The sequence below is a fragment of the Rattus norvegicus genome, chromosome 2 (assembly GCF_036323735.1).
Source record: "Rattus norvegicus strain BN/NHsdMcwi chromosome 2, GRCr8, whole genome shotgun sequence".
In the NCBI taxonomy this organism is placed as follows: Eukaryota; Metazoa; Chordata; class Mammalia; order Rodentia; family Muridae; genus Rattus; species Rattus norvegicus.
The window spans coordinates 193,488,080-193,632,258 of record NC_086020.1 but is presented as its reverse complement, the minus strand read 5'-3'; the positions used below and the strand labels follow the sequence as shown (position 1 = coordinate 193,632,258).

General features: G+C 40.9%; 1 protein-coding gene and 1 pseudogene across 7 annotated transcripts; both read right to left on the bottom strand.

Moving 5' to 3' along the window:
- Positions 1-22,670: 22,670 nt before the first annotated feature.
- On the bottom strand, positions 22,671-22,775 carry LOC120101328 (small nucleolar RNA SNORA17; annotated as a pseudogene).
- A 20,888-nt stretch (positions 22,776-43,663) lies between these two features.
- Positions 43,664-136,516, bottom strand: Trim33 (tripartite motif-containing 33). Of its 7 annotated transcripts, XM_063282277.1 has the most exons (21): positions 129,185-130,650; positions 128,485-128,633; positions 100,031-100,149; positions 99,389-99,533; positions 98,699-98,831; positions 89,343-89,459; positions 85,884-85,998; positions 83,397-83,543; positions 82,743-82,860; positions 80,472-80,746; positions 79,531-79,695; positions 75,966-76,163; positions 70,149-70,281; positions 68,222-68,285; positions 65,955-66,114; positions 63,918-64,267; positions 62,317-62,440; positions 60,434-60,508; positions 57,845-57,997; positions 56,400-56,450; positions 51,107-56,321 (listed from the first exon to the last, which is right to left on the bottom strand). In XM_063282277.1, the coding sequence occupies exons 8-21, from the start codon at positions 83,520-83,522 to the stop codon at positions 56,109-56,111; spliced, it is 2,205 nt and encodes a 734-aa protein (XP_063138347.1). In that variant the 5' UTR covers positions 83,523-83,543; positions 85,884-85,998; positions 89,343-89,459; positions 98,699-98,831; positions 99,389-99,533; positions 100,031-100,149; positions 128,485-128,633; positions 129,185-130,650; the 3' UTR covers positions 51,107-56,108.
- Positions 136,517-144,179: the final 7,663 nt, after the last annotated feature.

Here is a 144,179-nt window from a genome sequence, read left to right as displayed (position 1 = left end):
ACAAGAAATACGCAGGGACACAGAAGAAACAGCAGAATGCTCATAAATTTGTGGTCATTTCTCCAACTGACAGGTCTGTCATTTTTCCAGAAGTAAACTGGTCTGTTTCTCCACACCCATGAGTCTGGGCTGGGCCTGTGACTTCTTTGGCCCTGTGAGTACAGTAGAAATGATGCTATTCCCATCCTGGGCCTCGACTTTGAGAAAACTGGCAGCTCTCTTTCTCTCAGAACTCAGCCCCCAGGCTGTGAGGAAGCTCAAGCAGCTGCACGGTGGGCTCTTGGGGCGGGAGAGCCTCCCGGCTAGCAGCCCCACCCAAATGCCAAGTCAGCAGCCTGCATCTGCTTCACCAGCCACCGAGTAAGCCTCTTGGGGCAGCCCTCCAGCCTCAGGTGAACCCTTCAGTTACACCAGAAGTGCAAAATGGGCTCACTCTGAGTCTGGCCCAAATTGCCTAATTTTGATCAGATAGATGATCTTAGGGCCCTAAGTTTTTAAATAGCTTGCTATTGGCGAGCAACTAAAACATCAGAAAAGGAAAAGGACGAGGAGTGGCGGAGCCAGCTCAGTGGTTAAAAGCACTCGCTGCTATTTCAGAAGACCGGAGTTCAGAATACTCACTTTCCGCAGCTCACAACCCCCGTTAACCCAGTCCCAGGGCATCTGATGCCCTCTTCTGGCATCCTCAGGAACTGCACACATGTGTGCATAGCACACAGCTATTCTAATAAACAATAAAACAATTTTTTTCAAAGATAAAAAGATTTAAAGACAAAAATATAGTATAATGATTATCTAGGAGATAAAAATTCCAGAGTTCAATCCTCGACACATGGTGAGAAAGTTAAAGAAACAGCATCTTACTTGACCTCAGAATTTCTGATATATCATATTTACAATTTCACAAGCATTTTTATATTAATATTATGTTCTGAAACAAAATCCTAGAGGGAGTCTTAGCTCTATATTTCAATGGTAAGATGGTTTGTTTGTTTTATTTTTTTATCCCTCCTCCCCCAATAGGGTTTCTCTGTGTAACAACCTTGTCTGTCCTGGAACTCACTCTGAAGACCAGACTGGCCTCAAAGCTCCCACAGATTCACCTGCCTCTGCTTCCCAAGTGCTGAGATTAAAGGCATGCACCTCCCCCAATCGATAGTAAAATATTAACCAAACATTGTTGCACATTTTCTCAATTCCTGATACATAAATACACAGCTGCTGATACATATTCCTCTCCCTCCTTGATGTCTAAGGATGTTTGTTCTAACTCTGTCCTTAGCTAGAAACTGACAAGTGTAATCTCCAGCCACAGTTTTCTCTGTAATGTAGCAGTTTGAATGAAACCCCCAGGCTCACATAATTGACTGGTTCCTAATTGGTAGAACTGCTTGGAAAGAGTTAGGAGGTATGAAGGTGGTGCATCACTGGGAGCTGGCCTTATCACACCAGGTACAGTCTCCGTGTGCGTGTGTGTGTGTGTGTGTGTGTGTGTGTGTGTGTGTGTGTGTGTGTATGCGTGCGCACCTGCTTGCCTGCCTGCCTCATGCATATGTCTCAGAACGTGAGCTCTCAGCTATTGTTCCAGAACCATGCCTTCCACCACGTTTCCCACCATGATGGTCATGGATTGACCCTCTGAAACTGTGAGCAAGCCCCCAATTAAATGCTTTCTTTTACAAGCTGCCTTGGCCATGGTGTCTCTTCACAGCAGTAGAACTACCATGAGTAACCATGTTGCATTCCTTAAAGTCAAGACTGAGGCCAGTCTAACTTAGCTTCTCTTTCATTCATTTGCTTTTTCTAACTAGCTCCCAAAGGTTTGTTTTCTATGGTCTTTCTAATTTAGCAATGGGCTCAAGCTAGTCCTGAGTCATGTGTAGGCTACCTTTCCAGGAGCTTGGGTGCCCATCAGTCTGGAACGTGTTTTATGCCTTTATCCTACAAGTTTGCGTCAACTGTAACTTTGACACATTTCCCCATTTCCATCCTTAATGTGCTTCTTCTGTTTCTCCTTCAGAGACAAATGACTCTCACATTGGATCCTTATAGCAAATATTATTTCCCAGATTGCTTCAATCTCTGCGTTGTTGTTGTTGTATGGGGTTTTTGTTTTACGCTATTGCAAGCTGGCATACAGGAATAAATGATGTTGACTGATCTGGTGTGAAAGTCATTTCCCCCATGTTCTCTTTCAGTTCTGTTTAAGTGAAAAAAACAAAACAAAACAAGTTTTCAGTTCTGTGCACATTCCTGTCCGACAGTTTGTTTCAGGTTCTCTCTACCTCTGTCTCTCTCTGCCTTTCCACCTCTCCACCTCTCCACCTCTCCACTTCTCCACCTCTCCACCTCTCCACCTCTCCACCTCTCCACCTCTCCACCTCTCCACCTCTCCACCTCTCCGCCTCTCCACCTCTCTGTCTCTCCACCTCTCTGTCTCTCCACCTCTCTGTCTCTCCACCTCTCTGTCTCTCCACCTCTCTGCCTCTCCACCTCTCTGTCTCTCCACCTCTCTGTCTCTCCACCTCTCTGTCTCTCCACCTCTCTGCCTCTCTGCCTCTCTGCTTCTCTGCCTCTGCCAAGATTAAAGCTGCACCACCATATCCAGCTAATCCTTGATGAACTTTTATTCGAATTAATAAAAAAAATCACTCTTGCTCTTGGACATCAAGAAACAGTGTCTCTGCAGCCATGGGAGGATTCTGAACTGCTATCTTGTTTGTTCTAACAGTGCCTGGAAAGGAACCAATTAAATTAAAATGCAAGGACAGCCAGCACCAAGGGTCAGAAGAAAGCAGGCAGGATGAGAGCAGGGCACACGCGATCGAATTCACCCTTTCTGCCAAGTGACTAGATAGACAAATATTTGAAAAGCTGCCAAGCCTAAGCCCCGAGTTTCTGTTTGAGTTCTATAAATCTCAAATCTGATCTTATCTCGAGCAGTAGAAGCCAAGTTCATTTAAAATGCTTGTCAACCTAACTAGGTGACCGAGCTAAGTATACATGCAGAGTAGTAGGGCAGGACAGGTTAGTGAGCAGGCAGGCGGGGCCCAGTATCTCATTTCCTGAGAACTGCTGGTCCTGCTGCTGCTGCTGCTGCTGCTGCTGCTGCTGCTGCTGCTGCTGCTGCTGTTGCTGCTGGTGATGGTGATGATTGTGATGACGATGACAGTGACGGTGACGGTGATGATGATGGTGATGATGCTGTTGCTGGTGGTGATTTATTTTAGATATCTGCATCTTTAACTAAGGATGATGAGCGTCTCATTCGTCATGTCTGTTTAACCAAAGCATTATTGACGTCTAAGAGTTCCTACAACAAGCCCATGTCACTGGGTAGACACAACAGACACACGGTCATCTTCCGACTCCTTAATGTCTTCTGCTTCACTTAGCAGTTCTATGTAGCAGCTCTTGTCCTGTTTGACCTCACCCTGGGATTCTCTGAGGATACTGAGGAAGCAAATAGATGAGCACTGTCCTGGCTGGGATGAATCCACACTGGCATTGTCAAGCTGCTGGGCTTGTGACCTGTGGGTCTATTTGCATGTGCAGATGTGAATGGTGGGAACAGTGGTTGGGGTGGTGGAAGGGGTGGATGGGGGCTCAAGAGAAAGGACATGGAAAGTTCTATCCCGATACAGTCTCCTCATCCTGGCTGGTTCCTGTCTACTACAGTCTGGTAGGTTCAAGTTGGCTCGTTGTGGAAAGACTGCTAGGGCAAAAGGCCAAAGAGCAGGCCTAATGAGAAGCCGGGGACAGGGGGTGGGGAGGGGGCGGGGAGGATCCTGGGCACGACTGTGGTCAGTCAAAGCCAGGACGAGAAAAATCTTTGTCCCTGATTCCAAGCCCCAGCAGAGCCACAGGGCCCAGCTGGCTCTGGGGAAGCCACAGTGTGGCGGCTCCAGGGATGCCAGTGTTGATCCAGTGGCTGAAGATGTGCTTGTAGCACCTAGACCACAGATCCAGAGGCACTGCTGAACTCCTAGGAGCACTAGACAGCCTCTAGGACAGCAGCGTATCCATACTAAAGTGTTGATTGGTGCTGAGGCTGCGACCCTGGAGAAGCATCTGACCAGAACAGCGGGCTGCTCATAACCTTGTCCCTATCTTTACATCACACTATATTTTTACCTGGAATAGTTGCTATAATAGGGTGACCTTACCCCCAAGGACAAAAGGGAATTTCCTCCCAGGGCAAAAAGAATCAAGCTGAGGCGTACTGAGTGTGCGTAAACACTGTAGTTTTGTGGAAGACTCATGCTGGCAATTCCTACTGTCTCAACAGAGACCAGTACATTGCTTGAAAGTCAGTAAACGCAGTTTGCAGTCCTAACACGTGTCAAGCCTGAGACACCTCATCAGCGACAGCATTTCTATCTGACTGCTGGGGTCCTCTGTCTGACCAAAACAGAAAGCTATCCATCAAATGTTTCTGCCTCCAGAAGTAAAGCATTTTTAAAACATATGTAAATAGACAAATGGAGAGTAAAGCTTTTCTTATAGTCTAAAAGTTTTTCCTCATAGTCTATCTTCTAGATAAAAAAAATAGGATAATTTTCTTCATACTCTATTTTATCTGGATGTATGCTAACATTTCTACAGCTTTAATTAGGTGCAGATTTCGAGCCCTATAATTACATTCCTAAGATAATTATAAGAAAAAAAGGAAAGGTTGCTTTGGCTCCCAGGGTCAGAGGTTTCAGCCAGAGGTAGAGGGACCCAGCACTCTGGGCTGGCTGCTGCTGGGTGGCAGTGATGGGGGACATAGGACAAATGCCTTGCTCAATGGCAAAGAAGCAAAAGACAAAAGGTAGCAAAGACTTTAGCAGTACCACAGCCCCTTTGATGGCACACCCCAGACCTAAGGACCAAGTAGGAACCCACAGTCAGACAGAACCTTCAAGAGTCTTACTCATCTGTTTATATCAGTCCTAACCTACGAAAGGTTCCACGGTTTCCAAAAATAGGTTCACCAGCTAGAATGGCAGCATTCAAAACAGCCAAGAACGTGATGTTGTTTGACACTGTACCCAAGGAGATATGAACAAATGTCTGCTCACTCCAGATAAGAAACTAGCAACAGCAAAGTCCAACTTGGTGAACCAATGAGTTTTATGGGGGTTACTTACAGGAGTGTGGGTGAGTGGTAATTTACAGGAGTAGAAATAACTGACAGACAGACAGGTGCATAGCCAAAGCCAGCCCTAGCATGGAGGACAGCTCACAAAGCTGGGAACCTGGAGCTCACTGCACACCCTGGTTTGGAGAATGTCTCTCCCAGGTCACTTACTTAGACTGAGCCTCTTCCAGACAGCGATTGTCATGAGTATTGATAAAGATACTTTTAAAATACTTTATAAGGAGAACTATCAAAGTATCTCTCTCTCTCTCTCTCTCTCTCTCCCATCCTCCCTTTCCCTCTCTCTCTCTCTCTCTCTCTCTCTCTCTCTCTCTCTCTCTCTCTCTCTCTCTCTGTGTGTGTGTGTGTGTGTGTGTGTGTGTGTTTCTTTCTTTCTTTTATTTATTTATTTTTTTGGTTCTTTTTTTTTTTTCGGAGCTGGGGACCGAACCCAGGGCTTTGCGCTTCCTAGGCAAGCGCCCAACCCCTCTTTCTTTTATTTTTAGGCAGGGTTTCCCTATATAAATCAAGCTGGCCTGGAACTCATGGAGATCTGCCTGCCTCTGCCTCCTCAGTGCTGGGATCAAAGGTGTGCGCCCCCTTATCCAACTTCAGAAAATCTAAAAAGAATTTAAGCAGCAGGAATTGAAGTAAAGACTCGAAATCTACCAAATAGGTGTACAATTTCCAGAAAGACTTTGAGCTCCTATTCCAGGCTAACTTTGACACAGGCTCTCAGCATAGCACAGGCTGGCCTGGAACTGCCTATTTGAGCCTGGTTAGTGTCAAACTCAGTCTTGGTCAGCTTCCCAAGGGCTGGTGGGCCCAGAGGAGAATCCTGGTTCTTAAGGCCATACTTCACTCATATTTAAGAAGAAAGTCCTATTCACACTATGCTGACCCTATATATTCAAAAGCTGTAAAGGAGACAATCTTGGTCCTTAAAGTCTGTGGAAATATTACACGCTTAAGAAAGGCTGCCTTCGGGCTGGGGATTTAGCTCAGTGGTAGAGCGCTTACCTAGGAAGCGCAAGGCCCTGGGTTCGGTCCCCAGCTCCGAAAAAAAGAAAAAAAAAACTAAAAAAAAAAAAAAAAAAAAAAGAAAGGCTGCCTTCAAAATGAGCCTCCAACACAAGCACTAAACATGGAAAACCAAGCAAAGTTCACTGAGGTCAAACTTGAAGTAGCAAAATTAATTTTCTTTAGAAAATGCATTTGCTGTTTTTCTCTCCAAAGAAGCAGCTCTGGTTTGGCCTCTTTTGGTAGTTTCTGAGGTCCCTGGGCTCCCTAAATTATTCTCTCTGAAATAGTCTCTCTTTAGAAACACAGAATGTTTCACACAGAAAGGATTGGTGTTTTAAAAAATACCTTTTTTTTGAATAACAGAATAAAATATTCATCAAACTCTACCTCTCAGTCTCCCAACATGGACGTACTGAAATCTGCTTCTGGGAGGTTCATGTTGGCAACAAAAGTTGCCGGGCAGTTATTTACATGGCGCTCTTACACCCCAGTCCAGCCTCTACCTATTTCCAGCATTGCTGTGTTCATGTGGAAAGACAGCCCACCAAAGGGCCTTCTCAGAGGCCCTTTGCAGCGACACACCCATCAAGGACTGGTGGCGAGGACACGTTAGAACGCCGCATACATCATCTGGAAGAGAAAATTCCAGAAGCTCTCTCCACCCAGTGCTATTTTTGACAACCAAAGGAAATATAGGTTCTCTGGAAGGAGAAGATATGATTTATAAAGTCGGCTGAGCCAACATCTTCCCAGTTGGAGAGCCAGCCAGTGGCCCAGTATTAATAGGTATGTTCTATACCCCTGCATCATGTGGTTTCTCTGCTGGTGAGTAATGAAGCTATTTAGTTTTCTGAGCAAGTAATAACAAGTCTTGCTGAAGGAAGCTAGTTTTCTTTAAAGCTTTGAGATTGGGGTTTGTGGCTGGGTTGCTTTTTTTCCCCCTCCCTTGGTTGAAAAAAATATAGTCTGCATTGAAATTCTTCTTTACAATAAAAAGGAGAAAACTACTTATTATCCCATGGTTTCCTTGGAACTTGTCCCCACACACACCCAAATTTTGCATCTTGGTAACAAGGCCCTGGTTAAGCCTATCCCGTCACTTAGCAGGCATTTGAGTGTAGTGTCTGCTTGTGCAGAGCAGTTCACGCTTGTGGACTCCCAGATCATCTGGAAAACCTGTGGGAGATTCCTGCTGATTTCTTTTCTCTCACACTTAGGGTAGCAATGATTTACTGCCGTGGGTAGAAGAAGAATTTCAATTTAAGCCCTTTGTCCTTAAAGATCATCCCTAGCAGATAAAAATGAAGAAAAATGGAGAATCAATCTTTAAAATATGATTTTGAAATCAGTAATGGTAGAGAAAGATTCAGGCGTATACCCCCAAACTTAATTATTTGAGTTTGATAGGGCTTGTAAATTGAGAAATGTTTATAAAAAACAGAACAACTCCAAGCATGTGAGCTAGCTAGCTTGTGCTTCTTATATTTTAAAAACTCAGAAACTGTTGCTGATTTATTGGAAATATGCCATCAAATGTAAGGCCTGGGTAGTGCATTAGACTTAATAGAGTGTGCTTAATAGTTTACTAATGATTAAACACTGGGAGAAAGGCCGCCATATGACAGAAGAGCAGTCCCACATGGAAGGCCCAGCTTCTGCTTTGGTCTCTCAGTCTGTGATGTGTCCTTTAGACAGAGACTATGGTGCCTCCTTTCATGGAAGCTGGGAGTTGGCCAGATGAATCCTAAAAGTCCCTCACATGTAACCCAACCCCCCCTCTATCCCTATCCTTTTATCTCTCTGTCCCTCTGTCCGCCCCCCCCACACACACACATCAGACTACATCCACATTGCACAGCACCATCCTCTAAATGAGATTCTCAGAATGCTAGACTTACACAAAACTGAAGCCTTCTCCAAGATGCAGGCTGCTTTGAAAGGCTTCGAGTGCTGTGGTCTTACTGACAGTGCACAATGCCACAGGCTCTAAAAGGGCCAGCAGCCAGTGAAGCTCTCTGCTTCACTTACTCCTCGCCTTGGTCTTTGAGGATGTGGGAGGTAGGAACTGTTGTAAATGTATCTATCTGATGAGCCCACAATCTTAGCCTATAAGGATGAGCCAGTGCAAAGAAGTCCGAGCCTGCACTGGGCGGCAAGCAAGGATGATTTGGGGAGCTCTGGGTGATGCTGCTGTATTCGGTTCCTTGATGTTAAGTCTGGGTTAGTCAGCCTTGTGTATGGTCCACTGCATCATGGTCAAAACAAGGCTGCTACATCTTATCAACTTTTACTACTGTTATTCAGCCATGTCTTAAAAGCATACCCAAGGGGTTTGGGGATTTAGCTCAGTGGTAGAGCGCTTGCCTAGGAAGCGCAAGGCCCTGGGTTCGATCCCCAGCTCCGAAAAAAGGAACCAAAAAAAAAAAAAAAAAAAGCATACCCAAAATGTGTTAGTTCAGTAACACACAGAGGCGTGGGAGTGACTACGGTTAGAGAAGTTGTTACACTCACAGAGTCGCCCAAGGAGGTTCATCCCCAGCACTGCAAAACCTGGTAAAGTGGGAGGGACTCAAGATGACTGTACTCAGCTATCTAGCAAGTTTCAGGCCAGCCTGAACTACGTACAACCCTACCTAAAAAGAAAAAAAGAGGGAGAAAAGAATGAAAAAATGTTTACACAATCCTAAATTTCCACTCTCACACTCCTTCCCTCAAGACAAACCCATTTTAAAATATTATACATATAAAAATTATGTATAGAAAACTCTGTGTTTAGTTTATACATGCCATATATATTAGCACGTGCATTAACATATAACCAGAGACATGAGTATCTCTGGTAACATAAGTACCTTTTGAATCTATGAACACCGTGTTGTATGTGTACTTCGGCTTTACTCGATGTGAACAGTATCCAGCGCCACACTCAGAAGAGTCTTCCAGGCTGTCACCTCTGCTACAACCTAATAGTGCTTAGGGAACGGGTCTCGACCTTCCGTGCTCAGATCCTTTAATACGGTTCTTCACGTGGTAGGGACTCCCAAACATAAAATTATTCCACTTCTGCCTCATAACTGTAATTTTGCTACTGTTATGAATTGTAATATAAATATCTGATATGCAGGGTATCTGATATGTGACTCCAAAAGAGGTCATGACCCACAGATTGAGAAAGGCTGGCTTCGGATTACCCTGGGTGGGTAATCAAACTCTTGGTGGCTCCCTCTGCAGGAGCAATACTTACTTCAATGTTCCTTTCCTCAAGAATCTCTCTGGACCGTAACTACTGTGTGAGAGGGCAGGTGCCCACTTAGTTTCACCACATGAAGGGGTGTGAGTGAGATTCCAGAACTGCCATACAGCCATGCCAATTTATAGCCACTCGAGTGCCTCAATTCCCCGTGTGCACCGACAGGCTGAGCTCCATGCTGGGCACACTTGTGTCAGCACAGGCAGTGCAAGAGCAGCCACTCACATGGAGCCCTCTTAAGCTGTCTCAATCTGCCTTCAGTGCCAATAGACTAAATCATGAAAGAATCTGTCCTTGTGTGTGTGTGTGTGTGTGTGTGTGTGTGTGTGTGTGTGTGTGTGTGTAAATCTGGTATATACGCTGAGAAAACAACTCACAAAGGAATCAACTCTCTCCTTCTGCTACGTAGGTTTAGAAGACCAAAGTCAGTCAGATCATCAGTCTTGGTGGCAAAGTGCCTTTATTCATTGAGTCATCTTCCTGCTCCAGAACCTTATTTTATTTTATTTGATGTGGTCAGGGTCTCATTATGCAGTCCTAGTTGACCTGGATTCACTTTGTAGACCAGGCTAGCCTAGAATTCAGAGATCTGCCTCTGCCTCCCCCTCCCAGAGTGCTGGTATTAAAGACATATGCACCACACCCAGCAAGAGACTTTATTTTGAAGATCATTCGGATAGAAAAATTAATTCAGCAAGTTGTCTACAAACCCAAAGAATAAAAGATAGTAAACAAGCTGTGTGTGAACTAACCCAACTGTGAGAATCATGTTTAATAGCAGGAACTGCGGCAGTTGAGAACGTGGAATCATCTGTTTTGTGGAGGATGATGGAAGGGGAGAGATATTTTGTGCAGTCCCAGAGTCAAAAGAGTCACTTAGACCCTATGAACTCTACCTAGAAAGGCACAGTAAGACCAGATTGCAGTGTGCCTAGCACTCAAATGTCAATCAACCCCACCCCCAGCAAGAGAGCCCAAGAGCTCCCACAATACCTTACCTCACAGCACCCAGAGAGATAAATACTGCCAAAATGATACAAGAAGGTCTGGAGAGATGACTCAGCACCAGCTGCTCTTCAGGGGTTTGATTCCAGCACCCATGCTGGCGTCTCATACGGAGCTGTAACTCCAGCTCCAGGGGACCTGATGCCCTCTTCTGGTCTCCAGGCGCCCATGCATACATACATATGCAGGCAAAGCACTGATACCCAGTAAGTTATTAAAACAAAAGACAAGGAGGAGTAAAATCCATGAGAAATCCATATCAATTACAGGAAATACAGTTTATAATTTAAAGTATTCTCACACTGAAACTTCAAGTTCAGGTAGCAATTTCCTTCAAGTACTTAAGGAAGAAATAAAGCCACTTCTGTGTAATCTAAGGGAAAAAGAGAGAAAGAAGAAAGAAACTCCTCTCACTTATGAGGTCAAGCTTACACACACAATATAATATTTACAATATATTATATAATAATATAGTATATTTATATGTTTATATTATAAATTATATGTTTCCATATATATGTACATATAATATAAATATAATATATATAACAAGAAAAGTAGAAAATAAAACTAAATACCAATATCCATCATGAATATACAAATAAAAGTTCTTAGTAAATATTGAAAACCTAACTCAACAATAATATTTACTTATTCAGGGAGTTCATCCCAGAAATGCAATATTGGTTTAACATTCAAAAACTAAAGCTGCAATTCACTATGTTAAGAGAATTGAAGAGAAACCTTCTGTCTCAAGAGATACAGAAAAAAAACATTTGGTAAAATTCTGCTCACGAATGCATGAAGATATTTAATCAGCAACGTGATAAACAACATCTATGGAAAGCCTGTGGCTAATGTCATGCTCAATGGTAAGGAATTAAATGATTGCTCTCAAAAATCAAGAAAAAGACAATATCCACTTTCATTTCTTCTGTTGAATGTTGAATCCTGGAATTCAGCTAAAAGGAAGGAAGGAAGGAAGGAAGGAAGGAAGGAAGGAAGGAAGGAAGGAAGGAAGGAAAGAAGGAAGGAAGGGAGGAAGAGGAGGAGAAGGAGGAAGGAAGGAAGGAAGGAAGGAAGGAAGGAAGGAAGAAAGAAAGAAAGAAAGAAAGAAAGAAAGAAAGAAAGAAAGAAAGAAAGACAGACAGACAGACCATTGGGGCACATGTATGGGCACACATGCACACACACACATGCACACACACAGAGCTGTATATACACATGCACACATATGTACAGCTAGACACACATATATATACACACAGGTACATGTACACACATGCACAAATTATCTTCATTCACAGAAAACATGTTCATGTAAAATTCTAAGGAGTTATAAAGAGAAATCAGTCTATAATGCCAGCACTCAGGAGGCTGAAGCAAAAGAATCTTGAGCCAGAGGCCAGCCTGGGCTGCTGTTGTTTTAAATCTCTCCAAAAAAAGTTCCCAGAACTGACCAATGAGTGAGACTAGCAATGTATTGAACCCTGTGACAAACCTCAGGGCCTCAGGAGACTGCAGCAGTCCGGTGGGTAAGGTGATTGCTGTTCAACCTTGGATCCCAGCCCCTGTGTTAATCTGGCTTAGTGGCACCCCACCCCCAACCCCTCCACCCCACTCCCACCCCACCTTGTAACCACAGCATTGGAGAAGCAGGGAGCAAGCAGCTCCCAGGAGGCTGACAAACCACAGAGGCAAGTGACAGACTGTCTCGAAGACCAAGTGACAGGAGAGGATACTCTGTATCAACCTCTGTCCTCTGAGCATGCATAGCCTCAAACCCACACTTGTGCACAAATATGCATACAACACACACACACACACACACACACACACACACACACACACACACACTGATTTCTTTTTTCTTTGCGACAATCTTGCTATTCACCACACTTTGCCTCCTCATCTTTGCTGAATACTGGCATTATAACCATGAATCACTGTACCTGGCATCAATCATAACTCTATAGATAGCAACAAATGACCAGAGTTTGGAATTTTTTTTTTTTTTTGGTTCTTTTTTTCAGAGCTGGGGACCGAACCCAGGGCCTTGCGCTTCCTAGGTAAGCGCTCTACCACTGAGCTAAGTCCCCAGCCCCCAGAGTTTGGAATTTTTAAGACTTTTTATTGATTCTTTGTGAATTTCTCATCATGCACCCCAATCCCACTCATCCCTGTCCCTCCATCTCTGCCCTCTGCCCTTACAACCTCCTCACCAAAAGAAAACAAAAAAATCAAAGCATTCCACCTCGGAAGCTGTGGTGTGTCCCACAGTGCACCCTTTTGAAGTTTTACCTGCAACTGATCATTGCAGTGAGTCATTGTTCTGGTTTGAGGCTTCTGGCTTCTGCTATACTCTCAAGACTGTCACCAGGACTCCTCTCATAGCCGAGTGTGACCCCTGTGTCATGGAGATCCTAAAGCTTTGGTTAGCCCCTTGCTGTGCTGCAGCAGCTCCTGGATGAGGTAGATGCTGGGGTGGGCCAGCTCAAGCCCTGGATCTGGGGCTGGACAGCATCTGAGTTAGCTCTCCTGTACTCACACCATCAGGACCAGCTCTCCCCTGTGCCCAGGCCCTCGGGCCAGCTCTCCTGCACTCCTGCCACCAGTTTCCGAGATAGCTTCAAAAACATGAAGTACTAAGAAGTAATTGCACCAAGATACCTGTGAACCCTGCATGATGAAAGCTGCAACCCAGAGCAGAGAAAAGCTCGCAGGGTCTCAGTAAACAAGCGCGACTTCGAAGCGAGGATTCCATACTGTAAAGGTGCCAGGTTTGAACATATTGAAACGTCCCACACTGACCTGCAGCCTGTGATGTGCTCACAGATTTTTTTTTTCCTGAGACAGGGTCTCTTTCTGTAGCCCTGGCTGTCGTGGAGCTCGATCTGTAGACAATGGTGCCCTCCAACTCACAGAGATGCACCTGCCTCTGCCTCCCAAGTGCTGAACTAAAAGCATGTGCCGCCACCGCCCAGATTACTCACACATTTCCTTCCTTCCTTTCTTCCTTCCTTCCTTCCTTCCTTCCTTTTTCTTTCTTTCTTTTTAAGATTTATTTATTTATTTATTTATTTATTCATTTATTATAAGTACACTGTAGCTGTCTTCAGACACACCAGAAGAGGGCATCAGATCCCATTACAGATGGTTGTGAGCCACCATGTGGTTGTGGGGATTTGAACTCGGAACCTCTGGAAGAGCAGTCAGTGCTCTAACCACTGATGCATCTCTCCAGCCCACTCACACGTTTCTTAAAAGAACCCACTTTGGGTTTGTTTTGCTTTGTTTTGCTTGTCTGATAAAAATTGAAAAGTTGACTCTAAAATTTGCATGTGCATGTTGCAGAAATTTGATCCACTATGAACCCCGAGATTGTGTCATTTACTGGAAATGCCTGTTTCTAGCTGTGGTATGGTTGTGCCTTTGCACTTGCCTTTAATCCAAGAGTTTTCTGATTGAATATGGTAAACAGGATTAAATAAAGTCAACCACAGTCAGGGGCGGAGCAAGCAACCTGCTGACAGGAAGTGAACATAGGGAAAAAAACGTCAATAGCAAGAGGGAGTCAGGAGACCGGATGGAGAGAAGCACGGAAAGTAGAGGGAGGGACATTCAGTTTGAAGGACTTTTTTTTTCTTTTTTTGAGAGCTATGAGAAAGGGGCATTCCTATTGGGATGTAGGCTGAGGAAGAAGGTCAGCTGGGTGCTTTCTCTGCCTCTCTGAGCTAGCAGGCTTTTACCTCAGCATCTGGAATTCTGCATCTTCATTGGTAAAACCGAATGATTGAGATTTTGTTTTAAAACATGCAAAAGATGTGAAAAAGCCAAAGGAGTTTTGGAAAATCACAACAAAGCTATTTTGGCAAATTTCCAGGGAGGAATTTTTGAGACTGGTTCTCTCTATATAGCCCTGGCTGTCCTGGAACTCACGATGTAGTCTAGGCTGGCCTTCAACTCACAGAGAGCCTCCTGCTTCTGCCTCAACAAATGCTGGGATTAAAGGCAGGTGCTACTGAAGGACCAGGAAAGATTCAGACCCCTGGCAAACAGAGTAGAGCCAAAAATGTAGGTCAGCCAGTTCAGTGACTCTGCTCCAGGAACTTGACTGACCACAGAACTGATGATTACACCAGCCAGTTCAACAACTCTCTCCCAGGAATTAGCTGACCATAAAGTTAGATTACAATCTTGAAAACAATCTTGAGACACAGGGAGCTTCTCCTTGTGATTTTTCACTGGTATTCTCGACATTTTCCAATGACGCCATCCCTACCCCCTTGGGTTGTGGCTTCTTCCTTCTCCCAGCTACTTGGGGTCAAACTCCTCTACCCCTGCGTGGGATACGAGTCTCGACCCCAGTGCACTGGTTCCTATCAATAAACCTTGTGTGATTACAGCAAGGACGGTCTCTTGTGAGCTCTTGGGGTGGGGGGGGTCGATTCATCCCGAGACTTGAGTGAGGGTCTCCTGGTTCTGGGGGTCTTTCACTACCATGACTGGCTTAGGAGAAAAATCTTAGATTTTTGGTAAATGGTGATTTGTTAGGAAACAAGAAGCTCTTACCATAAAAGAAAAAAAAAAAAAAAAAAAAAACGACAAGTGAAACTTGCTCGGATTCTAAGATGCTGTTTTATATAAGGCCCCATTAAAGGCATCAGTGCTCCAGTTCAAAGGTAGAGTGCTTCTTGCCTAGTACGCAAAAGGGTCTGGGTTCAGTCCCCAGCTCCGGGAGTTGGGAGAGGAGCCTCATTAATAACATAAAAGTGAAAGCCTCAAGCCCTGTCTCAGCAGAGCTGTCAAATGTAAATCAGACAAGGTCAGCACTGGGGAACCTCCCATGATGGGAGGAGAGTCTAACCGCAGCCTCCTTTCTTTCCCTTCACTGCTATCAGGCTCGCTGTCTCTCTGGGGAGGTCCCAGAGCCCTGAGCAGCGTGATCTGATTCAGCCCCACTCCTCAAACAGCTTTGTCACAGTAGATAGTGAAGCAAAGTGGCAATTGCTCTGGTCTCTGAGAGGAGAGCGATGGAGCCCTTGGTCTCCGTGTACAGGTTGCAGTGTGTGTGTGTGTGTGTGTGTGTGTGTGTGTGTGTGTGTGTGTGTGTGTGTGTGTTTGCACTTGCGTGCTATCGTGTACAGACACCCTACATAGGTCATCCAGCTAGGTGGATTTTTACCTACTGAGCCATCTCATCAGCCCTGAAATATACTTTTCAAAACCAATGTTAGTTTCACTGATTCATAATCAGGAAACAAAAATGAATTATCTTCAGCATATTGGTTACAAAGATGGAAACTCGCTTTAGTCGAAGACTGCTGGCCTCTGAAGCAACGTGACCTGAGGCACGTGACTATTAGGGCAGTTGGTCTCAGGAACAGTCTCCCCCAACCCCACACTCGACTCCTCCCTCATTCCAGCTCCACACACTTGGCTCAAAACTCAACACTTTATAGCTGAGCTCCACTTCCGTCTAGTCTCTCTCTTGGAGCACCAATAGCCACTCAAGAGTCCCTACTTAGCCACACGAGTGCCTTTCCCAGGGTCGATGCATTAGGCCAAGACAAGGCGAGAAAGTTCCAGCTGAAAGGCATAGCCTAGGTCAGCCCTTTTCTGCTGCTGGGGATGTGAAGGAATACCAGCACAAATTTTAAGTTCCTTTTGCCCATCCTGGGCTAGCTCTACCAGGTGTCCATTGTCTCTCCCTCCTGAGCGCACCCAGCACAGGGCCACAGCCTAAACTGAGCTTCCTAGAATCACTGGCTCGTTAATTCAGTCATTTGCCAACTGTGTAGCCCATAGGAGATGCCAAGGGTAAAGCAGGAGACACAGTCCCTGTTTACGCTTTAGCTCTCAATAACTCTTTACAGCGGAGGAAACCTCGCCTCCGGGACCTTTTAGGGGATGGACAGAGAATCCCCAAGAAAAGCAGGGTAGAGACCTTTGCTAGAGGGAAAATGTGCACCTTGGGAATTCCTCAAAAATTCAAAGTCATGTACTTTTCCTTTGATTCACAATTAAAGGACTGCCCCAGCTCCCCAATCCCAGCCCCCCAATCCCCAACCCCTACCCCCAGCTCACCCCCACTCCCTACCAGCCCCATGGAGGCCACAAAGATCTATCCTTCTACCTCACGTTGTTGTATGAGCATTTAAAACTAGTTATCCTTGCTGGGGATGTAGATCAATGATAAAACGCTCACCTACCATGCAAATGGTCCTGCTTTCAACCCCCAGTACCACGAAAATAGACAATTGGATTTGTTTTGTATTTTCCTTTCTAATTAATCAAAGTCTCTTTCTCTAAGGTATTTATGTTCCCAAAGTTAAACTCGGAGTCATCTGGAAAGCTAATTTCTACAAGAGCTGCTTGTTAACCAATATGGAAATGAGGGGAGGGGCGGTTGTTTCAGCCAGATAGATTGGGACCTGGGGACATTCCAGGCACCCAGATGATTTATATCACATTTATAAATGCATGTTTTCTATAACAAGCTATAACAATGACGTCCCCTGGTTCTTCAATTAGTGAGCACTTTCAACCTCTGCGGGCACTAAAATCTCAGGAAGCCGCATCTGAGACACAGCTATGGACGCGATCATCCCAGAATGCAGTGCGATATGGCTTGGCCTTTGTTGTGCAGATGATGTGCGGAGGACAGTGATACTGAAATCTTAATTCCTACTACTTCGTACCTGTCAGCCAACCCCTCCCCCTCCCTTTTAAATCAGGAATGGGGAGCTAACCTCTTCTGCATTTCCCAAAAGAGATGAACGATGCCCAACACAGGCACACAGCAGATACAAACGCGCACTTGGAAATGCATCCACATTTATACTCAATTTACATGAAAGACAGGCCGTGCTTTTTTTTTTTACCCTAACAAAAGGAATGCTTACTAGGGAATTCCTTAAAAATACATTAAAGGCTCTGTTAAATTGAAGAATCACACTGTGCATGGATATATATAATTATCACATGTGACTCCAAGACAAGATGATGATTTTTTAAAAAGAAATTTTTTAAAAATCACATTACTTTTGTATTAAAGTAACCAAGATTCGATTTACATGCAGCGTCTGGAGGACATGTCTATGTGTGAAGACAGCCACACTTGGGAAGATTTGACAACAAATCCTATTCACGGCATCAGAATTCTTGCTGGAGCATCAGCCCCATTCTTAGGAAGAGCTTGGGGGGCTGTGAGGGGGAGACACCTGAGCCCCAGACTCCTTTCCAGTTCTGTGATGAGTCCTTATATTTTGCTGATCACCCTTCAGGTCTTGGATGCAGTTTGCTTCTGGCTGGTGGCAGTTTCGGGGAACGTGGCCCAGCAGACTGGAAATTTACATAGCTCCTGGAAAAGCTATTTGCTGAGCTTACATCAACTATGCCTGACTAGGCTGAGACAGCTGCAGCTTCGCATCGCCTGCGGGTGCAGATGGTGATCCTGACATGCGGCCAGGGCTGGCTGCATACTGCACACACAGACCCCTCCACCACCAGGCTGGCTCTTCCTGCAGAGCTGCAAAGCGCCTGCACCCCACTCCAGCCATTCTGTCATGGCATGGTGGTAGAGAAGGGTCCAGGAGGAAGGGCTTATTCAGCTGCTACCTTCCCCACGGCACATCCTGACATGGGTATGGAGGAAGCACGCATCTAAACGCATAGAAGATTTCTAGCTACTACCCAAAATAGACAGGTCCCTCCAGTGACACAAGTCCTTCCTCCAGCACACTCAAAAGGTATCAACCATCTAATTTAGTATCTCTGGCCCCTGCCAGTCTGATCTGTCTGCCTTCCCAAGCCTACACAGAACTTCATCTTCCAGCAGCAAGCTTCTGTGGTCCCTCCCACCGTTCAGATCAGTCCTCTATGAGAGACAGCAATACTTAGCTTTGAGCTGTCCAAATGCTAATTTGCACATTCATTCAACCAACATTCATGAAGCATCTACTAAGGTCTGTGTGCTAGGGGTACAGTGGTGAGAAAGCCCTGCGTTGGTAAATTATATTAACAGGCTCCTTCCTCTGTGAGGTTCTATCTTGTCAGCAAGATCGGTGAGCAGGTACATAAGGGAAAGATGGAGAGGTGGAGGCACTCAGAAGAGTAGACATATCAAGTCCCAGTGGCACCATAGATCAGCTGATGTGGAAACCTGAAAGGTGAGTAGGCCTTCGGCAGGCCCAGAGGCACTAAGACAGGGACATGGAGTGGGCACTGGACACATAGGAGGCCGGAGTTCCCAAGGACGACATCTCAGAGAATTGAAGCAAGTGCTGAAAAGAGATAGGAATGTATTCATTTGTGCCTTGCATTTTGCCTCGTATGCACTTTAACTTTTTAATGTAGATGTTTGCTGTCTTGCTGTATTGTTTTTTCCTCTGTGTAAGATCCTTTTTTTATTTATTCTGACAGGGTCTTCTGTGTCCCAAGCTGACCCTAAGCTTACTATGTAACGGAAGATGGCACTGAACTTCTGATTCTCCTGTATCTCCCTCCTGGATGTGAGCCACCACAACAGGTCTGTGTGACGATGGTGGGGAGTAAAGCCAGGCTTCATATATGCTAGACAAACACGCTACTCACTGAGCTACCCCAGCCCAAGGCTCAGTTCACAGTGTGAGCTTTCAAATGGTTATCCAGATGTGTCTCACCACCCTTTCCCCAAAGAACACTTGGTGAGATAAATGTCACTTCCACCTCCCCTGGCTTTGGGAGGACAGACAGTGGTCCCCTCCCCTGTGCAATGAGGATGGACTAGAGGGAAGGAGCAGGTCTGCAGGCACTTTAGGATTCACAGAGGGACATTTCTTGGAACTCAGTTTTCTTGAACTTCTCAACACAATTCAATACCCAGAACTCTGTCTGCTTCTCAAAACTCTCTCCCCTTTGACTTTACAAGACACAGCCTTCTTCCTCCCAGCTCCCTCGCTTCTTCTGTCTTCTTGGTAATTCCCTTAACTCATCTCTCCAATGACCAACGTGTGGTTGTTTCTAGCAGTGTACGACAGATCCAGCCGAAGCAGCCCATGGTGGTTCTGAGGAGGGCCTACCAATTGCTATTCAAGACTTAACTTCCAAAACTCATTCCTGTTTGTAGAGAACCTGCTTTGTACATGTCTTGGTAGGAAGCTGAGCTGCTGCCTCACCCACAGAGACCAGACATAGCTCAGCCAATCAAAGCTTCAGCCACACTCAGTCGAGATCTTTCCAGATGACAACTGTAACAGCAGTCCCCAGAGACCATGGAGTGTCAGTAACACAAGATGCCACAGCTGGGGTCAGTAGTGCCTCCAGAAACAGTGGCTACCTCCAGGCTGTGCTGTTGTGTGTGCATGCGCATACACACACACACACAGACACACAGACACACAGACACACAGACACACACACACACACACACACACACACACACACACACGTCCTGAGCATAGTACTTCTTTCCAATTCTTTCTGTTTGCCTCACATGCCTACCTCTGCAGGCCTCAGTATCTGTTCAGTAAATCTTTTTCTGCTTAAATAAACTGGAATTAGGATCCATTCTAGTGAAAGGTTTCTGTCTATTCTGTTCCCTGGAGAGTTGATCCAAGGCTTTGTCTGAATCAGTGAGTTTTGAGGGATGGGCCTCAGGGCCCCAGTGGGAGGACAAAGCAGATCATAAGATGGGCTGAGGCTGAGCCCATGGGTTCCAGGTCAGCCTAAACAGCATAGTGTGAACCTGTCTAGAAAATAAAATACAGAACTTTTAAAAAAATATTTTTAGTTTTATTTTTATTTTATGTATATGAGTGTTTTGATAAATGTATGTATAGGCATCATAATGGAGTCAGGAGAGGTATGGGATCCCCTGGAGCTGGAGTTCCAGATGCTTATGACCCACCATGTGTGTGCTGAGAACAGAGTCCTCTGCAAGAGCAGCTGAGCTCTCTCTCCTGACCCTAGAACACACTTTTTTAAAAAGTAAATATTAATTTTTATTAAGCTTTAGTCTTAAATGTGCATTTTTCTAAAATCCTATATTTCTCAGTGGGGAGAGCTCATAAAGGCCTTCTGCTGAGGCCCGTAGGACGTGACTCCCTTCAGGCAAAGCATCTGTGTGGTGGCTTGGGTTGGCAAATGAACACCACTTTCTTTATAGGATGCCATTTGTCTTAGGGTTTTACTGCTATGAACAGACACCACGACCAAAGCAACTCTTATAAAGGCAAACATTTAATTGGGCCTGGCTTACAGTTTCAGAGGGCTGGTCCATTATTTTCATGGCAGAAAGCATGACAGCGTGCAGGCAGATGTGGTGATGGAAGAGCCAAGAGTTCTACGTCTTGATCCAAAGGCAGCCAAAAAAACTGTCACACTGGGTGTAGCTCAAATCAATAAATCAGGGGTTGGGGATTTAGCTCAGTGGTAGAGCGCTTGCCTAGCAAGCGCAAGGCCCTGGGTTCGGTCCCCAGCTCCGAAAAAAAGGAAAAGAGAAAAAAAAAAAAGAAAAAAGAAAAAACACACAGACTCCGGTCATTCGTGTCAAGAGAAGGCCAGATCCTTTGCCTCACTCACCACATATATACCCCCAGTTCACTGGTGGAAAATTCCAGGAAGCACAGTGGGAAAAACCAGCTTATGGCCTCAGGAACAAAAGACCAAGTTTACTGGGGAGAAATTCAGGAATAACAGCCTAAGCCCCCAGGAACAAAGACTGAAGAACAAAAGACAGGAGTGAACCATCGCCCAGGTGTACCACCCAGGTGTGTCGCCAGAGTGGTACACCTGGGTGGTACACCTGGGTGGTACACCTGGGTGGTACACCTGGGCCAGGGCGTTCCTTTGTTAGGAACAAAAGGCTTCTACATGCATCAGCAGGGCTCAGCAGGGGACAAACACTGCAGGGGACCCAGGAGGGTCTGACAGAAGACAAGTGGAGGGCCAACTCTCCCATGCTCACATCCTCAACCCGAACCACAGCTCTTCTATGCTGCCCAGGCAAGGAGCAAGGCCTGTTTTCTGAGTGCTGCAGTAGGTGAGAGGCAGGGCCTGCTCTCAGGGCCCCAGGTCAGGTCTCCTGCCTGCTGCAGATGGTGAGGGGTGAGGAGGGAAGAGAGCATCTCTTCCTCCTCTGTACCACTGCATGGAGACTAGCTGCGGGGCCAGTCTCCCACACTGGCTAACATCCTGTGGTGGAAGGTCACTCCCACCTCCTGCAATGTGTGCACTGTACAGGGCACTCTCCCTAGCACTTCAGCGGCTTAGGGGTGGGGTCAGCACTCCTGTTCCCATCCCCCAGGGTCAGCTCTTCCACGACACCCAGGTGAGAAGTAGAGCCAGTTCTGCACAATTCTCAGACATCACCATGCCCCTGAGTGGCAGGGGCGTCTTCCTGGCCTTTGGTGATAACAGACCCCTGCTGCTAGAGGGTCACAGACCCAGATGCGGCCCCCTGTGGTAGCACAGGCCAGGACACCACCACCGTCCCAGGTAGCATCACCAGCTTCTCACACCAGGCTGTTTCTCACTGTCCTTGAGTCTCCAGCTCTGCCTCTCTGCACTGTGCCCACATCCTTCTCTTTCTCTTTCTCCTCTATTTCACCACCACTTACTTGTTCTTTTTAGTGATGCCAGGAGTCTGAGAGTCTGGGTCAGCTCAGGAATGGTCTCTGGAGTGCTGTGCCAGACTGGTGTACTATGGCACCTGGCATGGTCATCTCAGGCATGGTCTGCCTCCACCCTCAGGGCCTGTGTAGAGCAATACTGGTGGTCATCTCAGGATCACTTCAGGAATGTAGGCTACTCAATGAATATCCTAGTAAGAGCACCAGTGGAAGGGGAAGCCCTGGGTCCTGCTAAGACTGAACCCCCAGTGAACTAGACTGTTGGGGGGAGGGCGGCAATGGGGGGAGGGTTGGGAGGGGAACACCCATAAGGAAGGGGAGGGGGGAGGGGAATGTTTGCCCGGAAAACGGGAAAGGGAATAACACTCGAAATGTATATAAGAAATACTCAAGTTAATAAAAAAAAAGGAAAAAAAAAGGAAAAAAAAGAATTAAGCATGTAGAAAAAAAAGGAAGAGGAGGAGACTAGGACAGAAAGGTAGAGACAGGAGGCAGAGAGAGAGAAGTCATGGCAGGACAATATGGCAGGTTGCGTTAAAATTGTGCTCTGTGTATTTACAGGTTGTTATCAATGTTCCTAAGGGATGGATGGTACAGGGCTTTGTATGTTTAAGTGGATAATTATATCTTATCAATTGGATCTTAAAAAAAAAAAAGGAATGTAGGCTACTAAAGAGAGCATAGACTTGGCCTCTCTCCTCTCTGCCACCTAGTGGCCAACCTGTGACATAGCAGTCACACTTGCACGGCTTCTAGGGGCAGAGATTTTAAATTTTTTGTATTTATGTATTTAATTTTATATGTATGGGTGTTTAGCCTGCATGTATGTCTGTGCGCTATACTCATGCTGAAGCCTACAGAGGTCAGAAGAGGGGTCAGATCCTCTGGAACTAGAGCTACAGATGTGTGTGAGCCACTCTGTGGTTGCTGGGATTCAAACCCAAAACAGCCAGTGCTCTTAACCACTGAGCCATCTCTCCAGCCCCCGACCTGTTTGTTCGTTTGTTTGTTTGTTTATTTGTTTTTCTTAATGTCAGCATTTAAATCCACAAAAATCCGTCTAAACTCTGCTTCAGCTACATTCCGGAAACTTCATCATGGTGGGTGTGCAATTCCACTTAAGTTCAAGCATTTTCTAACTTCGCTCTGAATTCCCTAGTGTTCTGCTGCTTACTTAGAAGTAGGTGGTTCCATTTCCCTAGATTGTGTATTGCCGTCAATTGCTGGCATCTGAGAGCACACTGTGTGCTCCACGGGTTTTAGGGCCGACCCTATGGTCTTTCTTGTGGGGATCACAGCACACCATCGAGAAAGCATTCAAATTCTGAAGATGGAGGGTACGATGTTCGTATCGATTAGGAGAGAGCCGTTGGTTGCATTGTTCGGACCCTTTAAACCTTGTGATTTTTTTTCAAGTTTCTCTATCAGCTGCTGAGATGGGGCCGGCGACTCACGGTGTCTGAAGCCACTGTTAGGTGCACACGTGTGCTTACTGTCTTCTCCGGCCCGATCATCCGATCCCTGTGAAACAGCCTGCATTTATCCCTGAGCGTGCTTCCTTGCCTTGAAGTTCATCTTCTCTGCCTGTGCCTCTGGCAACTGAAGTAAAGCGACATCCTTTCCTACATGACTGTGTCACCCTGGTATCTCCCCACCCCATCTCGGCACAAAGCTGAAACAAGCCGCGAAAGTGGCGGGAACCAAAACGACTATTTCCTCTAATGCAAATGAGAGAGGGGTAACCAAAAGACTGGCCCATCCCCCATTTCCATCTCGGTTTCCTCTCCGAAAGGCCGAGCCGTGCAGCCTGCCCATTCCCCAGTCTCCACTCTGAAAGCAGCTCTACCCATTGCTGATATTTTTAGGCTCTATTAAACCCGAGACTTTCAATAATGCATGAAGAGGAGAAGCATTTCATGGCTAATAAAGCAGGTTGGAAGACAAACTTTTGGGGGAGAGTGCAACCGTGAACATGATCAATGGGGCTCCGACACATTTCCCTGTCTAGTGAAGGTCCGGGGGAGCCGTTTGGGGAACTCTGAGGAAATCAGGTAGCAGCTTAGCTGTGATTTTTTTTTTTTTTTTCCTTCTGATCAAGCTCTTCAGAACATCTTCTATTCCTGCTAAGGGAAATAGCTAGAAATATAGATGTTTATAACCTGCAGCACAGATGATACACAGGGTGCCCCTAAACGTTTGTGTTGATAAACAGTTTAGTTGTTGTTTCTAAATTGGCAAGGCTTGGCTGCTGAAGAAACTTCTTGCTAGCTTTGGATGGTTTCCAGCCATTCTGGAATCTAATAGCCATACGGGATGTCGGTGATCTAGATAGATGTATTGATTCCTAGGCATCTCCACGAATGCTACTTTAGGCACCTACATAGGCGGGACCTAAAAGGCTCCCAAAAGCCCTGAAACAGCAGCAGCCTGACCACATTGCTTTGAGAACTTTTCTTCAAAGAGGCCACAGGTTGCTCCTACATGTGCAACATTAAAACCCATTAACACATTGGAGCCCATTATTTTGTCTTGTGATGTGCAGGCGTTGGAGTCCATCTCAGAGCAGAGATCTCCCTCCCTTTGGTCCCTTGCCTTCTAGCCTGAATTTTTTTTTTTTTTCGTTATCACCCAAAACAGATGATACCCAAGCTCCTCACATGTCCGGCTCCAACCTATTTGCCTGAATCATGTGCTTCTTCTAGCTCAGCTTCCAGGCCGTTCCCACCGGTCTCTGTTTAAATAAATCTGACTGCACTGACTAATTCCCTGTGTCGATCTGACGGGCCTCGCAGATGTCCAGTTTCTGGGTTTGTCTGTGAGGGCGTTTCCAGGAGAGACTAGCAGAAGAGCAGAAGGAATAAGAGCGTCCCGCTGGCAGCTCTAGTAGGTATCACCCCATCTGTATCAGAGAACAGAGCTGACCATGTATACATCACAGTGGCTTCCAGGCTGGGGTCCACGTCAGCCAACAATGGCTGTCTCATGGCACAAATGCCCAGAATGTGGCAGTTGTCCAGCCGTTGAGGCTGCTGTCTCAGCAGCCCCAATCTGGAGTCCCTGGAGAGCTGGTGGTGTTCAGTCCATGTTAGAGTCCTAAAGAAACTGACAGCAACAAAGGGGGCGGGAGGGGGACAAGCAGGCAAAAAAACAAAACTTCCTTCTCCTGTGTCTTTTTATCTGAGCTGCCACCGCAAGGTATGGTCCAGACTTGGGGGGGGGGGGGCTCTTCCTGGCTCAAACAGTCTGATCAAGAATATCCCCCAGAAGCTTGGGTTCAGTTGATTCCAGATGTAGAGAGGTTGACAATCAGGATTAATCATGACACTATCCATGAAAGGCAGAACAGAAGGACAGAGGAGGAAAGTATGTTGTCTGTCTACCTGCCTGTCTGTCTGTCTGTCTGTGGGTCTGTGTGTCTGCCTTTGGTCCTTGGAACTGGTAATCTAACAGTTCCCAGAACTCAGGAATTCACACCAGTGTGACTCCTTGGTCATTCTACTCCACACTTACACATTAATGAAAAATAAGTAGAACGCAAAGTCTCAGGTGGCCTCGGTGATGACAGGGCCCACAGCAGCCCTCGGGAATATGTCCTGACTCTTAATCATTTTCCTTTTCAGGGAGTGGGTTCCAGACAGGGTTTCTCTGTGTAGCCCTAGCTATCCTGGACCTCTGCTCTGTGGACCAGGCTGGCCTCAAACTCAGAGATCCTCCTGCCTCTGCCTCCCGAGTGCTGAAATTAAAAGACAGGTGCAACCACCACCCAGCTAAAGTTTAATGTCCCAAGTGTAATTTGTTGTTGTTTGTATTTGTTTGTTTTCTTTTTTTTTTCTTTTTTTCGGAGCTGGGGACCGAACCCAGGGCCTTGTGCTTGCTAGGCAAGTGCTCTACCACTGAGCTAAATCCCCAACCCCTTGTTTGTTTTCTTATTTGGGTTTTTTTTTTTTTTTTTTTTTGGTTGGTTTTGGTTTTGATTTGGTTTGGGTTTGGAGTGGGGGGTTGTTTGGTTTGGTTTGGTTTTTGTCCGTTTTGTTTTGTTTTGTTTTGTTTGTGGGTTTTTGGGGGTTTTTTTGGGTTTTGTTTTTTTTTGTTTTTTGTTTTTGGTGTTTTTTTGTTTATTTTTTGTTGTTGTTGTTTGTTTTTGTTTTTGTTTTTGTTTTTGAGACAGCGTTTCTCCGTGTAGCCCTGGCTGTCTTGAAACTCACTTTGTAGACCAGGGTGGCCTTGAACTCAGTGATCGCCAGCCTCTGACTCCTGAGTGCTACCCCTCCCAGCTCCTGTTCATTTTCTAATCCTGGCTGGCTAGACCTGTAGACTCCGTGTGCTGTCCAGGTCCTCCCTAAGTCAGCTCCTTTCCCAAGTCATCCTAGGCTGGCCTCTGAGGTTCTCACTCAAGGACCCAACAGTAAAGAATCAACAAGGGCTATGGGGAAATTAAGGGCTGACTGTAGGATTGGATTTTCAAGAACAAGGCAGTAAAATCTAGCTAATATACAAAGAATATGGCAGCTGCTGGCCCTCGGTGGTAAATTGCTAAAATTAAATTATCACTTAGAGTCACCTGGAATAAAAAAACTCATTCAGGCAAAACTTTGAAGGCCATATTGCTACTCGCACAGAGCAAAATGAAAAGCATGAATCTTAGGAGCTGTTGTGAGTGTGGCTTCTCCTACGAAGACTGGATAGCCGGAAAAAAAAAAAAATAGGTAAGTTTAAGCCTCTCTTTTCCAACCCCAAGAAATGAGCTAAAACAACCTCTTCAAGCACAGCCAGACTTCAACGTCTGCTGAATTGACACCCACCCCCCCACCCTCCAGCTGCAGTGATGGTGGTTCAAGTTCAGGAATGACTGTAAGGACATTTAATAAGATCTGAAGGGGGGGTTGGGGATTTGGCTCAGTGGTAGAGCGCTTGCCTAGGAAGCGCAAGGCCCTGGGTTCGGTCCCCAGCTCCGGAAAAAAAAAAAAAAAAAGAACCAAAAACAATAAGATCTGAAGGACTCGAACACCCTGAACATTGAAACTCCTGTGCCCTCTGTGTTTGCTTCTGACTGACGGAAGGGCCTGTCACTCACTGCTTTGTGGGTTTCTAAAGACAGTCAGACACCAGTGCGGCCTGGAAGCAGGAACCCCAGCTTGTTCCTACCAGAAAGGTTAAAGGTTAAAGGTAAGACACATGTCAAAAAGGGGGTTGGGAAACCCCTCAGCCTTAGATAAGTGCATCTAATTGATTAGCTGTTATGTATGGTATGATATTGTACGGTATGGTGTGGCATGTTATGTTATGTTATCTTATGTTATGTTATGTTATGTGATGTTATTTATGTAGCAGAACTATCTGGGAGCAGAAAGTTGCCCCATGGCCATAGACTGACTTTTACTCAAACCTCTTCAGAGTCTCTGTGCAAAACAACGGGCCCCGACATCACTGCCACCACCACACACACACACACACACACACACACACTCACACACACACACTCTCACACACACTCACATACACACTCTCACACACTCTCTCACACACACACTCACACACGCACACACTCTCACTCTCACACACACGCGCTCGCACACACTCACACACACAGACACACACTCTCACACACACTCACACACACGCACACACTCACACACACTCACACACATGCACACACACTCACACACACTCTCTCACACACACACACGCACACACACACACTCTCTCACACACACACACACACACACACACACACTCTCTCTCTCACACACACTCCCCTCCCCTACCACCTACACCTTATTTCAGGTGCCCTCAAAATAAGCACCATTAAATTGAGGGTGTGGTGAGGGAGGGGCAGAGGGCAGAGTATGAAACATGAAGGAGGTCTTCAAGCCAGAGCCAGGGTCCTCAGGCTTAAAAATCCATGTTCAGACTCAATGGATGGAACGAACCAGAAGCAAAAAGACAGGAAGGTTCAAGACAAGACAGGCCTGAAAAATCTTGTGACTACGAACCAGGCAGTCTCCTTGCCTAAAATGGAATTGAGACAGTTTCTGTGGAGTAGGTCAACTGGTAAACATCTTAGGTGTGGTAGGTGTCATGCCTCTGAACCTTCTTCCTGTGTATGAAGAATCTGCCACGGGTGGAGGGCAAGAGTAAGAGCCCCTCCTTCCGCCAAGGCCCCTTCTCCCCAGACCCTGTACCCAGAGCATTTCAGGATGTGGCACAGGACAGTTCAAGTTCCACCCAGCCACTCTCCTGTGGCCCATGTTGGGAGGCAGTGTGTTCTCTCTGAGGGACCAGCAGGTCCTGACCAGCCGGCCCTTGTGGTATGCCCCTGGAGCAGTGCCTGACCATTGTGCTTCCCCTGCACTCCTGCTCATTTTACTTGCCTGGTCTCCAGCTTGCCTGCCAGTTCTAGACAGACCTAATGTCATTCCATTAAGTTCTTCTTGCTGCCTTGGTTACCCACTGCCACTGCTTATACAGGAAGCTCAAGCAGGACTGTCAGCGCAGGTGCGGTTTGAAGTTGTGACTGTGTAGATAAGAGTAAGCCACAGAGAGAATCTCTGCAAGGAGGAGACAGGGATCTATAAAGGGGAGGAGTGGGAGCTGGCAGTGTGCCTGGGGGTGGGGTGGGGAGCAGCCAGTGAAAGACTCCGGAAGTTAAGAGACTTGAATACAAAGAAACTCAGTTCAAAGCTCAGTATTTGGAACTGGGGTTATTCTGTTTGTGAACAAAGCACAAAGTAGGTCAGTGCCTTTCACACATGGCCCCAAGCGCTGTAAGGAGAAAGAGTGACAGGGAGTGGACATCACACGTGGGGAAAACTCATCTTTCAGGGGAAATGCCTTTGATTCAACTTCATTTCTTATCATTTTCTTGTTTTCCATTTTTATATGTGCGTGGAATGCATATATACATATATATATGTATATGTGCATGTTTTGCCTGTGTGTATATTTGCATGTGGGGTGGGGCACACATGTGGATGCATGTGGGTATGCTTGTGTAGAAATCCGAGGTTGACGGCAAGAGCCAGCTTCCATTGCTGGCTTACTCGTAGGAGCAGGGTGTCTCAATCAAACCCAGAGCTCTCCCACAGCTAATTCTTGCTAGCCAGGTCACTTTGGGGATCCCCTGTGTCCACCTTCCATGGCTGGAATCACAGAAGGGCCACCATGCCCCCCCCCCCCAGCATTTATGCGGGTTTGAGGGATTTGAATGCCAGTCCTCCCACTTGTGAGGCAAGCACATGAAGCCCCGAGCCGTTTCCTCAGCCCCTCAACTTCATTTCTTGATCTATTTTCTGAGCAGTTGAAATCTTCCAAGGTTTCCCATTAGCCATCATCATATTCTTGAAATTCTTTTCATTAGCAATTATCCTATATAAATTCTACATCATAAAGATGGCTGACTGAGCCAGGCCCTTCTATTCCAGCAACTACAGAACTGCAGCCCGAACTTTCCTTTTGTTCCTGTTGCTTTCTAATCAGATTATCCATTCAGTGACATAAATGTATTCTTCAGTTAATTTTTAGTCTGACACATTCTATCAAGTGTGATCTCCCCACTGTCAGTTTCATTTAGTGATCTTTAAAAAAAAATTAGGTACAGCCTGAGGTTTTTTATTTGTTTGCTGGTGAGCGGCTTTGTTATGTCAAGAAGAGCAAAGACAAGATTGGCGTGGGGAAGAGAGGCCTTGTATCAGAGAAGATTCCTAGGTTCTGTTGTCCAACAAGAGCACCCCTTGTCTGAAACAAACACCCACTATGTGGGAAGCCAGTGTAGCTTAAAAATGTCAAGACTCTCCTCCAGCACCACAGCCAGGCCCCCCAACTCTGTGTTTGCACAGTGTTAGTTTGCAAGGAAGACCTCAACTCCCATGCTCCTAGGGCCACCAGGACATCAGACCAGCGCAGCCCCTGACATCCTTCTGTCCTTCTCCATCTCCTTTTTCCAAAGTCTTAGTCAAGATGTTCGTGGATTTTAAAATGAGAAAAAGCAAAGGGGTTAGGTTGCTTGGCGATTGTGTTTTGTATTCTTAGAACAGTGACCGCAAACAAAGCAAAACAAAACTTTGTCCAGTGAGTTCCATCTGTGTCATAAGATTTCCCTGCCCCAGCTTAAACACGTGGCTGGCAGAAAGAAGCTTAAGTGCCCTCTCAAAGCTGTCCAAACACTTGCAAACCTTCTGGCTCACCAGCCTGTGACATCTGCAGCTCCCCTAGCGACCGTCGCGCTTTTGCAAGGCATTGGCGGTCTGCTCAGTATTGTCCACCAGAGGGCGCGCGTGCTCCTCTGAGAGGACCGCCGACGCGCCTGCCCGGATGCAACCGTGAATTTCAAAGATGCTACAGCAGGAGACTGCAGCATTCACAAACACCAGCTTCTTTCAATGGTGTGAACTTGCCTGCACATGCAGTCTAAGGATTTTTAGATTGAAACTGTTTCCTATCCCTTGTGGCAGTCCCTTGAAGTCATTGTCGTCGTCGTCGTCGTCATCATCCTCTTCATCATGCTAATAAACAACCATGATAATGGTTGCAATGGTATCTCAACCCTAAGGGTTTCTGGCCCAGAATAATCTTGTCTTTAGTGTTTCTCGCAGGTTATTTGAAGACCTAAGCTATTACCTCTCCCTCAGGGACTTTTTCATTTTATTTATTTCGGGGACAAATTCATTTGTCCCATTGTGCATATAGAGGTCAGAGGACAACTTGAAGAAGTTGGTGCTCTGCTTCCCACCAATGTGGGCCCTGGAGTTTGACCTTGGGCTGTTAGACTTAGCAACAGGCACATTCATCAACTGAACCCTCTTTGGGTGTTTTTAAGTGTTTAATGGTAGCTTGCAATGCATACTTTACAATTTTTTTAAAAAAGATTTTTTTTTTATTTATTTTATGTACAGCATTCTGCCTGCATATGTGACTGCAGGCCAGAAGAGGGCAACAGATCTCATTACAGATGGTTGTGAGCCACCATGTGGTTGCTGGGAATTGAACTCATGACCTCTGGAAGAGCAGTCAGTGCTCTTAACCACTGAGCCATCTCTCCAGCCCTTTGCTTGCAATTTTAAAGTGCTCTTCAGAAACAACTGTGCCTGTAATCCTAGTACTTGGGTGGCTGAGGCGTGAGAATTGGGAATTCAAGACTAGGTTGAACTGGTCAGAGCCCACGTTAGGGAATCCTGGTCAGCAGGACCCACAGATCATCTCCAGGTCCTTTAAAAACTGCCCTCTTGTGTTACTATTACATTACATTGACCTCCTGTCTCACAGGCTCCAATTACTATGGTCCTCCAGGAAGCTCCCAGAGGCCTTTGCTTTACTTCTTCCTGGGTAGCACACCTGAGAACTTGGAAACATAGTAAGTGGATCCACTGTAGTTATCAGATCAATAACAAAAACAACAAAGGTGTTTTTAGCCAGGTGTGATTGGAATATCTCAGCACATAAGAGATATAGATGACAGGAGGATCATGAATTCAAGGCCAGCCTGGGCTACATACTGAGACCGTCTCAGCAAAACTGAGGCTGGGGTCTGGAGAGGTGAAGTGTCCTGGCTGCTCTTGCGGAGGACCCTGGTTCAGTTCCCAGCACCCTCTAGAGGCTCACAAATGTCTGTAACTCCAGTTCCCAGGGATCTGATGTCATCTCCTGGCCTCCCAGGGCACTGCTTACACATACTGCACACACAGACAAACAGGCAAGACACCCATTCACACAGAACACAGACAAAAGCAAACAAACAAGATCTTTGTACTAAAGACATGGGGGAAACATCTAGTAAGATGGCTCAGCAGGGAAAACTGCTCACCGTGCAGTGATGGCCGCCAAAGTTGTGCCCCTGGGTCCCAAAGGGTGAAGAAAGAACTGACCTCCAAAAGTTGTTCTCTGACCTCCACATGTGTGCAGAAACATATGTGTGTCTCTCCTCACTAGTGATGATGATGGTGATGGTGATGGTGGTGATGATGATGGTGATGATGATGGTGGTGGTGGTGGTGGTGGTGGTGGTGGCTCAATGGTTAGGAGCACTGGCTGTTCTTCCAAAGGACCTAGGTTCAATTCCCAGCAACCACACAACTCATAGCTATCTGTAACTCCAGTTCCAGGGGATAAGATACTCTCACACAGTCATACATACAGGCAAAACAACAGTGCCCATAAAGTAAAAGCAAAAAAAAATAATTATTGGGGTTGGGGATTTAGCTCAGTGGTAGAGAGCTTGCCTAGGAAGCGCAAGGCCCTGGGTTCGGTCCCCAGCTCCAAAAAAAAAAAATTATTAAAAAATTATTATTATTCAATATAGAAACTCTGAAGTTTCAGGGAGCCTAACAATTGTTTCACAGAGGTGACCTCATCCAAGATAACACAGATTGGAATGTTACTTTACCCGTGAATATGGTTCTGAAACAGATCAGATGGTTTTCCAGGAAATTTTTCCATATTTACGGTGTGTGCGTCAGGTGTGGCCGCTCTACTGGGCAGCGTTTCCTCTCATCTGTAACATCACAATTGTTTTTTCTCTCAGGGTATCTTCATCAAAACCACCCAAGTTCTTTTTCTTTGCCCCCCAGAACTGCTTCTCCTGCCCCATTCCTGAAACCTGTCTCTTAGAAACTCAGGATGCAGGGAACTGAAGAAGGTGTGGGGCCATGACCAACACATGACAGCAGACAGACACCTGGTCAAATGCCAGTCATCAGACCGTCAAGGCTCCAGGCAAAGCTCACAGAGGCTCCTGGGAGACATTCTCATGCCCAGGCCATGCCTGACTACCTAAGAAGCAGGCCATCAGGCTGAGCCGATACAGACAAAGCACAAAGAGTCTGGCCAAAGGAGATTTCTGTGGCCACGTTGGATTCCTGAGGTCTCGGACCATAGGGACAATCCCCACCTAAGAGCCCAACCCTGAACCTGATGAATCAGGCAAGTGCTGGCTGCCTTCCACTGACCTCCAGCCTTACTCCTGAGCTACTTGCTCTGTGGAGAAGGTGCTTCAGCACCATTCTTGCTGGGCATCCTCCAGGGAGTCAGTCATGGGCCAGGTCATGAACTCAGTGGTTCATTCAGCTAAGAGCATCCCTAGTCTCCTGTAGCACAGGAGAACCCACTAACCGTTAATTTCTTCCGAAAGCCCAGTGGGACTAAAAAGCCGCCATTGAGACCTTTAAATTCTGCAGAGTTCTCATGGAATCGTCCTCGTTTAATCCTCAGACTTCCCCTATGAACTAGATAAGACCTGGTGTTCCTCACGGGTGAAAACTCTCAGACTGGAAACTGAAATTACTCAGGTCTGAGGTTACAGAGGAGCCAGTAGACCCCAAGACGCACACATTCACTCTCACAAAGTGAGAGGAACCCCGGGGACATAGCTCCCCTCCTCCTGCTCAGGGCAGTTCTATCCTCATCCAGATGCCCTGGGTCAACCCTGGTGTGCGCTGGCTGTGCTGAGCTCCCTACAGACAACAACACGGCTGCAGCCTGTGTATGCAGATCCAGATCCATGCAAGGCAGCAAAGCCCACATCCCAAACCAGAGTGTGTCCTGGGACCTGGAGTTATGACGGCATTTGCCATATTTGAAAAGAAGGGGTCTTTAGGAATAGCCTACTGCCCTTGGCACCCCATCCCTGGCCTGCTTAGGAAGTGACATCCTGTTTTTCTCTCTAGTCACCTCCTTCCAACCAACCCCTGTGATCAGTCTGCCTAGACTGTCTACAAGGAGTGGGTCATACCAAGTAACCTAAGAGTATCTGTCTTAAGAACCAATCCAGTCCCCTTTGGACTGCTTGGGGAGAAAAGTGCCCACCCTGAGCACTGCTAGGGGTGGCTTTTGGACTTTTCCTCCAATTCAGTCAGGTTGTTTCCCAATAGAGATTCACCTTGCCTAATTAATATGAGTCCTAGGTCAAAGTGGGAGTGGAGGCTGACTTTAGGGAATGACCAGGTCCATCCACCCCAAAAATGACTCCCAGAAGAAGCAGTGGGGGAAGGAGGGGGGGGAGGGAATCTACTCCATAGGGCCGTGTCAAGAAGCACAGACTCACACATTCTTAGTTTGTCTTTGGGGACACTGGGAAGAGTCTCAGGAATCTGGGGGGGAAGAGGCAAGGAATATGCATTTAAGCACTGTTCACACCCTGGTCTGACTAATGGTTATCTGCCATCTGGCTCTGAAACCAGGGAAGATGTTATTGCTGGAAGGAACAAGCCAGTATCCATAGTGGGACAGCTGATCCTGCTTAAGGGGGTTCAGGGCAACTTAGACACGACATACACTGATTGGCTTGCTGTTCCTGGCACTTTGAAAACATCTTAGTTACTTCTGTCATCAGCCTTGAGGCCCTGAAGGCATGTGCTAGCTCTAATACATATGAGCCTTAGATGATTAGCCTGCTGTGTGCAGGAGAGATAGAGGAGGTAAAGGACGTAAGGGCTATCTGGCTGTGACACCGTCACCCCAGTAACCGTTGGGGTTGATGTGTCTGATCTAGTTGTCTAGACATGGGTCCCTTTCCTCCCTCACCACTCCACATACTTCCCTCCCAACACTGAGATATCCATTGTGCAAGGCAGGCACAGTCAGAGGCTACTTCTCTCCATTGTCAATTGAAACTTTATGGTGCAAATTGAGCATGCGTAGAGGCCTTCCTGTCCATCATTTTAATCTCTATGACCATAAACGGAGCCTGCTTAGGAATGGGCTAACCCCTATATGAATAGCCACCTTGAATGAAACCACATTCTATCTTTGTTCAGGGAGAGCGTTGCTTTGAAAATGACACCCTTGCTCTCTTCTCCTGCAACAGGCGATAAATTCTACTCCGTGTGGTGTGTGTGTGTGTGTGTGTGTGTGTGTGTGTGTGTGTGTGTGTTCCCAGTGCTTACGGTTGCTTTGCAACCATCAAGATTCAAATCCATTGTGTTCATTGATAGAGGTGTACAAGGTCACTTCCCTCTCCTGCTACAACCTCCAAAAAGAGGCAGTAGGATAGACACGGTACAAAATGGAGATGGAAATGCCAGAATGTTGTGGTATAAATAAAAACATGCATGACCAGTTCCCGCAAGTTCTCACTCCGTGAGGATCCCCACACTCTAGCTGTTTCTCTGTCAGCCTCTTTTACACACTGTCCCCTTGGTGGGATGTTATCACACCTGACACACACATCGAGTTCCGTGGGCGTGCTAGTGTGGCCCCACGCCACGCTAGCCCCAAGCATTCTATACTAGCATGGCTTCCTGTCACAGACTCTGCTCACACTCTCATCAACCCAGCGAGGTCATGAGTGACCAAACTGTAGCCCAACAACCAGATTTATGTTAATTACTCAATGTACAATACATCCACACAATTAACTCACAACCAAATGATAAGGGTACAAACAACCCACCTAGATAAGATAGGTTTGCTCATCTAGACACACAAAGCCCTGTACACATCCATCCCTTAAGAATAGTCATAACAACCTGTAAATGTGCAGAGAGAAATCGGAACACCCGCCTCCATGTTCTCTTGGCTGCTCCCATCTCCTCTCCTCTCTAAAACTTTTCTCCCTCCCATCCTTCCTTCTCATCCAATGACAGGCCTCGTTCTATCCTGTACCTGCCTTCACCTACAAGATGACATCAACCTACACAGAAGTCTTATTTATTTTACAATTATTGGAGAAGTGGCCTATACATGTCAAGGTCAGAGGATGTCTGACAGTCAGTTCCCTCCCTCCATTTTACATGGGTTCCTAGAATAGAACTCAGGGGTTGGTAGCCTTGCAAGGCAAGCCCCTCTAGCCACTGGGCCATCCTGCTGTCTTGCTGGGCTTTTTTTTTTTCTTTCTTTTCTTTTTTTTTTTTTTTGGAGCTGGGGACTGAACCCAGGGCCTTGCGCTTGCTAGGCAAGTGCTCTACCACTGAACTGGGCTTTTTATTTTGCTTTTAGTTACACACAAGACATCCAGAGGTCCAAGTCAGTGCCTTCAGCAATAGTAGCTTCTAGGTCTCTATGGCACACACACACACACACACACACACACACACACACACACACATTCTTTCCTGTCTGGGTGAGATTTCCAGCACAAACAATACTGTCCAGAGTTGGCTGTTGACAGAATTATTTCTACTACACTATAAATGTTTTCAAAGGCCTATGGGAAGAAAGAATTTAAAATACACACACACACACACACACACACACACACACACACACACACACATATCTTGAGTGAGTGAGTGAGTGAGTGAGTGAATGAATGAATGAATGAATGAGGCAAGCCTTTGCATATGTAGTTCCTATTCTGAATGTGGTTAGTCTCAAATCTGAGATTTTAGTAGTGAAGGCATCACTTAAACTATTGATGTTGCAAAGAACTGTGAAATTTGCCTACTGGTTCTCTGAACACAGTGAGCTGTAACCTAACTTGTGAGAACAGAGTACAACCCACTCCTGTAATAAGTCACAGAATCTCAGCCAATCAAAAGCAGACAGATGTTCAAACCTTTTTCAAATAAGGAACCCTCCAGCTGTTACTAATCTAGCTGTCTCTGGTCCTGGGTTTCCTGTTCTGCAGCCCACTTCCTGTTCTCTGGCTATAAATAAAACCTGGCATTCTGGGGCTGGCCTCTGTGTACAGTGCTTGCCTATCCTATGTATGTGGTTTGTATGTGCTTGGCCCAGAGAGTGGCCCAGGTGTGGCACTGTTGGAGTAGGTGTGTCACTGTGGGAATAGGCTTTAAGACCCTAGTCCTAGCTGCCTGGAAGCCATTATTCTGCTATCAGCCTTTAGATGAGGATGTAGAACTCTCAGCTCCTCCTGCACCATGCCTGTCTGGATGCTGCCATGCTCCCACCTTGATGATAATGGACTGAACCTCTGAACCTGTAAGCCAGCCCCAATTAAATGTTGTCCTTTATAAGATTTACATTAGTCATGGTGTCTGTTCACAGCAGTAAAACCCCAAATGCAGCACTGTGTAAGGCCCTGGAGAGAGGGTGGGGGAGGACAGAGTTTGCCCATGCAGAGTGAGGCACTTTGTTCTAGGTAGATGTTCAGTTCTAGAATCAAAAATAAAGCCAGTAGATCTGCAACAATAAGGAATTGGGTGCAGCTCGATGGGAAAGGGCTTGTCTAGTTTATATAAGGCCTCGGGGAGAGATCCTCAGTACCAAAAAAAATTTTTTTTCCAAAGCTAGGCCTGTCAAGATGTGATTTGTCAGCAAGCAGAGGCTCACAGTCTAACTCAGGACCCAAACACCCCAAGCCCTGGGAGCAGACCCAGAAACACTGGCTCACCAGACCAGGCAAGCCTCTAGCTTAATAAGCAAAGGGCTTGTTGCTGAAGCTCTCTACGTTTTGTTCTGCACACCCAGAATTCTCTCATCTTTCTCTGTCCTCTGTCTGACAGCCTCAGCCCCTCCAGTTTGTTTCCCTTACATTGCAACTTCCCAAGACCCCTCAGACACCCCCTCGTCTTGTCCTGTAACCATGCGGCCTTCTAGGCACAGTCCTGTGCTGCTTGACTTGTTTTTCCTCATACTTTCGAACTAAATGTCTGTCTTAGGCCAACAGTAGAGACAAACAGGGTGACCCCAACAAAGTCAGGTTTGTTGACCTGGTGTGAAGGATTCTTATCCTAAAGAAACCTTGAGATGTCTCACTCTGGGATTATTATAGGATGTCAGAAACAGTTGAGTTGTGACGTTTAAATGGTCAGGGCCTCATGAGGCTCACAGTAAAGCAGAGTGTAAAAGGGTCAGTGTGAGGTCCTCTCAGCTAGGACTCTGCAAAGTAGGATGGACCTAGAAGATGGGCTACAAGTACCCGACCCAAGTCTGAAGCTTTCTGCTTGTGATGTAAACAGACACCTGTGGTCCTGGCTGGTTTTTCTTTTAACTTGATGCAAGCTAGGGTTGTCTGAGAAGAGGATCCTCCGTCAGATTGCCTGTAAGCAAATCTGGTCATTTTTTGATTTATGACTGGTGTGCATAGGACGATCCCAGGGGCCTTGGGGAAGGGTGCCACCCTAGTAGCAGGCTGAGCAAGCTTTGGGGAGCAGCCAGTAAACAGCACTCCTCCAGGGTCTCTGCTTCAGTTCCTGCTTCCAGGTTCCTGCCTTGAGTTCCTTCCCTGACTTCTTCCACGGCTGATGGACAACAGCTGGAAGGTGAAGTGGGTACATTCCTTCCCTCATTGTCTTTAGTCACTGTTTAATCACAGTTACAGTGACCTAAGACACCTATGTCAATGTGAGTTAGCACTTCTAGGCAACAAGGGGAAATTTCATTCTTATTGATAAAAATAATTTCTTCCCGGACTGGAGAGAGCGATCAACAGCTTTAAGAGCTTGCTTTCTGTTAGGAAGATCCAAGTCTAAGTCCAGTTTCCACACTGGACTTGTTCAGGTCCAAGGGATCTGACATTCTGTTCTGGCCTCTGTGGGCACTGGCACACACATGCACATGCACTCACACACATGCACACATTTAAAAAAAAATAGATAAAGCCAGGCAGTGGTGGTGTATGCCTTTAATCCCAGCACTTAGGAAGCAGAGGCAGACAGATCTCTGTCAGTTTGAAGTCAGCCTGGTCTACCAATCGGGTTTCAGGACATCCAGGACTATACAGAAAACCTTATCTCAAAAAACAAAACACAACAAAAAAAAAGTAAATAAAAATAATTGCTTACCCTCCCTTCCTCCAGTTTTTGAAGGGGCTTCAGAGGCGGAGCAGGGGTCTCAATGCTGCTTAAAGGAGAGACTCTACAATGTTCCACCAGAGTACCTCCATCATCATGCCCACCAAAGCATTCCTTGCCGCGCAGCCTCCTGGCCATCAGTGTCACTGGCTCCAGGTTTTGAACTGGGATGTCTGCCCAGCAAAGCTTCAGCGGGCAGAACAGGCATAGCCCCGGGGGTGCCTAAGAGCTCTGGAGTACCAAAGGGCAACGGATGTCTACAAGGATTTTCCAGTTTGTTCCCCCCATCCCACCCCACCCCCTGCGGTTCCACAGGGCCCTGCGGGAGGGAGGGTGGGTGTGGGGTAGACTGCACCGAGTTGTGCAGGCTTCCGTGTCTAGCCCCAGACTGTCACGCCCACCCATGTCACTCTCTTGGCTCAGCGACAGAATAGGCAAAGTAAAAGAAGGCAGGGTGAGTCCAAGAACAAGTGCAGCCCATGTATCCCAACTACCCATGAGTTCCAGGGGACACCAGCCTCCCAGGCCAGCCTCTCAGGCTCGCAGCTACTCACAGAGGGACCTGGAAGGCTGCAAACAGTGAGTCCCCAGTGTGGCAGATACTATGACAACTCTCAACAAACCAGGAAGTGGGAACAAGTGAGCAGGTGCCCCGCCCATGGTTACTGCAGCAGTCCCGTTCCAACAGGTCTTCCTTCGATTAAAAACAATATCTAAACAGTTGCCTGGAGAGATGCCCAGTGATTAAAAGCACTGACTGCCCTTTCGGAGAACCCAGATTTGCTTCCCAGCACCTACATGGTGGCCCCCAACCATCTGTAACTCTAAGGGATCTGATGCTCTTCTGGCCTCTGCAGGCATGAACATGGTACACATATGTGTAAGCAAAACTCTCATACGTAAAATATAAATAAGTAAATCTTTTTTTAAGGGAAAAAATGAAAGAAAATCTAGTTGACTCACTAGTGGAGTAGTGAATTTTAGGTCCTCAGACTATTTAATCAAAGTACCATTGACCTCAGCTTTTGTTGATATTCTTGTGTGGTAAACTAAAGAAAGAAGAGAGGACTATCTGACAAAATGCCTGTGGGGGCAAGTTTCCCTTCAAATAGAACTGGGAGGCATTTGGGTGATCTGTGTTCTGACTTGGAACAAAATGGCCTCAGGTACCTGTTAGCCACTAGGTCACTCATTTGGGGAACAAAATAAATTTGTCCAAAGCCCTGCTGAGGGGTGGCTTCACATATACACACAGGAACACATATACACAGGAACACAGATACAGGTACACACACACATACTGTATGTCAACGAGAGTGCTGAGGGTACCTGGAAGAGAATGGGAGGTGAGAGACTCGAAGAAGGATGCCAAGACAAGAGTCTGATCAAGGCGACAGTTTTATTTTTTCCAAGGCTGAATTTATACCATAACAGGGGTAACAGAGAGAGGGGGGAAGTGGGAAACATTTACGCAGGCCAAGGACACAGTATTCCTGTGGTCAGGGAATCGGCTGATGTCGACAGGATGTCAGAAAGGTCACAGGTTCGTCATATCTATTAGTCAGCAGATTGTTGGTTTTTCAGAAAGGTTACAGGTCATCACATTGGGCATCTTGACGTCAGATGTATTTCTCAGCAAGGACACAGCTTTATCATATCATTATGCATCCTGACCACCAGATTTGTATTAGTCTTCTGCATCTGGCTGGGGATTTTCCATGAACCCAATCATACTTAACTCTAACCATAATATTAACATCAATAATGGAGGGTTTCAAGGGCTTTGCTCCCAACAACTGTACATATACACCACACACACATGTATCCAAGCACAGGCATATACCACATACACTCATGCATACAACACACATACACAAACACACACATGCACACACATACCACATATACACGCATGCTCAAACACACACACCCACACACACACACACACACACACCTCCAAATGCACTGGCCTATGAATTAGAATTCCTGTCTGCAAAGGGATTCCTTACACAATGGAATACTGTTCAGCTATTAAAAACAAGGGCATCAGGGCTGGGGATTTAGCTCAGGGGTAGAGCGCTTGCCTAGCAAACTCAAGGCCCTGGGTTCGGTCCCCAGCTCTGAAGAAAAAAAAAAGGAAAAAAAACAAAATAAATAAATAAATAAATAAATAAATAATAAATAAATAGATAAATAAATAAATAAATAATAAATAAATAAACAAGGGCATCATGAAAAAGGATGGAACTAGAAAATATCACCCTGAGTGAGGTAACCCAGACCCAGAAGGACATGCCTGGTCTGTACTCACTGATAGTAAGTATTAGCCATGAAGTAAAGGGCGGTCATGCTACGTCCCCAAGAACCCAAGTAGCAAGGAGGCCCGAGGGAGGACGGTGGAGTCTCTCTCAGAAGGTGAAGTAAAATCAGTGGTGGAGGGACGGAGGGAGGGAGGGAGGGAACTGAGTGGAAGACGGATGAGGAGGGGAGCGGGTAGGAGGAAACGATCAGGTGCGAGGAGAGCAGAGGAGAGAGAATGGAGATTGGAGGGTGTGCCAGAGGCCTGAGGCAGACGCAGGCCCCAGAGTGGCTATGGAGTGACTCTAGCTGAAAAACCTGGCAGCGGGGGACATGGATCCTGAAGTGGCCACTTCCTGTAGCAGGACTCCCAGAGGAGGGGTAAGAACAGGAAACCACCAAACCTTTGATCTAAAATGTGTCCTGCCTACAAGATGTACAGGGACAAAGGTAAAACAGAGACAGAGGGAATGGCCATCCAGCGACTGGACCAAATTGAGACCCATCCTATAGGCAAGCACCAATCCCGGACACTATTAATGATACTGTTATGCTACAGACAGGAGCCCGGCATGGTAGTCCTCTGAGAGCCTACGCCCTTCAGCTGACAGAAACAGAGGCAGAGACCCACAGCCCACATTGGATGGAGCTCGGGGAGTCTCGTGGAAGAGTCAGGGGAACAACTGAAGGAGGCAAAAAGGACAGGGACGCCACAGGAAGACCAACAGAGTCAACTAACCTGGACCCTTGGGGGTCCCAGAGACTGAGCCACCAACCAGAGTGAGCATGGACTGGACCTAGCTCCCCCTCCCCCAACACACACATGTAGCAGATGTACAGCTTGGTCTTCATTCGGGTGCCCCAAAAACTAGAGTGGGGGCTGCCCCTGAATTTGTTGCCTGCCTGTGGATCGCATTCCCCTAACTGGGCTGCCTTGTCTGGTCTCGGTGAGAGAGGATGTGCTTTGCAGTGACTGATGTTCCAGGGGTTGGGAGGGGGCAGGATCTATGCATCTCCACCTGTTTGATTAGATGCAAGCATCTACCAGATGTTTTTGAAATGAGGTTGGCAGCCACCCTTCTCAAGCTTCCTAATTCTAAATGATCGAAATGTCTTTTTCGTGTGACCAGCTAGTTCTTTGCCACACAGCTCAGGGCTCTGGAGGATCTGGGAACTGGCATTCCTGCAGCTCAGCTTGTTCTCACAAGGACACTGAAACAGGAAGCAGGTGTTAAGAGGAAACAGGAAATCAGAATACAGAAGCATTCTGAGATCTCTTGTTCAAACACAGAGCTGTCTCACCCAAACTTGGGTTTCTTAGGACTGTTACATCTTTGAGAGGTCTAGGTCTATGTTCTTGGAGGTAACTTGTCACTCTTTCTGAGCACCCCCCATCTGTCTGTCTCTGTGTCTCTGTGTATCTCTGTATCTCTGTGTATCTCTGTGTGTCTCTGTGTCTCTGTGTATCTCTGTGTCTCTGTGTATCTCTGTGTGTCTCTGTGTATTTCTGTGTATCTCTGTGTCTCTGTGTATCTCTGTGTCTCTGTGTATCTCTGTGTGTCTCTGTGTATTTCTGTATATCTCTGTGTCTCTGTGTCTCTGTGTATCTCTGTGTGTCTCTGTGTATCTCTGTGTCTCTGTGTATCTCTGTGTGTCTCTGTGTATCTCTGTGTCTCTGTGTATCTCTGTATCTCTGTGTATCTCTATGTGTCTCTGTGTCTCTGTGTCTCTGTGTCTCTGTGTATCTCTGTGTATCTCTGTGTATTTCTGTGTATCTCTGTGTATCTCTGTCTGTCTCTGTGTCTCTGTGTATCTCTGTGTCTCTGTGTATCTCTGTGTCTCTGTGTATCTCTGTGTATCTCTGTCTCTGTGTCTCTGTGTCTCTCTGTATCTCTCTGTATCTCTCTGTATCTCTGTGTGTCTCTGTGCATCTCTGTGTATCTCTGTATCTCTATGTATCTCTGTATCTGTCTCTGTGTATCTCTGTGTCTCTGTGTCTCTGTGTATCTGTGTATCTCTGTGTATCTCTGTGTGTCTCTGTGTATCTGTGTATCTCTGTGTATCTCTGTGTATCTCTGTGTGTCTCTGTGTATCTCTGTGTCTCTGTGTATCTCTGTATCTCTGTGTATCTCTTGTGTGTCTCTGTGTCTCTGTGTATCTCTGTGAGTCTCTGTGTGTCTCTGTGTATCTCTGTGTATCTCTGTGTGTCTCTGTGTCTGTGTCTCTGTGTGTCTCTGTGTCTCTGTGTATCTCTGTGTGTCTCTGTGTATCTCTGTGTGTCTCTGTGTATCTCTGTGTATCTCTGTGTGTCTCTGTGTGTCTCTGTGTCTCTGTGTGTCTCTGTGTGTCTCTGTGTCTCTATTGTTTATTGGTTGGTTGGTTGGTTGATTGGTTGGTTTTGTTTTGCTTTTGAAACAGGGTTTCTCCATGTAGTCCTAGAACTTGCTCTGTAGACCAGACTGACCTCAAACTCAGAGATCCACCTGCCTTTGCCTCCCAAGTGCTGGGATTAAAGCCATGCACCATCACACCTAACAACCTCTTTTTCTCTTTACCCTCACATTTATATTAAAGTACCTTTATTAAATCACAACAAGAATGCCAGGCATGGATATTCATGACAGTCCAGGAACTACATAAAGAGACCATCTATAAATAAATAAGTAAATAATCAATCAATCCCAGGTCAAAAGGCAGTAAAAACTTGAGGCATGGACATCACTCTCCCCAAGGATGCAGGTCTATGTAAGTGCCATGGCTGTTCAAGTCCTCCTCCACTCATCTGAAAGACACAAGGTGATCAGTGGAACAGCCATCCAATGACAACTGTTTACCAAGGTACTCATCATCACAGCCTCTTGCAGCAGCTCCCGCCTCCCTGCCTTACATTTTTTATGGTATTTGTATGACTATTTTGCCTACATTGTGAAAGTGCACTGCTTATTTGCCCGGTTTCTACAGAACCCAGAAGAGGCTGCCCTGGAATTGTAGTTACAGTTTGGAGCTGCCATGCAGCTGCTGGGAACTGAAGCTCACTCTGTCTTCTGCAAGAGCAGTAAGCTCTCTTTACCACCGAACCATCTTCCAGTCAACAGCTGGCTCTTACCCAGAATTCCTGTGGGTTCAGACTCCTAAACCAATCCCTTATATGTCGAATTATGTCAAGGAGAACACTGCTGTTGTAACAGACTCCAGGTGCTTGTTACAGAACAGATGCTCATTTCTCTATTAAAGGAAGGTCTAGCCTAAAGGCAGACCTTGAATGAATGAATGAATGCACAGTTCTTCTAACTGAGCAAGATGGAAACCTTGCCCATGTCGGTTGATGTTATTGTGCAGGTGAAGGCAGGTATAGGATAGAACGAGGCCTGTCATTGGATGAGAAGGAAGGATGGGCGGGAGAAAAGTTTTAGAGAGAGAGAGGAGGATGGAGATAGAGGAGGAGGATGATTCGGATCCACATGGTCTAGGTAAATTTTATCTTGTCTAGGTGGGTGGTTTCTATCTTTATTAATTGGCAGTGAATTTATACTGTGGATGTATTGTGGATTGAGAATTTAACACATAAATCTGATTGTTGGGTTACAGTTTATTGAGTCTTGATTTTACCAGGTAGTTGGGAGGTTTTTTTTTTGTTTGTTTGTTTGTTTTTGGTTTTTTTTTTTTTTTTTGGTTCATTTTTTCGGAGCTGGGGACCGAACCCAGGGCCTTGCGCTTCCTAGGTACGCGCTCTACCACTGAGCTAAATCCCCAGCCCCGGGAGTTTTTACTTTAACCACCAGGGGGCAGTTGCTGGGAGTGTGGGCAGAGTCCATGGCAGGGAGCCGAGATAGGCCAGCCCATGCTGGACTTCTAGAATCATGATTTTGCCAGGTGGCTGGAACCAGAGAGTCCACGGCTGGCAGAGAGCCGCCAAGAGAGACACTAATGTGAGAGGAATTAGCCATAGTTCCAATGCCCCCTGGAGCCGGAACTAGCAAGGGAGCGAGACCACCAGGGGACATGCGGGAACCGTTCAGCCACTTTTTTAGTTTACCACAACATGCCCAAACCATAAGGAATTACAAAAAAGCAGATGTAACCCCCATGGCTGCAAGGAGGCAGCAATAAAACTGGAGGGGTTACAAGACTTATTTCAGTGAATTAGTCTGGGGTGCACAAATGGGAAGCCCATGCCAGGCTGGTCCAGCTTTTGGACTAACTACTTTTCTCTGTTAGAATTTTTGGAGGAACAAATGTCACATAATGCATTATGGTAGCACACCACCTTTAGGGGTCACACCCCTATCCCAGACCAAGCAGCTAGTAGCACCACACCCAACTCAACCACACACTGCAGCCTGTTGAGTGGCTACAGCAGTAGTAATTAATGTCCCGGGTCAGGAGAGGGGAGTGTGTGAGTCTCCCTCAGCACCACTTTGGAATGTCACTCCAATCCCAGGACGTGTTGTTAAGTTACAGTGGTGGTGGTGATGGAAACTTGTGCATGCTGGACAAGCACTCTACTAACCAAGATAAATTCCCAGATGCTTCCCTTAAATCCCTGCCCCCCCCTTTAAAGACAGAGACTCAGCTGGCATGGTGGCACACACCTTGGGGGGCAGAGGCAGATGGAGCCCTGTGAGTTTGAGGCCAACCTCGTCTATATATCATGTTCCAAGACAGCCAGGGCTACACAGAGAAACCCTGTCTTTCAAAAATAGACTTGTGTCTCATATATCCTGGGCTTGCTTTGAACACACCAGGTAGCTAAGAATGACCTTGAGCTCCTGATCCAGCCTTTAATCCCAGAACTCAGGAGGCTGAGGCTGTGGGTCTGAGGCTGTAGTGCCTCATTCTTGAGCCCAAAAGACCAACCAGGAGCTGACATTAATGCAGTCACAGTAGAATCTCTTTATTGCAAACTCAAGTTTGGGCTTACTCGCTCAGGACCTACAGGACGGTTTGGTGAAGTAGCCCCGAATTCTCATTGGGACAAGGTTTTATGGGAAATGGAAGCAAGTGAGGGTGGTGAGCTATCCTGGCAAGCATCTGATTGAATGACTATTGTAAGCCCATAGATGGGTGCTCTGAAGCAAGACTGTATATAATCAGTCTGAAAGCACATCTGACCCAATCAGACTCATCTTTGATTAACTGTTGCTAGGAAGTAGCTAGAGAGTAGCTCTGGCCAAGGACAAGCTGTGGGGTCCTTCCTGGTACTTGTGTGCAGCTTGAGTTCAGCTGCAGGTCAGGTTCTCGATATTTTTCCCTTCCTTCCTTCCTTTTTTTTTTCCTTTTAAGATGGAGGCTGGTTCTAAGACGGAGTAGGTTTGACCTCTGAAGGCCATTGTGGGAATGAAAAACCCTTGCCATACATGGAGTAGGAAAATTGGTAACATCCCAAAGCTAATCCCACGTTAGCACCTGCACTTGTGTCGAAGAACCCTGGGATGGACCCAGATGGACAGAGACCTTCTCCAAGGAGGACCGTATCTAACTCATTAACTAGCAGACAGGTGATGGACAGTAAATGTTTTCGGAATGAGATCAGAACCTGTGACTAGTTCCTGCTCTACAGGTAGCCTGCAGGTTCCCTCTGGTACATTTGCCTCTCTCAAAGGGCTTCTATTTTCCCATCTGCCCCTGGACTTGATACCTGAGAGCCTACCAAAGAACAAAACCCTGCCTGTTCCTAATCTGGGGAGCTGGCCAGACACCAAGGGAGACCTATCCTGACATAAGACCCTCTGGCCTTCCTCTCAGTAGAGAGACCGTCTACCTGAGCTGGGTTAACATGTGTGATGGAGAGACAGGGCTGATGTTGCCCTTTGACTGTTAAGAATGGAACCTTGATCTCTTACAGGACTAGCAGCTATCCTCTCAGACTGAGTGTCTCCTGTGAAGCAGAACAGTCCTCTCCTACATCCCACTGAGGGAGGGTCTGCCACTCAGAGAACACTTCCCAATTCTCATCAAAATGAATCTTGTCCAATGAAGTTACTGACTTTTCTTTTTATATTTAAAATTTTGCATTTATTGTGTGTGCCACCTTATGTGGCACTCAGAAGACAACTTGTGGGAGTCAATTTTCTCCTCCCACATTAGTCATCCCTAGGAGTGAAAGAATTGGGCTCAAAGTGTGAGAGGAAGGGCTGCAAAGTGAAGGCAACCAGCTCCCAGGAAAGACTAAGGGGCAGGGCAGATGTGAGAAGGCACAGCACAAGCACCAACAAGGTGGTTGGGGAAGCAGATGGGGTGGCAGATGGGAGCTGGAGGCTGACAGGCAGCTCAGAGAGGCAGTCCTCCTGAGAGGGAACAGGGGGTAAGGCTGTGCTCTCAGATTGTCTCCTTTCATCACAATCTTTCTAGAAGACTTGAGAGAGAGTCTGGGCCTGGAAAACCAAGGTTGCCTCTTACAATTAATGATACAATTTTAATTAGAAGTCAGTAAGTTTAGTGGACCTGGTGGCCCTGGCTCAGTGGGTAAGGTACTTATGGCCAAGCTTGATGATCTAAGTTTGATCTCTGGGACCAACATGTGGGAAAAAATCAACTCTCACAAGTTGTCCTGAGTCACACACACGCACGCACGCACGCACGCACGCGCCTGCCAAGTGTCATATGCCTTTAATCCTGGTACTTTAGAAACAGACAGGAAGATCTGTGTGTTCAGGCCAAGTCAAAGTTACATGAGAGCCTGTGTCAGACAAAACAAAAACAGCAGAGAGTAAAGCCAAATGGGCCTGCACAGTGTGTGTGCATGTGCATGTCTGTGTATGGACATTTGTTTGTATGTGTGTGTTTAGTTCACATTCATTGAAGTTTCTTTTAAAGGGTAATATAGTCTCTGCTGCAGCACTTTTTAGCCCTTGGAAATATTGCGCATCCTTCTATAGATGTCTGCTGTTGAGATATGCAGCAGTTTCCTACCCAACTGAATAGGAGGGTGTGCTGATTAGTTCTTATGTCAACTTGATGCATGCTGGAGTGATCCGAGGGGAGGGAGCCTCACTTGAGAAAATGCCTCCATAAAACCAGCAAACAGAAGCAAAAGGAGTTCAAGACTTTAACTACATAGCAAATTTGAGGCCAGCCTGGTACCTGCCATTACTCTGTCTTCATTGTTTAAACATGGAGTTTTCTTCTGCTGCTTCAAGAGTTCCTTGTCTGATGTTCTTTTTATATGACCCATCTGATTGTGGGTCTCTGTGCTTATCCCACTTGGGTTCATACAGGTACCTGGAGGAGTTTCCAGCCATTATTTCTTTGAATATTTTTTATTTCCTTTCTCTCCTCTCTGGATTAAAGTTGTCACAGAAGAATTTCTATTTAGTACTTCCTAGTGTACTTCACTGTCAGTCTGATACAAGTGTCATTTTATGTGTCAACCCCTTTTGATTGGTTTCCTTTAGTTCTGAGAGCAGTTTTTAGTTTTTTGAGACAGGGTCTAATCGTGTTGCCCAGCATGGTTTACAACCCTTGTACCCAACAGACATTCCCCTCCTCAGCCTCCCCAATAGGTAGGACCTCACCTTTACTCATGCTACTATGCACAGCTAGCTTAATTTGTTGGTTTTTGCAGTGCCTTGTAAGCAAGCATGTTTCTATGGAGGGGCATACCCGGTAATGAACCACAGTACTGGGGCTGCATTAAATGGCACTTTTCAATGCTCTTGTCATTTAATAGCTTTCCTTTGGAGCTGGTTAGTTTGTGAACCCGACACAGCTCAGGTCATCTGGGAAGAAGGAACCTCAGTTAAGAAAATGCTTTCATCAGACAGGCATGTAGATATGTTTGTGGGGTATCTTCTAGATGTTGTGGGAGGGCCCAGCCACCTCTGAGCAGGTGGCTCTGTACTGAATAAAAAAAAGGAAACTGACCAGACCAAAGCAAGCCTGTGAGCTTAAGGTGCTAAAAAAAAATTTTTTTTTAAAAATAGGGTCTCATGAACAAACTAGGTAACCAGGCTGACTTCAAACTTTTGATCCTCCTGCCTCTACCTCCGGAGTGCTGAGTTTAATGGCATGCACCACCACACCCAGTTTATGTGGTGCTAAGGATTACATCGTGCATGATAGGCAAGCACTCTACCAAATATTTTCAAGTTATACCCAGCAGAAGACCCTGCAAGTTACAAATCAACCTGCCAGGTAAGATGTGTCCACTGTGTAATGGTGGCATGACTGTTATGGGCACAACTGTCCTACTTAGCAACGCCAAGTAGATGCAGCCTAGTCATCTGAAAAGCTTTAACTGAAGAACTGCCTACACCAGTTTGTAGATAATCTTGATACAGGTGGGTCCAGCCCCAGATTGTGGTATCATCACTTCACTTGTGTATGTGCTTCTGGGCTGTGTAAAGCTACTAAGCATGAGCCTATGAGTGACCTAGCATGATTTCTGCTTCAAGATCCTGCTTGAGCTCCCGCCAGACTTTCCTCAATGATGGTCTGACATGGAGGCCAAACATTTTCTTTTCTTCCCCATGTTGCTTTTATTCAGCATGTTCCATCAAAGCCACAGAAATCAACATGAACAGTAACAAGATGCTTCCTGGATGGCTCTGGGGCCTGCTGCTTAGAAGGGAATTCATACCTGGTACTATGGAAGTGGGCAAAGGCCCAAGGTGGAGAGATCATGTCTGAGAGGGGAACCTATTACTACTACTGTTGTTTTGCTAAATGGACATACTGTCAAACTGCCTTCTAAATATTTATACCACTTTCCTTCCATCAGGTCTCTGGTACACTACCCATGACTTATGTTCTTTTTAAAAATAAAGACCAAAGGTCTTATGGATGTACCCACATTACAGTTTTATTTCCTTATTGTTAGACTCAGGCCAAATGCTACACCAACAGTGCGGTAGAGCTTTGAGAATATGTACACTTAAATGTTTTCAAAATAAATTATAAAATTCCTAAGTTTTATGGCCCTTCCAGATCATTAACATCTTTACAAATGAGTAAAAACACCCAACCCACCCACCTCAAACAGTAATGTGTTTATCACTATCTGAGGCTATGTAATATGCATAGGGGAAAATTAGAGACAAAAATCTCCGTTACATTTTCACCTTTATATTCTCTTAAGCTTCAAAACTTTATTAAGGTTGTTAGGTTGATCAACTAAGTTAGTTTTAAAAATTACCAATTTGTAAGAGCTGAGGGGGGAGGGGGAAAAAGAGCTGAGGACAGACTTAAAATGTCTAGTGTGAAAAGATCTTTTTCATCACTATAAGGGAAATGCATTTTCTTTTTCAAAATTATGTTTTTGAGACAGGGTCCCACTTCGTGGCCCAGGTTGGTCTCACTAAAAAAAATTTCCTGCCTCCACCTCTCAGGTATTGGAATTAGTGTGGAAAAAAAATATTTTTTTTTAAAGCTGGGCATGGTGGTGTACGACTTTAGTCTCAGCACTTGAGAGGCAGTGGATCTTCAAATTAAATGAGTTCCACGACAGCCAAGGATACACATAGAGAAACCCTGTCTTGGAAAATCAAAGAATAATAAGCCTTTTAGGAGCTCCTATTGTATCATCCCTGTGCTAGGATGAGCCTATATTCCCGGAGTTCACAAGCTAGACATGCTGATTCTTATTTCACACTGAGCTAAATGACTACGAAAGATTCACAGAAGCAAAGGGCAAAATTAGGGTTCAAACCAAGCCTGTATAGTGAATGCCCAAAAGACATTTTTATCTACTACATTAAGCCTATCTACAAAGGATGACAACAATGATTTCCAGTCTCCTGTTTAACTTGGTCTTTCATGACTTAAGTTCTGTACAACCTGAAGACAGAGGGACAACGTCTAGGTCTCCACCCACCTTACTCACTTTGCCAGGAAGTTAATGTTCAATCTTCACCTAATGCAGAGTTGTCTATGGCTCTAAAGATAAACCCAATTTATCTTTAACACTTGCCAAAACAAAATCACCAATATCTCTCCCCTTTGTGGAAAACACTAATCACCTGTGATCAACTTATAGGTCTCCTGTGCCAATCCTGATCACTATACTATTAACAGTCTAAAGACACATGAAGACAGGGGCTTGTATTTTATAGTAAGTGTCTGGCAAAATATAAACTTTAATGAATTGCAATTAGGTCTCAAAAAGAAAGGAAATTCATTTGAAAACTTTTGCAATTTTCTAATTTAATAGAAATAGCCAAAACAATGTGGTTTTTAAACAAGGCTTCAAACTAATCTAGTACAACTTCTACAACACATTCCAGAGCATTGTAACAAGAATTATTTACAGGCAGCTAATGTATTAAATAACCATAAAAAGAAAAACTTGCTTTTATTACACGCAGCAAAAAACACAGGAACAGAACAATTAGAAATTGTAACCTTGTTTAAAAAATTAAATATGATCATTTAGAGAATACAATACCACAGAAACAGCACTTTTTAAGAATCATTCTGAAGGGTAGTTTAACTATGTGCAAAAATAGTAGTAATGAGGGGAGACCAGTTGAAATACTGGAAGCAAGGAACTAGTAAGGCTGTGAGTTTAACCCTTGTGTGTAGATATGTCCACATAGAAAAATCAACAGGTTTCCAATTGCGCACACCTTGCACCGTAGGCTCACATCCATGTTTCACTGCTGTAAAACAGAGTAAATGCCCACATTGTTCAGAGCAGAAGCAGGCATTCTCAACATGAAATTTAGGCCACAAATGAATGGAGTATGTGACACTTAGAAAATCACCTTTGTGCCTTCATAGGAATCTCTTGACTGTAACACAGTATCGTTTTCAGTTTTAAGTAACACTTGCTAGAAAAGGGATAGCCTTGATTCTATACATTCTGTAGTTTGACAAATATGCCCAACTTATTTTTTTAAAGATAATTTTGCTTCTAGATACAATAAAAATATATAAAGGGTACTGTAAGGAAACATAAGTAACTAAGTTCAGAGTGATGCACTTTTGACCAAGGAAAACATGCATTTATCCAAGTAAAGAAGCCAGTATATCCGAGAGTAAATGCTGAAATTGGAAATGTCTATGTAAACTGTGGCATATAAATTTTTTCCTTAAAAAAGTACCTTCAGTTTTTTTACTCAAACAGCTACTTTTAAAAAAATATGCAACTTTCCCCAATTTTTTTAAAATAAAATGCCACAATATATTGTCATTACTTCCAGCATACATTTAAATTTTTTACTTTTTTTAAAAGATAGATTGGGTGATATGCATACAAACTTTCCTATAAAATCACCATCCAGCAGGATTATGACATGCTATTTACTAGGCAACAGACTCAAAGCAGCGTTATTGCTTTATCAAGGAAGTATTAACTGGGAGAAAGAAGTTAACATTGAAGTTGGGTTTATGATCCAACTTTGATACTTTAAAAATCTTAAACATCTTTCAGCAGATAATTAGCAAGGAGGCAAAATTGGCATATCCACTTGCATGTTTTGAGGTCACATGCGTGGTGTATACACTCACAAGTTGTATGTGATGGCATGTATGCCAGGGTGCATGTGTGGAGGTCTGTATGTTTGCATGTATGTGAGGGCATATGTGCTAGGGTGCAGGTCAGATGGCAACTTCCGGTGCTAGTCCTCACCTTCGACCTTTGAGAAAGGGATTCAGCACTGAATATGCCAGGTTAGCTACTCAAAGGGCTTCTGGAAACTACCTCTGCCTATCTTTCTGTAGGAGCACTGGGCTTAGATGCACACTACTGTACCCACCTGTACGTAGGTGCTGGGGATTCAAACTCAGATCTTCATGCTTGTGGCACTCATGCTTTTTACTCATGTCATCTGTCCAGCTCAAAGAAGCTATTTCAACTCAGGGAGTTAGGGTTGGTAGTCTTTTGTTTTCTTAATTTTTTAATTAAGAAAACCACTTACTGATCCAATCCAATGCTGGCTACAAGATATAGACGTTTTTGTACTTTATGTGCTGTATGCGAATGAGGCTGGGTACCAGATGTAAAAGCTAAGGAGAGGGGAGTACAGCATCTACTCCCCATCCACATTTTAGAAAAAACTGTTCAATAACAAGTGGTAAGCCACAACTTAAGGGCATAGTCGGAAGACCTGAATCTTTTAGGTTACTGACACTAACTCACTAATAATTACGTGGCAGGATACCTGCTGAGGTAATCGATAAAACTATAATTTGCACACTTTGAAGCATTATGTCTTTGGGTTAACAAAAAAAAAAAAAAAAAAAAAAAAAAAAAAAAAACTCAAACTTGTTAAAAGAATGAGAACTGACTTGTAATGACCTAAAATTCCCTCATAAGAAACAGAAGTGGAAAAAACCCGCTGATTCCAAAGGGGATCTAATGCTTTATCATAGCTCTGTGGTAATAGTTTGATGTTTGCATATAGAGCAAAGTCCATGATCAAACCAGACCCTAGAGCCCTTAACACTGGGCCTGATGTACAGTTCACTCACTCAATCAAGTAGCAGAGTCAAGTGCTGAGATATGTAAATTGATACATAAATTAAGGCCAGCAGAGCAGGCTGAGGAACGTTTAGTTTCCTGATGGAAAAAATGACCCTAAGTTCATCAAGAACTTTGAAGGATTTTAAGAGATCATCATTATGTGGACTTCTCAAAATTTAAGGTACAGATTCTAACAAAGAATACAACATGGGAATATCATACCCACATCCGGGAGTTAACAGATATTCTGTTATTTGTATTTTAAAAATATAAACAGGGAAACGAGATAATTTAAATAAGAATTGTTTTTCTACTTTGTAGACATACTTATGTTAAAGCCTAGAAAACACAATGATCAGTGTGCAAAAAAGGGCTTTATAAAAGTTAAAGTGACTATCATTTAAGAGTGTATTGTTGATAGCAATCCATTCCTCAGCAGTGGGGCACCTTTGCTAACAAAAACAGCCTACGAAACACTGGTCGGAGAGAAGCTTCTGAATTGATGGTCTTAAACAAAGGGAAACAAAACACCAAGTAATATAAGAATGCCTTTATGAAACACATTCTCTCTCAGGGCTTCAAATATTGAGAAATATTTGCTGAAAAACCTGTGTTTGTCCCACTTAACAGAGCTTATTTGTAATTTATTGCTAAAAATTTTGAAAAGGATTCATATGAGAAGCAAATATAAAACACTGAACTCAGAGGTTTCAGAAAATGAAGTCAACCCCCCATTCCCCCACTGCCAAAAATGTACCCTTAGAGATTCATCTACTTACAAATTAAAATCATGGACGCCAAAGAAAATAGGTATAAATAAAAAAAATATTTTAGAAACAAAATCTCTTCCCCTAATAAAAAATGAAATAAAATAGTAAATGGTTTGGAGCATTTAAAAAAAGAACAAAAAAAAAAAAAACAAAAAAACTGAAGCTTAATTTATAAGGGAAGAGAAGCTAATGGAAAGCAGGAGATGAGGTAAGAATGACAATCCTTTTAAGTGTAATATGGAAAGGCCTAAGTCCCACTCCTCGTTACCCATATCCCTTAAGAAAAACCCAAAGGAATCTGTGTAGTAACTTCTTTAGAGCACTTTATTTGATTCAATGCACACTAAAAATATTCACTTCTTCGACAATTACGTCAAATAGTTTTCTGAGGAGGTCTACAGTTTGAACTGCTTACGTTGAATTTTTTAAGAGGCAAATGATTTGCCACACATCTGCTGACACCTGAAATGTTTCTGATGTTGAATTCTACTTTGGTCACTTTATATTCTACTGTGTCCGTACAGAAGTAGGACTACAACTCTTAATCCAGCGGAGAGGCGCACACAGTCTAGAGCACACTTGATCTGAGCATCACAACGAAGAGGAGAAAAATAAACCAGAGCAAGTAGGTCTATCTGCTTCAGGTTCTGCTCCTGCCATCAGGTAGTAAATAACGTTAGGTTTGTTCCAATTACCATTCAAGTGGGGATTGGCTCGTCTTCAGGATTTACTTAAAGGTCTCTTCTAAGTCATTTAAAGCCCCCAGTCCATGCACGTGTCCCACTTGGTGGACAGATGAGTAATCTAACCCCACCGGGTTTATTTCAATATTTTGATATTTCAATAATAAGCTGCTTCTGAAGATTTTTTGAGACGTCTGTTCTCTATTAAAATAAGATAGAACCTCAAAATATGAATGTGAACATTAGAAATAGACAGCATATATTACAAATCCATTCTTGATAGGAACATTAGTAAGAATACACATTAGCTTAAAAAACAGGCTCAGCAAATGTTGCTGATCTGCCAGAAGTCTGAGCTCACTATTTACAAATAAGACAAAGTGAAATACAGAAAATTGTACACATTTGGTAGCTGACAGATTTCTGTTTACCAATAGTGGTCTACTGGAAACTGGTATGAAGAGAGACCGGGTTAAAGTTAGTTGTCACCTTCTCAATCTAATTTACCTATACAGAAAATTCTGAAATAAATGTTCTGTCTTTCAAGGGAATAACTGCGTGATCAGATGATTTGACCAGTAAGTGTAATTTCCAGAAGGGTTTTCTGTATGATCCACGACTGAAAGTTATCATTTTAGTACACCACTGAAGTTGACTAAATGATCAATGGTTATGTTCCTAGACCCTACATCTAAGAAGAAAATAAAACTACTGCTGAGTTCTTTAAACCAATTTAAAAACTAAGGCCCGATAGATCAAAATGAGAGAAAATACAGTGGCATGATTCAATGCATCTTTAGTGACATTCAAGTGGAATCGGATCTACTCATTTTTAACCAGAAAACAACCCATTTGTGTCTGTGGAGGAGAGGCTTTTACAGTGTCTGAGTAACTGTGTGCTCTAGCAGAGACACATCTCCCAACATGAGCCTTGCAGGCTTGCCAGACTCAGTATCCTGCACCAATTAACACACATGATCATCTACATTTCTAACAGCCAGAGAACCATCTTCATTTGTAACAAATCCCCAAACCTTTTCACTTCTAATTTTGTTCTTAAAGTAGCAAACAGAGTTCTCTCTCCTTTTCTTGACAAGAATGTTTTTTGTGTCCATTATTTCAATCTAATACTGTATGAAAGCTACCAGCTTCTGTAAGGAGGTAAAAACCACTGTACACAGGATATTCCAGTAACACTTAAATAAAAGAGTGTTTTGTTTGTTTCCTTCTTCTTAAAAACAACTGATTTAAGTCCACGTCATTTTACTTTATATGTACTGGTCTCTCGTCTGACTTTAGGCGTTTTCTACGAGGCTGTATAAAATCTTCATCAGAGTCTTCTGTTACTTCACCATCATCCTCTTCCTGCTCAAACTCTGGCAAAGGAGCGAAGGTCCTGTCTGAGTAGATCTCTGAGAGTTTATCTTCAAAGTACAATGCAACTGCTTTCCCTGCCTGAGCTACTTCTGAGTCAGCCTGCAAGCAAAAGATAGGATATTCACCTATTGATAACGCATATTCCTTCACCAAGTTTGCATGGTCTGAAAAGCTTACCTTCAAATTAATCTCTTGTGTGTCTGCATAAACTTGAACAACTTTCATCATCTAAAAAGGATACCAGAGTCAAAAAAAAAAAAGGGAAATTATAATCCTTTCTAAAGTTAAGAAACTGTATAGGATTGGTGACGAAAGTCAGCCATTCTAGGGAGAACAAATTGCTAAAACCAGATTAAGTGCTATCTAAAATTCTGCTGAACATGGAACCACTTTCTGTACAGAACTGTTAATAAAGTTACTTTGAAACCTTAATAACAGTCTCATTCCAAATTATTTAGGTCAATCAGTAGAAACTTGTCTGAAGGCATCAATCTACTCAAGAGAAAATTAGAATGCTATTTTTAAAATGGTCAAACATTCCACAAGATAATCAGAATTTTATCTTTATGGCAATATTTTAATCACAAACTAACTTTTTGTTTCCTTTGGTTTATTTTTGAGACAGGGTCTCCCTGCATAGCCCTGGCTATCCTAGAACTACTTACTTTATAGACCAGGCTAGCCTGGACTTCACAAACATTTGCCTACCTCTGCCTCCCAAGTGCTGGGATTAAAGGAGTGCACCACTATGCACTAAAACAGGCAGAATATATCTTTCTTTCAACGACAGTACACAATAGCATATTCATTTGAAAATAATCGAAAGTTTAAAGAGGACAAAAATTTGTAACTTGTAAACTTCTGAAGTAAGTCTGTATGGATGTACTGTGGCATACTGATGTCAAGGTGACCACACTTTACATCTCACAGAGAATTTGGTTTGTGTGTTACAGTGCCACCTTGATGCCTCTAGAGACTACTATGAGTAGACCTGGATTCTCATCTAATACCATTTTCTTCTCCTATAATGAAGAAAATCTATAACAATAACAAATTATTTTATTCCAAAGATAACAAAAAGCAATTTCCCTGACAGATTATGTCACATTTTTCCCTTCAGTTATAGGTAAGGCATCCTTAGCTTCTGAGAAGTGGAGTTAACCAAGACTCACTGTAGAAACCAAACCCTCACCACTACATATTAAGGCCTGCAGTTTCGTCTTAACATTCTTCCTTTACGTGGTCAGTGATGGAACTAAACACTACAGGCAACAGGCACTGTTAAGTTTCCTGTAAGTGCCCCAAATGTGGGCGTGCATGACCATATCCCACCAAGTTACTTAACTTCAGACTACTTTCCTATTCAACCACAACTCCCTTTGGAAAGGATATTCAATAAAACTCTTAGTGTCTTATATTTAAGAATATACTCCAAATTACACATAGTAATTGTTCTTTTCTAGAGCTGAGGGGGGAAAAAAAAACAAATTTTGCTTTTATACAATGAGGGGGTGGGGGCTTTGGCAGGTCAAATTAGGTGGTTCTTTCAACAAGGGGGGAAAGAACCAAGCAAAGGAAACTGAAACTAACAGCCAATACTCTATATTTGGAAGCTAACATACTTCATTAAACCTTTCACAGTTCTTGAAGATCAAACGGACATCAGCCACAAAGTCATCTGGGATTTGGTAATGCTGGGAATGTTTTTTCTGAAGCTTCTTCTTTACCGTTGATAAATCCATTGGTTTCTTTATAATTTTATAGTAGTTTGGTATCTAAAAAAATAAATCATGGCAGGTCAGAATTCTCCAAAATATCGAACTGTTTAATGTGAAAATGTACAGCATATTGATTACATTTAAGGTAGACCAAATGTACGTCAAGTTTTCTGTCCAAATATATCTTTAATATCAAATCATACTGCAGAATATGTGCTGGTTTACATGGTTTCTCAAAATTTCCAAGATCCTATCATTCATTAGCAAGTATAAAATGGGGGGGGGGGCCGCGGGGCAACTAGCAGAAGTTGCCTCCCATAAGACCAACAGTCATATCTGGTTCACTTGGTACTTGATGACTTCTAGTTTTTATTTAAAAAGTTTAAAGAAAAAAAAATTGAAAGTATATGTATGCTATGGTTAGAGCAACAGTGTGATAGAAGATACTAAAGCTTCACAAGAAATCTCAGAACACTGAAAAAAAATTATATTTTATTCTGACACCACCTTTGGCCAAAATCTTCTACTTGTGGGATATAAGTGTATATAGTACTGCTATTTTGAGACAGCCTATACAGCCTAGGCTGGCCTCAAATTGAAGATCCTCCTGCCTCAGCCTGGGACTACTAACATACACTACCATATCTGAATACTCCATAAAAAGAAAACATTAGGAAGTTATTTTCTACTGTGAAATCCATGAACTTAAAAGATGAAAAAGATTTTTGGGAATCAAATGACTAATACTTGTACAAGATAATTTTTATCTGTCAAAATATTTGTACTTTTAAAATTGATTTCTTAGCCTACTTAGCAAGTAGTCAAGTAACATTTAATTTTGTTAACATACTTACATTCAACAATAAACAGCTAACAAATAAAGTTCATATAGCATATTTTATTCTAATTCAGCAATAAAACTCCCTAGCCCTTCCTTTTAGTATTTTAAAGTCTTTATTCCAAGTCTCTACAGAATGAACAACAACAAAAACAATCACTAACGCATAAAGTTTCCTTCAATCTTCACTATTTGTGTTAAGAGGGCTTAAAAATGGAAAAGCCAGGGCTGGAGAGATGACTCAGCGGTTAAACACTGACTGCTCTTCCAGAGGTCCTGAGTTCAAATCCCAGCACCCACATGGTGGCTCACAACCATCTGTAATGGGAACCAATGCCCTCTTCAGGTGTGTCTGAAGACAGCTACAGTGTACTCACATACAATAAAATAAATATTCTTTTAAAAAAAAATGGAAATGCCATTTTGAAAAATTCAACAGTACACAATTATTCAACATTTAGATTTATTTTCTGAGTGCACATCTTTAATCCTGGCACTCAGGAGGCTGAGGTAGGTGGATCTGAGTTTGACACCAGCCTAGTTATATAGTGAGTCTAGGACAGTCAAAGTAAAGCCCAAAAAGAGAAAAACAACAAAAACATTTTACTGTACACTATAAACATTTATCAAATTATCTACCTATAATTCATAAATTTGTAAGAAAAGAAAAAGAGGTCCTGGACTCAGGCTCTCGCCATCCATGACAGCTCACAACTGCCTGAAACTCAAATTCTAGGGTATCTGACACCATCTTCTGACTTCCATGACCCCGGGCATGCACCCAGTAAACACATACACTCATACATTTTTAAAAATAGTAAAATCAGCATTTTAGAGGCTGGAGAGATGGCTCAGGAGTTGAGAGCACTGGCTCCTCTTTCACAGGACCCGAGATCCATTTCTGGCAACCAGAACAGCTCACAGCTGTTGGTAACTACAGTCCTAAGAGATACAATGTTCTCTCCTGGCCTCCCTGATCACCGGTATGCACATGGTGCACAAATATACGTGCAGGCAAAATAACTATACACACAAAAATAAATTTAACAAAAATAATTACTATGTTTAATAAGGTGTTTACAGAGCATTAAATACCAGCATTGGGGAGGCAGAGAAAGGCAGTTCTCTTTGATTTCTAGGATAGTTAAGGGTATGTACAATCCCTATCTCAGGAACAAAAAGCAAGCAAACGAACAAAACCAAACAAATAAAAAGGTGATTACAGAGTCTGGAATGAGAGGCAAGGGAAAAAAAAAAGACATTGCCCAAAGAATATGAAACTGCAATTAGGCTGGTGTAAAAGTTCTACTAATCTACTGCCTTACTTACATGTAAATCACATTTAATGATAAACTGCATATTTCAAAATTATATAAAGGAGTTTTGACATTGCATTCTCATTACAATTATTTAAATTGATGGTAATAGACATGTTAGTCTGATTAAATCTTTCAATTTGTATGTAGGTTAAAACATCATATTGTACCCTACAAGTATACATAACATGTCAATTAAAATTAAGTTCTAAAACAACGATGGGGAGGAAGTATCAGACATACTGAGTCAGAGTAGTTAAGGAACTTACTGAAGAAGCCCCATCTAAGCCACAGCCCACGGACTTCTGTACCAGGGTAATACTAAGTCATGTAACTCACCGAAACAGGAACAGGCTCCTGGAATTCAATACTTAATTCATGGCAATAGAGGTAAAGCAGAAGACGTTCACATTTCTGGCCCCCAAGAGAAAAAAAGATGAAACTATTTTTTTCCGATAAAATAGTCTGTAGAATATAGCTATAAAGTATTATTACAACAAACTGAACATTGCTTGCTATATAATAGGTATCAAAGAAAAAATTTTGCTTTGAATTAATTTTAAAACTATGATCTATTCTACTTTAAGAGTTTTTATTCTAATAAAATTAATGTAATTAATTCTTATGTACAAAAATATGAGGGCTGGAGAGATGACTCAGTGGTTAAGAGCACTGACTGCTCTTCCAGAGGTCCTGAGTTCAATTCCCAGCAACCACATGGTGGCTCACAACCATCTGTAATGGGATCCGATGCCCCCTTCTGGTGCGTCTAAAGACAGTTGCAGTGCGCTCATATAAATGAAATAAATATTTTAAAAAAATCCTTTAAAAGGTATATGAGTCACAAAAACTTATAGTAAACAAGTAAACAAAATTTCACTATTAGAAGTCACTATAATTCCCCAAGGGAGGTAAAACCAAGTTTTATTCCTCTGCCTTTCAGCGACTACACTCAGGTTTCTTTCTCTCTCTCTCTCTCTCTCTCTCTCTCTCTCTCTCTCTCTCTCTCTCTCTCTCTCTCTCTCTCTCATCCAATTGCCAAAACCCCTAAACCTCCAACCCCCGCCAAAATACCCACCTTCCCCTTTCATTTTACCTTTTATCTGTTTTGAGAAAGGGTTTCACTATGCAGCTCTGACTTGTTTAGCACTTTTATAAAGACAAACAAGCCTAAAAGTTGTAGCCACTTTCCTGTCTCTGTCTCCTACAAGATTTTTAGAAGAGCTATTATACTAAAATTTAGTTTCTACTTAAACTTTGTTTAATGTTTGTATATCCTAAACACATTCCTTCTCTTCACAGAAGGATTGTTAAGCTTACATATTAGATTAGAACTAAACTTAATTCTAATGACCATAGAACTATGTGAAGGCATCCTTGTCATTAGAAATCAGGGAACAATAAGATCAGTAAAAATTTCAGTGAAATAAAAATAATTTGGGTTTCATTTTTAACATGATGGGAAGGTATTAAAGAGTTATAAAAAATGAAGTGGTAAACTTTTTTTAAAGAAAAAGAACAATTTAAATATAGAAAAACAGACTAAAGGGGCAGGGGAAGAAACAAGGAAATCATCACCAAATTATCACAATAGTCTGCATAAGGAATTATGGATGCTTTAGATGGGGAGAAGAAAGAAAATGGCATTATAACAACATGTGACTTTTTATCTTAGAGATTTCTAACCACAACAGAGGTGAACAGGGTAATAAGGAATGCTAAGGACAAATAAGGATTTATTTGTCTGGTATTTGCTATTTTTTGAGGGAGAAGGCCAGAAATCAAGATTTGAATCAAAACATATCATGTATGAAGTCTGGCCTCAGGAAACATGTCTGTAATCTCAGCATACAGAAAGGAGTAGTTCTACAAACTCAAGCACAGCTAGGGATGTATAACAAGGGACTAATATCTTTTTTAAAAGTCTTGAACTAGGGGCTGGGGATTTAGCTCAGTGGTAGAGCGCTTACCTAGGAAGCGCAAGGCCTTGGGTTCGGTCCCCAGCTCCGAAAAAAAGAACCAAAAAAAAAAAAAAAAGTCTTGAACTAAAAATTCAAGGCTTTAGAAGTCATAAGATGATTCATTAGATGATACAACACCTACCAGGTCATGGGCACATTACATAGGGGTAGGGGTAGGGATTGTATGGTGGGGTAGGGAACATGATATACACAGGCTGACAACCACCAAATCTCTATTAACAAGTCAGCTTTGAAACTTACCCTTTGGTCCACAGGACTTAAGCCCTGTGCAGTTTTCCCCTTCTTACTATGTTGCATATTATCACAATCATATTCAACTTCTGGCTTCCCAATATCTCTGCAAAATGTGCATATCCAGTCTCCACTGCACAGGGAAAAAGGCCATTAGTCTACATAATTAGAAAAAAGTCTATTCTGGAGAAGATAGGCCCTTAGTGCAAGTATGTAGGTTTCCTTTTCTTTCTAATGCATTCATGAATTGTTTTGTTACATCTCTTACATAATAAACTCTCTAAAACTTTACCCAATCACACATCAAGTGAGAACCTTCTAGAAAACTATAAAATGGAATTTCAACAGTAAACACCAGTCTGTTCATGGCATAAACTCGATGACCAGTACCTGCAGCAAAATACCCCCTAAAGTCCCCATATTAGCATCCCATGGTCCTACATCTGTGATAGGAAACAATCATCATTTACGTTCTTGGTAGCACAAAGCCCTAGTTGATGCCTGTAACTCCCATCACTGGACAGGCAGGGATGGAGAAACCCTGGAGCACACTGGCAAGCATGCCTAGCTATCTGAGTAGTTCAAGTAGGCAACAGAGCAACAACACCCAAAGCTGTCCCAGGCCTACACATGTACCCTTCCATACATACAAGAAAACAGTAGGTGTTCTGGAGTTACTTGAGCCATCTACAGTGTTCTCTAGTGTATTAAATACACCACCAACTTACATAAGTGCTTACAATTATATATACCCCCTTAATTTTTAAGTCAGATAAAATATTTACTGTTTCTTAACTTAGGATTTCTATTGAATTAATAAATTTTATAAATTATTTGCTCATATTTTTATTTTTCCCATATATATGATATATATAGTAATCTAGGTAGATAAATAAATTCTAATTCTAGAAGTTAGGTATTTTATATTCCAAACTATCTGCCTTTGAAAACTGGTAAAACCTTAGACAAACTGGTAAAACCTTAGCCAGTTATGATGGCACATGACTTTAATCTCAGCACCAGGGAAGCAGAGGCAGGAGGATCTCTGTGAGTTCAAGGCTAGCCTGGTCTACAATAGCAAGTTCCAGGACAGCCACAAGTACATAGAGAGACCCTGTCCCCAAAAAAAAGAACAAAGAAAACTGGCAAATCTTAATGTTCCAATATATCCCCAAGAAAAAGGGTCCAGTAAGATGACAAGAAAGTAAAGCACTTGCCATTAAGGCTGAAGTTGAGTTCAAGTCCCCAGAACCCACATGGTGGAAGGAAAAACTGACCTCCATCCATGTCCCATTTGCACAGTATCTGTATACACATATGCTTGCAAACAGACACACAAGTAAGTAAGTAATGTAATAAACTATGAGGCACTGTTTATATAGCTATTTTTCTTTCCCCATCTTAGTGTTTGAGACTGAACCCAGGAACCTTATGTATGCTAGGCACCATGTTCTACTACTGGACTACATATATCATATCAGTTTCAGATTTTTTTCAGTAAAAAACTTTGATCTTTAAAATGGGCTTTTTTGAGGAAAGCCCTGAACAACTTTCTGTATATGTTTAGATTTGGGAATAAAAAGAACTCAAATCAACAATTTTGCTGGTACCTTGGAAAGCTGAGAAGTGTTGGAACATGACAAGTAAGATGAAAGACTTTTGGACATTTTTCACAGCACAAAAGATCCCCTCCATTCTGGCAGACGGCACACCAGTCTTCATTTGGGTCATCATCTTTGCTATTGCCATCTCCTCCAATCCTTGCCGACCTGTGCATGAGGTTTCGAATTGGAGACTTCCCATTAACTAGGCTACTGAGTCCTGATTGTTTGCAGCTTTCACTGATATCTGCTGGTTCGGTTTTCACATGGTTTTCCAGGCTTGTTAAGGTATCCAGCTCACTCTCTAGGTGGAGGTTAGTTGAGAGAGGTGGTGTCAAACTACTCTCAGGACTGCTCAACTACAAGAAAACAAAGACAAATTTTTAAAATATTCATTTAATTCTAGGTGTATACAGTATGTATACATACAAATATATACATGAAGCTACATTAATATACTAAAATTATTCTGTAAATCACACTAGTGAAATAAAAGAATGCTAATAACCTATTACATATGCTAACAAGATTTTAGAGGTTTTTGTCTCTAATATTAGTTCACTCAGCTGACTCAGAAATTAACTAAACCATTATACACAAACAATCATGACTTTCTTACAGAGAGCTTATGACAGGGCACTATTTTTCCAATCAAAATCAATTATATAAGCCTAGTGGTGGTGGAGCATACCTTTAGTCTCAGTACTTGGGAGGCAGAGAAAGGTGAATCTGAGCCTACAAAGTGAGTTCCAGGACAGTGAGAGCACAGAGAAACCCTGTCTCAAAAAACTAAGATCAGGTAAATAACATTTGAAAAGAATCTTATACCACTCTTTGGCACACATATCTGAAATGAGAATTTTGGTTTCATTAAAAAGCACAGAAAAATTTAAGAATGTTCTTATTTTAAACCCAGGGATGGGATATGGGGCTGCTTCAGATTGTCCACAGCAACTGACTATATGGTTTTCCTCATACTTTAACGGGTGTGATTACGCAAGAGGCAGATAAGATTCTATGATTCTGTGACATTTGGAATTCTGGAGACTTTTCAGAGGCTATAAAATGCTAGGACCCCAAGAGGTTGTATGGGTTCTTGGTCATGGTTTATTAAGCAAAGAAGAAACAACAAGAAGAAATTAGAATCCTGATGGTGAAGAGCAAACCTGCCAAGGAACTCAATGCCCGTAATCAGCACAAAGTAGTCTAATGATAACATTGCCCCTTTCCCCTCTATCATTTTTTCTCTCCTATCCCATGCTAGGGGGTTGAGAGAGGGTGGCATAAAAGGGTAAAAGAAAAAAGGATGCACAAAGTAGTAAAAAGCCTTTCTATGCATATCATTTAACCAATGGAAGACTATGGCAAAGCAGATCTTGCATCACATCCTGTATTTTTATGGGGGCACTTTCTAAACTAAGAGTTTTAATGGAAGAGATGGCATTGTTATAAACACTGAGCGAAAGCTGTAGTTCTTCAATCCATACACTGAACCAAATACAGTGATATGCTGAGATGCCTATATGCCAGTAACATAGGTAGAAAAGTAAAAAGGTGGGCAGAAAGAATAACAAAAAGGGAAACTTCTATATGAAGAGGACTTTGGACACTCCTTCATTCTGTTTTTATTGTATAAACTATTTCATCTAAGAAACTCTAGAATGGTTATTATAAGACAAAAAGAAAATCTATCTTTGGCCCATCTTCTTTTGTATGAACAATTTTAGTGTTGAGCTCCTAGGTTATAGTCAACAGTTAAGGTTCTGTTGTGGCCTTGAAATCCTATGTGTACACTGAGATCATTAATAGAACATAATTTAGCCCCATGGCATTAGTATTAACTAAATAGAAATGTCAAGATAATACTAAGTAAATACTTTAAGACAATTAAGTTTTTTCTGATTAATTATAGCTGAGAAATAGAAGAGCAGAAATAGAAGTAGAAATACTTAGCTTGTGTCAGAAACAAGAATTTAAAGACAAATAAATATGCCTACTGAGATGGATGATCTGCTGACAGCTTGTCAAATCCTGGTGAGAACTTACCATACAGGCACTCCTCCTGCCATCCTCTGTCTTCTCTTGTTTCACGGCTCCTGAAAAGCTGCATATCTCTTCTTCAGTCCCAGGTTCTTGCTTGACCTTCACCTGATCAGACTTGAAACTATGAGCACTTTTCTCAGCAGTTCTTCCTGATGATCCGCAGCTAATAAGAAACAATAAAAGTCACATGCTTGATTGTATAGCATAAAGTAAAAGTACTATTTATTAACGATAGTAGGCAGTCACCTCAAATAGAAATGTGAAAGACATAAGGACAGACCTTAAAATTACCTTTCCTGATCTAAAACATTGAAGAGTAAAATGATTTAAGTTAAGCATTCCTTAACACCTGACTGAGATTAGGGTTTTAAGATTTTTTTTTTCCTATTTTGATACATTTACTATACAGGGCAAGATGTCTTTGGGATAAGACTCGTATAAACATGAAATCCATTTAGTTCCTTACTATATATATGGTGTACAATTTCATATAATATATTAAATGCATCCAGCAATTTGATTGCAACCTACTACATGGCATCAGGTATGGAATTTTCCATGTGGGGCCTCCTACTAGAGCATTTCAAATTTCAGATTAGAGATGCTCAACTTGTAGCACAAAATATCAGTGATTGTGTCACTTTCTAGCAATAGTTTCAATGCTACCACCTAAAATATCTTAAGAGTACAACATCAGCAGAAGTGGTTAATAAAGCCTCACTATGAAAGATCATTTCAGATCTGAGAAAGGGACTGAAACAAAAGGGCAATGATAAACACACAGCAAACAACCTAGCAAAGTTCAGAATCAGTAAAAGCAAAGTGGAGAGTACAGGAACATGGCTAAAGAGGTCCATAAAAAGCAAAAACAACAACAAAAATTCACCACTGAGTGAAGGACCTTGTAAGACTAGTATAGGTACTCAGAATGAAGTTTCCACTGCTTGTTTCTGAAAGCACTGGCTGAAAAGGCAACCAAGTACTTTTTATAGGAACAGTTTTCAAAATATACATGTACTTGGAAACCGCAATTCTCTAACTGATTAAAATTTGATAGCTCAATGAATATTATACACAATATTCATTATATTTAATCTTAAAAACATATTTCTTAGCTCTAGCCACTGAAAAGGCCAAAGGAAAATATGAACATGTCCTTAATAGCTACAAGAACATTGAAACTGTGTTGAAATATACAGATTCATAAAAGTAGGTCATAGTCAAACTCCTAGGTCACCGAAGCAAACTGGGAATCAGCTTATCACAAAAGTCAATAAAGAAAAAGTTTCCTACCTCCCTTAACATAGTAATTGACAAAGTTTCTTCACAGATATATTCTAAAGTAATGAACAATTATCAAAACAACACTTTTCAGCCAGTAAAGGCACTTGCCACCAAGTCAAACCTCAATTTGTTCTCAAGGACCCACACAGAAGAAAACTCACTCCCCACAAAAGTCTTCTGGTCTACATGCACACATGAACACACATAATACATACATGCACACAACACCAGACAAATTTTTGGAGCTCAATGATCAGCCAGCCAACCTGTCTATTCTGAACTCCAGGTTCACCTCTCAGAAAGTAAGGTGGAGAAGTGAATAAGACATCTGACATCATTCTCTGGCCTCTGACACATGTGCTGCCCACATGTATACAAACTACACAAACAAACAAAGCACACTCCCAAAGGAAGCACACAGTACAACTGAAGTATTCCCCCCTCCCCCCCCCAGCTGAGGACCGAACCCAGGGCCTTGCGGTTGCTAGGCAAGCGCTCTACCACTGAGCTAAATCCCCAACCCCAACAACTGAAGTATTCTTATTTCCACCTAACTAAACCTGAATTTTGATCAAATCTCTCATTCTTATTTTTAATTATGTGTGTATATATAGAAAAGGCAAACTAAATAATGAAAGAAATAAAAAAAGTCTAGAAGAGACACCTCTACATCTGCAAAAACAAACTCTATGTAAACACATCTACTGATCATAGTATATAGGGCTCATTTCAGTGTGCATAAATCAGGAACTTTAATACCTGGCTCTAAACAAAACTTAAAATAGTTACAAGCAGAACGACATAATTTCTGAGATTTGTTTCAAATAATCCAGAGAGGAAGGGAGTAGAAAGGAATACAGAGGGAAGAAAAGTGGGCATAACTACTGACTGTTGAAACTGGGGATATGAAAATTAGTTTACTTTCATTTGAAAATTTTCTTATTAAAAAGTTATAAGTAACATAATACCGAAAGAAAATTACTCACCTGCCTCGACTGCCAGTACTAGACGTACTAGGGGGTCTCACAGGTGTGTGAGAATTGGATAAGCCTACAAAACAGCACGTCAAACTGAGTATCAGAATGTTCAAACTATACAACCCGACTCAAATTCTTGTAAATCAAAGACAGTGGTAAAATCAGAGATGGCAAGTAGAATCATTAGTAGGCATCACCAGTTTCTTTCAGCTGAGTTCAGATATGACTTTAGGATCCTCTTCCAAAAAATATTACTCAGAAGCAAAAAGCAGCAACTTGAGAAAACTGTCACTTCTTCATATCATAAAATAGTCTATGTACTCTTTTGAAAAACTGAGACAGTGTTTCATTACATAGCGCAGACTGGCCTTGACCTCCAACTGAGAGCTGAGATTACAGGTGCACACAAATCAACCAGGCATTCATTCTTTTTTAATGTCCTGAAAAAAATTCTAACACTCAACGATGTAATTCAAAAAAATGTTAATAAACTACCTTTAGTAAAAAACCCTGTTTTCACCAGGTAGTGGCAGCACGTGCCTTTAATTCCAGCATTTGGGAGGCAGAGGCAGGTAGATCTCAGAGTTCAAGGCCACCCTGATCTTCAGAGTAAGGTTGAGGACACTCAGGGCTATACAGACAAACCATGTCGAAAAATCAAACAAAAACATCCATGTTTACATCTGAACTATCTTTTCTCCAAAAAATCAGACATTCAGTTTTAGGAAACAAAAGATCCTATTTAGTTTACATTAGAAAAAATGTAATTAATTACATTAAAAAAAAATACACTTAGAGCTGGATGTAGTGGTTTGACCCTAATCCTAGCACTTGAGAACCTCAGGTAGAGTTTACCTACTTAAGCTAGATAATAAGTTCCAGGATAGCCTAGACTACAATGTGAAACTTTGTCCCAAAATTCAAAAACAAAAAAAGGGGTGGGAGGAGAGAGAGGTCTAATCATAAATGACTGGACTAATGGAGTAATGTGTGGCATTACTCCAATCATGAATCTTGACTGTCTCAGCTGAAATCCCATGAGGGCAGGAACAATTAAACTAAGCTTTGAATTTTAAAATTACAACTTGAAAATTCACATGGTTTTCTTTATCTTTATTAAGCAGTTTTTCATCATTTTAAAACTGATTTGAGGGCTGGAGAGTTGGCTCAGTGGTTAAAAGCACTGGCTGTTCTTCCAGAGGTCCTGAGTTCAAATCCCAGCAACCATAAGGTGGCTCACAACCATCTGTAATGAGACCTGATGCCCTCTCTTCTGGTATGTCTGAAGACAGCTACGGTGTACTTAAATAAATAAAACAAAACAAAACAAAAAACCTGATTTGAGTTAAACTTAAAAGCTCAATTCATTATACTGTAAAGCATAGGATATAAAAAGTTAATAGACTGCAACCTCATCAAAGAGTGAGTACAGTGTGGCTGGATGCTTTAGTGTTGTCAAAAGACAGGACACAGTATGCTTAGTAGCATCACTCCAGTAAGATAAAGATTGCCAATGTCATTTAACATATATGCATGAAAATTGGAAATGTCAAGAGACCCTGAGGAAAGCAAACTCTTCTTCAGAACCCAAGTGGGCCTGACTTAAGTGAGCTGAACCCTGAGGAGCTGAAGTTATGTCTGTCCTTACTGAATGTTACTTCTGGACACCACACTGCAAAGTAACTCTTTCCCGAGTCCAGCTTATAAATGCCCTGCAAATGTTAGACCTGCCAATGGCCAACCACATAATCATCTGATCCAACTCCTTAATTCCTTGTCCTCTCCCGTCCTCCCTACTACATCTTGTGTGTAAAGTCAATAGACATAAGGCCTGTATCTCCACACACCTGATATAGACACGAGGAGACAGCCTTTGTTCCTCCACCCCTGCTTTAAGGTGTTAAGAGCAATGAAGCAGTATCCCTGTTTGTTTTACCTGAAGATCCAGGTGATAACGCAGAGGGTCCAGGGGAAGGATTCATGGTACTTGTAGGTTGAGGGGGTAGATGACTGCCTGAGATATATCTACTCAGTAGATTATCTAAACTACTTGAGCCAGCATCTTCCAACTAAAGAAAGATAAAAATAAATTTGCTTTGATTAAACTGAAGATGAATGAATTCATGTCACTGTCTAGACTCACTTTACTATAAACTACAGATTATTCAATATCAAATTCAACCTAACCGTTGCTTCCTTAGGCTATTTTCAGAACTCACACAGGATAAAATTCATGTGACTGATGTTATAGTTTATATTACATGACAAATAAGTAGCTGCTAAGACAAATTTAGTAAGCCACTAAGCTCTGGCTGTTCATATAAAAACAGTTCTCACACACTAACATCAACATTTCGCTTTTCTTTTCTCAAAACTGCTGGAGACCTTTGTCCTGAGCCTCCCTTCCTTCTTATTTTAGTATCCCATCAGAATCATTCAAACAAGGAGAAATGCATGTCAAACACCAACTTTAAGCTGACAAGTTCTTATCAGCATTCAGCTTGACAAGGGTGCATCGGTTTATACACAAGAAAGAAAAGAGCAGAAAATCTGAACTCGTTTCATACTTAAAAGGCAGTAGGATAAGTTTAGAGGATAAAACATTGCAATTTTGAAACACCCCCTCCAAACAAACAAAACTAACATCAATTTCCTCTCTTAAAAAAAGCCATCTTCCTGCAGAATGTGATGCTTATGTGAGAAAATATTTACACGAGAAGTAAATGGCACGAAGGGTTGAAAGTATCTGAAAACCCACATTATTCCTAAGACTTTGTCAGCTTACTATTACTATTTAATCCTCTTGCTTACTCTATTTATTCCCACACTTGCTGTTTTAACTAACAATGGACCAAGTCACGACCACAGACAGGCAAGATCTTCCTCAAAAGCAAAAGTAAATTCCCAATCCCCTAAAAAAACCCTCAAGCCAGTGACAAAAAGGGCAGAAGGTTAGAAGGCTGAATTAATCAGAAGAAAAAGTAGTAGTGGTTCTACCTACACCTTGGTCACAGCTACTAGTTAAACATCTATTTGTAAACTGTAACTAAAATCCTTAGCTACAACTCTCAAGTTAACTAGAAATAATCACTTAAGATGGGAGCTCCTTTTATTGTTTATTTCATATTTGTAAAGGTTTACTAGTAACATGATAACATGTATGAGTGTTTTGCCTGTATTTATGTACAGCATGTATGTGACTGCAGGTCAGATGAAAGCACAGATTTCTGAAACTAGAATCATAGGCACTGGTGAGCCATGTGGGTGCTGCAAACTGAACTGGAGTCCCCTACAAGAGCAGCAAATGCTGAGCCAGCTATCCATCCAGCCCCAGAAAGAGTGCTGCATTCCACATAAAAATGGGAAAATGACAACCCTATTCCACTCCTTCAACACCTTTAATATTCTCTACCTCTAATTTCTATTTCTAACTAAATAAATGGACCTAAAATTGAGAAACATTGAGAAACATTGGTCTATCGGCTTTTTGTGTGTAAGTTATTTTTCTAAGATAAAGTTAAAAAAAAAAGTTGAATAGGACAAAACAAATGGACAGGAAAACAAACGGACAAAAGAGAGACAAGAAAAAAAAACAAAAGAAACATATATAGATGGACAGGTAGACAAACTCATACCACAGAAAGTTTCTGTGAGACATTAAAGTGTGAAGCATTCTGGTTTCAACTTGCTACCTCCTAGTACCTTCTCATTAAAGCAAACTTTTTTTTTTCAACAGTTTTCACTTTAGGACCACCAAGATGGCTCAGCCAGCAGAAATATTTGCTGCACCATCTGCATTTAATCCCCAGAACCCACGCAAAGATGAGTGAAGAGAAATTTGACACCACAAATTTCTCCTCTGGCTTCCATATAACTACTGTATGGTGTGTATGTGTGCGCATACACACACGTATGGTGCGCAATAATTTTTTGTTTTTGTTTTTGTTTTTTTCAGAGCTGGGGACCGAACCCAGGGCCTTATGCTTGCTAGGCAAGCGCTCTACCACTGAGCTAAATCCCCAACCCCTGTGCAATAATTTTCATACCCTCACTCTTATTATTTTATAGCTATCTTATCAAAATTATAACATCTTAGTAAAAAGGTTATATATAATATTGTTAGTAATTCCTAACCAATTCCATTTTGTCTATCTCTCCTGTATTTTATTATCTCTCAATAGTGTCTGCCTTTTTATGCTTTTAAGCCATTGCTGATACTATTTTCACATCTAAAACAAAATCATTAGGCTGACCAGCCAAACCACACAGCATATTCATGTACTCAAGTACAACTGTTTTCTAGATGTGCAAAATATGTAAATCTGTATTTTGTATTCAACTTACTATGTGTACTATCCATTTACTTTGATTTATATTAGTGCTAGATTGTCTAAGTGAAATCTTAATCTAATTTCAGCGCCATCACATAATTTATTAGAGCATCATTATACATGGGATTGACACAACCAAATCAGTGTTTTAGAACACATGACCATTCTGGGCTTTTTAACTATTCTTCTAAATGTCTATTGCTTAATGATGCCAATCACAACACAAAGCCATTATTCATGTCTGTGACGCTGCCAATTACACAAACCTGCCATAGGAAAAAGGTATGTAAAAGTACAATTGTATACTGCACATAAAATATGATAATGAAAATAACTGATATTGATATATGTATTTACTATATTTCCTTTTGCTTTCCCAGAACTTAGGGGGCAGAGGCAAGTGAGGTTCTGAATGGGGGAGGATGACTTAATCCACATGGTGAGTTTCAGGCCAGTCAGGGCTGTTGAGGCTCTGTCGAAGGAAGGTGGGGGGAGGGGTTGATTTGTTTTTGAACATGCTAGATAAGCACTATACCAATGAGCCACATGCCTAACCCAAAGTTTATGTTAAAAAAATATTTACTGCCTATGTTACTCCAGAAGCTTCATAAATTTAATGCTTAACCATACTAACATTAAGTCCCAGGGCTATCAGTAGAAGGCCAACACAATGGTATGGTATTTTTGGACAATTTTTTTTTTAAAGATTTATTCATTTATTATATATAAGTACACTGTAGCTGTCTTCAGATACACCAGAAGAGGGCATCATATCTCATTACAGGTGGCTGTGAGCCACCATGTGGTTGCTGGGAATTGAACTCAGGACCTCTGGAAGAGCAGTCAGGTGCTCTTAACCGCTGAGCCATCTCTCCAGCCCTGGACGATGTTTTTTAATATCTATCTCTTGCGCGCTCTCGCTCTCTCTCTCTCTCTCTCTCTCTCTCTCTCTCTCTCTCTCTCTCTCTCTCTCTTTCTCAAGGGGAAAAACCCCTTAAGGTCTTCTGCTTATATATTATGGCTATCAATTCTGTGTTTTTATGGAATTTCTATGGTGTGAATGTGTGCCTCTCGATCTCTATGTGTTTCTTGTGTTTATTCCTTGGCTCTTTTTTTCTTGTCCATTTGTTTTGTCATATTCAGGTTTACTTTTACCCTGTCTTAGAGAAATAACTTACACACAAAAAAGCTTATAGACCAGTGGTTCTTAAGCTGTGGGTATGTTAACTCTTTGGGGGTTAAATGACATTTCATAATGGTTGACTATCAGATATCCTTGATATCAGATATTTACATGATGACTCATAACTAGCAAAATTATAGTTATAAAGTGGCAACAAAAGTAATTTTTGGTTGGGTGTCAGCACATTATATATTACAGGGTAGCAGCGTCATGAAGGGGGAGAACTACTATTATAGACAGAAGCCCATATTAGTATTATTTCCTTATAGGCAAAAAGTAGAAGCCAAAATAGACATCAGCTAGTAATAATGAATACACTGCCATAGACACAAAGCCAGAACCAAGTATGGGATGCAAGCCTGTCATCCTTACATGTGAGAGAGTGAGGTAGAAAATTAGTTTGAGCCAGCCTGAACTACATGGTGATCTCTAGGCCAGACTACATTTCAAGGCCCTATCTTCAACAGAAGAAAAAAAGAGAATTTTATACAATGAAATATTATTCAGCCATAGAACTAATTAAGTTAGAAAAGAAACACCTATACACTAAGTGAAGAAAGGACAGGCATAAAAATATAAAAGACCATGTAGTTTATTTACCAAAAAAAAAAAAAATTGTCCAGAATAACAGACACAGGAGTCAGAAAAGAGAATGCTGCCTATGTTACAGTTTTGAAACCATGAAAACACAGGGAATTAGAGATGATAGCAAAACAATCTTGCAAACATACTAAAACTAGACAAAACTTACTTTTCAGGCAATCTCAAACTATCTTTTTGGTGTTGCTATGGATAATGAAGAGTCTAAATTTACAAGCATCTCCAACTACTGCATGCATAGGAAAATGACTCACCACTATTTCCTTATTATATGTCTAATACACTCAGCACCAATACTATTACCATTCCCTTAGCCAAAAGAGAAGGGAAAAAAATCTACTATCAAGAAACTGTAATAAAGTAAAAGAATCACAAGAAGTTAGTGATTTCAAGTAAGTTTGAAGTTAAAAAAGCATCAGTTAAAACTCTCACACAGGCAGGCCTTGGTGGCACATGGCTTCAATCCTAACTCAGGAGGCAGAAAGGATCTCAGTGACTTGGTAGCCAGCCAGCGATATGTAAAAACCAGCCTCAGCAAATCAAAACAAAACTGTCCTACTATTTTAGCAGCTTCACTGTACCTTGCTGCCATGGAGAACTCCAACTCTAATAAGAGAAAATAACAATAGAATCCTCACGTCTTTTATATTTAAGAACATAGTTTTATTCAAATAAGCTGGAAATGTCAAAAGACATGGAAGACACCTAATAGGAAAATGTCTCAACAGAAAGAAACGAGAAACCTCAGAAGCAAGTCATCTTCTCTTTTTCATCGTTTCTTCCCTTTTAGTATATGCCCCAACATGCCTGGTATCTAAACCCTTCAACACAGCCTTTCTCTACCCAAGTGCTTTACATGAGGAGTGGACTACCCTTACTTAGGGATCAAAAATAAGGGGTTGGGGATTTAGCTCAGTGGTAGAGCGCTTGCCTAGGAAGCGCAAGGCCCTGGGTTCGATCCCCAGCTCCGAAAAAAAAAGAACCAAAAAAAAAAAAAAAAAAAAAAAAAAGGAACAGAAGATGAGAACCCATTTTGGTCCTGGGTCTCTTTTAGGCTACAAATTCATTTCTTTTTAAATTGGCTATATTTCTTTATTTACATTTCAAATGTTATTCACTTTCCTGGTTTCCTGTCCATAAACCCCCCCCTATGCCCTCCCCCTCCCTCTTATGGGTGCTCCCCCATCCACCCCCTTACCGCACCCCCCCAACATTCCCCTGCACTGGGGGTCCAACCTTGGCAGGACCAAGGGCTTCCTCTTCCACTGGTGCCCTAACAAGGCTATTCTCTGCTACAGATGCAGCTGGAGCTAGGCTACAAATCCTAATAATGCATATTATTTGATTGAGGGTTGCCTTTGGAAAGTGCTAAAAAGTGTGAAGAATTAGCAGATCAACAAAGCTAGTATTGGTCTATTACTATACCCTGTTCAGATACTCTTAACATGTATTCAGTGTCTTCTAACTTTAAAACATAGGAGAATTAATTTCAGCACAGTAACTTTAAATATTATACATGTATCCTTTATTCTTCAGAAGGTTCAAGAAAATATGGGTCCTGAAACTAAACAAATCTGAAACACATATCTTCTTCAATTAGTATGAGATTTTAAACGATTTGCTTAGCTTAAATACAAACCTGTATAGGTGGAATGTCTGGCAACGATGGAAGGTTTTCTGGATTGGTGACTGAGGGTATTAATTCTATTGCTGTGACCGATGGGCTGGTGGGACCTCGATTTGCATTTGCCATAGTTGCTGTGGTAGGGCTTGTTGGGTTGATTGGGTTGTGTGCTGATACAACAGGAAAGGGTCCAGCGTGTCCTGGGTTTGAATGCTGTTTAGGAAAGAAGGCACTATTATTATGTGCTCTGCCAGCATCTCTGAACCATACCTTAGCAACAATCATAACTATATCTTTAGTGTATCCTTCAAACAAAAAGTACCTGCAGCTGACAAAGTGGGGCCTTGCAAACTTATGCAAGAGAAGTCTAAACTTTTCATTTTTCACTCATCTGTATGTACTATCTAAAGAAAAACAGATTTGCAAAACACTGTCAGCCAGTCAGCCTACTGATATGATCTTCAGAACAAGGATGTATGAAGGTGTGGAAGGCAGCAAGTAGCAGAACAGAGAAGGCACAGTTCTTTAACATGGGTGTTAAAAAAGCTGGCTAGCACTGCAGACTAACAACATGATGGGTCAGTAAAGCCCTGACCAGTGAGACTGAACTTCAAGGACAGCTGTTACAACATCCAAAACACAGAGATATTCTTGTAATAAAATTACTACTCTCCAATTACATATTTTGTCAAGTATTAAACAAAAACTTGATATAAAAAATTATTCTTATTCTAACAATAACAGTAAACAAATATATAGCAGAAAAGGAAGTAAAAAGACTACACTTAACTCCTAGAATGTATAAAGAATTTTATATCATCTGATTATTTTGTATATATCAGTTCCTGAATGTACACCACATGTGTACAATGCCCACAGATGTCAAAAGAGGGAGGGCATTAGATACCTGAAAAATGGAGTTACAGTCTGAGTAGCCACATGAGTGCTGGGAACAAAACCATGCCCTCTGGGGTTGGGGATTTAGCTCAGTGGTAGAGCGCTTGCCTAGCAAGCGCAAGGCCCTGGGTTCAGTCCCCAGCTCCGAAAAAAAGAAAAAAGAAAAAAGAAAAAAAAAAAACACAAAAAAAAACCCATGCCCTCTGCAAGAGCACAAGTGCTCCTAACTGCTGAGCCATCTCTCTGTAGTCTTCTTAGCTTAGTCTTAAAACCATATAAACATATTTTTGTCTCAATAATTGTATACAAATAATGTAACTTTTCAACGGTAAGGTTTTAAATCTTAATAGGAGCCTTCATTATTACTCAATTCAACCACCAACTTCTATTAATTTTTTTTTTGTACAGAAAAATCACAAAAAGTTAACTTATGCCTGTCAGATATAAACACAGAAGATAACATTCTATAAAAGCTGTGGAAGAGAAGTTCAAGTCTATGGAGAATAGTCTGTAAAATTCTGAATTTCAAAAGAAATAATGTAGGGCTTGGTTTTTCTTCGTTTTCTTTTTCAAGATTTACTTATTTTTGTGTGTAAGAGTATTTTCCCAACATATGTGTCTGTGCACTATATGAACTATACCACGCAGACCAGAGGATCCTGAGACTGGAGCTGCAGATGGTTGTGAACCACGATCTCTCTAACCACTGTGTGTGTGTGTGTGTGTGTGTGTGTGTGTGTGTGTGTGTGTGTGTGTGTGTGTGTGTGTGTGTGTGTGTCTGTGTGTGTCTGTGTGTGTGTCCGTGTCCACCCGTGAGTGTGTTCCTGCATAAAGCACCAATGTGGAGGTTAGAAGACAAAGTTGTAAGATTTGGATCTCTCCTTTTACCCTGAAGTTTGTGAGGAGCAAATTCAGGGCTTGGTGGCAAATGGCTTTACATGCTGAGCCATCTTACATCCCATTTTTAGTTTTAAAGTCAATATTTATAATATGCTAAGTATTTCTGGAGCTACTTAACAAATATATAAAAGTTTTATATAAGGTGAATAAACTTTTTTTTCACAAGTCTTTCTTGGGATAGTGTTAGCCAAAAAAAGTTGGAGACTCACTGCTTCAAGTGCTTATACTCTTTCCTTCTGGAAATTATTTGATTCTATTCAAGATACCCTGGAACTGAAGGTTACAGGTAGTTGGTAAAAATGTCATGTAAATGCTGGGAATGAGGGGCTGGGGATTTAGCTCAGTGGTTAGAGCGCTTACCTAGGGAGCGCTTACCTAGGAAGCGCAAGGCCCTGGGTTCGGTCCCCAGCTCCGAAAAAAAAAAAAGAACCAAAAAAAAAAAAAAAAAAAAAATGCTGGGAATGGAATTAGGTCCTCTGCAAAAGAATAGTAAGTGCTTCATAGATTATCTCAAAATTCCTGTTCCCCAAAATTCCAATACAGTGGTTATAACTCAGAATCTGTTATAGCAAGACTGCAACTGCATTTTAAACTAACCAATTACTTCCCAGCCTCTACAGCATGCTTGTTTATTTCTAAGACAATCTCTCTATAGACCAGCCTGGCTTCTAACTCATGCATGTTATTTCTACTTTATTTCCTGAGTCTTAAGATTACAAGTGTGTGCTACCATACTCAGCCTAAACCATGTTCATGTTCTGAGAAAGCACCCATGAGGTTTTTTTTTTTTAATAGCTTGAATACTGTAAAAAAAAAAAAATACTGTTGTTTTTTTTTAAAGTGGCTTCATTTTATAATTACTCTTATAGTTACATTGTACGTTTATTTAAAGATTATAAATTTGGCTCTAAATCACTTTATTTTTACTTTATAAAAAACATTTTGTCTTTTTATGTGCATGTGTGTGCCTGCTGAATGAGTTTCTGTGTAACATGTACGCAGTGCTCTCAAGAACCAATGCTGGAACTCCTAAACCTGGACTTACAGGTGGTTTTGAGGGGCCAAGTTAGGTCTTCTCTTAATAACTGTGCCATTTCTACATTCCTAAAGAGTTGTTTTTTTGAGACAAGGACTACTGTAGCCTAGGCTGACCTAGAATTCTCAATAAAGTCAAGGATAACCTTGAACTTTGATCCTCCTATCTCTACCTCTCTAGCACTGGAATAACAATCAAAGCCACTAAACCCAACATAATTTATTATTATTATTATTATCTTAGAGTTTCTTGGCAGTAATGGAGATCAAACCCAGAATTTCAAGAACACACTGTAACCCACAGTAATTTTTAAGATTAAGCACATCTTTTAGAATAAGACTCAAGTATAGAAAAGAAAAATATAAAAACACATAGTTAGCCTTACTAAAAATTCTTTATTATCAAAATGTCATGTTAAAAAGCATACTAACAGTATCAGAAAATTAAAGCTCTAACCTTGATTTTTCAGAATTACTGTTTGTGACTAGGGGTAAAACAAAAGATCCTCGACTTGTTTTTCATTCTTTAGGTAATAAGCTTAGATAAACCAGTGTATCTTAATCCATAGTGTAAGTTTAAAGAGACAAATTTTCATGTGAATGCACATTTTTCTGGGACAAGCAGATATACATAAAACATCAAATTATCATAAATATCAAAGACCCTCATGAACCATTCTAATTATGAACACATGATCGCTTTAGTTTTAAAATCGTGTGACTCTTACAAATGTAACTCTAGGCATACTTGTCTTTGGAGATGTGGCTGCATCATGGAGTACTGAGGGCCACTGTGCCTGGGTATCCCGGGTATTCTGGCAGCATTCTGCGCCAGTCTCATCTGATGGGCCTGAAATGCTCCACAGTTCATGTTGCCTCTTTGCATTGTTTGCACACTGATCAATCTTGGAGGCTGTAAAAAGGAGAACGTTTAATTCATATAATATTTCCTTTTTTCTTTGTTTGTTTGTTTGTTTGTTTTGAGACAGGCTTTCTCTTTGTAGCTGTCCTGGAACTCACTATGTAGACCAGGCTATTCTCAAGCTCACAGATCCACTTGCCTTTGCTTCCCATGTTCTGGGATTAAAGGAAATGTACCAACCATACCCAGCAGACATATTTCTACAAATTTATTGCTCAATCATAAAATGCTAAAGTAATAGTAATTCAGAACAGAATGGTGTAAGTATTAAGTATTATTAAGGGTACAGTATTAAGCCATATTCGTTTTTTCAACCCCAATTCTTACAGAACTGATAATTGCTATAAAAAGTCACTCCAAATTTTTTCTAGCTACCCTTTCTGGGAGGGAGAGGGAGGAAGGGATGAAATGGGGGTCAACATTAACTCATCTCATTGTGGAATTAACAACATTGATTGTGAAGCAGGACATAAACACCAAAGGAAAGAATAATTGCAGCAAATGCCTAATGCATCAGAGCTTAGAAACAATCTTGTTCTTTGGCTCACAACTATATGTGTTATGTGTGGGCATGTATTATGGGAAGGGGCAAAATGTCATTGCTTCCCATGATCTTACTTATTAACACCTTTATTATTCAAATTTTCTCCATATTTCTGACCTTTGAACTTCACCTAGTAACTCATATTGTGTAATTCATGAGCACAGAATGATGTGTAGATTTGTGATCTTAATTTCTATCATTAATGGAAGGGCACAGTGCTTACCTGTTGTTGTAACATCTGTGGGGCTGCCTGCCTAGGATGCTGCTGTGTTGTTGTTGTTGTTGTTGGTACAGGAGCTGGTGGCTGTTGCAATCTCATCTGTTGTAACTGCTGATGTTTCTGTGCATACACTTGTTGCTGCATGTGCTGGAGTCGAAGCTGTGCTAAATTAATCTGTCCAGGGGTTTTACTAATGTGGTTTGTCCCTGGAGGAACTTGCCCAACTACAACATTAGGAGTATAACCAGGAGCTGGTTTACTCTCTATTACTAGATTACCTGAGGGTTTAAAAAAATAAGAAGGATTTACAAATAATCAACTTAATTGCCCACTTCAAAGATGAATCACTATCTTTTCCTCCTTCTGACAATTAGCACCTCAGAGCATCCAACAGCACATCACAAATGAGAGCTAGGTTTAATGATGCTAATTAGAAACGCAACAGATTCCAAAGCCCCTTGAACCCTCCCACAAATAAGCTGATCATTCACAATACACTATCTGTTCTTAGTTAGACCTGTGTGGGTGTGATGTATGTGTGCATTTGCTTTTTTTTGGAGGGGCTTGGATGGTTGTGGGCATGCAGAACAGTGCCCATGTGGAGGTCAGAGGACAACCTTTGGATGTCAGTCCTCACCTTTCCAGCTAGTTTGAGGCACGGTGTCTTTGCTGCTGCATAACCCAGGCTAGCTGGCTGGAGACTGAAAGAGATATTATTAGAGGAAGGATCCAGTCAGTCTGAACCAATTCTTCCATGACAAAGACTCCAGGATATATTCAGGATGGCTGTTACTGATTCTATCTGCTTTCTTTTTCCCTTTCTTCCTTCCATCGTTCCTTCCTTCCGTTTCTTTCTTTCTAAATGTGTACAGGTGTTTTGACTATATATGTCTGTGCACCAATATATTCCTGGTTCTCAGAAGAGATCAGAAGAGGCTACCAGATCCCTTGGAATTGGAGTTACAGATAATTGTGAGCTGTCATGGGTGCTGAGTAATAAATCTGGGTCCTCTAAAGGGTAGGCAGTACTTTTAGCCACTGAGCCATCTCTCCATCTGCTTTCAAACTGCCAATGTTAAGGGTGAAGTAATACCCAGCTACCAAATAATTTCCTATGGAAATTCTGAATACTTTAAAACACTTATACCTTTAAACTGGCCCTTCCTTTTTATCTGGTCATGTCCCTTTCTTTTTACACAGTCATTTTCTTTGAGGTAATATTGGCAGGCCACAAAGAAAAAATCCTGTTGCAAATAATGATTTTTATAAAAAACTTTTTGGAAATGAAGTACAAAATGAAATGCACACACACACACACACACACACACTCTCTCTCTCTCTCTCTCTCTCTCTCTCTCTCTCTCTTACATTCTCTACCAACACCACCCCTCATCTAGTAAGCCAAACAACAGTGATTTTCCAGTGCTACATCTAAAGTCAAAATTGAGTATCTTTTTTCTATTTATCCAAAGAATGTTATTTTTAAACAGTAAAATTCAAATCTCAAGGGCATGATTACCTTCAATGTGAAGGCCAATGGATGGCAGATTTCATTCTGAGTCATTTTACTTAAGAGACAGGGTCTTAAACTGACAGGCTCGAGCAGCACTGCCTCAATCTCCTTGTAGTAGCTAAAGTACAAAGTCGCTTGCTTGGCTTTTTGTTTACCTCTACCACCCTCAGCCATGGTCGTTAGGTCAGTGATATGGAGAGACAAAAGCAAAGTCTATTTCTTTATCAAGTGAAAAGAACGGCTTTTGTCTAACATTCCTTAGAATGTGGCTATAACACCTCAGTGAACCCAAGTTCCTTCTCGACTCAACCACTTGGTATAATTAAACTATGGAGCATCTAAGTAACTAGTCAGAGAATCATCATTACTAAGTCAGTATTAATTCTGAAAAAGAAGGTAGAAATGGACCACAAGGAAAAGCACTCTACAAGAGTGAGGAGTAAGTAGAGAGCATTGTTTAACATGCTGGAACACAGGGTTCAAGCCCTAGCACCAAGACCTAAAGAAACAGCCTAGACATAGTTTCCAATGCCTAACACGTTTCTTAAATCATTCACATCTTTTTTTTTTTTTTTCTCCCCCGGAGCTGAGGACCGAACCCAGGGCCTTGCACTTGCTAGGCAAGCGCTCTACCACTGAGCTAAATCCCCAACCCCAAATCATTCACATCTTAAAGTTTAAAAACTGTATCAAGAATCTGCTAAAATGGTTTCTCCTCTCAGCTTTATAGTTCAAATAATACTCACAAAATGATTTCTCACCTAAATTCACGACATTTTTGGCCCAGAATGTGGGGTCACAGTGGAAACGAATTGCTCCATTGGCAGCAGGGACAGGATCACATCGTGCTTTCAAAATATGACGTAACTGAAAAGTAATCTTCAAGGGAAAAAATTTACAGTGGTATTAAAATTAAATGTTAGTTGAAGAAGCATACTAGAGATATTTTTAAAAGTTCATAAAGCCCCAGATATCACAGAAGACAGTGTCAACATCTTTAGCAAGCAAATGGAATGCATACTTGCATTTCTGCCACTTTTGATAATAAATTGTACTAAGATACTAGTATCCTCAAAATAATACATATGGCATGATTCTATTTATGAGAGTTTAAGAAAATGAGAGAAATACAATAAAAAGTAAATGGGAGCAACAGATAAAAGTTTTTCAGCTTCTTGAGTCTGAGAATTGATATGAAATTCAGGTTAACCTTCAACTCTCTTGTATAATCCAATTCCGAGTGCTGCTGGAATTAGATACCATCACAATCAGCTTTTCTCAATCTTTATTTAAAGATGATTACATTTGTCAAAATAAATGTTTATACTTTAAACTTTTTAGAACTACAATATAAACATTCTACATTTGTAAATAATGGGTCCATTAAGTAAAAATAAAGATACAGTATGCCTCACCAGACGCTTGCTATAAAGTAGTGCCGTGCTGCTGCCACTTGCGATGGCCCAGTTTGTAAAGTTCATAACATGCTTCACCTGCCGGGAGAGCCCTGTGATGTCATTCTGCTGCTGTAATAGCTTCATCTGTCTTTCTTTTGTAACATTCTGAAATAGAACAACAGCTTCACTAAAGAATTAAAAATAAAATACCACACACTATCTACTGCAAAAATTGTAATTATTTAATGAATCTATAAACAATCAGAAGGAAAGTAACTAAAACTAAAAGTGGGACTAAATCTTTCTGCTCTGAGTAATCAACTCCATTCAGGATATTAGCAGTAGTTTCTGGTTTTTTCTTTCATCAAATAATAAATGTTCAAAATAGCATCTTCCTGTTGTTAGGTAACTATACTTTCTGGGTCAAAGAAAATACTGAGCTACTAGTGCCACCTACTGGTATGGCTTGGTGATAAGGTTAAAATTTTTCTTAAATACCTAAAACAAAAGAAACAAAACAAAAACAAACAAACAAACAAAATCCCTGATAGTTTCCAGAGGTCTAAGGATGAAATTAGGGTAAACTGGTTAACAAAATCCACAAAGAAAAAAGTTTCAGGAAAACGCTGCAAGGAAAAAAATCAAATGTTCAAAAGTAATCACTCCAAAGAAAGGACAGTCAATGTCCTACATACTTTGACATTCAGTATGAACAAAATAACCTACATACTTCTTAATCATTTTCTCCCCGAAAATCATTCAACTTCACTTACTAAACTATTTTTCAAAGGGAAACAAGTTCACTTTATAATATAAATCAATAGAGGGTTGGAAAGATGGCTCAGCAATTAAGAGCACAGCACTGTCTGCTCTTCCAGAGGTCCTGAGTTCAATTCCCAGAAACCACATGGTGGCTCACAACCATCTGTAATGGGATCTGATGCCCTCTTCTGGTGTGTCTGAGGACAGCTACAGTGTACTCACATACATTAAATAAATAAATCTTAAAAAAAACATTTAAATCAGTAATGGTAAAGTATTGAACAGTAGAATTGTAACATCGCTAGAATCAATTTTTTAACAAAGCTTAAGAAAACATCTCTTTTATTGCTTAGAAAAATATTATACAAGAAAAAACTATTCTAAAAATTATTATCATGCTTAAAGTATATGGAATATTTATCACAAAGCACTTAATGAGTTTTTAAGTTCTGAAGTCCTTGAAATAAATTTACAATTACCACCTTTAGATGCATAGGTAAATGTATTTATAATACATTAAATGTATCAAAGTTACTAATAACTGCTCTGAATTCATGTGGTTATTCTAGAAATTAAAACAGACTACAAGTAGGATAGGTAAGAAACAACTGACTTTATGTGTTCGAGTCTTTTATTCTCACTGTTTTTTAACGCAAATGTGTTTAAAACACAAAGTTTAAGTTACTGTGCTCACAAGATTCTTTCATTTGGATGTATGTGACTATTAATCTCATATTTTTAAAGGGTTCAATAACTAGAAAAAACTCTGGATAATCTAACTTTTCAGTGGTGCATAAAATATATCCTCAATATCATATAAACCTACATAAAAGCAAAAATGTTCAAATATGAAACGTTTATCTTTTGAAACTGCTATAAAATCCACATTTGAAATTTTCTGAAAATACATCAAACTACAATAAAGATTTGGACTGAACCTTGATCTGGGGCTGGTCAGTGTGGAGCCTTAAATCCCAGCATGGGAAGCAGAGGCAAACAGATCTCTCTGAGGTTGAGGCCACCGTGGTCTACACAATGAGTTTCAGAATATTCAAGGCTACACAGAGACGCCCTGTCTTGGGAAAAAAAACCTCAAAAATTTCACTTAGGTTTCAAAACAACATGAGTGCCTCAGAAAACTTGTAACTTCACATATTAATTTCAAAATATGAAACATAATAGTATAAAATTAATAATTAAGTTTAGGGTTTATATAATTCAAATCATGGAAAATTTTTGGCCAATTACAGAAATACATAAATGACTCAATCACAAGTCCAATTGCATTCATATAAAGAAGTTAAGCTGAGGTCTTTTGCTAGAAAGGAAGGAAATAAATTCAAAGTGCTTGCTTCGTCTTCATTTACATCATCTTTTAGTAAAATTCTTTTCAAAGATGTTATCACTATTACCAATATATATAGCTTTAAAACAAACAAACAAAAGCCAGTGTTTTATGTCAGTCATGGTGGTGCACACCTTTAATTCCAGCACTTAGGAGGCAGACAGGTTCTATAGGTTCAACGCTAGTATGATGATTTCTAAGCCAGCCAAAAAAGAAAGTCATCAACTAGTGTTATTAAAATGAACTACAAACTAAATAAAAGTTCTCATTCCCAATAGAAAATTATTTTAGAAAAAAAATCCTATTTTACCTCCAACTCATTTAAAAGCACTTTCAATAAACACTGTAAACAGCTGTAGAGCAAGAGAAGCATTTTTAATTTTTGCTTTAAACCGTACCTCTAACTGTTGTAAGAGAGATTTTCCTTTCTTATTAATTTCATTGATAAGGGTGAAGATGGCCACTTTAATTTCCTGTTCTACTCGTTTGTTAGTCTCATTTACTTCTTTAATCCTGAATAAGAGAAATGCACCATTAGGTCATCAACTCAACCTGTGTCTGAATCAACACTTACATTCACCCAAGTAGACACTTTACACAATGTAATTAAAGTTAAAAATTTGCCAAAGCACATGACTTACGTTTCAACAGACCTAACCTCTTTATTATAAATAATACAAAAACTGAATTCAATATTTAATAATTTAAACTAAGCTCATGAAGGCCAATTCTGTAGAACAATTCCAAACTCCTATAGCATGAATATGATATATAAATAAGTGTTAAATTAACTACTTTTCTGTTTAATTCTTTTTAATTTTTTTAATTTTTAAATTTTTAAAATTCCATTTAAAATGCTTCTGCCAACAAGATACAAAATAATAATATCACAATCAATAAGTTAACCTTTTGAAAGAGCAAGAATTTAAAGTAAGGGGCTAGAGAGATGGCTCTGCAGTTAAGAGCACTGACTGCTCTTCCAGAAGTCCTGAGTTCAATTCCCAGCAACCACATGGTTACTCACAACCATCTGTAACGGGATCCAATGCCCTCTTTTGGTGTGTCTGAAGACGACAGTGTACTCACATATGTAAAATAAATCTTAAAAAAAAAAAAAAAGAATTTAAAATAAGAGCATCTGTTCTACTTCAAACTTTATCATTTCAAATGTGGGTTCTAATTTAAGTTTGCTTCATAATTTCCTCTCAAACTGGCTTTACACTATAGATAGTAAAAACACTTACTAAATCACTGGGGGTTGAGGGAATGCCTGCTAGCAGTGACCCAGGGCTTCTTTTCTTGCTAAGAATGTGTTCTATTCTCCAAAGATTCTGAAACACTCGATCCATTTTAAACAGTCACTAAATGTTTTAAAAATAAATATCTCCACTATTACAATTATATTTATTATCATTTTGGTTACAACTATAAAGTGTGGATTGCTTCCATATTTATAAAATGAGAAGCAGCCAATCTCATTAATTTAAGACGTCAAAACTAACCATAATATGTAGTCTTTCTTCATCTTTTCTAATTTTGTATAAACTGCCTTTCATTAGCCAAATACATAGACAAAGCAATTTTAACACACTCAGAAATATAATAGTCTTTCCTCCTTTGCCTGTATATCACTGCTTGTTTATACTTATAGCAAAGAAAATATAAAATTATTTATAAGAAAATAAAAAATAGTGCTGCTAGTCACTAGTAATACACATAAAGCATACTGGAAAGAGACAAATCTCAGATGGATTTACTGTACTTAAAAACATACACACAAGTAATGGGAGGAGGGCAGCTGGAGAGATGGCTACAGGGTTAAGAGCTTTTGCAGAAGACCCAGGTTCAATTTCTAGAACCCACATGGCAACTCAACCATTTTTGAGTTTGAGGAGCTCCAAAATTCTCATTCTGGCCTCTTCAAGTACCAGGCATGAAGTGTGCACACATATATACACAGGCAAAACACCCACACATAAAAAATACATTCCTAAAGTAAAAAAATAATGTGGGCTAGAAGGGTTGTTCATTGCTAGCACCCCCAGGAGGATCAGAACCCTCAGTAACTACAGTTCCAGGGGTCACGATCCCTTCTTCTAGCCTCTGTGGGCATGCATTGGTACATGTACAGAGAAGCAAGCAAATACACACAAAGATAAATAACAATTTTAAATGGAAAAATATTAAAGTTTTAAATAATGGGGAGGAGAGTTATGGAGAGATGCATTAATGGAACTTGCTGCAGAAGTTCAGATGATTGCACACACACACAACAAGCCAGCCTGGTTGTGGATTCTGGGTAACATTTCTGTATCCTCTGGAAAGGCAGTTAAGTAAATATTCAACTGATGAATCATCTCGTCCATCTTGTCTTTTCTTTTCTTTTGATCTCACTAAAGATAAAACATTCCATCATCCATAAACTACTATTTTCCTTCATTCAAATACTTAATACCTTTGTATATTTTATTATGTGTCATTTTAACCATCACAAGCTAATAGATTTTACTATCAAGACAAAGCTTCAATGTCAATGAGTACACAATAAATATAATCTAACCCTATTCATACTCTCAGGATTTTCCAGGTTTGAAGTGTGCCAGTTAAATGTGTAGTACGCTGTCCCAGTGTCAAAAGTTGTAACCTAGTAAACAGCCCCTCTTAAGAAATTCTTACCACTCACCCTCTAAATAATCTAGTTTGCTTATAAGTGTACCTAAATGGAACAATAATAAAATGATAAGGAAGGCTAAAGAGTGGGCCCAGTGGTTAAGAGCACATATTCTTGCAAAGGACCAGGTTCAATTCCCAACACCTACATGGAGGCTCACCCCTTCCTGAGGCAGCAATGTGTGGTGAACAAATCTATGCAGGCAAAGCACTCACACACACAAATGAATCCTAAAGCAGACAGACAGACAGACAGACAGACAGACAAAAACAATAACTAGAACATCTCTAAAAATAATAATAGTAATGAGGCTGATGGTCATGTCAATGATAAAAGAAACAGTACCTAACTAAGTACTTAGGACTCCAAATCTGTATATTAATCTTATAATACTGCTAATAAATAAGTAGTTCTGAGTCCTTGTTTGATAATATATTTATTTATTCACTACTGGTTTTCTGTTCTTTAGCATATGCACACACATGAGGGGGGCAGTGTGTGTGTGTGTGTGTGTGTGTGTGTGTGTGTGTGTGTGTGTGTGTGTGTATGTGTGTGTGAGCAAAGAGAAGGAGCCAGATGAAGATGTTGGATGCCCTGCTTTATCGCTTTCCTCTTATTTCTTTGAGATGGTCTCTCACTGATGGTCTCTCACTGAGCCTAAAGCTAGGCCGGTGGGCAGCAAGCCCCAGGCATCCTTCTGTCTTTATACTGTATCTTATACATACTCTCTGCTTTTAATTTTATTATTCAGTCCCCTCCCTATTAACTAACTCATTTTCCAAGTTCAAAGATAATATACATTGAAGTCTCATTAATTATAAAAAGTCAAAGATGCCCAGCCACGATGGTGAAAGACTTCAATTCCCCCACTCTGGAGGGAGAGGCAGGTAATTTCTGACTTTAAGGCCAACTTAGTCTACACAGTGATCTGTAAGACAGTCAAGGCTACACAGAAGAACCCTGTCTCAAAAAACGAAAATGAAACAAAAGATCAAAGATACATCCTAAAATTTTTAAATGTTTTTGTAAACTTGTTTAGTTAATATACCAACTTCAAATCTTATCATTTCGTCTATTAAAAATTGTGTCTTCTACATGTTTAATATAGTAGAAAAATAAATTTAATTTGGATGCTTTCTTAACAAACTTTAAAACAAAATTATATTTTTTTATGCAACAGGCTTACCTATTCTGCACTTGTGTTGCTGCAAAATGAACGTAATTCTTCTTTTCAAGAAGCTTAGCCAACAGATTTTCAATTGCACCTTTCTGATTTTGAAAAGCTTCTTCTAAAAACTGATACCTTAAAACAAGCAAACAAAAACTATATTTGAAACAGAAACTTTATAAATTAAGACCCTGGAAGTAAATTACATGAGACAATCATGAAATAACTCTTAACTGCTGGTCACTTGTATTACAACAGCCATTTAATGCCATCTGCCTGGGACAGCCATTATGAAAAAAATGTCCTCAGAAAACTGTGAGTACTCTGACTTACATCAGAAGAGGGTGCTATTTTTTCATAAATCATAAAATACAACATACTATACAAAATACTATCAAAATTACTAAATTAATTACTGCTACCATTCTAATGTATATAAACTCAGTGGCTGAGTTCTGTAAGTCAAACTCACCTGCTAAGCAAATACTCTAAAACTTACGTATGCCCATAAACCTAATTACGCATATTAAATAAGACTATAGTCATAATGCATATGCCATGCTGCATCTGGTTTTATTGCCTGCTATGTTTCATGAGGCTTTCCAAAGGAATTCTATCAAATAAAGATATCAATGAAGTTTTATCCTAACAATGTCAATGACTGATACATGCTCAACCTTTCTCATTATAACACTAGAAATTTAGATTTAATATTAAGGTTCAGATCCCTGGGCTACCAGGATACTGGAAAAATTTCATGTTTATAAATTATTAAATCAACAAATTAATTTAAAGTTTCTTCTGCATGTTTGTCCCTTTGTTGTTGTTGTTGTTGAGTAAAAAGACCACTATAGCTCAAATTATAGTAATACTTAGACACAAATATGCATTGATACCACACTGTGATGAGATGAGATATAATCTGTATCAAAAATGGAGTGTCTAAAAAATGAGTTTGAGACCTAGGAATGCTTCACAGAGAAATCCTAAAAGTAGAATGTTTAGTACATTACTTACTGAAATTTCATCAGGGTCAAAGAATATTCAAATGTCAAAATATGAGACGAAATCTAATTTAAAGTAAACTAAGGATCAAGGGCCAGGTATACCATGCCATTTCTTTGTTTTGTTCTCTAAGTAATGAGAAGTCTTTAAATAATTCTAAGCAGAATGTGAAAATTCAGAACTCTTAAGAAGATCATACAACAGAAATAGAAGACTAAAAATATCAACCCTAAATGAGACAGTATAATAAGCACAGTTAGAACGCTTAAGACAGAAGCATAGGCCAGAGATCAGGCTACTTTTACTAGTTACTAGTTAGTATAGCCAAAGATGCTGAAACCACTGACATCTGTGAGAGATCAGATGTTTTAGTGATGTGAGAGGTCAATTAAGGCAATATTAATTGTACAACAAGAAAATTAGATGAGCCCACTGGTGCATACAATAGTGGCATAAGTTATTGGGGTAACAAATTACATTGGAGGCTGGGTTTTAAGGTCTATTATACAGACAGAATTTGCGCCCCATACCGTATATCTGGCCCATGGCTTAGGAAGTCATAGGTCCTAGTCAAGAAGCACACTACTGTTCTTTTACTAAACACGTTGTTTCTTCTCTATTTATGCTCAGATCCACAGATTAGGCCTTCCCTACACCTTAACCAGAGGAGCTTCTCCCTGCAATACTAAAGTTAATGAAGAGATTTGTAACTGGTGCAAGTGTTAAGAATAAGTCTCTACTGAGTGGTGAGTCCTAAATGGGACACCTTTATCAATGCCACCATGTCACACAACTTCTACTCCAGATGAAAGATGGTCACAGAAGTACTTAAGAATGTAAGAGCCAGAGGATAGAAAGAACTGTGACATGTCCTGGGGGTTGTCACAGTCATAACAGTCATGAACTCACTATAGCTACAATATCTCACACCCAATCAAGATAACAAGATCACTCAACATTCCGACAGGCAGCACTAACTTGACTGAGTGGATAATGATTTAAAAAAAAAATAGTCATCAAGGTCATATTGGGGATGTTGAGTAAAATACAAATGAATAGCAAGGCTAGAGATGTGTGTTTCAAAGGTAGAATACATGTTTAGCATGTACAAATTCCTGGGTTCATTAAGTGGTACCAGGAAAGACAAACAGTAGGCTCAGACATGTAACAGAAGGAAATATTCCAATTAAAAAGAAGGAAGAAGGGACCAGAGGGATGGCTACACTGGTAAAGAATTTGCTGTACAATCCTGAGGACACAAGTTCAGATGCACAGTCCCCACATACAAAGTCAGGTGTGTGGTTCATGTCTAGAATCCCAAGGCAGGGGGTGGTAGAGAAAACAGGAAGATCCCTGAGGCTTGATGGCCAGCTAGTTGAGATTTTCTGTAAGCTTGAAGTTCAGTAAGGGACTTGTCTCAAAAAAGTAAGGCTGCATGTAATCAAGGACAATAGATGACACTGACCTTTGGCCTATACAAACACATACACTCAGCCACATGTACACATACACATACACCATATACACGAGATAGACAAGTAGGGTCTCCAATTTAAAAGATAAAGCAAGGGTCACTCACTCATTTATGCAACTTAAAAATTTTCTATAAAAAATGGTCAAGTGGAACAAATACCATTACATGGTATTTAACTTTTGATTAACTTTCGCCAATAGACTGATACATACATATTTCATGGTAATAAATGAGAAAGACCACCACTATCTACATAGACATAATAATTCAAAATCTCAAGTTTTCTTATTTTACTTTGTTTTATTACACATTATCTGAGAGTTCTTTCAGAATGTCATTAATATCAAAAAAATAAAAATAAAAATAAAAAACCATGGGTAAACAGGGTCCATACATTTCAAACCTCTATGTTCAAGAACCCTGCATATCATAACTGGGTTAAAAAGTCAAGTAGTGCATAAAGGACAATGAACTATTTCATAGGGAAACCCAATGCACTAAGATTCTAAAAACCTGTTCTTGTTCTTACCCTTTTCCCCCTTGGTCCCTTCTCTCCCCGTTCCTTTCCCCTCTCCCTCTCCTCATGTTCATAGCTGGCCTCTCCCTCCCCCTCCCGCTCCCCCTCCTTTCCCCCACTCTCTCTCCTGTCCCTCCCTGCCATTCTCTACCCCTTTCTTCTCTTTTAACTTCCCTCCCCATGCTCTGAATAAACTCTAGTCTATACTTAAAAGATTCTAAAAACCCATTGTCCTAATAGTTATTAAAGCTAAGTCCTAACACACATAATAAAGTTAAGACTAGGAAGTAGCAATGTGTTTTTTAAAAAAGGCAAATATTGGGGTTGGGGATTTAGCTCAGTGGTAGAGCGCTTGCCTAGAAAGCGCGAGGCCCTGGGTTCGGTCCCCAGCTCCGAAAAAAAGAACCAAAAAAAAAAAAAAAAAAAAGGCAAATATTAAAATGTCCTTAATGGAATTAATATGGTTATATTTCTTTTACCTGAACATTATTACTAGTATGGATATCAGGTCTAATTGGTGAACATTTCACCTGCCTAGTATTACAAATAGCCAGAGGGTAGGGACTAATTCATTTAATCCCAGCACTGGGGAGTCTGAAGCAGGAAAACAGATCTTTTTGAGTTCAAGGCCAGGCTGGTCTATAGAGCAGTTCCAAGACATCCAGGACTACACAGAGAAAACCTATCTCAAAAAAACAGAAACAAACAAACAAAAGAACATGGACGTTAACCTGAAGGACAATCTTGACTTGTTAAGTACAGACATTATTAAGACAGAATAAACCCGATAAATTTTTTTTTTAAAAAGGAAGCAAGTGCCAATATATTCTCTGTGCAACAAGAATGTACGGACTATTTAGAAGGTGACTCAGTCAGAGAGACTAACAAAGAGTAACACTGGAAAGAAGTAATGCCACCAGCTCAACAGGTCTTAGCTTTAAAAGCACACAACAGGTTCGGTCACACTCAGTGATCAATCTTGCTCCTGTTTTCCCACTTTACTATGGTTCCCCATCACCAACATGTTTCTAGGTAGAAATCATCAACTGCACTCTGCCTTCATATAAGAATCCAATTCCACAGTTAATTTACATTAATTATCTACTAGGTAATTTCAAATCACCATCTTACTGTCATGATTTGGTTAAGAGACTTGTTACAGGCCTATCTCAAATGTAATAATACACAATATTAGTAGTTCTAAAAGAGTGACTTAAATGCAATGGTGAATGTATGTGCTCAATAGAGGCTCACTGAAACCAAATGAAAGGCCTGTCCAAATGGCTGTAATTCTTACAAATGGCCTGGGAGTATGGTATTTCACAGATTTAAAAAAAAAAATTGCTTTCTCCACTTATTCTAAAAATTAAACAAAAAGCCCACGATTTAGTTGGTCTTTTTTGGATTTTAAAAGATGCCTGTTTTACATATGGGAATATTATTAACCCCTAACATTATTAAAACTTCCAGCATGCTGGGGAGGTGTCATAGCAGGTAAAAGCACTTTCCATACAAACTTGACAACTTTTATTTCAATGCTCAAAACCTATGTAAAAGCCGAATGCAGTGGCACACACCTGCAGTCCTATGCACCTACAGTGAGATGAAGCAGAACCAGAACTGACAGCAGGCTTACAGGCCAGACAGCATAGAATATGCAGTGCTGCAGCAGACACAAGAGACCCTTGTCCCAGAAAGAAGGTGGAAAGAAAGAACACGTGGAACATTGTCCTCTGGCCTCCACACATGCTAGTCATACACACACACAAAATTTTACATTAAAAAATGTTAAGGGCTGGAGAGATGGCTCAGCAGTTAAGAGCACTGTCTGCTCTTCCAGAGGTCCCAAGTTCAATTCCCAGCAACCACATGGTGTCTCACAACCATCTGTAATGGGATCCAATGCCCTCTTCTGGCGTGTCTGAGGACAGCGACAGTGTACTCACATACATAAATAAATCTTTTTAAAAATGTTAAATTAATAACTACTAAAAGTATAGCTCCTTGCAACACTGTCTACTACTAAGAAAGTATCATACCATCTACTGCATTCCAGATACCATGCTGGAAAAGATCCCAATCCAAAATCCAAGGACTGTGCATTCAAGGTTAGATTGGTCTACAAAGTGAGTTCCAGGACAATCAGGGCTATACAGTGAAACCTGTCATGAAAAACCAACATACACACACAACCAAACTGGAAGTGGTGGGGTGGGGGAGGGAGGAATATCTGAAATAAGCCAATACTTTAATGACACCTGAAGAAAGGCAAGCTATACATCTATAACACAAAAGTCCAAGTTTCTTAATACTCTTGGGCCACACTCAAAATATATGACACACACTGCATGTGACTTCTAGAAGTATATGACAACACCGTTATGCAGACTACAGCTTATGGCAGAAGCCTGTAAGAGCTACCCAATGGCAAGCATTTTGGAGCAGGAAACTTCTAGATACTGAAAGATAATGGAGACCGTTTGAAAAGTTAGCTGCTAATAGACATTAGTCAAGGCTGTCTCCCTGGCAGAGATAAATCAATCCTGAAACCTGAAATAACTATCACATGTTCAGGTACTGAGAGAAACTGTAATGTAGAAAGAAAATTTCACTAGAGTATCCTATAACATGTAATTTTTTATAGAATAATGAAATCCTGGGGTTGGGGATTTGGCTCAGTGGTAGAGCGCTTGCCTAGCAAGCGCAAGGCCCTGGGTTCGGTCCCCAGCTCCGAAAAAAAAGAAAAAAAAAAAAAAAAAGAATGAAATCCAGTACTCATCGTACCTATAAACAAGTCCCCCTTTCCCCATAATGGTAACTTTGGAATCAATTAAAGAGCTGCTGCATCTTTTCATTAGGATCAAACTATTCTAGGTGAACAAAATATTGCATAGTTTATAGACAATAATATGGCCTGAGTGACCAGCATCCTCTTTAGAAGGCCACCACTATGTAAGGTATGCCACTTACATTTGGGCTTTTACTGTACTCTGAAAACGATATCAGAAGAAAAAATGATCTTGTGAACAGATGGTGAAGAAAAAATAGAAATAAGATTATATAATGTATGGTACACTGAAACTTATCTTTCCTATTATAGATGAACTACTTCAAAGTATTTTGTTGTTGTTACTGGAAATTTATGAACAACATACAAACAACTAAATGCAGAGAAAAATTAACAGGTCTCAAAGCAGACAGACCAGTTAGAACTTCTGTATTATCAGGAAACAGAGCTTTTGTGGGTGTTGTTGTTTTGTTCATGTTTTGTCTTGTTTTTTGAGACAGAGTTTCTTTGTATAGCCCTTGCTATCCTGGAACTCACTCTGTAGACAAGACTAACATCAAACTCAGTGATCCACCTGCCTCTGCCTTGAAGAACTTGGATTAAAGACACGTGCCGCCACCACCTGGCAAGACAGAGCTTTTTAAATACATTCCACAATCACATATCCAGGCAAAGTATAATGGGTGTGTAGGCCTGGGCTGGTGGAACATTTAGAATCTCAGAGGCTATGGCAGGACAGCAAGTTTGAGACCAGCATAAGCTACCTGAGCAATTCTGAGGACAGCCTGGATTACACAGTCACCGAAACAAAATGAAAGTACAAACACAAGAGAAAGATGTGGTACTGTGGTATTTCCCTTAATGGTGGGGGACATTCTAAGTGCTCGGTCATTAAAGAACTTCACTGCTGTCCCTCTAAACTTAAAAGGGATGGCTTGAAGATTGAACTGGTCACAAATGACAATGATTTTACAATCATGCCTATATAACGAATCTGCATTCTTTAAAAAAAAGGTAAAATGTGGGGAACTTGTAGGTTGATGAGCGTATGTACAATAAACCTACTGACACACCCGTTCTAATATCTAATCATATGGCTATTCATTTGTATTTAAAATATCGTCATAATAATTCTCAATTGTAAGTTAAGGAAATTCTCGGGTTCTGTGCATCATAACCCAATTTACAATGTTTCTGAAGTAGGGGTACCCCACGAAAGAACCTTTAATGAATTGAACCAAACAAACTCCATGTACATAAATGTTCTAAGTGAATTCTATGACATCTACTTGGCGTTAGAGAACTGTTCATACTGAGAATGAAACAAACATATAAAAACATAGAAACGTCCTAAAGCTAAAGGTAGGAAAAGGAAAGGGTTTATCAAACCCCCACCTCATCCTCATACTCAAGACCGTACACTAGGACTGGGTGGGGTAACACTCAGTAATCCCAGCACTTAGGAAATAGAAGCGGGAGGATCCTTAAAGTTTAAGGCCAGCATGGTCTACACAGCAAGTTCTAGGCACCTAAAAAAGAGAAGCAGGGAAAACAGGAACATATTAATATAATTAGGACAAGATATAATTGGTAAAGGGAATGGATGATAGTTAATTTTCAAGGTGGGAAGGGAACTGAAGCTACTCTTCTACAACTCCCCGCCCATGAACGGTGAACCCTCTGCTCCTTTGAGCAATGACTAATGAAGCTAACTTGTCACAGGAGAGTATACCATCTCCCTTTTCTTATGCTATTCACCAAATGAATATGAGATAGCCTGAGAGATGGCTCAGCAGGATAAAGACACTGACAAGCCTAACAACCTAAGTCAATTTCTGGGACTCATGATAGGAAATAACAAATTCTCAAAAGCTGTGCTCTGGCTTCCACACTGAGCTTTACACAACCTCTGCAAATAATTAACTGCAGTTAAAAAAAAAATTAAATATTGGGGTGGTGGTGAAATACACCTTTAATTCAAGCTCTCAGGATACAGAGCAAAGCAGATCTGAGTTCGAGGCCAGCCTGATCTAAAGAGTGAGTTCCAGGACAGCCAGGGCTACACAGAGAATTGACCATCAATCAACATATAAATAAGTAAATAACCAAACAAACAAATGCTGTATAAGAAATTTGAGGGACCAAAAATCCTGCTGAAGCTATGACAAAGATAAATAAATGTTTTACTAAGATAATTAGAGGACAAATATCACTGTGATTTACCCTTAAAAATAAAGTCCTCCACAAGTTAGTCACTTCAGGTAGTCTAGTTGCAGATGAGAAACATGAAATATGTCTGAACAAATTAAGGCTATAAAGATTAAGAAAATGCATTTTAACAGTGAGGGTTTTCTTGGGGAAAGGGGCGTTACTTTTATATAATCAAATGTGAGCTGTTTTATATATTGTGTTATTAGTCTCACTGTAACATGGGGTGAAATGAACATATAGAGACTTAGAGCATAAACAATGGTATTCATGCTCCACCACTTATACAAATTACTAAGGCCTCCCGAGAGCAGGTTCTTTTACCTTTGAAACAGATGGAGCACCAGCACCTTAATACTTCATGAACTAAATGAGCTTGGTACTGAGAAAAGTATCCAGCATAAAATATAACTGTTAGCATTTAGATGGTACCATCCAGTGAACTCAATAAGTTCACTGAGGTAAACATACAGCTAAGAAAAACAATCACTCCAGGCTTACTTGTATATTCCTTTAATCCCAGATGCTTAGGAGTCTGGGTGAGACAGAAGATTATAAACTGGAAACCAACTTGGGGGAAGTCAGCAAGACCTCATTAAAAGAACAGGGGAAGGTGGGAAATATAGGTTGGTTGGGGTTTGGAGTAGCTACTCATTTACTACCATTTCTTAACAGAAGACTGCGAAAACATACTTTCATCGATTCAGAAAATCTACTCTTAAAAAAACTAGGTAGTTCTAGTTTTGTAGATAAAACTGTTACACCTATTATTTGTAATAAACAGAAGCCATAGAAAAAAAGCTTGTAAAAATTCTGTTGTATGCCTAACTAAAAATTGTAGTACAAATCTAATACAATTCTGATGAAGCAAATACATGAATACTGCTGATTCAGCTAAAATGATTAATAAAAAGTTATGTATTAACAATATAGCTATACTAAGTAGTGTTTTACTTGTTTATATAGTTTCCTTGCAATTATACATTTAATATGAAACCCATGTGTTTATGCTTAGATATTAAAACACAGTATCAGCCATATACATGAGAACTTTTATCAGTTACCTCCATATAAATATTCCCTTTTCACATCATAACTTCTAGCCTAAATACACTGCATTTGGAAAAACCTTATTTCAACTATAGGACTAGGAAGCAAGGAAATAACATAATTACAATCTTATAAACACGAACTCTCATTAATAATATGCCATAACAAATATAACTAGATATGAACATGAAAAATATCCTTATCACACATATATTGCTTCAAGAAATAAAATTTGGGTTTAGATACTCAGACAAAATATGAGGCCAATATTTAAGAACAAATTTATCAGTACTATTTCTAATATTTTTAGCAAACAATTTTGACTTCTGTACCTATGTTCTTTGTGCTCCAATAGCTGACAGTCTCTACACGTCAGTCTATCACATGTTTCACAGAATAGTTTCAACTGCTCTTGTTTATGTACAGGACAAAATACTGGACGCTGACCAGATGTTCCAACAGACTCTGTAACAAAATAAAACATTTTTGAACAATAAGATTTTTGACTAATTTTCTCTATTTTATTTATTTATTTATTTATTTATTATATATAAGTACACTGTAGCTGTCTTCAGATACACCAGAAGAGGGCATCGGATCTCTTTACAGATGGTTGTGAGCCACCATGTGATTGCTGGGAATTGAACTCAGGACCTCTAGAAGAGTAGTCGGGTGCTCTTAACCGCTGAGCCATCTCTCCAGCCCTATTTTTCTTTATTTTTTTAAGTGCTAGTATTCAAAGATTATAAATAAGTAGAACATGCTATTTTTAAGTTCGAAAGTTTAAATGTCTCACTGAAACTATGTGTACAGGGACAAGCAAGACATCTCAGTGATAAAGGCATATGCTGCCAAGGTTGGTGGCCTAGATTTAATCCCTGGAACTCAAATGGTAGAGAAAACCAATTCCTGTAAGTTGTCCTCTGACATCCACAAATAGCACTACGGCATGAGTGTGTACATATGTATATACACACACATATGCACACGTTTTTTAAAAAGAGCAACTATATATATCATACCTGAGACATCTTCTTTTTTCCTGATCAGATGGTCTTTAGTGAATTTTACTCTTTGATGTGCTTCAATGCATGTCTTACACAGCCACTCTCCACATTCTACACAAAAACCAACTGCACTTGCATTGTCTTCACAACTAGTACATACCTACAAAAGAAACACAGATCTACATCACATTTGCCATTCGTGGATTAACGAATAAGTGAAAACTTTGTAACTTGCTCTTAAAAACATTTAGTCAGTATATAAAATCACTTTGTCATCCGTATCTTCAAAAATATTTCTTTAGCAATAAGACATTCAGACAGGTAAAATCTTAATATTTAGAACATAAATCTATGTAAAACTTTAAGTTTTTAAACAATAACTATTTTATTCCACCAAGTCTGAAGCTATAGAAGAGTAATCTTTAATTTCTAGTTAAAAGACAGAACTATAGCAGTGCCTAAATTACTTAATCAAATTTTTTTTTTGGGGGGGGGTTCTTTTTTTAGGAGCTGGGGACCGAACCCAGGGCCTTGCGCTTCCTAGGCAAGCGCTCTACAACTGAGCTAAATCCCCAACCCCCTTAATCAAATTTTTTATAATTTACATTTTAATGACAAGAAAAATATACATGAATATAGAGAAAAACAGATGCATACCTGTTCTGATTTCTCATCAGAACTGCTAGGAGCTTCAGATGTGTCTTTCACAAAATAATTATCCACAAGATCTATCTGTCTGCATTCTTGACGACATACTGGACACCGTATTACACCAACTTAAAAAAAAAAAAGAAAAGAAAAAAGAAGCAGGGGTTAATGTTCTTCAAAAGGAAAAGAAGGAAAGTCTGCATAAAACCATATAGAAACCAATCATGTACTACAGAAAAGACCAAAAACATGAACAAAGCAGCCTGAGTTATTTCCCTGGAGGAATATGATACCCATTTAGGAAAAGAAAACATGTATTAAAATGCTCCCCCTAAGAATGTTTATTATAATAAAGGGGTAGCTGACAGCCCTAAAATAAATGCTAATCTTCAAAGCCTATGAATAGATAAAAGAAACTGCAGCTGGCAGTTGTGACACACGCCTTTAATACTAATTCTTAGGAGGCAGAGGCAGGCAAATCTCTTTAAGTTCAAGGCCAGCCGGGTCTGCATAGTTCTGGGACAACCAGGGATAGATAATTAACACCCTGTCTCAAAAGGCGAGGAGGAGGGAGATGTCATCATTGTGCTTAATACAGAATCATTTCTGAATTATTCAGAATGAACCTATAAGAATGAGGCTGGTGTGTATGTGTAGACAGGTATCCAAGGAAGTTTTTTTTTTTTTTTAAAAAAGGGTGTTAGATACTTTGGAGCTGAAATTACAGGTAGTTTTAAGCCTTAGCTAAGTGCTGGGAACTGAACTCTGGTCCTCTGGAAAAGGAGCAAATATTCTTAACCACTGAGCCCACCATTCTAGCACTCAGATGCAGATTAGACAGCACATCAGCTGAAGACAATCAGAAGACTGGAATGATGTGCCAAGAAAGGCAGCCACTAAGAAAGAGCTAAGAAGACAAGGAATAAATTCCATCTAAAGCCTGTGGAATCGGTCTTGTCAATGCTGCCTTTAGCCCAGTAAAACTTCCTGCCTCTAGAGCTTTAAGGGTACCAGGTATGTGTGTTCTCAATCAACAACTCTTGGGTGATTTTGTTGTAGCAAGAGAAGAAAATAAACATACTATAACATTTAGTTTGGTGCTTAATATAATCTATATGATTGTGGGAGAAAAAGCACCCATGCTTTTACCTATTCCCATTTTACGATCTATTAGACAGGATAAACTGCTGAGGTAAATATGGAACTTGGGGAATTAAAAATTAACGTAGAAGTCAATAAAACAAACTACTGACATGTCAACCACAGAACTAAAGGTGCATACACAACACAAATGACATGGTTTAGGCTGATGAGATGGCTCAGCAGTTACGAACACAAACTAAGACTTCCAGAGAACCTGGGTATGATTTCAGCACCCATGTCAGGTAATTCACAACTGCCTGTAACTCCAGTTCTAAGGGTGAACCAATGCCTCTGGCCTCCAAGAGCACCTGCACTCATATGCACATATCCACATGTACACACACATACACATAACTTAAAAATAAAAGGCATCCCTGGGTTCGGTCCCCAGCTCCGAAAAAAAGAACCAAAAAAAAAAAAAATAAAAATAAAATAAAAGGCATGCTGGGCATGATGGCAGATGTTTCTAATCCTAAAACCTGAGAGACAGAATGATCCTAAGTTCAAGGCCAGTCTGGACTACATAGCAAGACTCTGTCCCCAAACAAATAAGCAAAACCAAAACAAATATAATCCAGCAAAGGCTAAAATTAGTGTTGTTTACAGTTTATAACACACAACTCTAAGAAACACCATGTGTAAAGTCCAAGGTATAACAAAGTCTCCAAGAACTACATAGTAAGTACACAAACCACAGAATCTAATATAATCATTCTGACAGAAAATAAAAATGTAAACAGATTTTCTCAATCTATCCAGGTCTGGTGGAAAGCACATGTAATCCAAGCTACTGCGGAAGCTGATGCACAAGAATCACTTGAGTGGGAACAGAGAGCCTTGACAACATAACTAAAGACTGACCCACCCCACCATTTTTCACACTTGCAGCACACGAGCACACACACTCGTGCTCCCCCCTCCCTCTCCCTCTCCCTCCCCTGCCTCTCATTCTAAAGCAATGGTACTCAACCTTCCTAATGGTATAACAATTTACTACAGTTCCTGTGCTGCAGTGACCTCCATCCAGAACACTGTTCCATTGCTACTTTATAACTGTCATTTTGCTGCTGTTATGAATCCTAAAGTAAATATCTGTTTTCCAATGGTCTTAGGCACCTCTGTGAAAGAATTGACACTCCCCAAGGGGTTGAGACCACAGGTTGAGAACTACTGTTTTAAAAGAATACTTCCCAGGAAACATATACCCTGTGAAAACTAACCGACAAGGTGGAGTTGCTTGTGTCAGCCTTTTCAAAAGTAAAAGCCAAGAGACTGTGAAAAATACTTTAAAAACATGGTTAGCTAGTACTAATCTTTTAAACTTGGTCCCTAAATTCCATTTATTATATTTTAGATATAAACATATTTCACTTCAAAATTTAAGATGTTAAAATAGAAAATGGGAAAATGGAACAGGTCTGGCAAAAAATTCTTTACATGCTCTTAGTTCATATAATAATGGCATTTGTGAAACTTGAAGAAATGCTGTATAACTTTAGTATAACAAGTTTTAAAAAGGTTGGGGATTTAGCTCAGTGGTAGAGCGCTTGCCAGCTCCGAAAAAAAAAAAGAAAAAAAAGTTTTAAAAAAAATCAGTAAAATACAGAAAAAAATTACATTTACTAAGTGTTCTTCAGACTTAATGCTGTATAGGCTTAAACTTTCTTAATGCATGTTCATTTCATATTGTAAAAACGACATTCCCTTTCTTAAGGGTGCCAAGCTAAGACTATTTCAGAGTCAAGGAGCCAATCAAGAAAAAAGGGAAGGGGGAAGAAGAAAAGAACAGAAAAGAAAATATAGATACACAGTAAATTACCGCAATAGCTGAGACCTAGAACTTGAATGACATACAATAACTCGGTTGCTGTGAAGTCAATCAGTAGAGCTCAGCCAGTAACTGCTTTTGGAGGGTAACAGAACAGCTGAACGTCACATGAAAGCTACAGCTCTCATGGACCTCACTCCACACTTTGACAAGAACTATTCTAAACTATGGATGAGAATTTCAAGATTTTCTGATCCACAAAAACAAACTCAATAACCCCTCCCCCAAATGCCCATGAAAGCAGTGAGGACATCTTTACACTTTACCACTTCCTGTCTGTCTGATGCTCTGGGCCCAGTTAAACTGTGTTCTACCCTGCACTTTTCTCTTACTTAACAATCTAACTTGTCCATTTGTAAATTGGGGCTATGATAGACAGGAGTCAATAATGCCCAAGTTTTATTTAAATTTTCATTAATACAAGGGTCATCTTTGCTTTTTAAAAAATTTATTTATTTATATTTTATGTGTATTAGTGTTTTGCCTGCCTGGGTATCTGTGAGTTACAAACAGTTGTGAGCCGCTAAGGGGGTGCTAGGAATGGAACCCAGGTCCTCTGCTCTAAACTGTTGAGCCATCTCTTTACCCTTTTCCTTTTGAAATACATTTTCAATATGCTGACTTGGCTGGACTGAAACTCACTTTGCAAGCTCACAAGTGATCCACCAGCCGCTGCCTTCTGAGTTCTGGGATCAATGGAATGTACCACTATATTCCACAATACCAGGTTATAAAATGTACCTTATTAGTTTCATTTAAGTCTACTTAACATAAGTACTTTCAATTACTGCTCCCATTATAAAGGTGAAGAAATAGATTCAGAGAGTAGAAAACTCATTTAAGGACATAGGGACATATAAATGGATCAGAGGCGCACAGTACCTAAATCAAAATCTCAAGAACTATAGCACATACTTAAGAACTGTTAACTCCTTAGATTGGGACAGACAGAAAAATACAAATTAAAACTACCTTGTAATTCCAACTCATCCCAGTCAAAAGAATGACAATCATACAAAAAATAAAAAGTTGAAAGAGCTCAAGGAAAGAAAACTCCTAGTCACTGTTGATGAACGTGTCAACAGATACAGCTACCATGAAGATCAGTGTGGAAACATCTACACTAAATAAAATACAACTAGAACTCATACCATCCCGCAGTATCATGTCCAAAGGGCTCCATGCCATACCATACTACAGAGATGCTTACACAGGCCTCTTTATTGCTGCTCTATACACAGCAATCTGGAATTGGAACCACTACAGAAAAACTGAAAAGTGTGCTTTGCAAACACAATGGAATTTTATTAAGCCACAAAGAAAAAGAAAACTACTAAATCTTCAGGAAAATGGAAAATACATGAACTGAAGTAGCCCACACTAAGAAAGTGTGGTATGTTCTCTCCCATATGCAGATTCTAACTTCTAAATTTTATAGCATATTCAAACATAGTGTATAAGTTTTAAACTAAATTGATAGTGATGAGAATAATTAATGGAAAGTAGTTTAAGTAATATATGTGTATATATGTTTATGTAGAAGTGTACGTAGAGGCCACATAACTAAAAAAAGCCCAAAAGAATGGGGATACGGTGGGCTGGATAGTAATAGTAGAACACATTATGAAACGAAAACAGAAGTAAGAATTCTAGGAGTGCAAAGATTTAAGCAGGGATAGGAGACCAAGATATGGGGGACAGAAGACGGGAAAAGGTCAACCAAAACCATTTTTGTATGGACAGCCATAGAGAAATATGAATTTACATATACATAGGCAGGCAAAATATTCACACACATAAAATAAAAATTAATTAATTAATTAATTAATTAAATCTAACAAGTAAGTTGCTGGGCATGATATAGGACACTCCTTTAATCCCTACAGTTGGGAGGCAGAGACAAGAGGGTTTAAGATCAGTCTTATCTACATAGCAAGCTATAGGAAGCCAGAGGTACATAAAAGAGAAACTGCTTCAAGAAAAATAAGATACGTGTGTGAAGGGTGTGGGGGGCGGGGGTTAAATCAGGTTAAAAGCACTTGCTTCTCTTGGAAAAGAAAGAACCAGAATTTGGTTTCCAGGGTGCTCACAACTTCCTGTAATTCCAGCGTCAGAGATCCAATGCCCTATTCCTGCTTTTGCAGGGCAGGCACCTATATATGTATGTAGGACGATGTCACTATGCAGGTGAAGGCAAGCACAAGATAGAACGAGGCCTGTCATTGGACAAGGAAGGAAGGATGGGCTGAAGAAAAGTTTTAGAGAGGAGAAGAGACAGGGAAAGGGAGTGGCCGAGAGAACATGGAAGCAGATGTTAAGATTCCTCTCTGCACATTTACAGGTTGTTATTTATATTCTTTAGGGATGGATGTGTACAGGATTTTGTGTATGTAGATGAGCAAACTATATGTTATCTAGGCAGGCAATTATATCTTATCAATTGGACCAGAGGTTATTGTGTTCTGTGTTCTTTCTCATGGCGATTTAGTTGAATTTAAGAGAGTGTGTGGTGGCTGGAGACACTAGGCTGTCACAGAACTGGGATGTGTATGTCTGGCATGGTGGCAACCTGCCTTGGGAATTAGATGGGTAGAGAGATTGTTGCCAGGCACAGAGAGTAGCCATTGGCAGTGTGATATGGGATAGAGCACAGCGGGTGATACGCTTTGCTGACTGAGATGAAGATATCTACAAGATATCTTGGAGCACTACGGTGCCAGACCTAGAGTGGGATAAAAGACAGCATTCTTTTTATATAATTTTACAACAATATATGTGTACAAACACACACACATACACCTAAACACATGTTTTTGAAAATTAAATTAAGGGTCTAGAGAGATGGATCAATGGGTTTTTTGTTTGTTTTTTGTTTTTTAAAGATTTATTTATTTTTATATGAGTACACTGTCACTGTCTTCAGACATACCAGAAGAGGGCATCAGATCCCGTTACAGATGGTTGTGAGCCACCATGTGGTTGCTGGGATTTGAACTCAGGACCTCTGGAAGAATAGTCAGTGATCTTAACCACTGAGCCATCTCTCCAGCCCAGATCAATGGTTAAGAATGCTTGGTTGCTCTTGGAAAAGGACCTGAATTTAGTTACTAGCACCTACAACGGGTAGCTCATAACCATCTGTAACTAGTTCTGAGTAATCAAATGCCTTCAGCCTCCTCAGGCACCACCAGCACACGCATAAACATACCCCCACACGTATGCTCATAATTTTTAAAAGTAAAATAAATATATGATAAATTAACTGGTTAAATTAAAAGGAACTGTGTAGAACTGGAGGGCTTAGAGATTAAAAGCACTGGCTGTTCTCCAATAGGACCTGTGTTCAACTCACCCCCAGGACATTTTACAGCCCCCTGTAATTTCAGTTCCAGGTAATCTAATTCCCAGTTCTGGACTCTACAAGCACATCATGCATGTGATACAGAAAAAAACACTCATAAACTAACAATCTTTAAAAGAAGAAGAAATGCAGCGGAATCAAATGGACTGAAGTGGGGGCTAGAGAGAGAATAATTCAGTGAGTAAAGTGCTTGAGAACTTGATCCCCAGAACATACTTAAAAAGCCAAGTATGTGGTTTGCTAGCTTGTCAGCTTGGTCTAACTGGGGAGTTACTTGTGACAATAAGAAATCATCATTCTCTTAACATCTGCTGCTATCACTTCCACTGCTGTTAAAATTTCTACGGAAGACATCAGTGGCCACTTGCTTCAGGTTCTAGTTATTACTGTTTGTCTTCCCCTGTGTGAACAGATACGCAGTTCTTCCTGGCTGACAAATACCACCCACACACCACACACAGGCGCGCGCGCGCGCACACACACACACACACACACACACACACACACACACACACACGCACACACAGGCACACGCACACACCATTTATTTAAAAAGGCAATGTATACAGCTTCTGAAGAAGCACAACAACACACAAAATTCATACACACAAAAACGTAAAGAAATGACTTCATAATGATAATGCAGTAAGATTTATAGCTAAGGAAATTAAGAATTCTGGGTGACTAACATGTTTCTATGTGGTTAATTTTCATATAGAAAATATACAATTATTCAAAATAAGGGAAAGGTTTTAGTCAAAAAGTAGGTTTTGAATAAATACTATTTAACTTGCTTCTCAGCTGAACCACTGGGATATAAGTAAATCAAACCTAGAATGCAACTTTGATTACTAAAGACAAGTAAAGGGCGGAAGGCTTGAGCTAGATGAGAATGCATCTCAATGGTAGAAAGCTTACCTATCATGCATAAAGACTTAATATTAAGTCCTCAGCCTAGACACAGAGCCCTTGAATATGTCAGTATTCACACATCTAAGAGAAAAAAGACTTCTAAGATACAGAAAACAACTTTCCAACATTTCAAACTGAAATATATGTTTAACTGAAACAAAATAATTTTCTATTAATCACTTATAATTAACTTCTCATCACTATAATTTCCTTTAAATATGTATTAAATTTTTTTGGGGGGTTCTTTTTTTTTCAGAGCTGGGGACCGAACCCAGGGCCTTGCGCTTCCTAGGTAAGCGCTCTACCACTGAGCTAAATCCCCAGCCCCAATATGTATTAAATTTAATCATCAGTTTTTTGCACGACCTAATAATCTTTTTACTCAGCCCTAGCTTTTCCTTCTGATATCATTCACATCTTTTAATTATAAACAACCCTCTTCCTCAGAAAATATGCAAAAAAAAAAAAGACATGTCTTTTCAGTTAAAGGAAAAAACTGCTAGAATTAACATATAAGGCCCCTAATTGCTCAGTGAGAGGCCAGTCCAGGTGATTAGAGTGTCCTGTACATTAAATTGTAGGAAGTCTGAATTAAATAATCCAGATAAGAACTAGAATATAGCTCAGGATAAAGCATTCCCCTGGGCTTCTAAGTCCTGTGTTTAATTACTGCCCTGCACAGCAGCAAAAAGAATATGGAAAGCTGGAGGTCAAGAAGTGTTAAAACTATGACAAAACAACTGGCAACAAAGTAAAAGGGCAGAATGGCCATGAGAGAGGCCATATTAATAAACATCTAAACATTACTTGACATAGGTGAAACTGGATAGGGGCTGGAAAGATGGCTCAGTCATAAAAAGCACTCGCTGAATTGAACCAGAGGACTTGGGTTCAATTCCCAGCATCACCATGACAGCTCACAACCATCTCTAATTCTAGTTCAGAAGGTCTAACACCTCTTCTGGCATCTGAATCCACTGTATGCACATGGGGCCCAGACATGTATGCAGACAAATATCTTTACATATAAGATAAATTTTAATAAAGAAAAAAATTGGCATCTGTAATACAGAAAAAAAATTATGAACTGGCTCAACTTCTAAATACCATATAGCAACATGTTTATATTATATTCATAAATATCCAGCAAACTTCACAAGTTGGCTTTAGCACTATGCATAAAAATATCAAATTTATATTTATGCGATAATATGTGTGCAAACACAATCATATTAAACCCAACTCTGGTATCAAACAATGAAAACTATCTAGAGACAATATAGATATTATAGTCAATAATTAGTGACATCTTATTTTCATATATTCTTAAAAATCTGTACATCTTCAAATTGAAATTTTAAAATATTATGTAATCAGAAACCAATGAGTCAATTTGTCATCAAATATAGCAATATATTAATAATATTCAGCATCATTTAGAATAAGGTATTCAAGGTTTTTCAACATGTAGTCTGTTAGCTATGTGCTAGTTTAAAAAGTAAAATAGGGGGGTTGGGGATTTAGCTCAGTGGTAGAGCACTTGCCTAGCAAGCACAAGGCCCTGGGTTCAGTCCCCAGCTCCGAACAAAAGAAAAAAGGAAAAAAAAAAAAAAGTAAAATAGGGCCAATAAAAATTATTCCAAATACTGTAAGCCTCACATGTTGGGAGGCAGAAAACTGACTCCTATAACTTGTATTGACCTGAAGAATGCCAAGATACAGCTGACAAGATGGCTCAGCAGTTATGCATACTAGCTGCTACTCCAGAGGACCCAGGTCAATTCCCAGCACCTATGTGGTAGCTCACAACCATCTAGTTGCCATAACCGCTTATTCACTAACTCCTTTAAGAGGTTATCCAAATTCTACACTAAGAGACTCAGTCAAATGAAAAGGTCAAGAGGTCTATTCTTACCCATTTGTACTAGCTGAGCAGAAAACAGTGAGGATGTTATTCTTTGGATAAGACATTTAATTTGAAAATGTAGTCAATAAAGGGCAAATAAAACAAAGGGTATCATGTTTAACATGGTTTGCTGACTCACCACAGAACAATAACTACAAAGTCATGCACAAAGTTGATCCTGTAAAGGGAGTCATACTCAAAAATAAGTAAAGAAGTAAATATTTATTGAATCTCCTTAAATGGAGATATAAAAAAAAAGAAGAGGGTTGGGGATTTAGCTCAGTGGTAGAGCGTTTGCCTAGCAAGCTCAAGGCCCTGGTTCGGTCCCCAGCTCTGAAAAAAAAGAAAAAGAAAAAAAAAAGAAGAAGAAGAAAAGAAAACCTAAGTGTAAAAAAAATGGAGGAGGGGGAGAGAAGGAGGCAGAAAGGAAGAGGAGACTCCAGTTTAAATGCTTGGCTCAGGGAGAAACACCATTAGGAGGTGTGGCCTTGTTGGAGGAAGTATGCCATTGTGGAGGAAGGCTTTGAGGTCTCATAGAAGCTCCAGCTACACCCAATGTGACAGTCTCCTACTGCTGCCTGTGGATCGAGTGATACAACTCTCAGCTCCCCCGCACCATGTCTGCCTGCATGCTGCCACGCTTCCCACCATGGTGATAATGGACTAAACCTCTGATATTATAAGCCAGCCCCAATTAAATGTTTTTCTTTGTTAAGAGTTGCCTAGCCATTTCTCAAAATGTCACTCTACTTTTAATAAAAATTTAAAAGGACTAAGCTTATAAAACAAAGATTAAATATTTTGTTTCCCTGTTAAACTTCATTGGGCTTTTAACAGAACTGGAGCTCACTTAAATGTCTGTTTAAGGACTAGAAATCAATCTAAAATTAAAAGCAAGTACTGTCCTTGCAGAGGACGAGACTTTGGTTCCCAACGCCCATGCTAGGCAGCTTATAACTGATTCTATCTACAATACCTCTGGCCTCTGAGGGTACCAGCACATCTGTACACAAACTTACACACACATAATAAACACTTAAATTTTTGCTTAGGCTAAGGTCTGGTGCACACAGGTGCTGTGCCCAAAAGTGTGTGCAATCATGTGCAGTTGAGCTCACTTGTGTGTAGATGTCTTCCTTAATCATTCATTTTCTACCTTATGTTTATGAGACAGAGTCACTCACTGAACCTAAACACATTACTTTCAGTGACAAAGGATAGTTGAGATTAAAATCATTAGCAAATGAAGTCTTTAGAGAAAGCTTTTTTTAAAAGACGGTCTCATATATACCCCAGTCTGGCCTAGAACTGTCAATCCTCCTGCCCCAGCCAAGTGCTGTACATGGAATCACAGGTATGTCACCACATTCAGCCTCAAGTTTCTTTAACTTGCTCCACATCAATAAAAACAAATTAAAAGTTACAAATATTTTACCTAGAACAGACATTAAGAAACTAGATGAGCTGGAGAAAATGCTCAGTTGTTAAGAGTGTCTACTGCATTTTCAGAGCTTAATTCCCAGTACCCAAATAGAGTGGCTCACAAGCACCTCTAACTCCAGCCCTAGGGGAATGGACATCTCTGGCCTCCATGTACACTCATGTGCCCATATCCATACAGAGACACAAATACATACACATTAAAAAACAAAATCGAATCTTTAACTCAGGAGGCAGAAGCAGGCTGTTTTCTAAGTTCCAAGCTTGCCAGGGATATAATGCAAGACTGTCTCAAGAAAAAGAAACTAGCCAAAACACTATATTAAATCATAAAATCTTAAATAAAATTTAAATCTTAAAAATGTTTTAGGTATCTCACGTGAAGTCAGAAAAGATGAACACCCCGTGTAGAATATTTAAGCTGTGACACATCAATAATCATCTTAAATTGAGCTAATAATGAAAATACCGCCAAATACAAATTAAAAGAAAGCCTGACTGGAAAAAATAAAAACTAAAGTCTATGACATTTTCTCAGAAAGCAACATTCCAGTTGAACATAGCCAAAAAGACATTATCCACCAATGTCAGGTCAAGGACTACAATTTTCTTCCCAGGAAGAACCAGCCACAAGCATTTCTCCTCCCACCTGTGTTTGATTTTTGAACTCCAAAGCTAAGACAGTGTAGCCAGATCTGGAGTTTCCTTTTTTCCCCAACTTCCAGTGCAAAGATTCTGCCCAAAGCAATGCAGACCAAGAGATGCTGAAGCAGCTCACTTGTAGAACAAAGAATCTGTTCTATAAAAGTCAATCCAACGAAACCAACAGCTATGGCTCCCTCTATCCAACACCTTGTTCATGTCATCAAGAATTAAGATACTATTCCCATCTAGCACTTCAAAGCAGAGGCTCAAGAATCTGCTCAGAGGGCTGAGATGGTTCAGTGGGTAAAGCACTTGCACAAATGTGAGAACCTGTATTAGAATCCCCAGACCACACAGTAAAACAGGTGTGTAATATAATCACAATGCTACTACTTCAAGATGGAAGGCAAAAACAGAAGAATCCCTGCAAGTACAGCTAAGATCACATACGCAGTAGCAAAACAAAGAAACTGTCGCAAAAAGGTGAGACAGCTATCCAAGGTTGTCTTGTCTTTGTTCTCTAGCATTTATACAAACACAATGGAGCCTGTGAGGAAAAAAAATGGATGTGTACATGTGTAGCCACACAGGTGCACAGGTGGAAGCTATGAATCCACTCAGGGAAAAGGAGGCCCTAAGAAGAAAGATCGAGCTCTTTATCCCAAAACTGACTTGATTTGGAACGGAGGGGGTGCAGGGCTTCGAGCTCGTGGATACTTAAAACATCAAACCTAAGAGTACTCTTAAAAACAGGAATTTTTTTTTTTTCGGAGCTGGGGACCGAACCCAGGGCCTTGCACTTCCTAGGCAAGCGCTCTACCACTGAGCTAAATCCCCAACCAAAAACAGGAAATTTTGATGGCAAACAGTTAAGATGAAGATGGCGATATCACAGAACAAATGAAACTAAAAGGCCACTAAAAAGCATTCTTCTGGACTCAGAACAAATCTCTTTAAGATTCACCTCAAACACATGTGGCTCATGCCATAGGTGGGGTAAGGGGTAGAGGTGAGGCACACCAACGGATGGGAAACAAGGACTGACAGATGAGGACAACTAACTACAACAGTGCCCCCAACACACACACACACACACACACACACACACACACACACACACACAGACTTACACAACTAACTACAACAGTGCCCCCAACACACACACACACACACACACAGACTTACTATAGCCTAACTGCTAGCTGTAATAACAGAGAAGCACTTAACAGAAATCTGTCATAATGAACCTGCTAAATCCATTACCTCTCGTGAAAAATGAGGCCAATGCCTTCTAAAATTAGACATCAGGTTTCACAATTCAGAATATACACTTTGATAAAATGATTCCCTTAAACTACTAGGCAAAAATCAGTAAATAACAACCGAGAGTGCTAGAAGTGAAGAGAAACAGTATGTGAATTAGGTAGCAGGGATAGGAATGTAGCTCAGGAGTTAGATGCTTGCCTACTATGCAGGAAGTGTGCATGATCAGTGCATGATCTTGATGCTGAGCTTGATCTCCAGCACCTCAGAAAGCCAGTTATGGGCACACACCTGTAATCCCAGTATGTAAGAGTAAGGCAGGATGATCAAGGTCATTCTTGGCTACATAACAAGTTGGAAGGGAGCTGGAACATTAGACTCTTGTCTCATAAATAAATAAATAAATAAATAAATAAATAAATAAATGCAGGTGATGTTAGAAAATAAACATATGATACACGAGAAATAAGATAAACCAAGATAGCAGGTATAAATCCAACTCTACCAATAATAGCATTACGTATGAACGGATTAAAGAATGAACGGATTAAAGAATCCAACCAAAAGCAGACATTGGTACTGAGCCATAACTCAGTGGTAACAACACAAACAGAGCCCTCAATTCAAGTCTCAGAAACAAAACAAAAATGTGTGTGTATATACATATACATATATATACACATTATATATGTATATATAATTAGACTAAAGTCAATGAACAAGATCTAATTTATGTTGAAAATGAAAGACGATTTACACTCAAATATATAAATACATTCAAAATAGAAGAGTGGGAAAAAAATGTCATACAAACAATGAGAAGAATGGTAACACATGCCTAGAGAGAGAGCTCAGTTAAGATCTTCTTTCTAGAGGACCTGGTTTTGAGTCCCAGCACCTACATGGCAGCTCAACTCTCTATAACTGGAGAGGCTGTATTAAGATAGAAATAATAATGATCCTCTAAAGATGTCCTCAGAATCTATTACAAAGTAAAAATCAGTACATTAATTTTAATTGCATTTGATGCAGTAAGCTGGGAGGGTGAAGTGCATGGGTCTTAACTAAACTTGATGCCAATTTGTCCATTATTTCATTATTTTCATTATTTTGTCTCTCTTGCCTGTATGAGCTACATAAAATTTGATCTCTCTGCTAAGTTTTGGTAGGTTTTACCATTTCCATTCATCCCTCCCATGATCAGATACCTTTGCCGTTAATCTGCCCATTAGTGGTTCTCCATTTTGATGACCAATATCTATTCTATTACATAGACATGAATTGGAAAAGATATTTTCCTTTTGCTTTCCTAGTTGTCTGCCTGATAGCCAATAGTATTGCACTGATTTTGTGGTTTTTTTCCTCAGTATTGGCCATTCCCATTCCATCCTGTGGTCTATAGGCTGCCACTTCCCATTACTTTTGGTTCTATCAGTGATTGATGAACCATCAGTACCATTCATTAATCAAATGTTGTGACCATTCCACCCATCTGTCCCCACAGTTCAATAGGTGCCTGTTTGGGGGGAAAGGGTAAGTAGTTTAGGGATGGGGATTATAACCAACTAAGTTTTATTTCCTCAGTGCAGGAAGGCAAGACCCCTTCGCTACAACCTCCTAGTCAAAAGGAGTTCATACAGGTACCAGTTTCACTGTAGTACCTTTCCTTCCATGGCTGGAAAGGACTCTGCCCTCAAACAGATCCAATCCATCATTATAAAGGGTGCCTTTATAACCATAGAGTGGTTGGTAAGGTTCTCCATGCCCTGTAAAATGTCCAGATTTGTTTCTCAAAGAATATTTACTTTCCATATATGAGAAATGTTTGCAATAAAAGCCAACAGGCAGATGGCAGTGGACTCCTTTTTGCTTTATGAAGAGTCCCCAGTTGCCAATTCACCAATAAATATATGATATCCACAATTATGGTATCATTTGGTTCAATATTGATCACACTTGTATGCATGGAGATGGGCTTACTGGCAGTTAAAAAAGCTGTTCTTGGGGTTGGGGATTTAGCTCAGTGGTAGAGCGCTTGCCTAGCAAACACAAGGCCCTGGGTTCAGTCCCCAGCTCTGAAAAAAAGAAAAAGAAAAAGAAAAGGAAAAAAAAAAGCTGTTCTTTGTTCCTGTCCCCATTGGAAATTAGCTGCCTCTCTAGTAACCCTGTAGAGAGTTTTTATAATAATCTATAAATATAGTATGTAATTTCTCTAGTGTGCAAACATGCCAATTAGGAGCTGTATCTGAGTTTTGTCCCTGGGTGGTGGGATTAAAGGTGTGTGCCACCACTTTGTTCATGATAACTCTCGAATTCCACTGGGATTAAAGGTATGGGTTACCAGCATCCAGCTTAAATATTTTATCTTAGCTCCAAATCACTCTCTTATATATTTAGAAAACAAGTTTGAACTGTAATAACCCTTTGACTTTACTTAAAACAATTTAAATCTCTTAATTGTGTCTAATACCAAAGAACAAAAATGTCCTTTTTAAGAAAACTCAAAAGCGGGGTTGGGGATTTAGCTCAGTGGTAGAGCGCTTGCCTAGGAAGCGCAAGGCCCTGGGTTCGGTCCCCAGCTCAAAAAAAAAAAAAAAAAAAAAAAAAAGAAAACTCAAAAGCTGATGTGGTGTGGACCATGCGGCTATCATGTGGCTATCTACGATCTAATATTCTAACATGGAATTAAGACAATCAATTTAAGAAAACTTTTTTTCCTCTCCTTTTTTTTTCATGCCAATAAGGCAAGTGTGCCTTGGTAAATTTTCATTCAAAAAAAATTTTTTTTTGTTTTTTTCATGACTGATCAAATGAAAGGCATTTCTTAGTCCTTACAAATTAGTTTGGACTGAATAACCAAGCTGTCTGATGAACTACCTACCACCTCTCCTTATTCAGGTCTCTCCTGTTTGAATCTAATCTATCAATTTTGATGGTATCCACAACTTTTCTTCTCCTGTGGAAACAAAGACAAAACCTCTTCTCCAATGCAACACATATCCCAGTTTCCATTCTGAGGTCAACATATCTTTAAAAGATACAAGTCAATTTAAATTTAATTCAACAGTTTTTTGGTTTTTGTTTTTTTTTTTTTTAACTATCTAATGTCTCTCTACAGCTGTCGTCTCTTTCTCATTAACATTTTAAAAATTCAAAAGTTAATATACTGTGTAACCTATCTCTGGGGGGGTCTTTATTTCTGTTTATTAGGCAATTCTTTTAAATTGCAATTAGATCTTTCTATAACTGCTTATGCTTGCAGGATTGTGTGGTATACCTGTAATATCCTGTATGTTGTAACATGCATTTTACTAGAGACATATGTGGGGCATTCTTGGTCTTAAATTTGTACAGGTATCCCCATGATAGCCATAACATGTATTAAATGTGTGATTACAAATTCAGCCTTTTCAGAACGTCAAGCATTTGAAATCCTGAATATGTATCTATGATACAGTTCACATGCTTTAATCTTCCAAACCTTGCAAAATGAAACACATCCATTTGCCAAACTTCATTTCTTTGGGTACCTTTTGGGTTACTTCCTGCAAGTAATGAAGTTTGGTTATACCAAGAACAAGTATAATTCCTTATAATTTCCTCATTGTCAAGTGACGGAAAAATCTTCAAACGTTTACTAGTGTTTCTTACAAAATTCTGAGGCTTCTAGAACATTTCCTAATAAACTGATCAATTTCATCATTACCTTGTACTACAGGGCCTAGTAAAACCATATGGGATCTGATGTTATATACAATGGATGATTTTTTTTTTATTTTTGAATACTTGTAGTTAAATAAAAAGTGAAGATAATTCTGAATCATTCAGACTAAGTTTAGTGGTTTCAATGTTTAAAACAATTCTTTCTGCATATTGAAACTCAATAACTATATTAAGAGATTCAGGAAAATCTAGTGCTACTGTAAGAATGGCATACAACTCAATCATAAGGTTTTTGAGCCACTTTATTTTTCCTGGTTTATAACTTGCCTTTCATGACTTATTTGCACCAGTGTAAAATGTAGGGGCTCCAGAAATTGGTGTCTCTTACTACATAAGAGAGAATCCAATTACTTCTTTATAAAAACTGAAGTCTCTTGCTTTTGCAATGTTTGTTGTTAATCTCGCCCAAAAAATTACTACAAGCTCTTTGCCAATGTTCACTTTCTGCCCAGAATGAGGCAATTTCAGCATCAGTAAAAGGTACCATAATTTCAGCTGGGTCTATTCCTGCTAATCAATGAAGTCTCACTTTTTTTTCTTTCAGAAGCAATTTAGAAACCTTTTCTACATAGGTTTTTAACTTTTTACTGTTTGTGTGCTAAAAATATCCATTCTAAGATATATTATCCTCTCTCTGCATAAGAATTCCTGTGAGAAAAAGGGTAGAGGGCAAAATAATTAAAATACAATCCAGCTTTGGATCCAAATGGTCCACAAGTGCACCCTGTAATTTCTTTTCTACCAGAGCAATTCTCTCTCAGCCTTAGCTGATAACCTTAGACTATTTAGGTCCTTATCACCTCATAAGTTTTGAAACAAATTACTTACCTTGAGTAGTTTATCCAATTTGGTGCCATAGTCAGTATCTCTCAGCAACTTTTGAAAATCCTTGAGTTTGTAATTGATCTCTCCTGATTTGTACTTTCTGTGGTCAAATTTTCTGTAGACCTATTTTATAGCCTAGATAATTAACAGAATCTCCCTCTTTGTACTTTTTCAGGAGCAATTTGAAATCCCCAGCAAGGCAAAATTCTCTTCATCAAACATTTTTTCTAAAATACCAGCACAACATAAGACTGTTTAACCTTCCTTGTGGCAAGACTTTCCAATGATATCTCTTTATTTAACTATTATTATAAGTAGGTACTGAGAAAGAAAACCTTTCCCTATCATGCTCATGGCAAAAGGATTGTGAAAAGTCAGTCTTTTAAATCAATTACTATCAAAGGCCATGACTTAGCAATGGAATTCCAAGCTGTAAAGAGCCTACTGGCTGATCTTATTTATGGCTCTTAAATCTATTAACACCCTCAATTTTCCTGATTTCTTTTAACACAGGGAATTCCATGGATTCCTCAATATATTGACCATTTAGCTGCTCCTGTACCAGCTGTTCTATTACCTGTAATTTTTCTGTTTTCATCGACCACTGATCCAATCATACAGAGTATTATCAGTTATTCATTTTAAAGGTATGGTGGTGGTACCTTTGAAAGACCAACACCTGTCATGCCCCACTTATAGAAAACCTGGACTATCTGACTGTTCTTGACAGTACCTTTTAATATTTTTCTCAGAAACATTCTTTATTTTATGGTTTGTGTCTGAGATTGGAGTAATAAATCTGGTTTTCCATTGTTGCAAAAAATCACGTACCCATAAATTCATGTCTGTAGTAGCCACAATGGCTTGAATTTTCCTATTTGTCCCTCTGGCCCTATACGCACAAACCATCTTGCGCTTAGTTTTGCCTGAGATAAAGTTCCAATCCCTAGAAGCTGAGTATTTACCTCCTGAAGAGACCACTCTGGATACCAAGATTTTGGTGACTACTAAATGTTCAACTTCCATGCCTTCTATTTGTATTTTAGCTTTGGTCTCTGATCATTTATAGCAGTCTGCCAAATACTTGGGGATTCTGGGGGTTGTTGGTTTGTTTGTTTGATTTTGTCTTTCCTGAATTTTTTGTTTTATCTATTGAAACTGTTCTGTCCTTGATTATATCCAGCAGTGTTGTTTTTGGATTATCTCTAGAAAAAAAATTATTCCTAATAACACCTTGCCTACAATCCCTTTTCAAATGACTTTGCTTATCACAATTAAAAAATCTGGTATTTTGGGGGCTGGAGAGGTGGCTCAGTGGTTAAGAGCACTGACTGCTCTTCCAGAGGTCCAGAGTTCAATTCCCAGCAACCACATGGTGGCTCACAACCATCTGTAATGGGATCCAATGCCCTCTTCTTGTGTGTCTGAAGACAGCTACAGTGTACTTGTATATGACAAATAAATAAATCTTTAAAAAGAAAAATCTGGTATTTTGATTTTTTTTAAGATTTATTTATTTTATGTATGTGAGCAAACTGGTCTTCAAGAAACCGCTGAGCCATCTCTCTAGCCCTTATATTTTTTCTTAGACCTTTTAGAAATTACTTCTGCCTGCTATCATATCAGAGTAGCATAATATGAAATCCAACATCAGCCCAATTTCTAATCCATTCACCTATTGTAATGGATCTTGCCTTTAAAGGTCTAATCACCCTTTCACATCTGAATTAGCATTTTCAAAACCCAAAGATTCAGTTAATATTTATATGGTTTCTGAGTATGATGATATTCTATTTACAGCTGAAGTCAACTTTGCAAAACATCAATGAAGGCTTCTTTTGGACCTTGTATAATTTTAGAAAATGACTTAAGACTTCTTTTTCCTGAATCTTCTACCCTGTCCCGAGCATTTAAAATTGCTAAAAGGCATAGTGCCAAGGTGTGATTATCAAATTCAAGCTGCCTTTGTATATCAGCATATTGGTCTTTAACTATCAATTGAAATATTGGGAAATATTACCAATAATACCTCTAGTCCTATATCTTTGTTCTATGGCCTCGCTTCCTCTTTCCACCATGTTCAACTGAGGACTAGCTTCCAATATTGGTGTTCCCAATTTTTTCCAGTCTTGGGGGATAACTGTTCTGAGTTGCCCATGAATTTAATATATGAATCCATACTATACTATATAAAACGCCCACTCTCTTGAATCTCTTCAAATTTAATATGCCTGTAAGATTCCATTTAATTTCTCTATAACCTTGGGAGTACTTATCTGCTGGTAGGTCTTGTATAATAACTAGATAAATTAAGGTTGGTTGATTTTCTAACAACCTTGAGACGCCCTTCTTCAGTTTCATCATGTCTATTGCAGCAGGGTCTTGTCTAAACTCCTCTGTCTGTGTCTGAGTATTTTTCTTATTTTCATTTACAAGTCTTTCTAAGGCTTGTATCTTATTAATCCACTTGATGGTTTGATGCCAAAAAACCCACTATGACTATTAAAGATAACATGAATTATGAGACTGACAGTAATTATTATCATCATTATGTCAATGCCAGGTAAGTTGTTTATATTTTCACTTTCTGCTTCAACTTCCAAGCCATCTAAAGAAAAAGTAGCACTATACAAGATTCTAGCACCTTCTATTATAATATTTCCCATCCTTAACTCTCCCCTTGAGGACTTCCCAGGTTACTCATCAAATTAGATGGCTTCTCAGTCAATCCAAAGCTGGTGTGATTTCTCTCTCCATGTGGTTGTGCCATGCACTAAAGTGACAAATACTGTTTTTAAATTTTTAACAAAATCTTAAACGTTGAATTTTACCAATAAAGGCTCAGGAGCCAGATGTCAGGTGAAAGCTTGCTAGCTCAGAGGCAGAGAAAACACCCAGCTTGACCTTCCTCAGCTGACATCCCAAAAAGCAGCTCTCCTTCTCCATGCTCTAAATCTCTGGAACTGAATGTCCCTCCCTCTCTACTTCCTGTGCATCTCTCTATACATCCTTCTGTCACTTCTTCATACTCCTTTTTTTCCTATGTTCACTCCTTGTCAACTGGCTGCTTCTTCTACCTCGACATATAGTTGACTTTATTTAATCCTGTTTACAATAGCTCTTGGAGGGCTGGAGAGATGGCTCAGTGGTTAAGAGCACTGACTGCTCTTCCAGAGGTCCTGAGTTCAAATCCCAGCAACCACATGGTGGCTCACAACCATCTGTAATGAGATATGATGCCCTCTTCTGGTGTGTCTGAAGACAGCTACAGTGTACTTATATATGATAAATAAATCTTAAAAAAAAAAAAAACAATAGCTCTTGGATTAAAGGTGTATGCTAGGTCTGCCATCTGAACACACACACATTTTAAATTTTTAATATTCTACACTATTACATACCCACCATAAAGCTTTAGTGTTATGCTGAAGACATCTATATCATAATTAAAAGGACTTATGTGAATTCTGAGACCTAACCATTTACATAACATTCCGATCACTTTACAAGATTCAAATATTTGTAAGCATGCTTCATTTGCTTCTTATACAGTGAATAAGTGAATTCTGATAATTATAATGATGCTTGTTGTTAATAACATATTATAGTACTGGGGAAAAGGCTCATTTGGATAAGTGTTTATGACCTCACTGGAGAATGTAAGTTCAATTTCTAACACCCCGATTTAAAGAAAGATCGGCTAACACTGTGATATACACTGTAACCCCAGTACACACTGGAGAGGCAGAGATAGGAAGGTTTCTGGGGTTTGCTCAACACCAGTCTAGCTCAATCTAATTCAACATGAAACCCTTTGTCTAGAATCAATTTGGGAAGATCTGACATCAACTTCTGGCTTCTGGGTAGATTGTAGACAAACATGTGACAGCACACACATACAAATAAAATATATTGTATTTCAATATAGCTACTGAAACCCTCTAAAGGGAAAAGTTTACTTGAGTACTTAAAGAACTTAAACTTCAAAGTTAGAAAATCAAACTGAGGGATTACACATGTCTAAGTGGTTAAAAGCAGTGGCTGTCATCCCAGAGGAACCCATCAGCCACATGGCAGTTCACAATGTCTGCAGTTCAGTCCAACACTCTTCTCAATTTCAGGCTGGATTTTCTCATCACTCCCTGTATCTTATACATTAGTATCTCCAACGTAGAAGAGCCATTTTTAAGTATGATTTTATCAATCTACCTCAGTGGCCTTATTAATTTGGAAAAAAAAAAAGTGAGAGGGCTTACAGTGAGACTTGATTTTTTTCCACAAGAGAGAAATGAATGTACAAATAATTTAGGGAGAAATGGCTCACTGAAATGCTCAAAGCCCTAGGTTTGATTCTTAGCACCAGAAAAGTAACATTATCTCTTTGAACAAATCTTTATAAGCAAATAAGATAACATGAAGTTGTTACACATTGAGACTGACCATTTCTTTGTTTTGTTTCGTTTTTTGACAGAGGTTCTTGCTATAAGCCAAGCTGGCTTTAAATTCCAAACCCCAAGTGCTTGGATTATAAACAAGCAGTAACACATCTGGCTTGAACTTGGGTTATTTTACATAGTAGTAGTCTAAACAAATTCATAGGAAATATTCGAATAATTCAATGATTGTCTACAGCTAATTTTTCCTGCCTTTATTAATTCAGACAATCTATCTTGAAAGCATACAATATTAAATGAGGAACAAATGAGAAAATAGTTGGATAGATGTTAAGAACAGCCTAAGTTGGGGTTGGGGATTTAGCTCAGTGGTAGAGAGAGCGCTTGCCTAGCAAGCACAAGGCCCTGGGTTCGGTCCCCAGCTCCGGGGGGGGGGGGGGGGGGGGGGGGGAACACGACAAGAACAGCCTGAGTTGCAACTAAAAGGATAAAGACCAAAATGAGTCATATATAATATGCATATGAGAAAAAGGGATCACCCTTCAAGCCAATGTCAAGCAGAAGCAGCAAACTCAGTCACAATCTCTACTTTTGAACATCTCAATGACTATTTGATTTACTGTTACAAAATATCTCACATTTTTTTTTTTTTTTTTGGTTCTTTTTTTCGGAGCTGGGGACCGAACCCAGGGCCTTGCACTTCCTAGGTAAGCGCTCTACCACTGAGCTAAATCCCCAGCCCCATCATTTTTTAAATAATTTGAGTGCTAACATCTCAGCAAGGTTCAACAGACTCAAGGTTTTCTCATACACCCTTTATAATATGCTTCATAATACATGAAGATACTGTTGAGTGGAAAACACAAAATCTAATAAACAGAACACTGAAGGGCAGTGCTTTTGTTACTTTTGATTCTTCAGACTTACAAGTCAATCACAATGAAATGATTCTAAGCACCCCACCCCCATATCCACCGTATTCCACATAAAAATGAGTACGTTTTCAATGAATGACGTTCACCCTGTACACTAGTACTTATTATATGAGACTTGTTCCTAAAAATTATGTTGTATAGTCTGGATACTAGCATTCTATTAGTAGACCACAAGTGGGTATAAGAAGCCAAAGTGCTCCAAACATCTTACTCCAGCCATTATTTGTATTGGTTCAAGTAAGACTCTGAATGAACTCTTTCAAATCCTGTGTAACTTGAAACCCAACTCATAACCATTACCTAATACTTCCCACCAGACCCAATACGTGGTATCAGAAGACAAGGGAAGTATTTTAAGCTTCAATACAACACCAAGGACATGAGAGGACTTCCCAAAAGAAAACTAGTTTCTATAAGTTTTATTAACAAAAATTTGAAAGGTAATTAATTTAGTAAAATTGTAATGCTCTACTAATAAAAATGGAAATTTTTTAGAAGAATTTTGAAACATTTTGCTTAACTGAAGATTTAATAGAATTCCTACATCTATAGAACTTTCCTTGCTTGGTTTAGAAATAAGACACTCAAAAATTTACCTTGCTCATAAAGTAATTTTCACTTTTTATTTTTAAGAAAGTCTGCTGGGACTCATGAGAAGTCAATAAAGGCACACAACTATTTCCTTATTCTTTGTAAACCACCATCCCAAATCCCCTGGAGCTGAGGACGGAACCCAGGGCCTTCTACCACTGAATTAAATCCCCAACCCCAATCTTTCATTCTTGAAGTAAAGTTGTGCTATGACAGCATTCTAATAATACTTTGAAAGGGGCCATAAAGCAAACATGTGAGTTTTCTGCCATCTGAGTGAGCAATGTTGCATCTTCCAGCCTACTCCATTTCAGATCATTGTGGCCTAGTATTCTGACTGTAGCCTCTTTGGAGGAGGTACTTGGGATATTTTAGGAGTTGCTTTGAAGAAACAGGTCTTATATGGCTCACACTGTCCTTGAATTTGCTCTACTTGAGGATAATACTGAACATTTGATCTTGTTGCCACTAACCAACCAAATACTGAAATCACAGGCATAATACCACCACAGCACAGCTGGCTCCAGCTGGCTCCTCTTCTGGCTTTTTTTTTTCCTGTTTGTTTTTGTTTTATTTTTCCTTTCCAGCCCCTAGAACCTTAAGTGATCACAACTCTGTCGTCCTCCTCTTCTTTTCCCTTTTATGCACGCATGTATCTTGAGCACTCTATTGTAGTCTCATCTTCCCTCTTCACTAAATGGCCACTCTACTCTATGTTGTGTGACTTGTTTGTTTGTTGTGGTGATTTAAGTGAGAAATGTTCCCCTTAGGCTCTGATATTGAACACCTGGTTGCTAGCTGGTGGTGCTGTTTTGGAAATCATTATTAATTGTGCTCTCTTGGTCATAGGAGCATCCCTGAGCAGCAGTAGACATAAGCAAAAAGTCAAGAAGACAAGAACAAGATACTATCTTAGAGGATGGTTACCACAACAGAATACATGGGCTCAAATTAACCAATTTACATATTCAACAAAAGATAATGTATAGAATCCATTGAGAATATTTGCAAAAAAAGTATGAAGAAAAACAGAAAACATACAAACAATTCATAGGAGGAACATAAATCATGTATCATATACACGCACTCAAAACTGGAGCTGTGGTGTAGCACCACAGTAAGGCATTTGTCTAACACGACATGTAAAGGTCCTGGGGTGTGTGTGTGTGTGTGTGTGTGTGTGTGTGGTGTTCATCAGTACCATGTAGTACACGCCTTTTCATCACTAAGCCACAGACCGTAAGTATTTCTCTACAAAGGATGCATCTGTGTTCACTCCAGCAGTTCTTTCCCACTTTCCTGTGAGTCTAATGACTAGGAACAGAGGAGCAGTCTGTGACTCACAGAAAGAGACAGAGGTTAATTTATCCATCACCCCGAGCCTAATCACTGAACTTGGCACTAGAAAAATACGATGAAAATATTATAGCCATAAAACAAAATCAGTAAGTTATGGTGAGCTATTTATATAAAAGCTAACTCTAGGTAAGAAATGTTTCAGTTTTACATTCTGTTGCAGGCATACTGACCTAATCTAAAGACTTCAAATGGATTACTCCACTATCTCCTATCTTTCTCACTGTCTCAATGACTGTAAATTATTTTTTTATTGTCCTGCAAGGAACCAGAATTTATTTTGATCCCAGAATCTTGAGTGCTTAAGGAATGCAAAGCACTTTTGTCTGCAGTATAGCTATTTATACATACAATATTTAGAATTTTGTAAATATTTATCAATTTATTTAAAAAAATCTTTGTATTTTAGTATTTTAGGGAGTGGGAAGATGGCTCGACGGATAAAATACTTGCTGTTCAAGCAAGAGGACTAGAGTTCAGACCCCCAGAATTCACGTTTTAAAAAACCAGGGTAGTACAGTGCTAAGCAAAATCGCTTACACCTTTAATCCAGCATTTGGAAAGTAGGAAGGCAGGGGCAGAGAGCAAAAGCAAAGGCAGATCTCTATGAATGCAAGGCAATCTGGTCTATACAGAAAGATCCAAGCCAGTCAGAAACAGTCTCATTAAAAAAAAAAAAAAAAGGGGGGGGGGGGGCCTGGGGATTTAGCTCAGTGGTAGAGCGCTTACCTAGGAAGCGCAAGGCCCTGGGTTCGGTCCCCAGCTCCAAAAAAAAAGAACAAAAAAAAAAAAAAAAAAAAAAAGGTGGGGAATGCCTGACTCCTGCCAGTAATCTCAACACTTGAGTGTCAGAGACAGGAAAACCACTAGCTAGATTGGCTGTTAGTGGCAAGATCCAGGATCAGCAAGAGATGCTGCCTCAGTAAAGTTGTATATTCAAGGAAAATACCCAACATAAATTTCAGGCTTCCACAAGCAGGCATACACATAAACATATATTTGCACATACATGTACCCATATATACAAATATACATGCTACGCACATAACAAAAAAAAAATAAAAGAACTGAATGAAAAATAGGTTTTTGGGGGGGGGAGTATAATCTAAATTTATAATGCAGTGGTAAAGCATGTGTATGGGATGCTGCAGGACATGATCATTACCTACCACAGTAACACACACACACACACACACACACACACACACACACACACACACACACACACATATGACGGCACTGTTACTTCCAGTCTTCTTAGTGTCTGCTTTAATAGAAGCTGGCCTGATCTACGCTTCTACATTTAATCTGAGTTGTCTAGTCAAGGTTCCACTAGGCTGAATGCAGGCTAGCCCTGAACTTGTAGACTTAAGCAATCTATCAGGTTCTCTAGTAGCAAGAACTTCAGAAATGCAACACCAAGCCAAACTTAATCTTTTTTTTCCTTTGAAGCACATAAAAACCTGACCTCATGCTGGGTAGTAGTGGTACACAATTGGAAGGCAGAGGAGGGAGGCAGATCTCTGAGTTCAAGGCCAGCCTGGTCTAGAGAGTAAGTTCCAGGACAGCCAAGGCTACATGGAGAAACCCTGTCTCAAAAAAGCAAAATCAACAAAAGTAACCTCATAACTACATACTTAAGAAAAGAGAAAACTGCATTTAGTAGTCTTTTTAAGTAATTGTAGGGAAAAAAATGACAATCCTTTGATATAACAGAAAAACTTTAGAAGTTTATTTCTTAAGTATCCACAGTAATGTGGAATCTATGTATTTAGTCTGTTGTCCTTTGATTCTTTCCTTTGGTCAGTTGGATAATACTCATTCAGTGAGTTGTACAACTCTTCCAAATTTTATTACCCATTATAAATACATGTGCACGATCACATCCACATGCACATGCACACACATATCATCAGAAAAGGATTTAAATACTGAAAAACTGTCAGACTCTTAGCGACAGATACCCTTTTTTCCAAAATTGCAATTTTCATCTAAAAGCTCAATTTTTATCCTTGGCAAACATATACTGCAACTTGTTTTCACAGAAGTGACAGGCTCAATTCATTCATTCTTGAGAAAATGACTGCCAAACACCATGCCTGAAAATATCGTCTGTCAGTCTCTTTCAATTAAAATATTATTTTCCATTAAAAAAAGCATAGTTAACTCAGAACTCTTAACAAAGTGGCAGTAAAAATACACTAACTTAGGCTTGGTAGGAGATACAGCTCAGTGGTAATGAAACCACCATCTTATGCTATGAGGCCAACAGTTTTAGCCACTACTGCTCTTCTACTATCACTGTGTTAGCACAGTGACTAAAGCAAATAATGTAGCAGCATAGCTACTTTTAAAGAAAAAGTTTTAATCCTACAAACGATGAAAAGGTCTGAGATAACTGCACTCACATTCTGTGGACCACCTCTTAAGAAACTGCTTAGCCAGGCAAGGTGGTCCTGGCCCAAGGTACTAATTTCTCAAGAAACTGAACCAGGAGGATCAGTCAATTACTTGAGCCCAGAGACCAAGATCTTGTTCAAGGACAGTCTGTACATAGCAGCAAGACCCTATCTTGAGAAAAGATCAAAAGTTCAAAGTCATTCTCAACTCTATACTGAGTTCAAGACTTGACTATGATAAGACACTGTCTCAAAAAATTAAAATTAAAAAGCTTAAAGTGGGTTGAGGAGTACACTATTGTAAGTACACTTCTTCCAGAGGACCTGAGTACAATTCCCAACACCCACATCAGGTAGCTCACAACTACTTCTAATTCTCTGGCCTTTGCAATCATTTGCACTTATATGCACATACCTGCACACAGATAAATATCCATAATTAAAAATATCTTAAAACAATAACAAAAAAATGTAAGTGCCCACCTAGGTAAGCTACACAGAAGCTAGCCATACAGTGTATGTACTCCTGGGACATAAATCCCAAGGTTAATGCACAAAGGACAGCCCCCCCCTTCCTGAAAATACAAAATGGTACAGGTCCTTAACCCCTGACTATTTCTCCAGTCACTCTAGATCAGTGGTTCTCAACCCACGGGTGGTAACCCCTTTGGCAAACCTTTTTCTTCAAAACTATTTACATTATGATTCAATACAGTAGCAAAATTAGTTAAGAAATAGCAACAAAAATTACTTTGGGGGGATGGAGAGATGGCTCAGAAGCTAAAAGTACTGACTGCTCTTCCAGAGGACCCTGGTTCAATTCCCAGCACCCACATGGTAGCTCACAACTGTCTACAACTCCAGTTCCAGTTTAAATGAATCATTTTAAAAAATAGTAATTTTATGGTTGGGGTCATCACTACATGAGGAACTGTATTAAAGGGTCACAGCATTAGGGAGGTTGAGAACCACTGCTCTAAATGACTCGTTTATTCAAAAGCCACTTATTAAAAACATATTCTACAATACTCTAACAGGAAATAGAAACGAGCAAGTAAAAAATTAGATTTCGGGGTTGGGGATTTAGCTCAGTGGTAGGGCGATTGCCTAGGAAGTGCAATGCCCTGGGTTTGGTCCCCAGCTCCGAAAAAAAGAACCAAAAAAAAAAAAAAAAAAAAAAATTAGATTTCAACTGTGCTATGAAATGCAAAGGGTATATATAAAACTACTGCTGACAAAATATCTTCTAGACTGCCTGACTAAAAATATGGCTGATTTCATACTCAATGTGTTTTATATACTCTTCAAAAAGCACCATTACTTAGAAATGATTGTGTTTATTCCTTTCCACTTATTTTAGTTCAAAAACAAAAGAGAACTGAGGGAATTTATACATTCCTGCACAAATTTCAGAGAGACAATTTTGTAACCTCAGTCTCTCAGCTAATCGTCAGATACAATTGCATCTTCAGTTCCCACTTAATGTATCCCCTAACACAGACTTTCACATGAACACTGAATCTCATGTGTCTTACTATGCTCTTACAGGCCTTATGCAGTTATCCTCTTTAAACCTAAAATTTAGTATCTCTATCAACCAAAATTCAATTTTTAATGTATTTGATATTGTTATGTGAAGACAGATTCTTTGTGTATGCAAAGCAGGTTGGCCTTAAACTCAATAGTGATCATCATGCCTCAGCCTAAGTGGTATTATTATAGGTATATGCCACCACCCTCACCTCAGAACTTTATTCTTGATTGAGCTGTGGTGGTTCATGCCTTTAATCCCAGCACTCGGGAGGAGAGGAAGTAGTTTCTCTGAATTCAAGGCCAGCCTGGTCTACAGAGTAAGTTCCAGGACAGTCATGTCTACACTGAAAAACTGTCTCTAAAAAAAAAAACAAAAACAAAAACAAAGGAATTTATTCCTACCATTCTTTCCTGTATGTTCAAAAACCACATATCCTTCCATCATCAATACCTGATTATGTGCCTGAAATTCTTCATTTATATAGAGGTACAACCCACTAAACAAGAAACCCAGAATCAATTCATCTAACAATGGTGGTCTCCTTGACACCAATCTCACTGCCCTCCTCCACCTCCACCTCTATGGCCACTTACACTCAGCTACTGATAATAAACTACCAGCCACTGTTAGTAACTACCATGTACCAGTCACTTAGATTTTCTCTCACTTCATATTCTCAACCCGATAGTGTGCTAACTACCCCTGTCCCTATCCTACAAATGAAGAAGATAAATTAGTATGAATTAATTCATCTGTCCAGATCGTAAGTAGGAAATGGACCTAGGGAAAAGCCTAAAAAAAAAAAAAATCAGCATTTCTCAAAAAACTAACCCCCACTGTAATAGCAAATGTGCCCTTGTGTAACATCTAGTATCAGTCTTTACTACCCATTCCACACAATTTCTTACCTAAAATTGCCAAGGTTCTCCTCCTTACTGGTCTTCCCACCTGCAGTCTTGCCTCTCCTCATTCCTCCAAGTGCCCGAAGACATTTTTGATGGATCAAAATCTGATTATTTTTCCTCTTGATATAAAAATTCCTCAAGAGTTGGGCTAGTTCAACTGACCATGAAACCCCCAATTCCATCACCAGCACTGCATAAAACCTGGAGTTGTGGTGAATGAATGGCTGAACTCCCTGAACTTACAAGGAGGCAGAAGAGGATCAAAAGTTCAAGGTCATCCTAGACTCAACACACTCTAAAGCCAGCCTAGGTAGAATAAGATACCCTTCAGGAAGGTCCTCTGGTCCACAGAATAAATCCTAACCAACCTTTAGGACAGTCCACAAATCCCTTTCCTGAAGTTCCAAAATTAATTCAAAAGCTTTGAAATTTAAACCTTTTAGCAAGCTCATCACAAAACCTATTAATTGTAGGATGTTATCTACACAATTAACATTTAATTTCTATATAAACACTTTTCATAATGAGCAATGTAGTACCCTGGCTAGAGTACTATGCAAGAGATCTTTCTAGGAAATAGAAAAACCCAATATGGCATCTCAAATCCAAAACACATCTAAACCTAACAGTTTCAGAAACTGGACTTCCTTAACTATTTAGCCAATTAATCCAATCTAACTTCCATCTAACTTCACTTTACATATCAGTTAGAGTTGTATAAAGTGTCCTGTGCTGGGAATATTATCCACCCCTCTGAAGTGATCACTCCTCAAGAATCATGCCCCAGAACTTCCTTTACCAGAAGTTCTCCAGGCCTTCCTTCCAATATGCCACAACCATGGTACCCACCTCTATTGCTTCAGGTTACACAGATTCCACTATTAGACTAAATGAGATTCTCACTGAGCATTTTATTCAGTCCTAGCACAGTTCCCTGAATGTTGAGCTATTAGTGCCTAACAAATTAAATAGCAGAAGCCCAACTCTCCCTAACACTCTTCCCTTCCAAGTTCTTCTCTTCATCCTCAAATCCCAGGCTTTCCCCTAACCATGTAGGCCCCTCACAACTAGTATCACTTACCAAGCTCCTCATCGCAATGTCATCATGGTGCCTTTCTTTTAGCCCAAGGACTCCAACGTCTTTCATTACCATTTAATCTGTAGTTCTTTCTCCTAACCGAGAACAGGTCAATTCCCAATCCAAAGCAATCCATCCTAACCCCTAGCTAACAACACTCTGTCGGACCAAGCCTTTCCACACCAAAACACTTCTCACGGAGAGTTCGGTAGACCCCTTTCCTGTCTGTTAGTCCACCCTCTGCAGAAGCGCCTCAAACCTCCCTCTCTGCATCCCCTCCCCCAGCCCCTCGCTGCCGGCACCCCTCCCTTCTGCCTCCCCGTATCTCCGGCGGTGCAGCTTCTCTGGTAACCGTCCCCAGGGCCGTGGTTCTGGTCTCGGAGTCATCTCTACACTGCACCGTCCGAGCACCCTCGGCACCCTAACCCGCGTCACAAGACTCTCCCGGGTGCGGCCTGCTGCTCACCTTGCTGGACGTCACCGTTGCTGCCCCCAGGGATGGGCACGCTGAGCTGGCGCTCCGGCTCCGGCAGACAGCGCAGGCAGAAGGAGTGCAGGCAGGGGAGCAGCTTGGGCTCCGCCTCACGCCGGCTCTGCAAGCTCTGCTGACACACCGCGCAGGTGTCCAGAAGCGAGGCTGGTGGTCCGGGAGGCGGGCCCGACGAAGGACCCGGAGCCGGAGCCGGAGCCGGAGCCGGAGCCGGAGCCGGAGCCGGGACCGGGACCGGGACCGGGACCGGGACAGGAGCTGGGGCCGGCGTCGATGCCGCGCCCCCGGGGACCGCAGAGCCCACTGAGGCCGCGGGGACCGAGGCGGCCGGGGCCGAGCTTGAGGAGGCCGCGGCCACCCCCCCGTCGTCGGGCCCAGCCGCACCGCCCTCCGCGCCAGCCCTGCCGCCTTCCTCCTCCTCCTCCTCCACCAGTACCGCGGCGAGAGGCGGCTCCGCCTCCTGCGCCGTGGGCCCGGCGGCCCCGGCGGTTACCGGCGCGCTACCGCTGCCCCCGCCGCCGCTCTCTGCCTCACCGCCGCCTTTGTTTTCCGCCATGTTTTCCTCTTTGAACCCGCCGGACCGCCCCGCGCCGCCCGCCGCTCGCGCCGCCGCCGCCGCCCCCAGCCTCAGCCGCAGCCACAGCGAGAGCGGCCGCCGAGAGCGAGCGAAGTAGCGAGCGAGCGAACACACGAGAGCGCGCGCGCACACGGCGCCCCCGCCCTCGCGTCGCGGGGCGGGAGTGGTGGGCGCGCGCACGTACGCACCGACGTCCTCCCGAGGGAGGCGGGAACTCCGTCCGCGAGCGCGCACGCGGAGTAGACCGCGGTGCTGCTCCGCGCCTCGGTCTCGTTCGTTGCCACAGAGCTGGAATTCTGTAGCTCGGTAGGAGCTGGTGGAACTGGGTCTCTATGACGTGGGATTGGCTGCTAGCGCCGAAGCCGCGGTAGTGCGGCTAGAAAGGAGGGAAAGCGTGCAAGGGTAGGAGGCCAGCTTGTGTTCGCCCCCAAGCGAGCGTCTCCGCGGCGACGCCGTCCCCTGCGACGGGCGCGCCTCCGCGGAAGCTTCCCCGGTCGCGCGCTTGGACGCGGAGGCCTCCTACCTAAGAGGTGCGGACCACCTGGGTCTTCGCTGGTTGTTGCTGGACCGCGTTCCCTAGAGGGCTGTGACTCCAGAGAGCGGCTGCGCAGACCTTCCCCCCCAACACACACCCCTAAGGTCTCCAGATATATAGACTCCTGCGGGGAGAGAGAAGTCTCCTAATAGCTATTTTTAGCTTCTTAAGGTGATTCTCCAACGTTGCTGCATACCTGAAAGCCAATCAAATGAGCTTTTTCTAAACAGAGATGCCAGGGCCACACCCCAAAACAGAATCAGGAAGTTGGAAAGCAGATGAATGTTGAAAAGTCCCTGTGGCTGATGTGCCAGTTTGGGAGACCACGTTTCTAACCAATATTGTATCCTGAGGGTCTCACTCAGAGTAAGCCAGCTGACTGTCCTCACCACCTCAGTCTCGGAAGCTTTCTGAAAGGGTTTTGTTTTGTTGTTATCGGGCCTCTGCCTCAGGCTGCCATCACACCTTCACTTAACCAGCGCTGCCAGAACAAGTGTAACACGATATAGTGCCCACCTGTAGTCACCTGCGGGGAGGCTGTTGAGTTCCAGGCCAGCTTAGGCTTCAGGCTTCAGAGGAAGACCTTGCCTCCAAAAACAAATGGGGGAGGGGACATGATGTAGTGCAACAGCTGTTAATGTTAGTCTCAGAAGTCCATCCTGGACAGTAGATGTTTTACAGGAAATTTATTTGGGTGAGTTTTTAAATTCACAGAAAAAGGTTTTTCATCAATTCCTTCAAAATCTCTTCGACTTATGTGTTAAGATAGAAACATTGGGACTCCTGCAAGAGAACAAAGAAGCTCTCTGCCTTCAAGATGTTGACAGTTTAAAGGATGAACAAGGATAGCATATCAAGGAGTGATAAATGCTATGGAGTAGAAATAAGACAGGTGTGAAGGATGTGTGCTGATTGAGCAAGGGCTCTGCTGATAAGGTGAAGAAACCTGGCTTGCACAAGAGTATTCCAGATAGAGGAGCAGGTGGCAAAAAACAAAGGGCCTGAGGCAAACACAGACCCTGGAAGTAGTGTGAGTGGAATGGCTGCGACAAGGAAAGGAGGAATACGAGATAACATTTGTACCCGTTTGAATAAGAATGGCCTCCACAGTTTCATTTATTTGAGTGGTTGGTCACCAGGGAGCAGAGCTGCTTAAAAGGATCAGAAGGAAGTATGTCACTGAGGTGTGCAAAGGTGTGCAAAGAACACTTTAATTTCCATATGCTCTGTCACCAAGTTTGAAAACCACAAATATCAAAGAGAACAGTTCTGCATCTAATCAGCATCTAATCATCAGCTTTTCTGTATTTCACTGAGGAGCACATTGGTATTCCAGAAATAATGCAACAGTACAGAAGCAGAAATTTCCAATTTACAAAGTGCTTCCAAGCATATTATCCCTAACTCTGGCAATTAGTAAAATGTATACTAGTTTAGACAATAAGTAGATTTTTAATATTATATGAATGTACTATTATGCATTTGGCTATCTATTGCTAAACAATAAGGTAGTTTCTAATTTTTAATACTGTGATAAGCCTTATACTTCACATGTCTCTATTCTGAATATTTTTAAAAATGGAATCTCTGATTCACATAGTATAGCCATCGTAAAGGTTTTTCATAGTACAAATTCAATATCGTAGGCTATTAAATAATCACTAGGCTGGGCAAGAACTTTCTAAACAGAATAATAACACAGAATTAGCCACAAGTGTAAACAGATGGAGACTACGTGTAATGGGAAAGTTTCTACTCAGCAAAGGAGCTGTCAGTAGAGCACAGAGACTGCACTGAATGGGAGGGAAGCTTTACCAGTTATAGCTCAGACAAGGGCCTAATACCCAGAATTTACTGAACACTGGGAAAAGTGAATACCAAGCAACTAAAATGGCCAGTCATCAAATGAGCTAAGGAATAGATACTTTAAAAAATGCAAATAAATGACCAATGACTATTTTTTAAAATGTTCAACTTCCGTAGTCATCAGGGAAACTCAAATAAAAACTACTTCGAGATACCGCTATACCCCAGTTAAAATGGCAATCATCAAAAGCACTGAAAACAAATGTTAGAGGATGTGGACAAAAAAGGAACCCTTATTTTTAAAAAATAACCAAATAGTCGTGATGCATTTTTATCTAAATATGAAAAAAACACCTTTCAGTTTTTTCATGTGTCTCTAAAGATATTTCTTTTTTTGTCATATTCCATTTACTCCTAAATCCAGACTGCCCAGATTTCCATTCATACCACTCTGCCAAGACAGTTTCTCCAACCTTGTGGTTTACATGCATATTTTTACATTCAGTGTGCCTGATTGATTCCAAACCTTCATTTTCTTCTCAAGGCCATTTAACACTGTTGCCATCTCCCTTGTCAGAATAATTTCCTTGTCTCTTATGACATGACCCTCTCCTAATTGTCCTCCTGCCACTAGAACATGTAGTTTCCATACTACAGACTGTGTCAGAGGCCCCCAGTACCAGCCTTAGGCTCAGTGATTTGCTGAGTGGAGCTACAAAATTTCAAAAGTCTGCTATAATTTATTGAAGTTGACAGGTCTAGGAGAGCAAAGCCCAGTGGAAAGCAGGCTCAAAGTTTCCATGAGTCCCTTTGTCTTAGAGTTAAATTAGTTTGCCCAACAGTGATATGTATCAACATGTAGATCGTGCTCCCAATCAGGGAAGCTCACCCAAGCCATGCTGTCAGAACTTTTACTGGGAGTCAATCCTATAGGCATGCAATATTCTCGTGATATCTCACGTACACTATGGCCAATTCCTCGAGCAGACAAAAACTCTTACTAGAATATTCCAAGGACTTGGAGTTATTTCCCAGGAAGCCTGAAGACAAGCTTTTTGGTAGAATGTGTACAGTTTGAACAGGCCTACAAAGCTAAACTTCACATGCAGAATTGTCAAGCGTTGGAGTTTCTCAAATTTTGACTGTAGTTTCTCATCTCAATCATGTTTTTCTCATGACAAATTCATGCCACAGGTTCATTTACGATTGATACAATAACTGTAGAAGAATTTTAATCCAACATGGCTACTCTGGCAAGGAATCACATCCAAAGACCTAATCTGCTCCATCTGGCTGAAATATGCCCTTAGTACACACCTTTAATCCCAAACAATGAAGGTAAAGTTAGTTTGTAGAAGGAAACAGCAATGTTTGAAAGGGGCATCTGATTAAGGAGCAGACAAAGTGATGAATCAGAGAAACATTTAACACTACAAGTCAAAGATAGTATATACCCAACTCTCAGGAGAATAGCACAGGAAAGAGAGGCTACTTAAGAGTAACACAGGGGGGTTGGAGAGATGGCTCAGGGGTTAAGAGCACTGACTGCTCTTCCAGAGATCCTGAGTTCAAATCCCAGCAACCACATGGTGGCTCACAACCACCTGTAATGAGATCTGATGTCCTCTTCTGGTGTGTCTGAAGACAGCTACAGTGTACTTATAAATAATAAATAAATCTTAAAAAAAAAAAAAGAGTGACACAGGGAGAAAGAGCTCAGTTCATGGAGTTCAGAGGCAGTTTTTCCAAGCAGAGCAATTCAGACAGAAGCGAGATTAGATCAGACAGCTTGGAAAGGAGTTTGAGGCAGAACACCTTAGTTGACCCAAGCAGCCAGAGTTCAGAGGCTGAAACATTGTAGGCCTCGGTTAGCAGGTGGAGATTAGAAGTCGAAGCCTCATGATCCAGCTTTGCAGATTAGATTGTACATAGGCTAGAAGCTTCCAGCCCTTTGAGATCTAGGTTCTTTCTTACTGCCGAAAGGCTCCACCAACTCAATATGTTGAAAACTTCCATTCTCCATGAAGATGTTCCTCATCTCACACATTCCCAATCTCAGTGATGGTATTATGATTCAAGGGTTACAGTAGAAAGATACTTTAAATACTGGAGGATATAGAAATGGTTCAGCCATTAAGCGTGATGTTATTACTGAGGACCAGAATACAATCATCAGAAAAAACATTGAATGGCTCATAATTGACTGTAACTCCAGCTTCAGGGTATCTGATGCTGACTTCTGGCAGATACTCACAGACACAATCACACAAGGAGGTGGAAAGATAACCCATCAGCTAAGAGCACTTATGCTTTTCCAGAGGACCCTGGTTCAGCTCCCAGCTCCCAGTGGTCTTTAACTGAAATTCCAAAGAATATGATACCTGCTTCTGGCTTCCACAGGCATTCACACAGTGTACACCTGTATATGCAAAACAGCCACAATTTTTTTTAATTAAGAGGAGCTTAATTAAGATGGCTCAGTGGTTAAGAGCACTGACTGCTCTTCCAGAGGTCCTGAGTTCAATTCCCAGCAACCACATGGTGGCTCACAACCATCTGTAATGGGATCTGATGCCCTCTTCTGGTGTGTCTGAAGACAGTGACAGTGTACTCACATACATAAAATAAATAAATAATCTTTAATAAAAAGTTCTTTAAGAAATTTAAATGAGGACTGGAGAGATGGCTCAGTGGTTAAGAGCACTGACTGCTCTCCCAGAGGTCCTGAGTTCAATTCCCATCAATCACATGGTGGCTCACAGCCATCTGTAACAAGATGTGATGCCCTCCTCTTCTGTGTCTGAAGACAGCTACAGTGTACTTATATATAATAAATAAATAAATCTTTTAAAAAATTTAAATGTTATTTTTTTCCTATATTGAATAGAGAATGGGTCACGCTTGCAACATACAACTTCTGACTCCTCCTGTCCAGTCTTCTGCTAGGAATGGCAGCCTAACACTTGCAATCCCAGCACTTGGGAGGCTAAAGTAAAAGAAACATGAATTAGAGACCCTATCTCAAAACAGAACAAAGAAAAATGTATTTTATTCTTTCAAGTTTGATCTTGCAAATATTTGTTCAGATCTCTCCATTTGTCTCCATTCCACAGTCACCATCTTACATGAAGTTTCTACCTCAAGATAATGCTGATGTCATCTTTATGTTCTGTCTCCTCTGAAATACTTGTCTAAGCTGCATAATTTTTTAGGAAGAAAGTGATCCCTATGTCCATGTCTTTAATTGCTCTTAACATGAAGAAAGAAAAGGAAAGGAGAGGAGAGGAGAGGAGAGGAGAGGAGAGGAGAGGAGAGGAGAGGAGGAGAGGAGAGGAAAGGAAAGGAAAGGCCCTAAATGCTTCCAAGGCCTGGTACCTGGCCCAGACTGTCTCTAACTGCACATGCCCAGTTCTCCCCTGGCTCCCTCTGTAGCTTCACTGGCCTTCAGTGACCTCTCTGAGCACATTCCCATTGCTTAGGGATCTTGAACATTTTTCTATTTAGTTGGACTGACCATTCCCACCACCACCTACTCAAGCTTCTGTTGTGTCTCAAGCAGTATCCCTTCACAGAGGCTCTTCTCTTGATTAACTCTCTTTGTTAGATATGCTTAGCAGTCTTCGGTAAGTTCAGTAAATAAGAGACCCTTAATTCCCCCTAATTCTTCTAATTTTAGATAATAGACTTCTTTGTGTGGATTTCTTTGTTTGCTTGTTTGTTTGCTTGCTTGTTTCTTGAGACAGGGATTCTCTGTATAGCTTTGGTTGTCCTGGAACTCTCTGTAGACTAGGCTGTCCTCAAACTGACTGAAATCCTCCTGCCTCTGCCTCCCAAGCATGGGGGTTCAAGGCATACACCACCACCACCTGGCTACTTTTTAATTTTTTATATTTTAATTTATTTATAAAATACACATTACGTCCTAACTGCAGTTTCCCCTCCTTGTCTTCCCCACAGTCTCTCCCCTCACCTCCCCTTTCCCCTAGATCCACCTCCCCCGACTTCACCTCCTCTCAGAAAAGGGTAGGCCATCTCTGGACATCTAACAAATACAACACAGCAAGCTACAATAAGACCAGGTACATAGTCTCACATCAAGACTAGATGAGGAAATCCTGTAGGAAGAAAAGGGTCCCAAAGGCAGACCTTGGTCAAACCAGAACAGCTCACTGATCTCTTTGGGCCTACTTTAGTCCCAGTAATTGATTCTGTGGGCCATGTTCATGTGATGTCCATCATCCCTCTGGCTTCTCCAACTCTTCCTTACCTTCCTCCACTGTACTCCCCGAGCTCCAGCTAATATTTGTCTGTGGGACTCTGCATCTGCTTCCATCAATTGCTGGATGAGGTCTCTCTGGTCTCTAATGATAATGCTAGGTTCTGGTCCCAGAACATCCTATAGGCATGACCAACTGTAGATTGGAGGTTTTATGCCTGGTGTCTTATCCCCTCCACTCAAGGCTTTGCCTCCATGACACCCAATTACTAGCTTTTTGGTTTGTAGAGATAGGGTTTCTCTGTATAACCTTGGTTGTCCTGGAACTTGCTGTAGACTGGGCTAACTGCAAACTCAAAGATCTGCTGGCCTCTGTCTCCCAAGTGCTGGGATTAAAGGCATGTGCCACTACTGTCCAGGCAAATATGTCTTCTGTCTAAATATTAGTAAGAAACAGTATTGTAAAATGATTAAGAGCAAGGGCCTAGATTGATAGAGGCATGAGGATTGAAAGTTCAAGTCCATCCTCAACTACATAGCAAGTTTGAGGCAGGCCTAAGCTACTTAAGCTCTGTCTTAAAAAACAAACTATGGGGCTGGGGATTTAGCTCAGTGGTAGAGCACTTGCCTAGCAAGTGCAAGGCCCTGGGTTCGGTCCCCAGCTCTGAAAAATAGAAAAAGAAGAAGAAAAAAAAAAAAAAACAAAAAACTACATATAGCCCATAGGCCAAATCAGAATGCAGCCTATTTCTGTGTGCTTCCAGAAGGGAATAATGGTTTAATACACAAACAGTTAATATTTGGTAATGGGAAACATAGTGAGTCCCAGTTATGCAAAGTGTTGATAGGCCCACCGAAAAAATGATTGATTAGTTCATTAATTGTTTGCTGTGCTATTTACGTAACTGAGGCCATTGCATATGCTAATCATTAGTAGATTTTTATTACAAAAGTAATTGCACACAATTACTTGTCACTCACTGTTTGGTGGAGATTTGGAATACAACTCACTAGTAAACAGTTACCTGGCATGCTAGAGGAAATGGCTACCATACCCAACAACACACATACAAAACCAGTGGAACTTTGTTTTGTTCTGTTTTTTAATTTATTTATTCATTTTATGTATTTGAGGACACTGCTGCTCTCTTCAAACACATCAGAAGAGGGCATAGGATCCCACTGCAGATGGTTGTGAGTCACCATGTGGTTGCTGGGACATCTAGAAGAGCAGCCAGTGCTCTTTAACTGCTGAGCCATCTCTCCAGTCCCAAGTTAGAACTTCGATTTCCCTCATTGTAATTGTTAAGATCTAGGTAAAATATTAAGGCCTAGATGAAATGTTAAGGCCTGGGTAACTGTTACCTGTCTAGCCTGCCATTTTGACTATTACTATATTATAAAGAAACTTTCGGGCTGGAGAGATGGCTCAGCGGTTAAGAGCACTGACTGCTCTTCCAGAGGTCCTGAGTTCAATTCCCAGCAACCACATGGTGGCTTACAACCATCTGGGATCCAGTGGGATCTGATGCCCTCTTCTGGTGTGTCTGAAGACAGCTACAGTGTGCTCACATACATGAAATAAATAAAATCTTTAAAAAAAAAAAAAAAGAAAGAAAGAAACTTTCTTATATGTTGTTTCTGCTCTTACTAGGAAACTTTCTCATGACCAAGTTGATTACATATCCTGTTCTATTCTGTGCCCTTGTGTGGGAAAACTCTGCTAATTAATGTTAAAGGCAGCCATGACTGGATAGCCTCTGAACTCAGCACGATATGGAAGACTTTTCACTAGAGGGGTTTCTCCTTCTCTGGCCTTGTCTGAGGAATTCTAAGCCCCCAGCTAGGCCTCTACCTTAGGAATGTTGGGTAGCCTCAATTGGATTGCAAGATCAATTTCCTTTCTCCTGATAAAACTATTCAGCCAGCACCTGAGATTCTGTCCTAATGAGGGGTTCCTGGTACCCTAAGCCCCTAACCAATGACCTTTGCCCATCCTGCATGTCCCTACCCTCAGACCCCAGCACCCACACGATGGCTCACAAACACCTGTGATATACTTTTCTGTCCTCTGCTGGTATCAGACGTGCAATGGCACACAGACATGCATACAGGAAAAATACCCATATACACTTAAAAAATAAAAAAATTTACAACGAAAGTTAACAAATAAAATTATGGGGTTAAGAATAATGGAATATATATCCTAGCACTTAGAAGGCAAGAGAGGAGAAACAAAAGTTCAAACTCAGCCTCGCAACTTATACAGACTGTGTCTCAAAATAAAATATATAAAAAGGACTACATAGCTGTACAGGACAGTGTTTGCTTGCCCAACAGGTTCAAGGCCCTATGCTCACTCCTTGATGCTGCAAAAATAATTTATTAAAAGTAAAAGTATTATAGTAATTTGCTGTGAGAGCTGCCTATATGTTATAGTCATATTATAAGAAGAGATAAATTATAAAATACATCACCATACAACTGCCTTTTTATATACAGCAAAAATAAATGTGAAACATTACCATCTCACTGCTTCACCAAATGCTTTTTGGAGAGAATTAAGATTTAAAATGCAAAAGGATAATTAAAATAGATATTTTTGATAAATTTGGGATGGGAAATAGAGATAAATAACTAGCAAACAAAAGCTAAGAGTGTGAATTTAAGCAGCTAAAATGTCAGGGTGAGCAAAATGGCTCAGCAGTTAGGAGTACTGGCTGCTCTGACAGAGAATGGGGTTTATTTCCTAGCACCAACATAGTTGTTCACTAAACATGCAACTCCAGCCTAGTTCCAGGGATCTGATCTCCAAGGCATGCTCACACACACACACACACACACACACACACACACACACACACACACACGCATGCATGCACAAATAAAGTTAACATGGGTTTACTCTTCCCTTCTTAAAAACTGAGAGTAGCTGTTGAGATAGTTCAGTGAGTGCTTACTGCCAAGCCTGACAACCTGAGTTCTGAGTTAATCCCCGGAATTCACATAGTAGACTAAGAAGGTAACCAACTATACAAGTTGTCCTGTCTCACACACACACACACACACGCACACATATGCACACATACATACTCATATACTAAATAAATAAATGGGGGGAAAAAGAGAAAGGACGAGTGGTGTGGTTCTCTTGTCAAGCACAAGATGTGCTTATATATTTAGCCCATGGAGGCAGTGGGTTCAATCCCCAGCACATAAACAAACAAACAAACAAACAAATAAATGCAAGTTAAAAAAAAGGAAAGAAAAAAGAAACTAAGCTCATAAGGGAAAAAAAGGAAAGAAAAAAGAAACTAAGCTCATAAGGGAAAAAAAGTCAACATATACCGTGTCTGGGGATATAAGCTAGTTAATCCTTAACTCACCTAACATGATCAAAACCTCAGATTGGATCCTTGAATATAATAGTGCATGTCTGTAATCACATGAGAGGCAGAAACAGGAAGATGAAGACTTCATTCACTTCAGTACTTGGGAGGCAGAGACTCTATAAGTTTGAAGCCAGCCAGGTCTACATAACCAGCCAAGGCTAGGTAGTGAATCCATGTCTTGAAAACAAACAAGAACTCTTCAAAGGAGCCCTAGGCCATGCCCCCACAACTGACGTGGATGGTGTCTGTCCTTATGCCTAACTGCAGGCTCAGGAGACACAGGCAACCCTGACCACTCGTTGTTGAAGGCTTCAAACAACACTGCTCCTTCAAGTAAAGAGTAGACTACGTCCAGCTCATCAGTGAGACCTCAAGAACCCAGTGATGTTAGAACCAAACAGAGGATTGGGGGACTGGGGAAGAGCTGTCTGTCCTGGATAAAACCAAGTCTGGTGCCTGACCATGTCAATATGTGCAAGCCTATTAAAATAATTAGAAGGTGCTGACCACTTAACATGCCAACCAAGCCTTGTCCTCCCAGGAATAGACACATCAAGATGGGCCTGTTCACACCAACTCCAAGATGAGAAAGATAAAATTGGACTCTTTTTTTTTTTCTTTTTTTTTTTCTTTTTTTCTTTCTTTCGGAGCTGGGGACCAAACCCAGGGCTTTGCGTTTGCTAGGCAAGCGCTGTACCACTGAGCTAAATCCCCAACCCCTGGACTCTTTTTTTTTTTTTAAGGTTTATTCATTTATTTTATGTATGTGAGTACACTGTCGCTGTCTTCAGATACACCAGAGGAAGGGCATCAGATCCCATTACAGATGGTTGTGAGCCACCATATGGTTGCTAGGATTTGAACTCAGGTCCTCTGGAATAGCAGTCAGTGCTCTTAACAGCTGAGCCATCTCAATAGGCCCCAAACTGGACTCCTTGTACATGACATATCCCTCTGGGAGAAATTTGGAATGAAATAACCTTGCTAAAGATTCTAATAATGTCTAAGGCCTGTTTTTGTTTGTTTGTTTGTTTTTGATTTATATTTATTGTGTATATGTGCCTTCCCCGACCCCAGGGTCAGAGGACAACTTAAGGGAGTTGGTTCTTTCTCTGAAGCTAACTCCTTTTTGCCATGTAGCTACACATACTGCCATTACTGCCTTCACTCTTGAGCATACCAACCTAATTCTCTCTCTTTTCTCTAGCTCTCTTCCATGGCCCTCTTCTCTATTGCTGCTAAGATTCAAAGCCTGCCTGCTCTGAAGTTTTTCTCTCGAACTCTATAAAATTACCCTCATGCTTAAAACAACAAAAAACTCCTTTGGTTATGAAGACATAATTTGGGAAGGTATCCATTGACTTGTGAGAAGAGTCTAACAGAACCTTTTGAGATGTGTCTTTCTATAAGGTATATGGCATAGATAGCCCTTCTAGAGTTACTAGGCCCTAGGAGAAAGGGGTCCAGGGTCTCAGGTTCTGCCTATCTGTAGAAAGTTCAAGAGACCTTATCTGGAGCACAAAAACCCAGTGTAGAAAGAGACCGAAATAGACAAGGACTTTGTGTCTCTTTGAGCTGAGTAAGCTGCCTGGGATTCTTGGAAAGTCATGAGAAGAGTAGCAGCCAGGAGGAGGAGAGATGACTTCTAATAGAGCCTGCGGGAAGCTTGGACGGCAAGAGTGAACATTAAGAGAGAGGCAGCTGACCACATGTGTTTCTCAAGTGCATGGACTATATCATACCAGCTACACTGGTATAGAAAGAGGCCTTCTAAAAATCAGGAAGCTGCAAAGCACTTACTGTGAAACAAGGAACACAAATGACATATGAGAAAAAAGTTTAAAGAACCCAGCCACCAAAATTAAACACCAAAAGCAAAAAACAAATAAAAAGTGACTGCATTTGTCACATAGTTGAGATGACCAAAGAAGTTAACATTATTGGTTGTGAAAGATGTGGGAAACATGTCTTTCCAGAATCTAGAAGTTAGGAGTGTAACAAATCAGCACGATGCAACTTTTAAAGTGCACGGTTTGAGAAATAAACAGTAGTGGGATTTCTGGGTGTAATTACCCACTCGCTCAAAGACTTTTGAACATTCACTGTAGCACAGCAAACAGTGTAGCTGATTTGTGCACACAAAAGGCTACTGTGCCTGGGAATTGCCGTCAATAAAAGAGACTGGCGCAATGCATTCCAGATTTGTGAAAGTCCTAAGATTTCCATTGTTCTAGTGTCTATATTAGTATATCACTTGCCACCTTCCAACACACACACACACACCCACTCCTAGCTAGAACTAAATTGCAGCAAATGCAGTAAGCTGTTCCTAACAAGGAAGAAAGAAAGTGGCCAATGTTGAAGAGTGATGCATACTGTAATCATGTTTCAGGGGCTGAGGAAAGAGGACTTGGAGCTCCAGACCAGCCTGGACAATACAGCAAAGCACCCACCACCCCTACACACACACATACACACACACACACACACACACACACACACACACAATCTTAACTCCGTGTGTATACATATACCTACAGAAGCTAGAGGAAGGTGTCAGACTCCCAGAAGCTAGAGTTGTAGGCAGTTCGAGATACATGACCTACATGCCAGGAACCAAACTTGGATTCTCTGCAAGAGCATTCCATGATCATAATCAATGAATCATGTCTCCAGCAACTGTCCCCTCTCTCCAAACTCCAAAGCCTCCCCAACCCCACAAAAACAATGTGAAGGGAAGAAAAATAGGACTGTATCTCCCCCGCATACAGAAAAACTGACTTTTTTTTATTACTATAAAGAATGCCTAGTGGGTGTGCATAGTGGTGCATTCCTTTCCCATCACAAAGGAGGCAGAGATGGGTAGATGAATTCAAGGCCAGCCTGGTCTACAAAGCTAGTTCT

Coding starts and splice junctions, on each gene's coding strand:
- Trim33 (XM_006233100.5), bottom strand. CDS start 131,305: ATGGCGGAAAACAAAGGCGGCGGTGAGGCAGAGAGCGGCGGCGGGGGC. Junction 85,999..89,342: donor GCAACACAAGTGCAGAATAG/GTAAGCCTGTTG, acceptor TCTCTTATTCAG/GATTAAAGAAGTAAATGAGA. Junction 62,441..63,917: donor ACACTTCTCAGCTTTCCAAG/GTACCAGCAAAA, acceptor TTCCCTGTGCAG/TGGAGACTGGATATGCACAT.